Source organism: Hoplias malabaricus, chromosome Y, assembly GCF_029633855.1.
Source record: "Hoplias malabaricus isolate fHopMal1 chromosome Y, fHopMal1.hap1, whole genome shotgun sequence".
NCBI classification, from domain to species: domain Eukaryota; kingdom Metazoa; phylum Chordata; class Actinopteri; order Characiformes; family Erythrinidae; genus Hoplias; species Hoplias malabaricus.
In genome coordinates, this window is record NC_089820.1 from 37,771,229 (window position 1) to 37,915,407 (window position 144,179).

The 144,179-nt window shown below is 41.1% G+C and overlaps 1 protein-coding gene and 1 pseudogene across 4 annotated transcripts; one reads left to right on the forward strand and one right to left on the reverse strand.

The window, feature by feature from the left end:
• Positions 1–22,862: 22,862 nt before the first annotated feature.
• Positions 22,863–90,512, reverse strand: LOC136679779 (lysosomal acid phosphatase-like). Of its 4 annotated transcripts, XR_010796584.1 has the most exons (12): positions 89,577–90,508; positions 86,776–86,871; positions 85,090–85,176; positions 82,785–82,937; positions 82,390–82,488; positions 68,210–68,299; positions 65,028–65,160; positions 63,289–63,377; positions 62,794–62,897; positions 62,070–62,248; positions 56,639–56,900; positions 55,976–56,512 (listed from the first exon to the last, which is right to left on the reverse strand). XR_010796584.1 is itself a non-coding variant. In XM_066658453.1 (11 exons), exons 1-11 carry the CDS (start codon positions 89,655–89,657, stop codon positions 28,376–28,378), a joined length of 1,386 nt encoding a protein of 461 aa, XP_066514550.1. In that variant the 5' UTR covers positions 89,658–90,512; the 3' UTR covers positions 22,863–28,375. The 4 variants fall into 4 exon arrangements, 3 of the variants coding, with proteins under 3 accessions (XP_066514550.1, XP_066514549.1, XP_066514551.1); XM_066658453.1 differs by lacking the exons at positions 55,976–56,512; positions 56,639–56,900 and adding an exon at positions 22,863–28,650 and having other exon boundaries at positions 89,577–90,512; XM_066658452.1 differs by lacking the exons at positions 55,976–56,512; positions 56,639–56,900 and adding an exon at positions 22,864–28,633 and having other exon boundaries at positions 89,577–90,512.
• Positions 33,722–33,845, forward strand: LOC136679844 (5.8S ribosomal RNA; annotated as a pseudogene).
• Positions 90,513–144,179: the final 53,667 nt, after the last annotated feature.

The window sequence follows — 144,179 nt, forward strand, 5'->3', positions numbered from 1 at the left end:
GACTCATTGCCTTGTTCCACCAGTGGTCGCTTTGGATTACAGCCATGGCACCCTACGTTCCTCCGCCCGACCCATTCCATGTCACCCTGTTCTACGATGTAGGGGGAGATTTAACTTACTATGAAGCTTTTCAAACAGAATTAGAGGGTACACAGTGGTCGGTTGACACCACAGGGATTTATGTGGGTCCTGAAGGGGTGGCATCTCCTGTTTTACTAACACCACAACAACATTATTGGTAAAAACTGTCTGACACAGCGGCAACACACATTTCACTAGTTCTCGATCAGAGACACGAGGCCAAGCAGTTGGGCCCTATGGTAAAAAGAGCAAATGAGGCCACGGATTGGGTCCGGACCCAGCTGCTTGGTGTCATGTTTTCGCAGTCAACACAGACATGTCACATCACTGATAACTCATCCATCATAGTTACATTACACCATCAATTGCTGCCTAGACATCATGGTTGTGAGGACTCTGATCATCCACAGACGGAGGCATTATTAGCATCACTACCTGACACATTGTGGTCCACAGGACCAGATGATGTAGGATATACTAATCAGTCACCTGTCTCTTTTTGTATGAATATTACACAACCAATTTGGATTCCCCAATATAAACACAAGCCAGATGCTGTTGCATCTTTGGATAAAACGGTCCAGGCTTTGGTGGAGGCCGGAGTCCTGGAACCGTGTCAATCAGCTTGGAACACACCAATTTTCCCGGTTCCGAAGAAGGAGCCTGGCCAATATCGGATGGCCCATGATTTAAGAGCCGTGAATGCAGCTTTGGCTACTGCCACTGTTCCGGTTCCTAACCCGTACACCGCTGTGTCGGAACTAGGTCCAGACATGAAATGGTTAACTTGCATTGATTTGGCTAACGCATTTTTCTGTATACCACTGGCAGAACACTGCAGAGATATATGTGCATTCACACATAAAGGTATACAATACAGATACACTAGATTACCTCAAGGTTTTGTGTTGTCTCTAGGATTGTTTAATCAGGCCCTGAGGTGGAGTCTGGACTCATGCCAACTGCCAGAAGGTTCCTTATTGATACAATATGTTGATGATATTGCTTTGGCGGCTAAAACACCAGAGATCTGCCTTGAAGCAACCAAGGTGGTTCTTCAATGCTTAGCAGACGCAGGGTACAAGGTATCTAAACAGAAATTACAGTGCTGCAGATCTAGGGTTACTTTCTTAGGGAGAGTAGTTACACAGGGTTCCAAGGGCTTGTCTGCCACACACCGGTCCGCTATACTGTCACAAACAAAACCTGAAACTGTGAAAGACATGTTAGCATTTTTAGGACTGACTGGTTACAGCAGACAATACATTACTGACTTTGTCGGACTAACATAACCTTTTAGGGACATGGTGAAATCGCTAGGGATGAGAAATTTGTCTGGTAAGCTGAATTGGACGGTGGAGTCTGAACAGGTGTTTATAGATGTTAAATAAGCCTTATCTGTTGCAGTTGACTTAGCCAGACCTGACTATTCATTACCTTTTTACATGGATGTTTCTGAAACAGACACTGTGATTAATGGTGTACTGTTTCAGAAAAAGGGGGATGATAGAGCAGTACTAATGTATTTAAGTGTCCCATTGGACCTTATAGAGAGGAGACAATCACAGTGCACAAGACATGTAGCAGGACTGACTAAATTAGTTTAGAAAACAGCACATTTGGTAGCAGGATATCCATTGCGCATTCTAACCACACATGGAGTAGTAGCGTACATAAACTCACAGATGTTCACACTCACTACATTGAGACAGAGACGCATTCACAAAGCATTGACTGCACCCAACATCACCTACACACACGAAGGAGTTAATATGGCAGATGGGATGTTGGAAGGTCCACCACATGAATGCGAGGAACAGGTGGAAAGGCAAGGAAAAGTAAGACCAGACTTACAAGCCACACCCATTCCAGGGTCATGGAATTTAGGGACGGATGGGTGTGGGTACAGGGCAGATACAGGTGAAGTCAGAGCAGGATACGCAGTAGTTCAGGAAGCGAAGGGGGAAACACATGAGTTTCAGACAGTTATTGCAGACGAAGTGAAACAAAACCCATCGGCGCAGAAGGCAGAACTGCTAGCAGTAATTTCAGCATTAGAAGTGGCACATATAGGAAAACAACAAAACACTGGAAAATCTAAAACAATGGTGGCACCCACACACGTCAGCATTAGTGGTTGATTACATCACTAAATGTCAGATTTGTAACACTCAGAACGTAACAAAAGCATTTAAACTAGCTCCAGGAAGGTTTCCATTGCCACATTCTCATGGACATGAGATTCAAATGGATTACACAGATATGATTGACCCCATTAGGAGATATAGATATCTCCTGCTCGTTGTAGATAGATTCTCGGGGTGGGTAGAGGCACTCCCACTCTGAGGGAAGATGCAAAATCAGTCTGTAAGTTTCTGATTAATTGTTGGATTCCGAACCATGGGTTTCATAGGAATTTTTTTTTATTTTTTTAATATTTTTTCAGATAACGGGAGTCATTTCACGAGTAAAACACTGCAGTGGGTGGAGCAGTCGTTGGGGCTGCGCCATAGCTATGGTTGTGTGTATCATCCTGCCTCACAAGGTCAGGTGGAGAGGATGAATCAAAATTTGAAAATCAAATTAGCAAAAATCAAACTGACCACGGGCATGAATTGGCTTGATGCCCTTCCAATTGCTTTAATTAGTGTCCGTAGTTCAGTGAACAGAAATACAGGGTTAAATCCTTTTGAATTAGGGAGGGGCATCCCTTTTCCAGACCCCTCCACCGCGCTTGCGTCCCCCCAGAAACTACCTCAAGCAGAGTACCGACAGCTATATGAAGAACTAAAAGCTGTTTGTAAAGATTTCTCTATACAGGTGCAGGAAAGGAGAGAAGGAGAAGAAACGGAGGAGAAGGATCCAGAAGTGACAGTCTCACCTTGGGTCCTCCTGAAGGTTATCAAGCGGAAGTGGTACGAACCTCGCTGGACAGGACCCTACCAGGGGACAGAGAGAACCAGTTGGGCAGTCCGGCTGAAGGGTAGAGGCTTACAGTGGTACCACCTCACACAGTGCAGAGCCGTACCGACACCTAACATCAAACATTCACTGAAGGAAAACAACACCTCAGAAGAGGCTGATCAAGCAGCCTCAACCAACATAGGGGCAGAATAATCCCCTGAGGCAGGGGCACGACAAGGAAAGTCTATCCTTGCCCCCAGCGCAGATCCTTAACAACGGATGAAGAATACACTTTAACACATACACATATAGGGCTCATTGTAATCTCTTAGTCCAGAGAGTGAGTGGTAGGACAGAGGTGTCCACTCCTAACAGGAGCGGTGTAATTGCCCGCTACCACCACAATCTGCCATCACGCTCTACCTAAGTCACTCGCCAAGCCGGGGGTGACCTAGGCAGACCAATTTAACATTAATTGCTTACCATTTATCTAAATGTATTGACCTGTCAGTTGGACAGGTCAAAAGGGGGAATTGTTGTGAAAAATAATTTTATTACTTTGTGTTAGTGGACAAATATCCTTAAATGATGATTAGTTAAAATTAGAAAGTATAATTACATATTCATTGTATGAAACCTTGTATTCATATGAATGATTAACCAGTATTTTAACCATGCATTTAAACAGTTTAGAATCTGCACACTAACTGGCATGCTGACTCAGTGTTTACACCTTTCTAAATTCTTAGACCTCTCTGTACTTAGGAAACACATAAATTACAACTGTTAGCCAAAAGGGGGAGTTGAACTTTAGGGCATCTCAGTGACCTTAAGTCCATTAGTGACCCCTCTGAATCTTGGTGACAGAAAAGGAATGTGGGAAATAAAACCTATAGAGTCAGAAGGGCATGATGAGTGTTTTGGGGTCATAGGTGCATGGGAAACCTGCACGCGAGAAACCTGAGTACTAACATGTCTAATTATGCATATTAATATATGTTAATCAGCCAGAAACGCCTTGCCAGCAGGGTATACGTCATTTGGGATATAAAACTGGAGTCAGATGGGGGGAGAGGTCAGAACTCTGCGTGGAAGGGCACTAGGTTGCGTTTCTTATGTATTAGTTCTCCTGGATCCAGCATTGTATTAAATACTTTGATTTGCTTTGAAATTCACTCGACTGGTCTTTGTAAAACTTCCGGAACGAGCACGCCTCCTTGAGGAGGAAGGTTGTATTTTGGATCTTTTGGAGATCTTCTAAATTTTAATTACTTTGGGAACGGTCTAAAAAGAACATTTAATTCTTCAGTAATAAAATAAACAAAGAGTCTGCAAAGTGCAAAACAGCAGCATTCAATGGTAGTGATTAAAACAACCACAACTGTCAACAAACATTTAACTGATTTAACATATTTTTAATCTATTTTTTGGAAGGCAGAAGTGTCCGAGTGTCTCAGCTTGGAGGGTTGGAGCTTGCTTGTTGTTCTCTGATTGGTTGAATGACAACCAGAAAAAAATGGCTCGGTCTTAGACGGGAACCGGCTCTCATCGTTCACTTACAAGAGCCGGCTCTTTGAACCGGTTCGTTCGCAACCGACACATCACTACAGCCTAGCTCTGCTGGCCATTGAGAGGACACTAGTCAAGTCCCTGGAAAAGAGGCATTGTTGGTACGACTGGTGTTGCTGAAAAAATGTATTCAATTAATTGAACTCAGCACATATGGATCTTTAATATATGTCACATTATAAAGTAATATACACAGCTACTGGCAACAGGTTTTGTGCTTGGTGAATACACACAATCATGTCAAATATTTTGGCTTTATTTTTAGTCTGGATCATACACCAATCAACCATAACATTATGACCACCTTCTTGTTTACGTTCACAGTTCAATCTCTCAGCTCTACTGACCATAAAAGAGCACTTTGTAGTTCTACAATTACAGTGTGAGCACTTATTGCTCTAGGTTGTTTGCCAACATTCACCCTATTGTTCACTGATCAGGACCCCTACAAGGCTATCACAGAACATATCTGGTGGATCCTTCTCAGTGCTGTAGTGGCACTGACTTTTTGGTGGTGTGTTATTTATGGCGTTATTTTTGTGCCACATATTTCGAGCGAGCAATAAGGTTTCTGCACGCGCGCGGATATATTTGAGCAAGCAAGAATGTTTTTGCACGCGCGTGGATATTTTGAGCAAACAAGGAGGTTTCTTGAACGCACACAACAACCTACACATTTTGCTCTCCTGTCCTGCGCGCGCAATGTCTCTGACAAAGTGCCTCAGTATCAGCCAATCAAAAACGACAAGTGACAAAGGTCATTTCTGATTGGATGGCTTGACCGCCAAGTGGGCGTGACATACAGGCCGGAGACCAGTAAATAGTGGGACACCGGTTACAGGTTATGGTTAGGGACGAAATCTGAAAATGTTCTCCGAACGGCAACAGACCAGTGCACCATAGCCAGTAATTTTATTTTATATTCACTGAATTGGCCACATGGTAGGGCTTTTATCTGTTTTTTTTTTTTTGCCTTAATTGTATTTATTTAGTTTTACTGAGTAAGCAACGTAGCTGATGTGCTGAAAATAATGTACATAGTATAAAATTGTGCTAGCAACGACTGTAAATGGTACTGCAACTACTGTAGAAACTTCTTTATTAGTAATCCCAGACGAGTGAGCATATATCAGTCCACTAGCATAAAAATGCTGGCACACCACTGACTATAGACCACTGCTGGTCCACCATCGGACCACTCAGAATATTGTTCTGTACAGGATATAACTCATTTATAATTTCCTCAAACAGATTTTACATTCACAGAGACTTTTAATATGGAAAACAAACTAATACAAATATTACCAACAACTATGAGAGATATAATAATGAGTATGCTGATATAAAATGATTATACTACAAATGTTGACACTGCGCTGGATTAAAATTACTTACTAATTTTATTTATAAAGTATAACAAAATAACCTAATGAAGGAAAAAATGTAAATTGTCTGTGAATGGAAAAGTGCTAAAATGTGGCACCTCCAACTTTGTCCTCAGTGGGCCAACAGTGGCCCGCGGTCTCCTTGCTATCAGTGATAGAATATACTGCTATCTAGATAGGTAGTTATCAACATACATGGCTAGTTGATTGTGTAATGCTAAAATCTAAATAACTTAATAGCTTAATACTGCAGTTAATTTAGCTTGCGGTTAGCTATTCATAACTCTGTTGGCTATAACTCTAATGTAGTAAAATATCCACTCGAAATATCCGCGTTCAGAATTGTGGCACAAAAATAACGCCTTAAGAAACTGCGGCCTGGGTCAAAACCACAACCACATCTTCGAGTGAATCGTCGGCTCCTGCAAAGGCCGCCTCGACTTGACCATCTCAATCTTCCACTGAAAAGCTCAGGCTCGCAACCCCAGATTAGTTTGGCTCCTTATTCATTCTTTCATTCATTATCTGTAACCGCTTATCCAGTTCAGGGTCGCGGTGGGTCCAGAGCCTACCTGGAATCATTGGGCGCAAGGCGGGAATACACCCTGGAGGGGGCGCCAGTCACCCACAGGGCAACACACACACATACACACACACACACACACACACACACATGCTGGCTCCTTATTCACAGACTGAAATTAGCTTCTTATGCAGTGAGCTGCGGTCAATGAAAGAAAGTGTTCGATGTGCACATAATGCTACGCACATAGTTTTTAACGCTTCATGGACAATTGAATATCACTAAATACCTAAAAATAACGAAGTGTTTACCCTCACCCTAGAGAGCAAGCGTATATCGGTCCACTGCCGTAAAAAGGTTTGCACCACTGACTGCATACCACTGCTGGTCCACTATCGGACCATTTTAGATTACTGTCCTGTACACAATATAATTCATTTTTAATCTCAGATTTTTAATTTAAAGTGACTTTTATTCTGGAAAACAAACTAATACAGATATGAGCATATGCCTGATACCCAGCTAGCATGGTAGATCTGGGCCGATTCTGGCTCAGGCTCGGCACTGTCGGCTCGCTGCCGTCTCGACATGAATACGGCACGCCGCATCTGGCCCAATTCCGGCTGCACATTGGCACTGTCGGCTGGCTGCCATCTCGGCGTGAATGCGGCACCCTGTATATGGCCCAAGTCCGGCTGCATGTTGGCACTGTCGGCTAGCTGAGGCTCGGCATGAATGCGGCACGCTGCATCTGGTCCAATTCCGGCTGCACGTTGGCACTGTCGGCTGGCGAGGCGATTGCCATTGCAGTTAGCAAACTACACTGATCAGAGCATTTTATTAAATACTGCGTATTAATCGTATGTGGCCCACATCTAAAAATAAAAGACAATACTGGTAACTGTCTGGAAAACGATGTAATGAATGTTATATAAATAGAATCATTATTTTAACTTGTTAAATGCCATACAGTTATAGGTAAGCTCTGTATTGTAATATTTTAGAACATTGATGTAATGACTGGGACACGAACGACAGAAATGATTATGATAAATAGGGTTAATAAGGAGACAGTGCCGTGCTGAAGGGAGGACATTGTTATTTAAGTTTTTGAAGACGACAGCTTTAAAATGAATGAACTCTGAATGAGAAAACGGAAGGTGGCAGAAGCGAACCGCTGTAAAAACACAGAAGAAGAAGAAGACAATGAAGATTCGCGCTCTTTTCTGTGACCGCAGCGCGCGAGCAGCTCTCACCGGCCTCAGGGAACAGCTTCATCCCGTAAGTATTTCAATTTAACCTTATATTTTTGGATACGTAAGTATTTTGGTATCGCCCAAATGTAGTTAACATCATTAATATTACGTACGTTATTCTATAAACTGCTATATGATACATACGTAATATTGAACCGTTTTTTTTTTTCAAATGACAAACTTTAGCTAACCTGTTTAGCAAGCTCTTTTTTTTCCTCTGACATAGAAAGCATTTAAAAGACATGACAATCGCTCATACATAGTTACTTTAATTTGAGTAATTATGTGGTTTGATGGCATATTTTACAAGACGATGTGAGCATTTTTGTGGGTTTTTATGTCACACAGAACTGCATACCTCAGTATAAGAAATAAAATAAGAAATAAAACTGCTTAAACACATTAAGGTACTAATGTGTACCCTAACCCTAGCTAAGTACGTTAAAATACATTCTCAATCTCAGTGCTGTTTTTTGGTGTAATGTAATGTTTTAAATATATAATTCCACATACACTAATCCTTTTAGGGAGTAGCAGTGATTTTGGGCTAGTGATTAATGGGTTGAAGGAGGTTGTATTGAAAACAATAGAAGCCTATTTACTGAGAGAAAAAATAAACAAAAGCATGTGAAGTATTTTATTTTTGGAGCTGTGAAGTTTTTTTAAAATTAACTATGAACATGAACTAATTCATTTTCGTATGTAATTATGTAAAGATGGACTGCAGTAAGAAAACTAGTGGGGCAGTGAAAAAATGCAGGTGGGCAGGGAGAAAAGCAGATAGGAGGTTAATTGAATTTATTTAGATCTTTAGCATCGGTTGTAGCATAATCATTTGTATTATAATCTGATAATCTTTTACATTTGAAGTTCTGTAGTTAATGAATTTCCATGCATAAGCAGTTTACAGTTTTTCTTTAAATGTTTTTAAAGAAAATATATTGAAGAGAACAGAACATGTACATAATCTCTATATGTTTAATTATAGAGCTGGAATTCAACAAGGAGTACAACCGAGGTGACTACATTTGAGCATTATTTCACTACACTGCACATCCTGAAGATCCCTGTTGTCCAGGCTGCCAGAGATGAGGATACGGCTGATATTTCCATCATTGTTGAGGGCAGTGAGGTATTGACAAAGTGTAACAACACACAGCAGAGGCTTGCAAACTGTTGATGAAACTGATGTGTGCCATGAATAAGTGTCAAATGTGTACTTCCACACATTTGAGGAAATTCCAACTTTTTTAAAGTACCTTTCTGCCTTTTTTTGTTGTTTTAACTTTTCCAAACCTACTGGTGAATTTTAAGCGATTTGTTATATGGCCTTAGCGTAGTATATTTTTAAAGAAAAGTCTGAATTTAAATGGCAGTTCTTAGGGTGTAAAACCAATTGTTTCTTTGAAAAATAGTATTTGAATGTTAATTGGATTTAGGAAATCTTGACACTGCCAATTTCAAATTTCAACGCCAGTTACAAATGTATTTTCTATTTATTGATTTTATGTACTATTTGTATACATTGCAAATGTGTATAGAAATAAACTATTACAACCGATAATGAGCCAGATCTGGGCTGAGTTTGGCATTAATGGCGTGCTTCTGGCTCAAACTCGGCCACGGTCCGGTTATCGCGATTTAGTTATGGCTTGCCGGACTAGGACCGAGTCATTTGAGCCGCGCCTCAGCCACAACACTCGGCCTAGTCTGGGCCGAGAGTTTCCCAGTTGCTTGTATCCAATCAGGCCCAGGCTGATGATGTTCTTTATCTGGAAACAAGTCATATTAGGACATTTTTTGACATGAAATAAAGTGAGAAATTGGTCCTAGAAAACAAAGTTTAATTTCTACCTTATACGTTAATTTTAATGGGAAATATGGCGTATTGAACAATTGTGCACATAAATTAATGCATGCAAAACAGGTTCTGGGGAGGAATTTGAAGTCCTTAATCACTCTGGGCCAGCACAAATACACCACACATAGGATATCTAGTCTCCCCCTGTAAGAAAACCATGGATTTAGCCTGGCCCAAACTCCAAATTTTGGAGTCAATTCTACATTAAGTAATAATTACTGCAAAAATAAGTCAATATTCCTCACTTATGGAGCAGAAATAAAGCAAAGATCTGAGTTTTCTCCGCAGGCCATATGCCTCCAGATAAAGTTTCTCCTGGTTCTGCGAGCGACTCCTTGTTTACAGAGTTAAAGATGTGTACAAACACCTGAGGACCCATGCAAATTGACCAGAGAGCTAGCAAATTGTGAGGAAACATCCTCAGAACTACAAAGTCTGAAACGAGTTATGGAACGGTAATCACTTTCATACATTTCTGCTCTCTTTTTCCTTCCTCCACTTCTGTCCTCCCTATATTTCAACCAGTTTTTAATGCAAACCTCACTCTCCGCCTCTGTAATCTTGTGTGTTTTTACTGTAGCTGAAATAATTACAATTATTTTAATCCATTTCCTGAAATATTTAAAAAGACATACATTAAAAGAAATACATACATTTCAATTGTCTCATTATTTAAGTAATAGAAACGGGTTAAAGTTATCTGGAGAGAGTGTCACTAACTGACTAGGTTAGATAGGCAGACATTTGTAGATGGAACAACAGAAAGATGGATAGACAGATAGATAAACAGCTAGTTATAGAGGCATAGACTGAAAGACAGATAAACATGTATAGAATGAGACATCCAAACAGACAGAATGCAAGCACTAATAATTACCTTTAAAAACAGTTTAAGTTTAAGTCAGTTTAAGTTGAGAGAAAACTTGCTTATCTTCCCTTCCCAACTAGTGGTACATCATGGCCAAGCTGTCTGTCATGACATAGCCCATTAGCCACTACATTATCTCTGCTGCAGTTGAACCATTAAAGCTTGCAAGATAAAGTTTCTACAAGGAAAATCACGTACCATTCATTGTACAGGTGCTGGTCATAAAATTAGAATATCATGAAAAAGTTGATTTATTTCAGTAATTTTATTCAAAAAGTGAAACTTGTGTACTACACATATTTATTACACACAGACTGATTTATTTCAAGTGTTTATTTCTTTTAATTTCATGATTATAACTGAAAACTAATGAAAACCTCAAATTTAGTATCTCAGAAAATTGTAATTTTGTGAAAAGGTTCAATGTTGAAGACACCTGGTGCCACACTCTAATCAGTTAATTAACTGGAGGAGCAGTTTGGGTGTGGTCCTACTCCCAAAATTATGTTATTACATAGGGTGACCAGATGTCCTCTTTTACCCGGACATGTCCTCTTTTTTAGACTTAAAAAAATGTCCGGGCGGAATTTCATTTTGTTTTTCTAGAGCTTACATAGAATTTCTAGAAGCGTTTCGTTCACAAACTAGTCCCGCCCTCCCCTACTCCTTTTGGTTCGCTTGAGTGAGAAGGGGGAGTGGTGAAGTAGCCTAAAACCTTCAGATTGCATGGTCTGACTGTAGAGCTACCGTTATTGGTCCATAACCTTCTCTGTAAACATATAGATTAGATTAGATTAGATTCAACTTTATTGTCATTGTGCAGAGTACAAGTACAGGGCCAATGAAATGTAGTTAGCATCTAACCAGAAGTGCAATATATAACATTATTTACATAATTTACATAAAGTGCAGGGCGGCAGGGTGGTGCAGCAGGTAGTGTTGCAGTCACACAGCTCCAGGGACCTGGAGGTTGTGGGTTCGATTCCCACTGTCTGTGAGGAGTTGGTGTGTTCTCCCCGTATCCGCATGGGTTTCCTCCGGGTGCTCCGGTTTCGTTCACAAACTAGTCCCGCCCTCCCCTACTCCTTTTGGTTCGCTTGAGTGAGAAGGGGGAGTGGTGAAGTAGCCTAAAACCTTCAGATTGCATGGTCTGACTGTAGAGCTACCGTTATTGGTCCATAACCTTCTCTGTAAACATTTAGATTAGATTAGATTAGATTCAACTTTATTGTCATTGTGCAGAGTACAAGTACAGGGCCAATGAAATGTAGTTAGCATCTAACCAGAAGTGCAATATATAACATTATTTACATAATTTACATAAAGTGCAGGGCGGCAGGGTGGTGCAGCAGGTAGTGTTGCAGTCACACAGCTCCAGGGACCTGGAGGTTGTGGGTTCGATTCCCACTGTCTGTGAGGAGTTGGTGTGTTCTCCCCGTATCCGCATGGGTTTCCTCCGGGTGCTCCGGTTTCGTTCACAAACTAGTCCCGCCCTCCCCTACTCCTTTTGGTTCGCTTGAGTGAGAAGGGGGAGTGAAGTAGTCTAAAACCTTCAGATTGCATGGTCTGACTGTAGAGCTACCGTTATTGGTCCATAACCTTCTCTGTAAACATTAAGATTAGATTAGATTAGATTCAACTTTATTGTCATTGTGCAGAGTACAAGTACAGGGCCAATGAAATCTAGTTAGCATCTAACCAGAAGTGCGATATATAACATTATTTACATAACTTACATAAAGTGCAGGGCGGCAGGGTGGCGCAGCAGGTAGTGTCGCAGTCACACAGCTCCAGGGACCTGGAGGTTGTGGGTTCGATTCCCACTGTCTGTGAGGAGTTGGTGTGTTCTCCCCGTGTCCGCATAGGTTTCCTCCGGGTGCTCCGGTTTCCTCCCACAGTCCAAAAACACATGTTGGTAGGTGGATTGGCGACTCAAAAGTGTCCGTAGGTGTGAGTGAATGTGTGTGTGTGTCTGTGTTGCCCTGTGAAGGATTGGCGCCCCCTCCAGGGTGTATTCCCGCCTTGCGCCCAATGATTCCAGGTAGGCTCTGGACCCACCGCGACCCTGAACTGGATAAGTGGTTACAGATAATGCATGAATGAATGAATGTCAGCCCCATCCGTCCAGATCTTTACAGTTCTGGTTGAAGGCTTAATCCTCTGCATGACTGGAGTGTATTTGGGAACCAGGAACAAAGAAAGATGATTGGAAAGTCCAAGATGGGGGAGGGGTTGTTTTGTATGCATTTGCCACGTTTGTATAAACGTCCAGAGTTTTTTTGTCCCCTTGTGGTGCAGGAGACATTCTGAAAAAATTTTGGTAGTCCAGATTTTAAATCAGAGTGGTTGAAATCTCCTGATATAATAAAAGCTCCGTCCGGGTGTATATTTTGCAATTTGGTGATAGAAGCACAGAGACACTCCATAGCCGAGTTAGCGTTAGCGTCAGGAGGCACGTAGACTATGGCTGAAACAATACAGCTGAACTCACGGGGCAGATTGAAGGGTCTGCATTTAATGATCAGGAACTCCAGGTCTGCAGAGCAGTGGGTTTCCACAACAACAGAGTCCATGCACCACGCTTTTTTTACGTAGATACAGTTTCCTCCGCCACGGGTCTTGCCCATAGTCACGCTTGACCGGTCAGCTCTGAACAGCGTTCGTCCCTCCATTTCCACCAAACTGTCTGCTAGCTTAGCACGTAAGCCGCCGGCGTCGGGTCCTTCCGGTTGGCAAGATTGACTCGCTTGGTCCCGGTGTTCGGATCATCTCTGGCGGAAGCTGGTTGAAGTCGAACTCATGCGTGAATCCGGTGTTTGTGCAGTGAATGTTAATTTCCAAAAGTGTCTGTCTGTCGTAGCTGTAGTTCGCAAGAGTTATTTGTGCAAGAAAACTGGAGATAGCTAAGTAAATAATATAATATAATAATATATATATATATAATAATAATAATATAATATAATATAATATAATATTACTAAAACTGGTAAGACGCTGAGCCTCGCGGTGTGATCGCGACGTCATCTTGGCCTTGGTCTTGGTCTAATAATTGGTCAGTCTGCACGTAAGTAGTCCTAGTTTAGAGGGTAGGCAAAGCTCATGTACCTACCCTCATCTCGAGCAGCTATGCCGAAACATACATGTAAGTCCTTGGGTGAATTAAAAAAGAAATTCCCATGTTCAATTCCCATAATCCTTAGTTATTTTTCGTGATCTTTTGCCGACTGTTTCCTGTGAATTCCCGGGAGAATTGGCCAATCAAGTGAAATTAGGTGATTGACCGGTCATTCACCTATCAGGTGTTGGTAGAGGAGTGTTGTAAAAAACAATTTTATTACTTTGTATTAGTGGATAAGTATCCTTAAATGAATATTAGTTAAAATTATAAAGTATAATTACATATACATTGTGTGAAATCTTGTATCTTATATGTACTCATATGAATGATTAACCAGTATCTAGACATGCATTTAAACAGTTTAGAATCTGCACACTAACTGGCATGTTGACTCAGTATTAGCACTTTTCTAAATTCTTAGACCTCTAACATTGAACAGATCTGCACTTAGGAAACACATAAATTACAACTGTTAGCCAAAAAGGGGAGTTGAACTTTAGGGCATCTCAGTGACCTTAAGTCCATTAGTGACTCCTCTGAATCTTGGTGACAGAAAAGGAGTGTGGGAAACAAAACCTACAGTGTCAGAAGGGCATGATGAGTGTTTTGGGGTCACAGGTGCATGGGAAACCTGCACGCGAGAAACATGAGTACTAACATGTCTTATTATGCATATTAATATATGTTAATCAGCCAGAAACGCCTTGCAAGCAGGGTATACGTCATATCAGATATAAAACTGTGGAGTCAGATGCGAAGAGTCAGAACTTTGCGTGGAAGGGCACTAGGTTGCGTTTCTTATGTATTAGTTCTCCTGGATCCAGTATTGTAATAAATACTTTGATTTGCTTTGAACTTCACTCGATTGGTCTTTGTAATGCTTCCGGAACGAGCACGCCTCCCTGAGGAGGAAGGTTGTATTTTAGAACTTTTTGATATTTTCTAAATTTTAATTACTTTGGGAACGGTCCAAAAAGAACGTTTTAATTCTTCAGGAGAGAATCCAGGGAGAGAGAGCTGCTGCAGAGGCTGGAGAAGACGCATTTTATCTCTCTCTAAAAGAAAGAAAGAAATGGTTATCTCTGTGTTTCGGCCTTAAATTTACTGTGGAGGGTTTTATTGACTTGAGTTTTAGTAACGGCTCTGGACGTTCAGCTCAACACTGGACACTTTGGCTGCGCTAGCTAACTTACTGCTAGTAGAAGTTGTTCGCAGCCTTGTGTATCTGGAGAATGCACTGCTGTGCAGTGGTTTTGTGACTCTCCTGGTAAGGCGGCACGGAGAAGGGACTGTTGTGCCTGAGTTTCTTTTCCATAGCGGCCGTGCTGCATGTGGACTGCCGGACTGTGCATTGCCTCGATTTGGCGACTACCTTGAGGACTATGATTAACAAAGCTAACCCCGGGTATATGTGAGTACGGTGGTTTTGCTGAAACTCCATTTTTTTTGAGGAGTGGATTATTTTCATGTACACCAACGATATGGGCCCCAACGATAAGCTGAAAACCACTCACTTTAAGAAAATACTGTAATTGCTTAAGACTGCAGTACACTGGATAGATACTTACCCAGAGAGTTCCACTCTTAGTGTTTGATTTTTTTTCCCAACATTTTATGCTATATGTTAAGTAAATTCTCTTGTTTGTTTTAAACTGTGCGTTGTTCTGATGGTACAACCCCTGGCAAGAATTATGGAATCACCAGTCTCTGAGGATGTACCTTCAGTTGTTTAATTTTGTAGAAAAAAAGCAGATCACAGACATGACAAAAAACTAAAGGCATTTCAAATGGCAATTTTCTGGCTTTAAGAAACACTAAAATATATCAAGAAAAATAATTGTGGTAGCCCGTAACAGTTAGATTTTTAGAACAAGCACAGGGAATAAATTATGAAGCCAGGGGTTGTAATTATTTCATAAAGTGCTTTACCAAAGGGGTACTTCTCCAGTAGAGCTAAAACAATATTCAATGGGACAAAACAGGAGTTGTATTTTACATTAAATGAGGCACCGCTATATTATAATTTAAGTTTGTGTGTGATGTACCCAGCCTAAAAAAGGTTTACATCTTACCCGGCGCTTTAGGAAAGGGTTACAATTATATGAATGTATAATCAATATTTATTATTGATATAACATTTAATACACCAGTTGTGTGATAAAACCAATCCTTGGTTATTTGTTTGTGTGAGCACTTTTCTTGTATGGAATTATTATTTTTAGTTCAGATTCAATTTCTGAGCCAAGAACCTACAGCGGGTCAATGAGCATAATTCATTAATAATAATAAATTCTAGCTAATTCTGCTATATTATATGTAAAGTCATTCAACATGATGATATACTTGTCCAAGCTGAGACTGTACAGGTAAAAACACTATATATTATTTAATGGATCTCTACCATGGAGCTTAGCGAAATGAATGAAATAATTAATTATTAATCAAATAAAAATTAATTATCACTGACTCCACTACAGCGCACACACATAAAAATAAAAATATATAAAGAAAACAATACAAAATCCAACACCTATTCATGGTCTGAAATCATTAGGAAATACTTCATAACCAAATCCATCTAACCATCCATCCATTTTCCACAGCTTATCCGGGTCCAGGTCATGGGAGAAGCAGTCCGAGTAAAGAAACCCAGACCTCCCTCTCCCCAGCCACTGCTTCCAGCTCCTCCGGGAGTATACCGAGGCGTTCCCAAGCCAGTCGAAACATGTAGTCTCTCCAGCGTGTTCTTGGTCTGCCCCGGGGCCTCCTCCCCATTGGACATGCCCGGAACACCTCACCAGGAAGGCATCCAGGAAGCATCCAGACCAGATGCCTGAACCACCTCAACTGGCTCCTCTCGACGTGGAGGAGCTGCGGCTTCACTCCAAGTCTCTCCCGGATATCTGAGCTCCTAACCCTCTCTAAGGGAGAGTCCAGACACCCTGAGGAGAAAACTCTAGATTAAAAATCGAGAGCTTTGCTTTTCTGCTCAGCTGTCTCTTCACCACAACGGACCGGTACAGAGCCCGCATTACTGCTGATGCTGCACCGACCTGTCAATCTCCCGTTCCATCTTTCCCTCACTCATGAACAAGACCCGAGGTATTTAAACTCCTCCACTTGAGGCACTTCCAACTGAGTATCATGGATTCGGACTTGGTGGTGCTGATCCTCATCCCTACCGCTTCACACTCAGCTACAAACTGGCCCAGCAAGAGCTGGAGGTCCCGGCTCGATGAACAAGACCACATCATCCGCAAAATGCAGACATGGAATCCTGAGACCTCCAAACCGGACACCTTCCGCCACTTGGCTACGCCGAGAAATTCTGTCCATGAAAATTATGAATAGAACCGGTGACAATGGGCAGCCCTGACGGAGTCCAACTCCTGCTCTGTTTATACAGGGACTGGATGGCTCGTAGCAAAGAGCCCAGTATCCCATACTCCTAGGCCCTAGCACCCCCCACAGAATATCCCGAGGGACAGTTGAATGCCTTCTCCAGATCCACAAAACACATGTAGACTAGTTGAGCAAACTCCCACGCACCCTCCAGGATCCTAGCAAGGGTAAAGAGTTCCACAACCGGGGCAGAATCCGCATTCTTCCTCCTGGATCCGAGGTTCAACTATCGTCTGACACTCTTTTCCTCTTTTTCAGTACCCCCGCATAGACCTTACCGGGGAGGCTGAGGAGTGTGATCCCCCTATAGTTGGAACACACCCTCTGATCACCCTTCTTAAAAAGGGGAACCACCACCCCAGTCTGCCAGTCCAGAGGCACTGCCCCCGATGTCCACGCGATGTTGCAAAGGACAGCCCCACAACACCCAGAGACTTGAGGAACCTGGGGCAAACTTCATCCACCACCAGGACCCTACTGCCAAGGAGTTTTCCTACCACCTCGGCCACCTCAGCCCCAGTGATAGATGAGCCCTCCCCGGGGTCCCCAAACTCAACTTCCTCTGTGGAAGACGTGCTGGTGGGATTGAGAAGTTCCTTGAAGTATGCCTTCCACCGCCTAATGACGTCCCCAGTCGAGGTCAACAATTCCCCACCCCCAACATATACAGTGTTGGTGGAAAACCACTTTCCCCTTCTGAGTCGCCTGATGGTTTGCCAGAAACTTCTCGGAGCCGACAGAAAGTCGTTTTCCATGTTCTCACCGAACTCCTCCCACACCCGAGTTTTTGCCTCAGCTGCAAGCCACTTGGTTCTTTGGTACCTGTCAGCTGCCTCCGGAGTCCCCCAAGCCAATCAGGCTCGATAGGGCTCTTTTTTCAGCTTGACAGCCTCCCTCACCCGGGGTGTCCACCACCAAGTGCGGGGATTGCCACCCTGACAGGCACCAACAACCTTGCAGCCACAGCTCCATTCAGCCACCTCAATAATGGAGGTCCAGAACATGGCCCATTCAGTGTCACCAGCCTCCCCCAGGATGCAGTCGATGCTCTGCCGGATGTGGGAGTTGAAGAAATTTCTGACTGGCTCCTCTGCCAAACGTTCCCAGCAAACCCTCAGCACACGTTTAGGCCTGCCAGGTCTGGCATCCTCCCCCGCCATCTGATCCAACTCACCATCAGGTGGTGATCAGTTGACAGCTCAGCACCTCTCTTCACCATAGTGTCCAGAACATATTGCCGCAGGTCCGATGATACGACTATAAAGTCGATCATCGAAATGCAGCCTAAGGTATCCTGATGCCAGGTGTACTTGTGGACACCCTTAATGCCAAACATCGTGTTCATAATTGACAAACTGTGATGGGCACAGAAATCCAATAACTGAACGCCACTCTGGTTCAGATGAGCGGGACCGTTCCTCTCAATCACGCCCCTCCAGGTCTCACATAACCAAATGTGTTTATGAAATGGACAGAAACAAAGTCACCAGGCTTCCAAGGAAACACCAACACAAATTTCAAGTAATATACATAAGATATTTGGATAAAGAAAAATAATGAATAGATAACATAGAAGACTGAAACATAAATAACAATCAAATGTACATCACATGTAAATAAGCATAGAATACAATAACATATTAGTGCATACTAACATACTTGATCTTTAAGGTGGTCCTCCATTTTTCTAAAGTCTTCAGGACATGTCAGTGGAAATCTAAAATCCTCTGACAGTCTGTTAAAATATTCCACAGGTTGATTCCTGGATAATGAAGTGTGCTTTCTCGCACCTGTGCTTTGATCTTCTCTAGAGCCCTTACAATAATGTGTTTCTTATCTGGTTTAAAACAAAGTGAGAAAATATTAGGTGTGCAAATACATTTTAGGACAATTCAAAATTCAAACATTTTCCTGCTGTTTTATCTTTTTACAGTAACTGTTGCGAAGTAATAAAAATGACAAATTATCATATACATTATATTAAAAAAAAAAAAACATAAAAATGAAGAATACACTATGTTTCAGATAGCCAAAATCAGAAACTACCATCTTTAAATCGTCTAAACCAAAACTCATGTACCAAAACTCATTGAATACAATATTATGCCCAAGAACAGAAAAAATCCATCACATGCTTTTGCAATACATTTTCCTGATAGAGCTCATAACAAATGCAGCGACCAATAAAATATTCTGCCACAGGGAGGCAGGTGTCCAAGGAGGTGGACATAAACGCAAGATTTTATTAATAAAAAAGTTTTAAAAGTTTTATTAATAAAAACAAAAGCTAACAGAACAAAACCAGAAACCAAACACGAGCAAGCCACAAACTAGAAACAACTGAACAAAACAGGAAATACAGGAACAAACAGGAGATAGCCATGAACCAGTGTAGACGTGAGTAAAACATATAGAGACAGAAGAAAAAACATCTACACACAACAGCAGACAAGGGAGCATTGAAACCAAAGCGGGTATATAGAAGGAGACAAGAAACACCTGGGAAGGATAACAAGAGGGCAGGACCACAAAGGAGGCATAGGTGGGAACACAGATTACAGAGCGGAGCTAAAGAAAACATAAACAGCAGGACAACAAGAAACAGGGCAAAAGTGTGACGTCTTCACACTACTTAATTTTAGGTTATTGTTTGAAGAAATGACAAATGTCATTTTAACACTAAGTAACAGATATAAAGTGACAAAAGAGGGAGAATCTTTGAATTTTTAATTACAATTATTATGTCACTTTATTTTTTTGTACACCTAATATTAAGTACAAACCGGATTCCAAAAAAGTTGGGACACTAAACAAATTGTGAATAAAAACTGAATGCAATGATGTGGAGGTGCCAACATCTAATATTTTATTCAGAATAGAACACAAATCACAGATGAAAAGTTTAAACTAAGAGAATGTATCATTTTAAGGGAAAAATATGTTGTTTCAAAATTTCATGGCATCAACAAATCCCAAAAAAGTTGGGACAAGGCATCCCCCCCTCTTCTTACAACACTCAACAGACGTGTGGGGACAGAGGAGACCAGTTTCTCAAGTTTAGAAATAGGAATGCTCCCCCATTCATGTCTAATACAGGCCTCTAACTATTCAATCACCTTGGGCCTTCTTTGTTGCACCTTCCTCTTTATGATGCGCCAAATGTTCTCTATAGGTGAAAGATGTGGACTGCAGGCTGGCCATTTCAGTACCCGGATCCTTCTCCTATGTAGCCAGGATGTTGTGATTGCTGCAGAATGTGGTCTGGCATTATCTTGTTGAAAAATGCAGGGTCTTTTCTGAAAGAGATGACATCTAGATGGGAGCATATGTTGTTCTAGAACCTGAACAAAGTTCTCTGCATTAATGGTGCCTTTCCAGACATGCAAGCTGTCCATGTCACAAGCACTCATCTAACCCCATACCATCAGTGATGCAGGCTTCTGAACGGAGCGTTGATAACAACTTGGGTTATCCTTGTCCTCTCTGGTCCGGATGACACTGGCGTCCCAGTGTTCAATAAAGAACTTCAAATCATGACTCATCTGACAACAGAACAGTCTTCCATTTTGCCACACTCCATTTTAAAATATCCCTGGCCCAGTGTAAATATCTGAGCTTATGGAGCTTGCTTAGAAATGGCTTCCTCTTTGCACCGTAGAGTTTCAGTTGGCAACGGCGGATGGCACGGTGGATTGTGTTCACTGACAATGCTTTCTGGAAGTATTCCTGAGCCCATTTTGTTATATCCTTGACAGTGGCATTCCTGTTTGAGGTGCAGTGACGTTTAAGGAGATCACGAGCATCCAGTAAAGTTTTACGGCCTTGACCCTTACGTACAGCAATTGTTCCAGATACTCTGAATCTTTTGATGATGTTATGCATGGTTGATGATTAAAAGTCTTTGCTATTTTACGCTGGGTAACACCATTCTGGTATCTTTCTGTGCAACAATGGTGGAATTGGTGATTACCATCTTGGCTTCAGAGAGACACTGAGACTCTGAGAAGTTCTTTTTATACTCAATCATGTTGTCAGTTGACCTAATTAGTGTTAATTGGTCTTCCAGCTGTTCGTTATACGCTCAATTTCCTTTTTCCAGCCACTTAATGCTACTTGTCCCAACTTTTTTGGGATTTGTTGACACTGTGAAATTTTGAATCAACATATTTTTCCTTTAAAATGTTACATTTTCTCAGATTAAACTTTTGATTTGTCATCTATGTTCTATTACGAATAAAATATTGACATTTGCCATCTCCACATCATTGCATTCAGTTTTTAATCACAATTTGTTTAGTGTCCCAAATTTTTTGGAATCCGGTTTGTAACTGTTTTGTTAGATATTTTTCAAACAGAATTTACTAAATGCTTAACAGACTGAAATATTTATGTTTTAATAAAATAAATTGACATCAATAGTAAGTAAACATATATAAATAAAGAGAGAAAACATTGAGCTGATGCTGGTCTTGCAGGCTGGAGGAGTGGATCCTGCTGTAAAAGTGGGGCAGATGTAGAGAGTGGGAGAGGTTTGGAGAGGAGATGTAGTAGGCAAAACAGTTCCTTGGATGTTGACAAGCATCATGCAGGTTGGAAGGTTGACTCCTTGCATTCTATTAGTTTAGCTGAGGGTCTGAATTGTAATAAGAAAATGTTTTTGTTAACTTTATGACAAATATATCATGATGAAATTACAGCATCTGTGTCTGACATTCCATCAGGTAGTGAAGGGTGAAATGCAGAAGTGAACAACTAATCAGCATTCATTTATGAGACACATAGAGAAATGTACAAATCTGGAGAAACATACAAAAAGTATCCATCTCTAGACTTCCTTGTGTACACATTCTATTATAAAGAAAAAAAAATACTAAGGCCAACAAATCACACACATATTTGCAATATGTTATTAGGTAATGGCCATATATAATAAACAAATATGCCAACAAGTTTTATATCACAGATAGGCTATTATACTTTCACAAACCCAAGCATACAACATCCTGTAGCGAGGTCAGCAAATTCTGACCTTGGATCCTTGTTCCAGGTTAGGATTTTAAAATGGCCAGCTGGTATGGCACTAAGATGCAATGGCAAACGCACTTCACTGGCCAGGTATAGTGTCACACTGGCTGGCCAATGTAGAAACCTGGATCCCAGGGTTGGATTAGATGACCTCTGCTATTGACTGTTACTGCTTGAATATATGGGGAGTACATCCCAGTTAACATGAAGAGGTTATATTATTTGTTAAACAAAAATAACAAAATAAAAGCAGTCACTCACATTCTATGCCTTTTTGTATTCTCATAATCAGATGTTGTGAAAGTATCCTTTTTTGTTCTTTTTATTCATTTATTTCTGGCCATCTCATAGGTGTCTATATGGAGAACATAACAGTGATGTTGAAAGATCAAACTATAAACAACTGAACTTCTAAATTTGTAGTCAACTGCAGTAAAATTAGTAATTAAATACCATATAATTTTAATACACTCACAAAGCATTCACCCCATGTTTCATCTGGTTCTTCTTTGTTTACTACAACTGCCTTCACATGGTTTAATTTTTTAAAGGGTGGCCAGAATCATACTTTTTGGTATACGCTCAATCAACAACTTGGAACCACTTCTATATTTTATTTTTTCCCATAAACATGACCACAGCAAACATTCTTTAAAAGTATATATATAGTTAAATAATGTAATAATAATAATATAAACACTAAGAAACTACAAATACTGTACATTGTGTTTCCATACATAAAATATACAATATTATCCTACTTACTGCTCCAATACAGACCTGAATGAATAGAAGACAAATGTCAAATTAAGACAAATCTATAATACATTTATTTTTAAAAAAACTAATTTTTAATTCAATTTAGTGCCATTTAAAAATGTTCATACATTCAAAAAACATACTCTTTTAAAATTACATCAAAACAAAACTAAAAACTCTTCTATAAAATTCAAATAAGAAACTGAATGTGTGGAACATTAACACAATCACATTAAGGTCCTCTCCACAGATATCTGTATAATTTAGAAAATTAGCTTTTTGGCCTCCCATTCACATAAAAAAAGTAATGTCATCCAGGGACGTGATCTTTGAGATGTGTATCTGTAATTAATTATTGGTTAATTTGTAAATCCTGTGAGCATTTTCAAGTCATTTTTCATGTTGACACATTTTCAAAAATGGTTTGTAGGTAGTGTGGGGATAAAAATGGTTTTTAGAAACCATGTGCTTTGAAAATGTTTTCAGAAATATTTTTGTGGACAAGACTTAAGCTTAATTTTAGACTAAACAATATTGTCTACAATGAAACAACTTCAGTTCAGTAATATCTTTCAAGACTAGACTGAATACATATATGCCTAACTCTACTGTATGCGAAATAAAGGGTATGACATAGACCCATCCTTACATGTGAGCAGATGATATATCAAGCAAGAGATAATCCACTGGATTTGTGAAAGATGCAGTTTTGTGTTTGTTTTTTAAAACAAAGTAAGTAAAGCCATAAATTAAAACAATATTCTCAATTTTAAAAGTGGCGATCTACCAGGACAATATTGTTTACACTGTCCAAAGTCAAAATTAATTTCTTGGTAGCATACTGGGAGAACTGTGACCTATGTAACAAGAATGAACTGGAACAGGCAGCATACCAAAATGGTCACCTCCAAAGTCCAGCTTTAATTTTGTGTTATTTCTTCCTTCTGCTAATCATTGAACTATCTGCTGTAAGCATTTGCAGGGCTTTCTAACTTTTCTCTTAATTTTATACAGGAAATTGGACCAAATTTTCCTCACATCATCTACCAGATTAACCAAACCATGAATATTATATACAACATAATCACCATAAATAACTGTAAAAGTCTTAACAAAAACAAGCAGCAACTCCTCAGCATAATCAGAGGATTGTTATGGCAACATGCAGGAGAAGAATTTTATGGTACATCACATCAGACAGTTTATTTTTCCGAGCTATGGGACCTGAATACATTAGAAGAGTGTAGAATTCTGAATAGCTTTCCAGCGATCAATCATACTCAGCCAATCATTCAAGCCACGTGTGTGTAGTGCTGGGTGATATGAGCACAAATCAATATCATCAAATCAAATCAAATTTATTTGTATAGCGCTTTTTACAACTGACGTTGTCACAAAGCAGCTTCACAGTTTCAAAACAGAACATTTAAATAAAAGCCCAATGCAAGCAAGCCGAAGGCGACAGTGGCAAGGAAAAACTCCCTCGAGGCTGGAGGAAGAAACCTTGGGAGGAACCAAGACTCACAAAGGGGACCCATCCTCCTCTGATCAAACTATAGATTGAATTTTAAATGATCACCAATGAAGTGTCATTATGCTACATAATAATAATAATAATAAGGTGAGCAGCTGGTCTGGTCTGCAGGAGAATCCAGCAAACAGTCTTCCATCAGTGGGCCACCATTCTCTCAGAAAAAAACAGTAAAACAGTAAAAGGGAAGCAGTTAGTTTAGTTGAGTGCAGCAGAGAATAAGAGCATGTGAATATTTTAGTGTAGTGACGGATCAGACTGTAACAGACTGGGAGTAGGGAAACCAGAAGGAGCTCAGGCAAAGACATCCTTTCGTTCCAAGCAAGAGAAATTGTGAGCACATCATCCAGGTTTACCCTGATTCTCCATGTCCATGAGTTCCTGAAACGACAACCTTAAACTAGACAGAGGTTAGTTGCCAAAGGCTAAACTGAACAAGTGTGTTTTGAGCCTAGACTTAAACATAGTGACTGTGTCTGCGTCCCGAACACTAGCTGGAAGATTGTTCCAGAGCTGAGGGGCTTTGTAGGAGAAGGCTTTCCCCCCCGCTGAAGTCTTATGAATTCTGGGTACTAGTAAGAGGCCGGCGCCCTGAGATCTGAGTAATCTTGGTGGTTCATAGTGTGTGATGAGGTCTCGCAGGTATTCAGGGGCGAGACCATGTAAGGATTTATACGTGAGTAAAAGAATTTTGTAATCAATACGGAATTTAACTGGAAGCCAGTGAAGGGCCGATAAGACTGGACTGATATGATCAAATTTTCTAGTCTTAGTGAGGACCCTGGCTGCAGCATTTTGAATTAACTGGAGTTTACTCAGGTTTCTGCTGGAGCATCCTGATAAAAGTGCATTGCAATAATCTAATCTTGATGTAATAAAAGCGTGAATTAATTTTTCCGCATCTGGGAGGGATAAGGAATTTCTTAACTTAGCGAGGTTCCGAAGATGTAGGAAAGCTATTCTTGTAATGTTACCTGTATGCTGATCAAATGATAGATCTGAATCAATTATAACACCCAGATTTTTAGCTGATGAGCTCGGGAGAACAGGGAAGTCAAAATTATGTATTAAATCTGATACCTTATTTATAGCAGGTTTTGGACCTAGAAGGAGAACCTCGGTTTTGTCGCTGTTTAGCAGAAGGAAATTGTATGACATCCAATGCTTCACTTCTTTAACACAGTCCTCCATTTTCTTTAGTGTAGGTTTGTCATCTGGTTTGGCTGATATGTATAACTGTGTGTCATCTGCATAACTGTGGAAGGTAATGCCATGCCTGCTAATAACTCTGCCCAGTGGCAGCATGTATAATATGAATAGTAAAGGTCCTAAAATGGAGCCTTGGGGAACTCCAAATCTCATTTTTGTATGAGTAGAAGAAACATTATTTACGTTTACAAACTGATAGCGATCTGTGAGGTAAGACTTAAACCATGATAGGGCTGTTCCTGTTATTCCAACCATGTTTTTTAATCTTTCTAGCAGAATAGTATGATCAATTGTATCGAAAGCTGCACTGAGGTCTAGTAGAACTAGCATGGATACGCAGCCTCGATCAGAGGCGAGAAGAAGGTCGTTTGTTATCTTAACTAAAGCTGTTTCGGTGCTATGGTGTGGCCTAAAACCAGATTGAAATTTTTCATATATGTTATTCTTATGCAAGTATGACCTAAGTTGTTGGGCCACAACTTTTTCTAAGATCTTAGATATGAAGGGAAGGTTAGAGATGGGTCTGTAATTGGATAGTACACTAGGATCAAGATTCGGTTTTTTGATTAGGGGCTTAATAACTGCTAGTTTAAATGCTTTGGGTATGTGACCTAGTCTAAGGGATGAATCTATGATTGTTAAAATGGGATTGATTATGACTGGTAATACTTCTTTAAATAGTTTTGTTGGTATTGCATCAAGTGTGCAGGTCGTACAATTTGACGAATAGATGATTTTCTCCAGTTCTAGCTGTGGTAGTGGGTCAAAGTCCTCTAGTCTTTCTTCTATGTTTTGTTCTATATCATCCACACCAGATGACAGACAGGCTGGATTTAGTAATATGGTATTTATTGTTTGTCTAATATTTTCAATCTTATTGTTAAAAAAGTCCATAAAAGCATTGCTGGTGTGAATGGCTGGGATCTGTGGATCAGTAGCTGTCCGATTGTTTGTAAGTTTAGAGATTACATTAAAGAGTACTCTAGGATTGTGTTTATTATTTTCAATCAGTGAGGACAGATGTGCTGAACGTGCACTGACGAGTGCCTTTCTATATTGGATAAGGCTGTCTTTCCAGGCACAGTGAAATACTTCCAGTTTAGTCGACCGCCATTTCCGCTCTAATTTCCTTACGGTTTGTTTTAAGGTGAGTGTTTCTTCATTATACCAGGGAGCGAGTTTTTTCTGTTGTAGCTTTTTACGCTTCAGCGGTGCTACACTATCTAAAGTTGATCGAAGAGTGTTATCTAAGTAGTCCGTTAGTCTATCCAGCTCCAGTGGGTCTGCTGGACTACTGACTGAGGTCAATAAATCAGTGATGTTTTCAGTAAATTTAGGGGCTGTAGATGGGGTTAGTGAGCGCTTTAGATAATAATGTGGGCATGTACATTTTTTAATATCTAAACTCAGTTCATATGAAATTAGGTAGTGGTCTGAGACTGTGGAAGACTGAGGGAGAATATTTAGGTTTTTTATGTTCGTGCCCAGGGACAAAACCAAGTCTAGTGTGTGATTACAATAATGAGTAGGACCTGATACATTTTGTGTGAACCCAACAGAATCTATGATTGATGTGAACGCCTTTTTTAGGGGATCATCACTTTTCTCAAAATGAATGTTAAAGTCTCCTACAATTATTAACTTATCACATGACACTGCTAAATTAGCAGCTAGTTCACCAAATTCTTTTATAAATTCTGAATAGGGCCCTGGTGGTCTATAAATGTTTAATAAGGAGATAGTGTTCTTATTTGTGGCGGGGTTAAGTATGTTAATGTACATGATTTCGAAGGAAGTACAGTTGTAACCATGTTTTTGGTTAATAATTAAATTATTTTTGTAAATTATACATAATCCACCGCCTTTGCCTGTCAGTCTGGGGCTGTGTACATATTTATAGCCTGTAGGAGTGGCTTGATTTAGTGCTAAATAATCATCATTTCTGACCCAAGTTTCACTAAGGCATAAAACATCAAGTTTCTGATCCATTATTATTTCATGTATAATGACTGCTTTAGAGTTAAGTGCTCTTATATTGAGTAGGCCAAACTTTAGGTCTGTGGGGATGATACTACCCTCTGTTTCTGATGGTTTAATAGTGATTAGGTTATTGGGGCACGCTGTTTGATATTTTCTGGGTTTAAGTTTGATTCGGGGGACAGACACAGTCTTGATACTGTAACAAATTTTTATATTTCTTAAAGCAAGCTTTGTACATATTCCCTTACTATGGGCAAACAAATGGCCATTATCTGTAAGTGTATCCTTAAAATCACTTACCTGTTCGCTGTGTAATCTACTTGCCTGGTTTGTGCTGGTGGGTGGGGTTAGTCAAGCCTGGCGAAGAACATCCTCGATGTTCCCAGAGAGAACTGCAGAACCTAGACGACTAGGGTGAAGCCCATCCCGGCGGTAGAGGGCAGGACGTTCCCGAAAACACTCCCAGTGGTCGACGTAGTCCACGCCGACAGTGCCACACCAAACCCGGAGCCAGGAGTGGAGTGCGAAGAGCCTGCTGTACGCCTCACATCCTCGTCTGTAGGTGGGTAGGGGGCCGGAGACGACGATCCTGGCGTCCGTCTTCTTCCGAGCGGTATCCAGAAGCGAACGGTAGTGCTCCTTCAGGACCTCGCTGCGGCGGGCGGAAGTGTCGTTCGTCCCCACGTGGAGAACGACGGTGCCGAGATCCTCACGCTGCCGCAGCGCCGAGGGAAGTCGCCTGGCAACATCCAGGACACGAGCACCTGGAAGACAGGACACAGTAGCTTTACTCTTTGTGCCTGAGACTCTTAAATGTCTAACTATAGAGTCGCCGATGATAAGAGTACCGCCCTGTTTAGTTTTCGGTGCAATTGAGGGCCAGGAGCTGAGCACCTCAAACCGGTTAGTAGAGGTGAAGACTGGCTGCGGTAGAGGGGGAGACGACCTCGGCTTCCCACGCCCACGCTGACGCTCCCAGCTCGGGGCTGGAGTGAAGATGGGCGTCCCGGGGAGCCGTCGCGACGGAGGAGCTGGCGTGCCAACGGCCGCGTAGGAGGCATCGCGGGCGGCCTCGAGCCTCGTCTTCTCCCGCTGGAGCTCCGTCTGCTTCTCCAGGAGACGCTGAATTCGGCGGCCCAACTGCTCGAGCTCCGTGCTGAGCCTGGAGAGAGATCGTTCCTCCGCGGTCGCCATAATCAGGAGAGAAGGAGTTATTAATTGAGAGAAGTTATTAATATGAAAACAACAATAATAAAATGGTAGTGGTATTTAACAGTGTACAACTAACACTAAGCACAACTAATAAGGATAAGTTAACAAGGTATTAACAGTAAAGATTTTAAGTAACGAGCTTAGGAACAGTACTAAACAGCAGCAAGCAAACAAACAAACTGAGCGCGCGAACTGTCAACTGTCAATGTACAATTATCACGATTAATTGTACATTTTACCACAATAATGATTTTTAACATTTTTGACCTTCATAGTTCAGTGACAAGGCTTGTACTGTAAATACGCTCCAGTATTAAAGCTAGGATATTTTTCTAATGTTGCTGTTTAAATTTGATCTGTGACAGTGACTTTGGTCAGTGAACCGGTTATTTCTCAGTGTTTACAACTGACTACTTTATGTTCAGTGTCATCTTAATTATTATTAACAACAGCACATCCAAACCACAGATGCTGTGTTTTTCTTTGGTACAAGCTGTTCAATTCGCTAAGTCTTTATCTGTGTTTAGGTTCTCCACCATGTTGCAGATAGGGGCAATCACGAAATCACGTGACTAAAGCATGGTAGGGTTGTATTAAAGGGACTGTACACGGGCACATGACAGAAGAAAAAAAAGAATAAAAAAAGTATATAAACAGGATTATGTCGATTATAAATTCTGAATGTTGATTTCAATTCATTTTTGATTAATTGCCAAGCCCTAATCATGTGTGTGGCTTGCACATCAGTAGATGGGGTGTAGTGATGTTCACTACCACAGATTTACTTTCCAATTTGAGTAAAATTCAGGCTGGTATTGATGATACTGATCCTAATGTGTTTGGTAAATCTAAAAAAAAGTAATGTATTTCAAATCATAGATTCATAAAGATTACAAGATATCAGAATAATTCAAATATATATATATATATATATATATATATAAACATATATATATATATATATATATATATATATATATATATATATATATATATATATATGTATGTATTATCCATTTTTCTAGTATATATTTTTCAAAGTTCAAAATGGATAATTTATCGCAATTGCTCTGTATAATTTCATGACACCTAGTCTATGCAATCCACTTCAAATTATTAACTTTTAGAAAACCTTATCTGAATCAAATCAAATCAAATTTTATTTATATAGCGCTTTTCACAACAAAAAGTCGTCACAAAGCAGCTTTACAGAGATCCGGATCCAATCCTTCTATGAGCAAGCCAGGGGCAACAGTGGCAAGGAAAAACTTCCTCAGCACACGAGGAAGAAACCTTAGAAGGAACCAAGACTCATACGGGGAACCCATACTCCTCGGGTCGACACCAGAGACACAACAGAGAACAGAACATAAGTTAAAGTGAAATGATGACAGATGAAGGGGTTATAGTAATGTGAATGTAGTACATTAGTGATCTATGAGTAATGAGGATGGAGGAGGGGATCAGTGATTCTGTGTGAGTTAAAAGTAGGTGCAGAGTTAATTTGAGATAAAACAGCATGGCCAAGCATGATAGTGTAGATGAGACAAGGCCAGGATCTTGTACAGGATACACAGGGGCTGGATCAGGGCATGTAGGGATGGATGTAGGGATGAGAGAACTGGGGTGATATGGTCGAATTTTCCTAGCTCTAGTGAGCACCCTGGCTGCTGCATTTTGAACTAACTGAAGCTCGTGTAACGCTTTGCACGAGCTCCCTGCCAGGAGCGCATTGCAGTAGTCTAGACGTGAAGTTATAAAAGCATGCACTAGTTTCTCTGCATCTTTTAAGGATAAAATATACCGAATTTTGGCAATATTGCGTAGGTGGAAGGCGGTTTTGGCTGTATTGGATATGTGGGTATCAAATGTGAGAGTCGAATCAAAGGCTACCCCTAAGTTTTAATGATGGTATTGTGTCTTACTGTTGAATTATCAAGATTAATAGCTTTCTGAGTGAATGTATCTGAGTATCTGTACCTAGTAACAAGACTTCAGTTTTATCAGAATTTAACATGAGAACATTTTGCATCATCCAGTCTTTAATTTCAGTTAGACATTCTGTTATTTTATGTAGACAAGCAACATCATTAGGTTTGGCTGATATATACATTTGTGTGTCATCAGTGTAACAGTGGAATTGAATACCATGCTTACGGATTAGTCTACCCAATGGCAGCATGTACAGTGTGAACAATACAGGGCCAAGCACTGATCCTTGTGGAACACCATATTTAACTAAAGTATGATTAGAGGATTTATTATTCAGATAAACAAATTGATAACAGTCAGATAAGTAGGATCTGAACCAAGAGAGGGCAGATCCTTTTATTCCTACCAGATTTTCCAGGCTATTAAGAAGCATCATATGATCTATGGTATCAAACGCTGCACTAAGGTCAAGCAGCACCAGAATAGAGATATAGCCCTTATCATGTGAAAGGAGTAAGTCATTAGTTACTCTTGTTAGAGCTGTTTCTGTGTTGTGATTTGGTCTAAATCCAGACTGAAAAATGTCATGAATGTCATTGTTTTGTAGGTAAGAGCACAACTGCTGTGACACGACCTTTTCTAGAATCTTAGCAATAAAAGGGAGGTTTGATATTGGCCTGTAGTTTGCAAGCACAAGAGGGTCAAGATTGGGTTTTTTAATAATTGGTTTGATTACCGCTAGTTTCAAAGGTTTTGATACATATCCAATGTTGAGGGATGAGTTTATTATTGTGAGCAATGGTCTAATGACTTTAGGTAAAATTTGTTTAAATAATTGTGTTGGTACAGGATCCAGTAAGCATGAAGTTGATTTAGATGAGCTAATTAAACTAAGCAAGTCATTTTCATCAGTAGTCTAAGTGCACCTTAGAGCTGGCGGGGGGTTCATCAACAAAAGCCGATGTGACTTTGGACTGATTTTAGATTTTGAGGCGAATGCAATCAATGTTATCATTAAAAAACCTCGTAAAGTCATTACTACAGAAATCAGAGGGGGGAATGGGGTTGATTTCCTTTTTGTTGCCAATTAGATTTGATACAGTGCTAAAAAGGAATTTAGGGTTGTCTTTGTTGTTTTCTATAAGGGAAGAGATGTACTGTGATTTGGCTTTAGATAAGGCATGTTTGTAGTCGGTGAGGCTGTACTGCCATGCAATTCGGAAACATTCTAGTTTTGTGTGTCTCCATTTACGTTCAAGGTTACAAGCAGTCAGTTTTAAGGCACGCGTGCTGTCACTGTCCCATGCCTTTTCTCTCTAAATTGTTTGGTCTTGACTGGTGCAACACTATCTAGGTTTGTACACAATAAATGTTGTAGGTTGTTTGTAATGAGCTCAAGGTCATTTGGGTGAGTTGGAAAAGAAATGGTGATAAGGTCTGGAAGGTTATTGATAAAATCACTAACTGTTGAGGATGTTATAGTGCGCTTTCTAATATAGCATGGCTGTGGACATATATCAAAGTTTAACGCAATTTCATATATGATTAGATGGTGATCAAAGATGGTCTCATGTAGCGAGAGATAGGATAGATTCTTTATCTCAATGCCCCGTGTTAACACTAGGTCCAATGTGTGTTTGCATTGATGAGTGGGCCCAGTAACATTCTGAGTGAACCCTAGCGCATCCAAAATTGATTCAAATGCAATTTTAAGTGGATCATTATCCTTCTCAAAGTGAATATTGAAATCACCAACAATTAAGGCCTTTTCTGAAACGATAACTACACTCGAGAGAAAATCAGCAAATTCACAAAAAATTCTGTATAAGGGCCAGGAGGACGATAGATTGTGATGAGCATAAAAGAGTGCTTTCTTTTTGATGCAGTGACTTTAACTAGAGGCAGTAAAAGTCGTAACAAGGTTTCCATAGGGGAACCTGCGGAAGGATCATTCACGGTGACCTGGCCGTGGTGGGTGCCTGCCCTCCATGCCAGTAGCCACTCTTTAAGCCAGTCTTTAAGCAAGGCCAAATCCCCCGGTGGGTACCTTAAAGATATGGACCCCAGACACCTCGTAGCTTTCGTCGTCGGCTAACGTGTGTCTCCCTCCGGGGGGGACAGAGCGGGCCAACCTCGGAACTCGGGGTTATGGGAGGACCGCCTTGGGTGCATAGGTTGCTGGCCACCACCCCGCTCGCGGGGGTCTCAAGTGGTAACGGAGCTGCCTGCCGGTAGTTAAATGAAACCATTGATCGTTAAAGGCTTTAATTCTGCATGCGCAAGTCAAAGGGGCTAATGCAACCCCCAGGGCATTGGCCGGTGTTCGCCGGCCTTGTTGGGATCTTCCGTAACCCCCAGGGGACGGGAGCGCACCACGGGCGAAATTCTTTCCCTCTCGGGTTAGAGCGGAGCTTAAGAGCACATGCAGGGATCGGGAGGTGTATATCGGCACCTGCCTGGGCTTTGTGAAAGACGGACTGTATAAATAGTCTAAGACCCGTGCACGAGTTAAAGGAGCTGATGAACCCCGGATGCGGAACACAGGTGGGATCTCCCCCCAGCCTCCCCCTCCCTGGGGACTTGGGAGCACACCACCGGGCCCCTCCGGGGGAGAGCGTGGCTGGAGTGCACGCCGGGTACAAACTTTAGACCAGGACCCGTATGCAAGCCACATCAAACTTACCCTGATGGCCGTGCGCGAGTCGACGGGGCCCAGAGAAACCCTTGAGGCGTGGACCGGCGCAACGCCGGTCTTAGTGGGATCTTTCAGATTTCCCCCTTGCTGGGGACTTGGAAGCGAATCACCGGGCCTCGCAGCGAGGTTAAGAGTGCACCCTAGCCGTCTACACCCCCGGAACACCCGGGGGTTCTTGGTCTCCTAACATGTAAGGGAAGGTCTGTTGGGCACCTGCGAGGCGATCCATCTGGATGCCAAGCCTGGTTTAATGACCCCCCAGGCCGGGGGCGCCCGACCGTAAAATTCCCTTTGTTCATGAAGCCCTTCCATCTCACTCAAGGGCCGTGAACGTAACTTAAACCCTTAAATTCTGTTGTTCAATAATGCTTAACCCTAAGTCCCGTCCGTAAGGGCGGGCAAAAATGATACAACTCTTAGCGGTGGATCACTTGGCTCGTGCAACGATAAAGAACACGGTTAACTGCGTTAAATAATGTGAAATGCAGAACACAGATCATCGATATTTCGAACGCACATGCCTGTCTGAGGGTCGCCTTACCCATCGATTGGTCTTCCCAGACCGCGGCTGGAAGTTCGCAGGGCCTCCACCTCGGACGGCCCTTCGTCTTCCTAAACACAGACTCGGTTCTTAAACCCCCGTATTGCGAGAGCTCCGGACGTAGGGAGAGCCATTAGGTCCGGGTGCCATCCGTCATCGTCTCTCCCCGCTGGGCTCCTCGCCGTCGGAGGGTGGGCACCGAAATACGCCAAGCAGCCGGGGGGTTCGCGCCCCACAAAACAGCCTCGTAGCGCGACCTCAGATCAGACGAGACAACCCGCTGAACTTAAGCATATCAGTAAGCGGAGGAAAAGAAACTAACAAGGATTCCCCTAGTAGCGGCGAGCGAAGAGGGAAGAGCCCAGCGCTGATTCCCTTTCCCCTGACTGGGGTGGGCCGGGAAATGTAGCGTACGGAAGTCCGTTTAGTCTCGGTACGGACGTGGGACCGAGTCTTGCAAGGATGTGCCCCCCATAGATGGTGAAGGCCCAGCGAGTCCCCCATCAGGTGTATTTTCCCCGCGTGGTGGTGAGTCGCGACCTATTCCGGTTAGGCTTGGAAGGGCCCGAGGGTGAAGGTAGGTGCATCCGGAGATGGGGCCCACAGCCCCGAACACGGGCGTTCTGCTACAGCCCCTCGCTCCGACATTGCCGTTAACGCCGAGGCCGCGGAGCAATGTCCTTCCACGCCTAAGGTCAGCGGCTAAGTTTGGACCCTGACCGACCTGTCTTGAAACACGGACCAAGGAGTCTAACGCGTATGCGAGTCAAAGGGCTTGAACCCCGGAGACGCGTCGGCTGAGGTGGGATCTAAGACGGGGGAGTCCATGGTGGGTTGACAGCGCACCACCGGCCTGCTCTCCACCGAGTGGAGAGTGGAGCAAGAGTATACGCGGTGGTACTCGAAAGATGGTGAACTATGCCTGGGCAGGGCGAAGCCAGGGGAAACCCTGCGTGGAGGCCCGTAGCGGTCCTGACGTTCAAATCGGTCGTCCGACCTGGGTATAGGGGCGAAAGACTAAACGAACCATCTAGTGGTTCCCTCCAAAGTTTCCCTCAGAAAAGCTGGCACCAACCTCAGTTTTATCCGGTAAAGCAATGAATGCAGGCCGCGGGGCCGAAACGGCCTCGTCCTGCTCTCAAACTTTAAATGGGTAAGAGGCCCGGCTCGCAGGCTCGGAGCCGGGCATCGAATGACGGTTTTAAGTGGGCCACTTTTGGTAAGCAGAACTGGTGCTCCGGGATGAACCGAACGCGCGGGTTAAGGCGCCCGATGCGACGCTCATCAGACCCCATGAAAGGTGTCAGTTGATATAGACAGCAGGGTGGTGGCCATGGAAGTCGGAATCCGCTAAGGAGTGTGTAACAACTCACCTGCCGAATCAACCAGCCCTGAAAATGGATGCCGCTGGAGCATCGGGCCCATACCTGGCCGTCGCAGGCGTCACAATCCCCCCATTTGAAACACGGACCGTATGCCGCGACGAGTAGGTGGGCCGCTGCGGTGCCGTCGAAGCCTCTGGCGTGAGCCTGGGTCGAGCCACCGCGGGTGCAGGTCTTGGTGGTAGTAGCAAATATTCAGATGGGATCTTTGAAGACCGAAGTGGAGAAGGGTTCCATGCCGACAGCGCTTGGCTGTGGGTTAGTCAGTCCTAAGGGATAGGCGAGCACCATTCGGAATGCTGGGGCGATGGTCTCGTCTGCCTCTCGCTGACCGAAAGGGGATCGGGCCAATATCCCCGAACCTGGGATTGGTGGAGATTGAGTGCCGAGAGGCACTCTCGTGGCGGTAACGCAAACGAACCCAGAGACGTCGGTGGGAACCCCGGGGAGGATTCTCTCTCCTTGCTAAAGAGCACCCTGGAATGGGATTGTCTCGACATAGGGGCTCAACGCTCTGAAAGGTGCCGCATGCATCTGTGAGGTGGCCGGGACGTTCCCCATCGGCCCTTGAAAATCCAGGGGCGGTATAGTGAATTTCCCCCCAGGCTGTACCAATATCCGCATCAGGTCTCCAAGGTGAACAGCTTCTGACGTGTTGGAACAATGTAGGTAAGGCAAGTCGGCAAAACAGATCCGTAACTTCGGGATAAGGATTGGCTCTAATGGCTGGGCTCGGTCGGGCCCGGTAGCTGAAGCGTAGTCTGAGGGCCCGGAGCAGCCTGGCTCCGGGGAACTGTTCCGGTTCACCCTTGCCCCGAGGGTCATGCGGGCAAAAGCACACGGCGCCCGGGTTGACTCCTGCTTCTGTCGGTTAAAGGGTGTGTGTCGCGGCTGCGTGAAGAAGCCGGTGTTCCCTACCGGTGGTGCTTAGGGGACTCGGTCGGTGACAGTGGGAGGCGGTCGTGGGTGGGACTCCGGCGGGGGTGCGTACTTCGGGACTAACCTCCGTCGCGTTTCATCTTCGGCCCTTCCTTCCCGAAGTCGGCCGGGCTCCGAGGCCCATCGCCGGGTCCCGGCCACACTCGCGCGCCTTCCGTTCTCCCATTCGGACGTGGAGGGGGAAGACTTGGGAGTTGTGTGCGGATGCGTCGCCAGCTGTAGGGGCTTGGGGGGACCGGAGCGGTGAGTCTGGAGCCGGGTGCGACAAGCTGAGGCCTCGTGGATCTATCGGGTGTGAGAGCTATAAACCACTCCCCCCCCCCCTCCCCCCGAGGCGGTTCTCTCGACCGGCACCTAACAGCCGAATTAGAACTGCTGCGGACCAGGGGAATCTGAATGTTTAATAAAAACACAGCATTGTGAAGGCTCTTGGTCGGTTTTGACACAATGTGATTCCAGCCCAGTGCTCTGAATGTCAAAGTGAAGAAATTTACTTGCATTCCCCGGATGGTTTCTAAGTGCGGACTTAGTTGGGTGTGATTTCATATTATGTGCCTCCACCTCCACGCGGTAACGCCCAGGCAACAGACTTGAGAAATCAAGGACGGCTAAGAGAGGCAAAACAGCCTTCACTAAGTGATTTGACGGCTTATATCCCGCGGAGAAAGTTAAAGTTCACTCTCACCTCGGTGTTTGTGAGTCGGAGACCTCTTTTCTGCACGGTCTCAGACCGGTTGACGCAGGGAATGTCATCCGTAGACCCGGCCCCGAGCAGAGCGGGGGCTCATGGGCCTGACAGGCCCTGTGCAATAGCTCTGCACGACGTTATGAGATGCTCCTGCGTCTCATGTTCGTCCATTCGACCCCAGATGCCATCACCACCCAAAACGCGGAGAGGTTTGGCGAGGGTGACGGTACCTTCTCTGCGGAGGGATGGCTATGGACCGTCTCGTGGCGTAAAATGGAAGAGGGCTAATACTGATGACACACAGGATGGCAGTAATGCCCCGCCTTCTGATCAGGGAGCCACCTCCCTTGGAGAGCAGCAGAATCTGGCTGGGGAGCCGGATCGCTGCCTAAAGATAACGCTTCCTACCCCGGTAGTATTTTGCACCCTGTGCAAAAAGGATGTCGGTTCAGTCCTCGTGGCAGCCCACTCATGGCGGTTGGAAAGTCACATATGTGTGTGACAAGTGTGGCAGGGCCTCCGATAGCCACCATTCCACCTCAAGTCATGCAGGCAAGTTCGGAGGTTTGAGGGTTCCCTCTAGCACTGCTGCCCACTCAGGGTTCCGGTGCAAAGAGTGCGGCAAGGGCTTTAGGTCTCGAAGGGCGCTGAGCACACACGAGAGACACCAACATCCTGTGATGCGTAATAGGAAGCATATCCTACTTGCTGCGCAAGTAAAAGGCTCCACAAGGTGGACTGAGCAAGAGGTTAACCTCCTCGTACGGCTTGTCCTTGAATCACCCGATGATAGGACTGCCGCCGGAAAAGCCATTACACTTCTACCGCCTAGAAGTAGCAAGGCGGTACGGTCCAAAATACGCTGGTTACACAAACGAAGGCTCATGTCTGTTGGGACTGTGACTGAACCGGATCCCATTGCCCACTTGCGCTCAGCTCCCCCACCTGAGATGCCCCAGTATGGTCTGGAGGAGAGGCTCAGGACTAGAGTTAGGGATGACTTGGAGGGCTTTGGTGCTTCTGGTGATGCGCACGACCACATTCTGAGCGAATGGCTAAGAGGTGCAGATCAGATCCCGATACTGGTTGAAACAGCGGCACAATCTGTGATCTCTGAGATTGGAAGGAGAATACCCAATGGCAATATCCCCAGAAGGTCAGGTGCCCCACGCCGGAGACAGAAGTCCTATAGGCGTGGCTCCCGAACCATATCCAGAGTATACGCACTTTATCAGCGCATGTATGCCAGGGATTGTAAGGCTCTTGCTGATAGGATCCTGGATGGTACGTTATCCTCCCGCTGCCTAGTACCACTTTCTGAAATTCACAGTGTGTTTAGTAAGAAATGGGAAAAGCAAGGGGAATATCATGGTTTGGGGAGTTTTGTGGTTGCTTGCACTGCGGTGAACGACCATTTCTCTGAGAAAATCACGGCCAGAGAAATAATGGATGCTCTTAAAGCCACTCGAACGCACACGGCTAAGGGACCAGACAGGATCGGGAAACGGGCTTTTCTCGACTGGGACCCCCAAGGCCAGAAACTTGAACGAATCCTGACTACGTGGTGGTCCACAGGAGTCATTCCCCAATGTGTGAAGTATTGTCGTACGTTACTGCTACCTAAAATCAAAGAGGAGGCTCAGCTCAGAGACATAAATATGTGGCGTCCAATTACAATAGGCTCCGGCCTATTAAAGCTCTATTCACGCATCCTTACCAGTAGGCTTACCGAGGTATGCCCAATTCACGATCGGAACAGTACTTGGGGATTAGAGTGAGTCCCCTTGATGGTGTGGTAAAGCCTGACCTGAAAGTCAAATTCACCAACTGGGTTAATAGGATAAGCAGGGCCCCGATAAAACCCTATCAGAAGCTTGTAATGCTGCGTGACCACACCATTCCACGGTTGATCTATCAAGCAGATCTTGGAGAGCTGGGCGTTGTGGCGCTGAAAGCCCTTGATGGAATAACCAAGGAAGCTGTGAAAAGGTGGCTCCACCTTCCACGGTGTACCTCTGACGGGTTGCTATTTGCGGGGTTGAAGGATGGTGGCCTTGGCCTCCATAAACTCGAACGGATGGTCCCATCAATACAAGCAAAGCGTTTGTACCAACTTGTCAACTCTAGATAGTACCCCAACGTCCCACGAGCAGCTTATTAGACGCCGTCTGGCGGACACTGCGCGGCGGCGCACCTGGATTTTTCAGGGGCCCCACACCCGCCTGGGGCCACTCTGGGGGGGCCCGTGGCCCCGTGGAACTTTAAAGCATGTTCCTAGCCCCTCCCTGTCCCGAGATAAAAATCCCGTAAATTTTGACCTTTTCCCTGCAGTTCGGCTTTCGGCAAAGGCAAACATCCCACTTCCAATTTATTTAACCGTCATTCGTATAAATCGGAAGTGGAATCCCACTTCCAATTTATTTGAATGGCGGTCAAATAAATTGGAAGTGGGATGATCCCACTTCCAATTTATTTGACACGGTCTGAATAAATTGGAAGTGGGAACTCACGAAGCATGTATAAGGCTTGGCTGGGATAAATTGGAAGTGGGATCCCACTTCCAATTTATTTGAATGGCGGTCAAATAAATTGGAAGTGGGATCATCCCACTTCCAATTTATTTTGAGTTGAATGAAATACATGGGATACAGTGGGATTTGGTCCAAATTGGTCAAAATTGGTCCCAATTTGTCAAAAATGACCACAGTTTATCAAATATTGGTCCCAATATGTCAAAATTGACCCCGGATTGCTTCACAAAGTCAAAAATTGGCTCCTACTTCCAATTTATTTGACTTGGTTACAATACATTGGGAGTGGTATCCCACTTCCAATTTATTTGACTTGAATGGAATAAATTGGAAGTGGGATCCCACTCTACAGAAAATTTGCTGTAGGTCTACCAGTGGGTGCTCGTTCCAGCGGGGCGGGCTGATTGGTTTAGTCCAAGTAGGGACCGGGGCGATGGTGGGAGTGAGGCTGAGTTGGGGGACCAGGGGTCGGGCATGGGTGTGGGTGGAGGTGGGGGTCTTATCCCCGGAGGTTAGGACCGGGGCAATGGTTTGAATGAGGCCGATTTAGGGGACCAGGGCTTGGGCGAGGGTATGGGATGAGGTGGGAGGCTTGTCCCCGGAGGTGGAGACCGGGGGGAGCCTCCGGAGGCAGGGGGAGTTAGGTGAAATGCAGGGGGAGTTAGGGGACCAGGGCATTGGGGTGAATAAGGCCCCGGAGGTAGGGACCGGGCGCAAGCCTTATCTAAGCCCAGAAAGATGTGTCCTTAATGTTTTGGCTGATGATGGGAATCACCCATAAAATGAAATTCTCCACCCCGGGAGTAGTGAACTAAATTCGGAAAGCCGTTGTTAAAAAGGTGGGTGAATTTATTTATTTTTTTTATTAAATTGAAACCTACAAAGGGTCTGAGATGTGAAAATACAATTCAGCCATCATTTTTTGGTGAAGTCAAAAAGCCAGTTCTCCCAGTGGTTAACCCTAGGTTTCAAAGGTTGGACTTATAAAAAATTTTGACCCTCTTCGTCCTAGTAGCAAGCCCGAAAAGGAGCACCTTCGAGAGGCCAAAATTCGAGGGCACGGGTGTTTCCAGACTGACGCCGTCAGGACATTAGGGTTACTTTGCAAACGATGAAAGTTTGGGTACACCCTATGTAACTATGACATACCAGAGGCTGTGGTTTGATTCTGGGCTTGAATATTGTGAGTTTTACGCCTAATCTCCATGAAAGTCACCAAAAACTAAGTCCAGACTTCCATTAGACCACGGTGATGCGTATTTCAAGCCAGATAAGTGACTCACCTCTCGGCTAAGGTGGTGATAAGCCCAGCCTCCCCTCTGGAGGTTAAAATGACTAAGTCCACACATCCGTAGACCCCGGTGATGCGTATTTAAAGCCAGAGGAGTGACGCCCTCTGGGCTTAGGTGGAGGTATGCCCGGCCTCCCCTCTGGATGTTTAAAATTACTAAGTCCACACATCCGTAGACCCCGGTGACGCGTATTTAAAGCCCGAGGAGTGACGCCCTCCGGGCTTAGGTGGAGGTAAGCCCAGCCTCCCCTCTGGATGTTTAAAATAACTAAGTCCACACATCCGTAGACCCCGGTGATGCGTATTTAAAGCCCGAGGAGTGATGCCCTCCGGGCTTAGGTGGAGGTATGCCCGGCCTCCCCTCTGGATGTTTAAAATAACTAAGTCCACACATCCGTAGACCCCGGTGATGCGTATTTAAAGCCCGAGGAGTGACGCCCTCTGAGCTTAGGTGGAGGTAAGCCCGGCCTCCCCTCTGGATGTTTTCAAAACCTAAGTCCAGCCTTCCGTAGACCCCGATGATGCATATTTCAAGCCTGAGGAGTGGTTCACCTCTGGGCTAAAGTGGTGATAAGCCCGGCCTCCCCTCTGGAGGTCAAATATGAGTTCCATGGACCCCAGTGATGCGAATTTAAAGCCCGAGGAGTGGCACACCTCTGGGTTAAAGTGGTGATAAGCTTGGCCTTCCCCCGTGGAGGTCAAATATGAGTTCCATGGACCCCGGTGATGCGAATTTAAAGCCTGAGGAGTGGCACACTTCTGGGTTAAAGTGGTGATAAGCTCGGCCTTCCCCCGTGGAGGTCAAATATGAGTTCCATGGACCCCGGTGATGTGTATTTAAAGCCCGAGGAGTGACACACCTCTGGGCTAAGGGGATGGCAAGCTACGGCCTCCCCTCTGGAAGTCTTCAAAACCTAAGTCCAGCCTTCCGTAGACCCCGGTGATGCGTATTTAAAGCCCGAGGAGTAACACACCTCTGGGCTAAGGGGATGGCAAGCTACGGCCTCCCCTCTGGAAGTCTTCAAAACCTAAGTCCAGCCTTCCGTAGACCCCGGTGATGCGTATTTCAAGCCCGAGGAGTGACGCCCTATGGGCTAAGGGGTTGGTATGCTCGGCCTCCCCTCTGGAAGCCTAAAATTCTAGATTCCTACAAATTTCTAAGTACAATAATGAGCACTGGCAGAACTGGCCAGAGACTTCCATACATCCCGGTGATACGAAGTGACATGCCCGAGGAGTGACGCCCTCTGGACTAAAGTGGTGATAAGCCCCGCCTCCCCTCTGGAGGTCTAAATTTTTAAGCGAAAAATTTCTATGTCCTGCACGTAAGCTTTTAAGCAAATTCAGGTACCCCCTCACGCCTTGTAGTGAGTCCGAGGGAGGTGCACCTTTGTCGATCAACGTCGACAGGGGCACGGGTGTTTCCAGTTTGATCCCGTCAGGATATTAGGGCAAGTTAAAAATGATGAAAGTTTGGTTAACAGCCCTTGTAACTATGACATGCCCAGAGGAGTGGTTCACCTCTGGGCTTGAATATTGGGAGTTTTACGCCTCATCTCCCTGGAAGTCACCAGATATCCATAGAACCCCGATGATGCGGATTTCATGCCCCAGGAGTGTTGCACCTCTGAGCTAAGGTGGAGGTAAGCTGTGGCCTCCCCTCTGGATGTCTAAAATGACTAAGTCCAGCCTTCTGGAGACCCCCGGTGATGGGTATTTCATGCCCGAGGTAGTGACACAACTCTGGGCTAAGGGGATGGTTTGGGTTGCCTCCCCTCTGGATGTCTAAAATGACTAAGTCCAGCCTTCCGGAGACCCCCGGTGATGGGTATTTCATGTCCGAGGAGTGATTCACCTCTGGGCTTAAGGGATGGGCTTTGGAACCCTCCCTGGAATTCTAACTTCTATCAAAACCGGTTCTATGAACCGAGATGGGTATGTACTGAACTAACCTACCCATGAACCCCCGAGGGAGTGGGACTCTCCGGGGGGATTGGATATGATTTAGTACGTTTTTACCCCCTCTGGAAATCTTGGAAAAATTATAGTTCCATGCACCCCAGTGATGGTGAGTTCAAGCCTGAGGAGTGACACATCTCTGGGCTACGGGACGGGCAGAGGTACCCTCTCTTGGAGAGACATACCTTCATCGCATTAACGGTCCTTTTGAACCGAGATGCCCAGAGTGAGTGGCGACCTCCTGGGCTTATGGGATGGGCTTGTGAACCCTCCCTGGAAGTTTAACTTCCATTGTAAAAAGGTCCTTTTGAACCAAGGTGTGCCCAGAGGCAGTGGTGACCCGCTGGGCTTTAAGGGGTTGGTATGCTCGGCCTCCCCTCTGGAAGTCTAAAACTTTGAAATATTTCTAAGTTCAACAAACGAGCACTGGCAGAACTGGACCAAAGACTTCCATCCACCCCGGTGATGCGAAGTTCCAAGCCCAAGTAGTGGCACCCTCTGGGCTTAAGGTGGTGATAAGCCCGGCCCCCCTCTTGCTATGCCCAAGGGAGTGGTGCCCCGATGGGCTTGAAAAATGGGAATGTCCGCTCAACTTTCCTGGAAGTAGTCAAAAAAAAGTCCGGCCTTCCGTAGACCCCGTTGCAAAGTTCCAAGCCCGAGGAGTGGCACCCTCTGGGCTAAGGTGGTGATAAGCCCGGCCTCCCCTCTGGAGGTTTTTTTGGACTTAAAAAATGACTAAGTCCACACTTCCGGAGACCCCCGGTGATGGGTATTTAAAGCCTGAGGAGTGACACCCTCTGGGCTTAAGGGCATGGTTTGGGTGGCCTCCTCTCTGGAGGTGTAAAAACCTCTAAGTCGAAACGTCCATGGACCCCGGTGATGTGAATACACAAGCCCGAGGAGTAACACCCTCTGGGCTTAAGGGATGGGCAGAGGGACCCTCCCATCGAAACCAGTTCTTCGAACCGAGACGGGTTATGAACGGAACAAACTTATCCCTTGACGCCCTGAGGGAGTGGGACTCTCGGGGTGGATTGGATATGCTTTAGTACGTCCTTACCCTCTGGAAGTTGGATAAATATTTTGAAGTCCACACTTCCATTGGCCCCCGGTGATTCGAATACACAAGCCCAGAGGAGTGACGCCCTCTGGGCTTAAAGGGGATGGTATGACCGGCCTCCCCTCTTTATGAAAAAAAAAAAAAAACCTCTAAGTCCCAACGGCAAATGACAATGCTTTAAGCCGAAAGAAGAGAGTGTTTGATCGGGCTAGGATGGGTGGTAACCCAGGCCCTCCAGCCCTGGAAGTGTGATAAATTTCTATGTTCAAAGCTGTACACTGGGGGAAACTCAAACTAGAAGCCCAGGGGAGTGTTGACCTCTCTGGACTTGAAAGGGATGGTCTGACCAGCCTCCCTTTGGAAGTAAATTAAGTCCCTACCTACTTCCACCCCGATGATTCGTTCGATATATGCCCGGGAGGGGGGTCGAGCGTATGAGGGTGTTCCCCTGTGGTTCTCATACATCATCCAGCCGTCCGGGTCCACCGTACTAGTGGGGTGGGTGGAGTGGGGTTACGGTCACCTGACGGCAGTTGACCGTAAAACCATTGATCGTTTAAAGGCTTAATACTGCCCGTGCATGAGTCAAAGGGGCGTTTAACCCCCAAGGCGTAGACCAGTGTAACGCTGGTCTAACATGGGATCTCCCTGCCTTTCCCTCATGTGTGGAACTTGGGAGCGCACCACCGGGCCTCCGCGCTGGAAACAGCTGGAGGCAAAGAGTGCATTAGAGGTGACACGGATCGGTCTTCCCAGGCCGCGTTTGGAAGTTTGCAGGGTCGGCCAACGGATCAACCCTTCGTCTTCTTAAATGCAGACACTTACCATAGGCTCCGGGGGCGAGCCATAAACTGATGCCGACCTCCTTGCGCTTTGAGGGGGCCAGGATTCTCTTCCATTCTCTTCCCTTAACGGCTGTCCTTTACGACCGTTTGAGCTCGGTACTCTCGGAGCACCGGGGGCAGGCTTCTAATCCGAATACCGGTTTTAGAACGATCCTCCCCGCCTTGTGCTCCAGCCTCCATGGCTCGGGGACCCCCCCGTAATAGGGGGGTCCGCTTGTTCAAAATTGTTCCGAGGGAGACTTACTCGATCGGTTGGGAATATGAATCCAACCCCGGTGAGCGGTGGTGCCTTAGGCCGGGATCAGTTTGAATGACCTGGCCACTAGCCTGCACCGTCCCGGGGGTCACAGTCGTATTCCCTGAAAGTGTGATAATTTCTCAGTTTGAAGCTGAACGCTGGTAGAACTGAACTGACTTGACTATCTGCCCCGAGTCCCCGTTGGTTCGTTCGAAATATGCCCGGAGATGTGGCTGATTTCCGGGGCCAAGAAAGCCACTCGGTCTCCTACATCCATCTGACAGGTGCTTAAAAGGTAGTTTTCCCACCCCCGGGACTGTCCTGGGGACTGCCTAAGGTCGATAGGCCTCCGACCACTGCTCCCTTACGGGGCGGTGGAACGGGCCGCCCGCTGACAAAGTTAACCCATAACCACTGATCGTTAAAGTCTTAATTCTGGACAAGGTCGGTCGGACCTCGTAAAGTCTCCCTCTGGGAGGATCACTCAATCTCCACCCCCCCCCACCCCTCCATCTCCAACCGAAGCAATTCCCACACGGGAACACTTTGGTTGGGGATTCAGAAATAAATTTTATTTATTTCGTACAAAAAACATAAGCCAATGGGGGTGCAGAAACACGGAGTGAATCCCGGCTGGGTTGCGCTTTGAAGAGGTCAGGTTCAGGGCGTTTCGAGGGCGGAAAGACGGTTCTCACGAGCCCGCATCACATCGGCCGCAGAGAGGCCGGCTCGGTAGAAGGCCCGGGTGGTGATGTTGGAGTGACACATGCTTGTCGTCACTCGATCTCTATCTTCGGCCGATCGGAGCGTCGGAGCGTCACCGAACGAGGCGCTGGTCTTATGTTGACGGACGTAAACCACGAAGCCAGTGCCATCCGTGGTGCTGGCTTGCCTCAACTCTCCAACCGTGAGGTTGAGAAATACAACCGACCGGTGGCCGGTTAAGCGAATGGATGGTGCAAAGGCGTCGAGCGGCAGAGACAGTGATCCGAAGGGCGAGGCCTTTGAGGGAATGCGCTGAGCCCAGGTGATCCGCTGGCGAAGAGAGAGACGGCAGGCCGCACAGAGGGCAGTCGAGCTGGGACAAATTCTCCCCGCTTCGGTCCAGTCCCCGGAGAATGTCAATGTCGGCAGGTTCAAGGCGGTGGAAGGTGGTACAATGGGAAGTCAGATCCGTTATGGCTTGTTCACAGAGCGGGCAGGAAACAGGCGTGGCTGGGTCCAGCGTGGCTGGGTCCAGCGTGGTTGGGTCCGGCGTGCATGGGTCCGGCATGCTTGGGCCCAGCGTGGTTGGGTCCGGCGAGGCTGAATTCGGGGAACAGGATCCCGAGGGCAGTGGAGAGTTCAACGGCTTAGCCTCTTGATGGCGACGCAGAAGGTGCGAAGGCATCAAGTGGCAGAAAGAACGATCCGAAGGGCAAGGCCTTTGAGGGAATGCGCCGAGCCAACGTGGTCAGACGGCAAGCCGCAGAGAGGGCAGTTGAGCTGTGACGAATTCTCCCCGCTTCGGTCCAGTTCTCGGAGGAAGGCTACGTCGTCCGGTCCGAGTTGGTGGAAGACGGCAAGGTGAAAAGTCAGATCCGTGGCAATGGCTTGTTCGCAGAGCGGGCAGCTATCCATGGTGAGAGACTGACGGCTCTGAGAGAAGGCGACCCCTTATCTAGCCCCAGTTCGAGCATAATTAGGGGTAAGGGGAACTCTTCAATAATGCCTTTGAATACATTGCTGAGAATAACTCATATATGTTTGACCGTGAACTAGTCTGTGCTTAATGACTTAATATGTACATATGTGGTATCAGCAGAATCACAAGAACCTGAACTTTAGTAATTATTAAAAAAAAGTTGAAATTTCATTACTGTGTGGCATCCAGGCTCTGCTTAACATTGGTGTGTAACTTGCATTCTAAACATGACACATAAACAGCTGTAAGTCAAAAATGCTTTTACCAAATGTTATGAAAAAACACAAGCTTCTTTCATATGTGCTTCAGAACGGATCGATACATTTTGTTGGTACTGCATCCTTAGGTGGTGCTATAACAAAATAAAAAACATATTTTTAAGTATTTTTTCCAATTCTAGCGCCCCCTGTATGTGCATTTTGATCATAATTGATACACTTCTTCAGAGTACTACCATGCACATGTGTACCCATTTTGGTTTGATTTGGGTGAAGTTTGAATGAGTTATAGCTAAAAGAGTGCATCGGGCTCCGCCCACTCGCGTTTGTTGATGTATTGCAGCAACAGCGTGTCCAAATCTAAACATTTTTTTGATAATTATTTACCTACATGCAATACACTTTGCAATGAGACCAATTGTGTGCTTATAGGATCAAAACTCACGGACTAGTATGATAAATTCCATAATCACATACCTGACAATTGAAGAAAATCTATAGTTTTTTTTTTAAATAGTTGCAATTGCAATATTGTTAGACACTAGGTAGAGTGTATTATGAAACTATTAACATGTCCATAGGTAAAATTTTCATGGAGATATTCCATATTTCATGTTTAAAAAATAAATTGCGCCCCCTTGTGGCTATCAACACGAAATTTTTTCTGCAAATACAAAGTGTGTCCATGAACATACCGTGCAAATGCCATGATGATTGGGCATTGTTAAGCCTGTCAAAAAAAATGATGAAAAAAAAAGAACTTTGATTAGCTGTTGACATTGTTAAACGTGCCCGTATCGAGTCGTCCTTAATTTCCCATATGTAGGCATGTTCACAGAACGAGCATTCCAAATGTCAACTTAATTGGCCTTGCAGATCCTGAGATATTAGCAAAAAGATGTTGTTAGCTATAACAGCGCCCCCTATAATATTTCATGCAACAGCAAATGCATGCTACCTCAGAATCATGTTTAGAAGTAACATGTGAAAGGTCATCAGATTTGAGGTAAGCATGAAGGAGTTACAGATTTTTAAGTAAAATTTGCAATTCACGATACACATTCATTTGCATATGTCGGCCATCTTGTTTCGAAATGTCAGGATGTTTTCAATAATTATGGACTGGCTCCCTCCTGTGAACATTTTGACACCAAGGTCATGGGGATCAGATCAAAGACCAGGGACTAGTTCACGAAAATATGTTTTGCAAATTATGCTAAATATCAAAAGATCTAAGTAGGTGGAGCTTAGTGGTTCTATGTACATTTTTGATTCATCGGGACCCAAGGATCATGTAAAAAAAAAAATTTGTGTCTACGCCACATGGCGTGGAAAATCCTTTAATGAAAGCGTTTTCTTTCGCTGTAGCGCCCCCTTGAGGCCAATCAGGCTGATATTTTGCACCTGAGTAGCGGGACCATTTACTATCTTTTGACCAAGTATCAAGTCTGTTCGAGTATCAAGAAATGTTCGATCTGCTAAGTCAGCCAGTGACTATACAATGTTGTGTATGATCTCAAAGTTGCAAAAGTAAGCAAATTTGTTGCATAGAAAGCGAGGAAGCCGTAAATCGCCACTTGCGGCTATATTTTTTCTAATTGTAGCACCCTCTGTAGGTGAATTTTGTTCCTGTTTGGCACAATTCTTTAGAGTAATACTATGCACATGTTTATGCATTTTGGTTTGATTTGGGTTAAGTTTGAATGAGTTATAGCTCAAAGAGTGCATTGAGCTCTGCCCACTCATGTTTGTTGAAATATTGCAGCAACAGTGTGTACAAATTTCAAACATTTTAAATAATTATTTACATACAGGCAGTACAGATTGCAATGAGACAAATTGTTTGTTGACAGGGTGAAAATCCAGGGACTAGTTCAAAGAGCTCCATTTTCACATACCTGACACCTGAGGAAAAACTATACATTTATTGAAAATACTTGCAAATGCAATGTTGTGAGACACTAGGGAGAGTATATTATAAAAAGGGTATAGTTTATCTCCTGAGCTATGAAAGAAATAAAACCATGTGACCTTACACATCCATAGAGCACTGTAGACGCAGGCCTTGTAGCATTGCAGCAGCGCTTAACAAGGCATCAGTGAGGCTAATTTTGCAAGTAGGCTTAAAACAGCGTAATGCATAAGCCTTCATGTGCATAGGAAATATAACACAAACACTCAAAGTATCAAGACAAAGTTAATTTGCATAATTATTATTTAAAGTGTGGGTGTAAGGAAGCCCCAACACCTAGAGACCTTAAGCAGTTTTGACCAGTGAAGCTTCTTAAGTACTAATGAACTACGTATGTGTCTTATTTACACAGTGAGTAAGAAAAGTAAAAGGAAAAATACTTTTTTTGCTATGACTGGTGAACACTGTTTTTAATTATGATAAATATGTATGTTCATATGTTATTACCTTTGACCTGTGCAGATGAATAGGATCTCAAACCCAATATAAATCAACAAAATAATATTTAGTCTTAAAGTGCCATCTGGTGGTGAAAGAATTTACTACTGTCCCACATTGTTGCTGAGCAGTTACAGTGATGTTAGAAATGCATTTACAGAAATTTTTAATCACGTACTGCCCTGTGGATATTCCTAACATGGACATATGTGGTATCAGCGAAATCCTAAGGGGCTGAACTTTAATAATTATCAATAAAATGTTGAACGTTCATCACTATGTGGCATACAGGCCCCTCCCAATAACAGAGAAACAGCATGAGCTCCACAATAACAAATGCACCTATAACTCAAAAACGCTTTCTCCAAAAATTTCACAACTTCTTATGCTTGACCAATGGATGACTGATTTAATCATCAATCAGATGACATGATTTAATTGTGGTGCCACTGCATTCCTAGATGGCACCATAGCACAACAAAACCCTACATGACAAGTTATTGTCCAATTGTAGCTCCCCCTTTGGGTAGATTTGAGTTATATTGTACAAGCCACGTTAGAGTAAGGCCCTACATATGTCATGTTTGGTCTTGATTGGGCTTAATTTGTTTGAGTTACAGCTGAAAGAATGCATAAAGCTCCACACCATTTGATTCATTGATATATTGTGGCAACAGTGTGTCCAAATGTTAAACTTTTTTCAATATTTATTTACCTACATCCTGCAGATTATAACAAGACCAATTCCATATTTTTCTTTCATTGCGCTCCCTAGTAGCTATCATTACAGAAAGTTTTGTGCACTTGGGAAGTGCCCCAGGGAAATACTATTCAAGTTTCATGATAGTTGTACCTTGTTGTCAAACAGCTGTTGAAAACTGATTGGCCGATAATAGCCATATTTTTTGTATATGACGTCATTATCATAGAACCTGATTCAGGACATGACCCACTACCTGCATACAAAATTGCATGTCAACCAGACTGTCCTGTGATGCCTGACAGTTTTTGTTGTTATACCACCCCCTAGGCTTGGAGTTGCACCATGATGCAATCCTATCTTCCAATCCTTATAGGGATCTACCATGTCGTACAATTCAGGGAAAGCGTTCTGTTCTGAGTTATATCTGTTTTTGTCAGAATTTTGGGACGCAAGCTCCACTCGTTTTTGGAGTCTGGAAACCAAGCCGTGATGAAATTCCAGTAGTTTTTGTATAATTATTAAATTTCAAGTTCTTAGGATTTTGATAATACCACAAATGTCCATATTGGGTAAATTTCCAGGGACTAGTTAGTGCTCAAAAATGTGTGTGATTTTACATATTATGTAAATTAGCTCAAAATCTAAATGGGCAGTTCTTATAGGTTCTTGAGGCTTTTTTATAGGGTCTGACCTGAAGAAACAGATTTAAAAAAGAATTTCATCTCTATGTTACACAGGGTAGGAGATGTGGACCTCAATGAATTGCACTTTGCTATAGTGCCACCATCAGGCCAATCTGGCTGAGCTCAAGTGCCTGAGTAGCAAGAGGGTTTACTACCTGTTTACCAGTTTGAGCTGCCCATCGCGTTTCATCAGAAAACTGAAAAAAAAAACAAAAAAAAAAAACAATAGGGCTTCAGCACCTTCAGTGCTTGGACCTAGTGATGAGAATGTCGGCTCTTTTGGCTCGGCTCTTCATAAAGAGCCGGCTCTTTCGGCTCCTAAATGGCTCTTTGTTTTACCACTTATTTTCACTGGTACAGAACAATATTACCTACATTTTACATGACTATATGGACAAAATATTATTGTTCAATATTAAAAATAATAAATAGTGTTGCAATGGCCAATTTTTTTTATGGCTGTCTTGTCATAACTCACTGATTGCACTCACACATTCAATTGTATAAATAACTGGATTTTATATAACTGGAAATAACTTAATAAAAAATCACTTGTAAACTCTGAAATATAGCCAATGGAACCCAAAAGGTAGGAATTACAAAATAGCTTATTAAATTAAATAATCATCCATTACTGATTAATAAAATAAACAAATACAGTGGAACCTCTACTTACGAACGCCTATACTAACTAACTTTCCAAGATACGGACCAGGCATTTGAATATTTTTTGCCTCCACCAACGAACCATGACTCTAGAAATGAACCCGAGCCTCTGCCGAGCCGGCGGATGGAAATGGCCACTGACTCCGATAGACGTTTTCTCTCGTTTTCTTGACCCTCGAGCTTTTAAGATAAGCAAATTGTAGTTTTAGCACTTTAGCATTAGTGTAAATGGCAGACATCGAAATTTGTGCTAAGTTAAGCCGTATCTATGCTTCGTCTCCCCACATTCACTCGCCTACTCTCCGTTATTCCACCCAGCCCCCACCTCCCGTCATACAGCCAGTGCCTGTGTTACTCCTCCAGCCAGGCGTTTATTACTGTTACTACTGTATTTCTTTTTTATTTTTAGTAACGCTACATGTATTTTTTTACTAATTTGAGAGTTTTGTAAACATATATCAGTGCAAAAAGTGTGACTTTCGGGGTGGGCTGGAAAAAATAATGCTTTTGGCATTATTTTAAATGGGGAAAATTTACTCGAGAAATGAACTTTTCTACTTACGAACCAAGTCATGGAATGGATCAAGTTCGTAATTAGAGGTTCCACTGTATTCTGCAAAGTGCAAAACTGCAGCATTCAATTGTAGTGATTAAAACAACCACAACTGTCAACAAACATTTAACTGATTTAACATTTTCTTCAACTATTTTTTGGAAGGCAGACTGGCATTCAGGAAAACCAAGTGTCTCAGCTTTGTTTGTTGTTCTCTGATTGGTTGAATGACAAGCCTTAGAAAAAAATGGCTCGGTCTTAGACAGGAACCGGCTCTCATCGTTCACTTACAAGAGCCAGCTCTTTGAACCGGTTTGTTCGCGACCGACACATCACTACTTGGACCCCTATTAAGAAGAAAAAACAGCAGTAGGGTTCTACACACGGTGTGCTTGAACCCTAAAAACCCCTAGAAAAACAAGTGTTCTATGCACTGCGTGCTTGAACCCTAATAATGATTAAGAATTATAGTTTTATTTTCCTTGTCAGGGCTGCTTTGAGCAGCATAAGAAGGCGTGGCAGCATTGACAGGAGGCTCAAAACATTCTTCAGAAAAAAAGAGAGGCCGAAGCCAAACTTCTCTGGGCAAACAAACCTGACAAACTACACCAGGCTAAAGAAGACATCACTGAAGTCAACTCAGCCACACAACTGTTACATAACCCTGTACCTAGTACAGACTTATTCCTGTTGAATAGTAGATTTTGGTCTCAGCTGTTTGTGCTGCTGTTATATCTATCAATTTCAGTTTAAAGAGAATGCTGTCCACATACCTAAGCTACTCATTTGCCCCTTCTTTTTCCTGTATGTACAATGGAAGTCTAAAGTAGGTTATTGTGAAAGATTTTGAATGAATCAGCTCCACTCTAAGGAAGGAAGTGCACAGGTTTGAGGTATGACCAGCAAAGTATTGCACCAATATTACATGTTGGCCAGAATACACAGACATAGACATGTACAGACAGCAAACTTGGAGTGTAGAGGTACTTTGTGTGGATCTCTAGGTAAGATTTGGTATTCTGGGCTCCCCCTAAAGTTGCAGATTGTAATTTATCTTTACAGCCCTGCTCTGAAATCAAGTTAAAGAGGGGAGGGAGGTGGGGTGGTTTCCTACCCTTTTCCCAACGTTACATAGTGCAGTTTCTGCAGTGTTGAGCCCAGAGTAGCAAGGACAGAAGCTCTGTTCCTAACTATTAAAGGTCAGTGAAGCACCTCAATTATTTTGAAGCTATAGTGTTCCTTTAATAAATACCCCTTATTAGTACATCGTCAGTCAGTGTGGCATGTGTATCAAAAGGGTTACATTTTGAGAAACCCAGAAATTTCTCAATTTGTTACATATTATAAACATCTATGTTGACAATCTTTATCAGCTCAATAGATCAAAACACATAAACCTAAGCAGATAGACAAAGCACTTATTGATCACAAAGGAAAATGTTCAGCACTTAGCAAAAATCACAAGCAGTTAATATTCACACAATAAGGTATTAAAAATATACAGGAGGAAAAAAAATGGTAACTTCACTCTCCCCGGGATATAGTAATACTGAAACAAATGTACAGACTGAAGACTTTCACACATGCATGATAACCCAGAAGTGTTCAGTTGACCTGAAGGAGCTGTGTGTGAATGCCACATGAAACACCTGCCACATTCATCCCAAACATTACCTGGATTATGTCCTGCTTTTTCTTGAAAATCCCATTATCTTGTTTATATAGCATTCCATATAATTACACAATAAGTACTTTAACCTAGCTAAAGGTTTTTGTAGGAAATTTCAATTCGGAAGAAGTGCTAAGAAACCTACTCTGGAACTGACTGGCTAAAACCAGAAGGGGCTGGTTTCTCATAGGTTATTTTCCAGCTGTAAGTACTTCAGAAGCTGCTTCAGAAAGTAAATGTGCTTTGATTTAGTGATTTCCACCTTCATAAACATGGTATAGGTATGCTCTCTGCTGTGCAACAGCTTCTACTTATAAAAACATCAGAATGTAATTCTGGACATGTATGGAAGTTTAAGTGAAATAAAGTTTTAAAGTTTGTCCTCAGGACTGAGAGCTGATCATGCTCTTTGACAGTAAGTAAATAGTACATTCAGTGTGGAATGCTCTTGTTTGGATATGCACATGTGGAAAAAGAAACCTGATTAAAAAAAGACATTTTGCTTTAATTCTGTTCCCAAGATTCACTGTAGTTTTGAAGAAAATAGTAAATATTAATGTTCTTGTACATCTGTGAGAATCTCACTGATTTGTTCAGGCCCAGTTCTGAGATGAGAGTTTTTTACTTCAGAGTATGAACTATGAATCAAATAATGAATTCTTCAGGCTCCTTTTTTGTAATTACAGTTTAACATCCCCTAAATCAACTTTTCACTCATCACTTTTAAGTGGCCACAAGCCACAGGCACCCTGCTTGCTTTGGTGTGAAAATTTGTAATATGTAGTTTCTTTTATTTTCTCCATCAAGGGTGCTCATGAGCAAGTCTGCATCCGACTGAGCACTGAAGATAGGGTGAAAAGCCCTTCGTCTTACCTATTATACTTTATAAAGGGGGCATTAACAATGCACAGCACTGTCCTCCTCCCTCAATGCACAGCTGAGGTGCCCTTGACAAAGGCACCTAAGCTCCAACTGCTACTTGGGTGCAGGGAATGGCTGCCCACCGCTTCATGTGTGTCCGCTCACTGCCCCTATTGCACTACTGCATGTTTATGAGTGATTGGTTAATTGCAGAATATGTTTCATTTTATGTGGTACAGGGTTAGTCAAATGCAGCACTCCAGCAAGTAATGGATGAGGGGCCTATATCCGGAACATGGCTGCTTCCATATTGGGTCAAGGGCAAGTTTTTCCAATGGGATGATGGTCATGTAGCAAATCAAAGAAATAAAATGGTGTTCTGCGACTTTTGACTCACACTGTACAAAGATGAAACATGCATGTTATTTATAATTTCTGTGTAATACCATAGTTTATTTACAGTACTTCAGGTTTTGTTCGAAACACTTCCAATTTCATATATGTGTGAGGATTTTCAGGACTCCAGTCCAAGATAGTGTGTGCAGAAAACTGGGTAATTATATGTAACATTTATTTGATGTGTTTTATGAATGGTTTTTTTGTACATAATTCAAGAAATTTTATATTTTAAATCGTTTTATGTTATGATTTTTTCCACCTCAGGAATCTATGGTGATGAAACTGTATCCCATGACATTCATCAGTTGAATATTTGAGCCAGCTGGGTGAAAATGTTGACTTGAATATGCTATGTTCTGATCTTAAGTCTTTAATATCCTGGCATGTCTGTGTTTAAAACAAACAAATAAATACTTATTGATTAAAAGTAATTTTACACATGACTTGTGTCATTATTTGTGGTGCAGATAGATGGTTGTATCCTAACAGATTATTTAGCTTCTATTGGAAAGGCTGAACATTACATGCTGTAACATTGCTGTGGGGATATGTTGGCATTCAGTGAATAGTGGTATTGGATGATTAGTTCTAGATCACAAAATAAATGAAAGCAAAGAGAAACTTGGCATGCCTAGTTTTGCCGGACAGCCATCAGACATATAGCCATTGTCATAAACATGCTCCTGGAATTACAAATACAGGAAAGCCCAAAATACATACCCTTGTCATTGGTCTGGAGAAGTTTTGGTGCTTCACATCAATGTCTTCTTTTACATGTGGTTTTTATATTGTGATTGTGTTGTACAGAAAATATAGAGGGCTGGGCTAATAAATGCAGAAATAGCACAAAGCACAAAGTTTTGTTCATAACACTGGCATCTAAGATTTTCTTGTTCATTCATTCATTGTCGATAACCGCTTACCCAGTTCAGGGTCACGGTAGGTCTGGAGCCTACCTGGAATCATTGGGTGCAAGTTAGAACACATCCTATTATCAAAGCACCTCCTGGATCCAAGGCAGAGGCCTGAGATAGTGATAGTTTTTTAATTTCATTATCAACTTCACCTTATTGGCAGATGGGGCAGCTGTGACAAAAGACCAACTCAAAGCCAGGCCTCAATGAGGTGTTGAGCCAGGTGTTGACACTTCCTTGCCCACAAGAAGGATATTAAAAATAGTGGTTTTCTGAGATGGTCAGTCGTGCCTGGACGCAGGGCGACTCGGAATTAATGCTTGTTTGGAAAGCCTTAATTTGTCAAATAAAGAATGGAACCATTTTTTTTTAACATGAAACCTATGAAATCTTGAAAAGTCTGTGAAATTTTTTAAAGAAGTTTTATTGTTTTTTAATTAGACAGATAACTGAGTCAGTTGTTTAAGGTTTTTTGACCTGACATATCCCAAATAATGTGAATAGTTATTTAAAAGACAGGGGTGTTTTAATCTATATTTTCCCCTCCACTTGCCAGTTTTCTACAGATCAAATTAGAATCCATTAATGCAGAACTTGGTGCCTACTATGAGCATGACACACTCCATTTGTTCACTTCACAAAAGTGGTAGGTGTTGTGTGTGTCAGTCAGGTTTTCAATATTAATCACTAATATTTTTAAATTTATATATAAAAAAATCTGTTTCATTGGACCATCAAAAAGGATTTATAATTCATTGATTAGCATCAAAACATCAGAGAAAAAACACCATAAAAATTCATTATCCATTAGAAAGATATGCTGAGTAGGGGTAAAAAGGCAATTTGATTGAAGAAATAAGCTTTGGTCTTAGCAAGTTACACACAGGTAAAAGAAAGACAGGAATGATGGCGCTGATGGTGGGTCTTCTCAGCCTTTCAAACATGGTCATTCTGAGCTCCTTGTGGGCCTACATCAGCGAGGTAAAGAAATCAAGAGACTGAAAGCCTTCAAATATATTACTTGGAAGCAAGATATTATTCTAGGGACTATAATAGTCACAGTTTTCACACTAGAATAAATTAGATATTTGTACCAGGAACAGTCTTTAAATTCAGTTGGTGGTGGCTAGCAGCTGCTGGTGTGAGTACATGGCTCTGTGGCTCAAAGGTCCTCCTCACTCTCCCAAGTTTCCTCTTTGTGGAGAGGCTTGTATGATTGTCAGGAGTGGTCTTCACTCTGGCTGAGAACATGGCTGTAGCCGATCGTTGGCTCATTTTGACGACACAGCACTATGAACAAAAGCATGACCAAGAGCAGGAGCACACATCCACACACAGCAAGCCCAATGATAATGTCTGGAAACACAGGGGAAGAAATTTAAGCATCTTGTCAGTAAGTTTGCTTATTATCAGCTGAGTATTGGATATGTGTACCTACTATGAATAATTACAATCTGTGTAATTCTGTATTATAGGATTGCTGAAATGAAATTGCTGCTATACCTAATCACCTGTATCATTCTCCTGACTGCCAGAGTTATCAGTATTTATCTATCTGCTGTGAAGACAATACACAATTTATGTGCAATATCTACAATTTCTAAGCAATTACTAGTACAATATATGTTCAGAAACAACCACAGTAACACATCTACCTTGCATTACTACAATGACTCTGTGCTCTTCTTATCCACAACCTCTGACTAGACCTTTCAGCTGTTTCTGATAATTCAATCAGTGTTTTTGGCCCCTGACTTGGCTACAAATCCCCTAACACCTATTTATCCTGCCACCCATGTTCCCTCACCTCAGAGGCCAAGTCCACGTACCTTTCGAATGCTTCATCTACTGCATCTTCAAACGGAATTGTTAACTCTATGAAGTAAACTGTCTGTGTTACAGCACCATGTCTGGCCTCAGTGTGGTTAATGCAATGCTTTCTGGGACCTGCAGTTTTTTTATTTTTTAAACCTATGTCCACCAGCAATTTCCAATCTCGTGCTTCACGCCATCAACCAATACTTATAGCCTGTGCACACTCTTGAACATGTTCCCTGTCATGCACAAACCTATCCATTTTATTGCTACCTTCAATCAATATATTAACCTCTAGGCGTTTGCTGTCCAACAAACATGCTTAAACCCTTAGCACCTGATTATGTCTCCATACTGACCCTGTGACAAACTAACCTTACAAGCTAATAGAATATGTTTCAGCGTGCCAGCTCCTGTACATAATCTACAACTAGATTATGGACCATCTAAAAGATGGTCCTCATTCTAAATACATTTGCTACATGGTTTATGGCCTAAAATCCAAATGAACAGGTAATCAGAGACTTCCCAAAACAGCTCTTTCATTCTCCACAGTAGAATCAACCATGTGACTCAACATCCCCACACACTTGTGGGCAACCATACTTAAACATTAACTTTTAAAACACAGGCTGTCCATCACTCCACAGGTCAGACCCAAGATCAGCAGATGGCCCTGTTTAGTAACTCAGCTGACCTCTATCTCAACTCTTATTTTAACCTAAAGTTCCAGAGATTTCTATATCAAAAATCTTTTTTCCCTTTCTTAGCATTGGACAAACTCCTTCATAAATCAACAGGACCTTATGTGACAATAAGACAGATACCATACACGATAGTCAAGATATTTGGTTAATCACCAAGTGAATTGTTCTGAGAAGTTAAGCATTTCATAGGGGATACCTGAAAAACCAGCATAGACCAACAGTGGACAGTCTGGAAAACAATACTTCACAGAACCTTTCTCCTTGGGGGGCTCTATATATACAATATATTTATATATTCATGTGTTTATATGTACTGGTATATGGTCTATCCACCATTATTATTATAACAAAATGAGTAAATTGAATTCATGTTGGGCTCTGAACCTGAATCACATGTTAAGTCGAATGTTAAAATCAGAGCCCTTTCACTGTATTAACAAATCTCTGTGTTGAGATCGCTGCCTATGGACTGTGGCCAATCACGTGTCCTCTATGTTCAATAACCAATCAGAACACCAGGTTCTTCCCATGAGGGTGGAGCTATGACTGTCCCATAAGGTCCAAAAGCGCCAACTCTGAAGAGGACTCAGTCTCTCTCATGCTCGCTCTGAATCTAAAAGGAAGGTAGAAGGAAGGAAAGTGAGCTCAAGAGAAAGACAGAAACTGTGAGAGTTATAGAAGGAAACACTGGGAACCGAAGAGGATGCTCTTACCGATTCCGTGATATAAATTTAACAATTTAGCCATAGTAAGCTCCATACATTTTAAGAAAAATAACTCCTTTAAAATCAGTTGCAACGTATTGTATTTCTTTGTTTGTTTTCTTTTATTGCCCAGCAAAGCATTTTCACTAAGGCTGGTTAAGGCATGTCAAACTTATTTCTTGGCCAGAATAAGTCATCACATCTGAGATTATTCAGTGTATCAAATAGGGATTACCAGACTCGACATTGATTCTAAAGCTAGTCAAAGGCCACCTGTTAGCTCCAGTCTATTCTCCCAGCCAGAACTACTACATCATTTGCTCATCTGGAGTCAGAAACGTCGACTTTGCCCGCACATGGAAAGCAACAGAACTGCACCGTGGAAACGACTGACCTGACAGCCTAGAACTGCGAGTTCTGGCCTTTAACAGCACCATGGGCATGACCTTTTGTGTATCACAGCGAGTCCCAGTCTAAATTATCCTTCTCAACAGAAGCAGATAGGGCAGAGTCCAATGGCTCAGTGAGATCAAATGAGTAATAAGCGTTTGATCTATTTTTGAGAGTCGATGCCTTAGTTCCTTTGATAAAATGTCCATTTTAGTTATAGGTAACTCACCTTATAGTTAGATCATATTTAGGCAAACATATCCCATATCACTTGCATATTGTTCTTATTAGGATTCATACCAGGGTTTTCATGTGTTTTAACTTAGTCTAAGAGGTTTTAATAAGTGTACTGTGATGATAAGTGATTATTGTTTATTCCAATATATAATCCTTTATGATTTGAAATTATATTGTGTGTGGGTAAAGTTTATTCATAAAGGATTCTCATTTAAATTCCCCAGAAACCGCTGGGTGCAAGCCACAATAGTCATCAGGGTTGTCATGTCATTCATGTATGTCCAAATTGGAGGGAGCCGAATACCGTCATGCATCCTTTCACCGTCTATGACCCACTTAGAGGCCCTAATAATTACCTCCATTGCCATTGTAAATGCTAATGGTGAAATCGTACATCCAGCTATTATAAATATTTCTAATAATTCCCATGATGTAACAAATTCCCCTGCACAAAACAAAACTGAAATATGCTTTAACTAGCCTAGTAACCTTGTCTGGCATCTGAAAGAACTCAAAAACTGTCCAAATAAGTTTGTGTGGTATTGAGCCAAAAGCATTAGCTAGATCTAAGAAAACAACATCTACCCTCTTTCTTTGCTGTCTGAATCTGATGCCAGATCATGCTGCTATGCTCCAAATGTCCTGCAAAGCAAGAAACCCCTGCCTTTTGTACTGATGTATTAATTCATTTATTTTCTTTCACATAAGCAACAAGCACAGTGCTATTACACTAAAGAAAATCTTACCCTCCACATTAAAAAAAAACGTATAGGCTGGAACTGTTCTAAACCCACAGCATCTTTCTCCTTAGGGATAAGGATAGCACCTACTCTCTTCCACTCTTTTGGAATGATCCTTTCTTCCATACTATGACCATCAACCTCCACAAAAATTTCAAGATCTCAGGTGCATACTTGTACACCTGAAACGGAACACCATTAGACCTTGGAGAAGAACCTGTCTTTGCATGATGCACCACATGTTGAACCTCACTCTATTTTGGTGGGATAACCTCCATTTGCCACTCTAATTCACCTAGTGGTGGGATATTTTGTGGTAATTCTAGCTCCTCTGCTTTATCCTTATCACTATACACACCATTGAAATGCTCCACTAATTCCCCCTTTCCAACTTTTAAACTCCTAGATTTCTCCTTACCAATAAGGTCTTCACAAAATAAGGATCCCTAAAGAAGGGTGCCCTAGCATGTTACTTCATTTTACTTCTTTTCCTCAAGTTCTCTGCTCTTCTAAACACTGCCAGCCTACCCTTAAGCTATTTCTGTAGTGCCTTAATACCGTCTCTTTTATCTTACTCTACTCGCCTCCACTACCTTCTAAGAGCCAATAACTTCTGTATTAGTTTATTTATTTATGCTTGTTCTCTTGACTTCATTATGTCTGGTCCCCTCTCCTTTTTCTGCAACCTACCAAACCTTGCCATTGCATATTTATAAATAACTTTACCCAAACTATTAAATTTCCTCTCTGTTGATCGCTTCAAACCAGCCAATATACTTTTCAAATCATCAAAAACCTATTCTAGAGAATTTAATGCAGTTAATGTTTATTTTCTGAATTAAACATATTGGGGCAAAACAAAAGGGTTTATATTTTGTCCTGCCATATTCAATACAGCTGTTGCAGCTTGTTGCAATAGCTCTGGCTCACATTTTAATATTTCTTACATTTTTAGTACTTTTTCCCCTTTCTTTTTAAGTATTTGTTTTGACAGTTTGTTTACTACACTGTGTCTTGCACTGTATGAACATTGGGCTTGTGGAGTTTGCTCTGGCCCTCGTGTTAATATTTCTTTGTTTATGGCTGTGTCCGGAGATATCTTTTGGAGTCATGGACACATTGCTTACACCAGGGACCAGCTTTTAGCTCTCCGGGACACAGTGGTGCTGCAGCCTAGGAGACCCAACATGCCAAGGGAGCTGAGGGAGGAGGAGACAGGCACGTCGTGCCAGAAGAAACGTTACACATAGATTCTCCCATCTGTCATTATGGGGAATGTAAGATCTTTCTCAAATAAAAGGGATGAACTGGCGGTGCCAGACACGCTCGTCTCTCTAGATGGCTTCCACCTCATACAGGTGAACAGGACAAAGGAGAGCGGTAAGAGGTAAGGAGGTGGACTTGCAGTATTTGGGTATGATAAATGGGGCAACTCTAATCATATCACAATTAAAGAGCAAATCTTCTGTAAGGAGAACCGTTAGAATGAGACCTCCCCATTTACTGAGGGATTTCTCGCAAGTTATTGCGATAGCATCATAGATGCCCCGCTCTGCTAATGCTGACACTGCCTGTGATGCCCTACTCTCTGCTGTGTGCAGGTTGCAGACAACAACCACAGGCACTCCTTCTTATCTCTGGGGACTTCAACCATGCTTCTCCATCCTCCAATTAGCTTCATCCAGTATGTAACCTGCCACACCAGAGACAATAAAATATTGGACCTGTTTTATGCCAATACAAAGGAGGCATATTCCTCACTACCCCTCCTTCCTCTACGAAGATCAGATCACAACCTGGTTCATCTTCTGCCTGTGAACACACCCCTTGTACAGAGGCAACCTGCTGTCTCTCACTCAATGAAGAAACCTTATATGCATAGGGATGTACAAAAGGCTTTCATGCATAAATAGCAGAGACTTGTTTTTGTACCTGTTTCATTGGACGGTGAATTCACCTCACATTCCTTGTCCCAGTCTGTTGGAATTACTGAGTGTGTGAGTCTGATAAAATCCTGCAGAGGACAACTTTGGGTACAACCTGGTAATGTTAAACGGTATGGCTCAGCCACATTACTGTCATTATGGTAGAACATCTCGACTGCGAATGAACTAAAAAAGAAAAGCATGGACAGAGAGAGAGAGAGAGAGAGAGAGAGAGAGAGATTTATGCTATTAAATTGAAATTAACACAAAAACACATTTATAATTTACAATACAAATATTTTTGCAAATATATTATACTTCCATAAATAAGAATTAAATATTGTCTAAAAAGGCACCATATATTATTCAAAGGTTTGCATATACATTTTAGTGTTACTGGTCAATAATAAACCATACTAATGTATCCATTGACAAGCAGATTCATGAATGAAGCACTGAACAGTATTTTAGGGCCAATGTGATAACAAAAATCACAGAGGTCAGACATTTTGAGACAGGAATTAAAGGATGAATGCATGGTTCTTGCCTTGAAAACAAATTTCTCAAGATTCCCTAAACCTCTTGATTAAGCTGTGCAAAGCATACCATTTTGTATTTGCATAATTTTTGTGAGTGAATGCATGACAGAGCCATAGAGTCTAACATATCAAACACTGTATTACAGCTGTAGTGTGTGTGTGTGTGTTCAGAGAACAGGAATTTGTCATTACTTGTTGTACTGATGAAGTTCAAATATGTGGCAGGAAGCATAAGGGGGTTGCAATCCGTTAAACACATGTAATGCTTCCTGAAGGGCTACAATAGTTGTGTCATGCTGAAAAAGAAACAAACAAATATCATAATGAAAATACTTTTTGTACTAGTGAAATTTAAATATGTGGCAGGAAGCATAAGGGGCTTGCAATTCGTTAAACATATGTAACTTTTCCTGAAGAGCTACAGAGGTTGTGTCATGCTGAAAAAGAAACACACATTATTCATTATGAAAACATTATGTTATGTTATGAAAACATAATATTATGGCAAAAACACATTGCCAGGCAGCTTTAAGATGTTACACTTAATGCAATTCTAATACTGCTGTGCTTTTCCATCAAGAAACATTGCACATTGAGTTTGGGCCTAATTCCAGTGGTCTATCTTCTGGGGGGATTTGGTGAACTGTGCTGGGAAATGTGCTTCATTTACCGCTGCTATTGACTTACCGCTGAATACATTATCAACTTCAACTGCCCACCAGAGACTAAAGTTGCAGCAGCTGAGATATTCTTAATAATCTGATCCAGCAAGAGACCTGAGAGATAGATAGATAGATAGATAGATAGAGAGAGACAGAGAGAGAGAGAGTGTGTCAGAGTCATTGACCATTTGTCAGCTACTGCCGCCCCTTCCAGGGTGTTCCTACCTTGCCCCGAGTGCTTCTGGGTAGGCTCCAGACCCACCGCGACAGTGAACTGGATAATCAGTTACAGACAATGAATGAAGAAATTAATTCATTGTCAATTACACACACACACACACACACATATATATATATATATATATATATATATATATATATATATATATATATATATATATAATCTATTTTTTCGAATAATAGTTGCAGTCTTGCTGCAAAACAGTCTTGCATTAATACATTTCATCTGGTCATTGGTCACTGTCCTGGTGATTACTGAAGGAGAAATGAAGAGTACATTGTTATGGTTAGATCGATCCAGTGCGGAGTGAGCTGTAGTGTTTCATGTTTTTTTTTAAAATTAGCATGCAACAACAAGTGTCCTGTTTTTATTTGGTTATGTCACAAACTGAGTGAATGTAGGCAGACAAGTAAAGGGCGAATCATGTCTGTATTCTCCTGTATTCTGTAGACTGTATTCTTTGGAGGTTAGTAAAAGTTTTGAAACTTTAAAGCATGCATTGAATGTCAGTAAAAATAGGAATAAAACAAAAAATTAGTGAGCAAAAACTGACTGGCAGCCTCATTGAACATCCCAAGAAGAGTTAAATGTGCACACAATTATCATCATCTTCATCATCTTTTCCGCTTATCCATTTCAGGGTCGTGGTTGCAACAGTTCGAGCAAAGAAGCTTCATCTCTGTCCCCCGCAACTTCCACCAGCTCCTTCTGGGGAATCCCCAGACGTTATGCAGACAGTCTGTATAAACAGGACAAGTGTGAAATGTAGGGCTCTGGAATTCAATCTAGTGCAAATAATTATTCTACTTGTCATTGTCAGGTGTCATTATGTGTAAATGACAGCTATGAGCTTCTAGTGCTCAGCCGAAAAGATGATGAACGCCATTTACTTCAACACTTCCATACACTCGCTTAATAATCCATATGTACACAGTGTGATAAACACTGAACTGATATCTTTTGTCTTTATGGACTAAATAAGGTAATTTTACATCATGTGCAGTGACTGCAGCCATTAGTACCAGGGCTCGAACATTATATGAGCTTTTACGAAGCCCTAAGTGAATTAATTGTTTGTGCACTCAAATTAATTGAATCTTGTGAAAGAATTGTAAATATTTATTTTTTTTTACCTACTTCCCGTCCAGGGCTCCGTAATAAACCCTTGTGGAGTGTACAAAACCACATTGCTCTCTTGCTTTCTTTTTGTACTCTCACTTATTACATTTGCCTTTCTAAACCTGATAAATGGACAATGTTTTAACTTTGTAACTACATCTTTGTTTAAGTGTACATTAGTAGATTATGGACTCGAAAGTGTCCGTAGGTGTGAGTGTGTGAGTGAATGTGTGTGTGTCTGTGTTGCCCTGTGGAGGACTGGCGTCCCCTCCAGGGTGTATTCCTGCCTTGCGCCCGATTATTCCAGGTAGGCTCTGGACCCCCCGCGACCCTAAATTGGATAAGCGGTTACAGATAATGGATGGATGGATGGATAGTAGATTATGAAAATGCTCAAGTCTGACCTCCCTGCAACCGACTTTTCTCCTCTCGCTTATAGGTGCCAAACATGATTTGAAAGCCAAAGTTCTTCAGAATCTGCAGTGTATTCATAACTTCTGGAGTCACCCAGTCTGGGGGAGTCATGCCATGCTTCTCCTAATGAGGGAAGAAAAAAGGAAAAGTAACTAATATCCATAATATACACTGTAATCAGTAAGTCAGATAAATTCAGAATTTGAGGCAGTCCCCATGCAGGATGTTGTTTGGTATATTGTAAAACAGCTGTAACTAACTTTAATTTGTTTACCAGTAAATAACTGTATTACTCTTAAAAATACATAAAACTTTAAATAAAAATAACTTGTACCTGTATTTTATTGAATATGACCTGTACATAAATATTGCTAATGAATTCACCGCACATATATGTATTGGCCAAACCTATTAATATTGTAGATCAATGTCACTGCAGACTTTAAAATTAAAAATTAAATAAAAATTAAATTAAATGTTTTAATTCTCTTGCAGTGCTGCCCCTTCCCACATGAATGTGTGAAATGTGACACTGATCACCACATCCACAATCAGACAGGAACACTTCTGTTTTTAGGATTCTGTTTTTATGACATGGGCATACATGTGACTAAAAACTTCTGTAAACAAAGAGCTAATTCCTCTCTCAACTAGACCTGTCAGATTATTTGAGCTAACCGGGATGATTGGCACTGACCACAATCATATATTTTATTTCAATCCCAACAAACTAAATATCAATTACATGTACTTCTAAACAAATGGTGAGACAAATGAGTAAGGAGATTTATGCTGTGCATTATCTCCTGCTTATATTTCTGTCTGCAGCATTTTTATTATTATTTATTTTTTTATACACTTCATCTATCAGAGTATGTGCCTTATTTAAGCAACTGTAAGTATAAAAGTACCCTCTGTGGCACATTGCGACAAGGTAGCACAACTCGTCAGAACAGTCGGATTTGCTATTAAATGGTAAAAGATGCCAGTACCACAAACCTGAGAAATCATCTGCGGATCCACCACCTCATTTTGCTGAACTTGGGAAGACAACGGCATCAACAGATTCTACCCGGCAGCTGGCTATTCCGGAGGCTCTTGGGTGAGTATCTTAGGCTACATTCACACAACAGGTAAAAGTATACTAAATCTGATTTCATGACCAAATCAGATTATTTGTTCTGCTCTGTTCACACTCTCTATATAATATGACCTATATCTAAAATCAGTCTGAACAGATCACGCTCCTAAACTGACCCGCACACACAAAAAACAATGCTTCAGGCGCTGACCAGAAGGAAATGTCAGATTTTTTAAATGAAGGAAAGGGACTGGACTAGTGTTTTACTGCAGCACTGTGTCACAAAACCTCCCCTTTATTTTTTCCAAATGAGTTCTATGTTAAAAATTGTGTATTAATTAAAGACTCTTTAAAATATAAAAACGTGAACTGATTTTTCTTTCACCCCAAGGGCAAATTTCCCAGGTCTCTCACGAACATGAGTCTCAAAAGAGAAGACGACTAGCACCGACATAATGAGTTTAATATTATGAGCCACATAATGAGCCACATTTATAAAGCTTCATACCAACATCCATCCATCCATTATCTGTAACCGCTTATCCAATTTAGGGTCGCGGGGGGTCCAGAGCCTACCTGGAATCATCGGGCGCAAGGCGGGAATACACCCTGGAGGGGACGCCAGTCCTTCACAGGGCAACACAGACACACACACATTCACTCACACCTACGGACACTTTCGAGTCGCCAATCCACCTGCAACATGTGTTTTTGGACCAGAGGAAACCCACGCGGACACGGGGAGAACACACCAACTCCTCACAGACAGTCACCCGGAGCTGGAATCGAACCCACAACCTCCAGGCCCCTGGAGCTGTGTGACTGCGACACTACCTGCTGCGCCACCGAGCCGGTGTTGTTTTATTAAAAAAAAAAAAAACACCATTATGCAAATTTCCTCATGAGACACAGGAACCTGGTTTTAGGAGTTTCACAGGTTTTTCCTTTCCCAATATTTTTACAAAATGGAATTCCTTTGACCTGGTCATTTCCACCCCCTAAAGACCTCAAATTAAAAATGAAAAAAAAAATGCTTTGGACAGTAGTCCGGAGATTATTCTCAGGAGCCGAAATGACGTAAAAGTCTCATGAATTCCAACCTGGCCTTTCGAGTCGAATTTCATTGACATGGATCATATGAAAGTGGGCCAAATCTGATTTGAAATGTCAGATTCAAAGCGATTTGTGCTGTTCACACATCCACATGAACGACACATCCAAGTCACATATGTCTGGGCCTCTTGGCCTGCTGTGTGAACGTAGCCTTAGAATTCTTGCCCAGAATATGCCAAGCCAGTAAACAACAGATGTTTAAGAGATAGTACATTTGATTTGATTTTTTGCTTATTTTGAGAATGTGCAAATATCATTTTCAAGCATACAATTTTAATTTAAAGACAGGACAAGGGGCAAATATCCTTATATAAATATCCATATCTTTATAAATAAACTGGCGTTCTTTACCATAATAGTGTGTTGTACATTGTTATGCTATCATTAAGCATACAGGCCTATTAAAATACTGGGGGTGTAAAAACAGACAATTTAATCATTAATCGCAATTACTTGTATGACAAATAATCATCAGTTAAAATGTCATGATCGTGACAGCTCTACCTCAACTTTATGATTGCTTCTGCTTGTCTATCTGTTAAAACTTTCATCAAGCAAGGTGATCATCTCAGCTCATCTCAGAAATAAACCTGGATACAGACTGGGGTGGACATTAGGACATTTTATTGTTGTGGTCAAAAATGACATATAATTAGATAAACTGAGATAAATCTGAGGACATCATGAGTAGAGAGTACCAAGATTCTCCAATATCAATGACAATACTACATAACACTACCAGCCTTTCCAAAATTAGCAGTATATGCAAAGGTATAAGGTACTAGACCAAATACAATAAGCCTTTTTAATGATATTTCTTTATTACCAGCATTGTTGCTATCTAAGTATAAACTTAATATTCATTTGGCCAAGTTTAGGATTGCTGTAGTACAAGAAAACTATTTAGACAGTTATCCATAGGCTTTATTTTTTATATTTTTATTGGCAACACGTGATATTTTGACAAGTGAAACTCACCTCACAGAATAGTGTATCATGGATACTCCATATCGAATCAATAGAGGTCGACTCCTCACCGGTCTTATTCCGCACCATCGCCAGGAATTCCTGAGCAAAAAGAAAATGTTAAATATTGCACACTGCAATCTCACAATCTCACACAAACATATTATCAGATGTTCAGCCCCTGAAGGCTTTAGAACATGTATGGGGCTAACAATTCAGTTCCTTAAACTCAAAACTTCCTAAGAACAATAAAAATAGATGTTGGTTACAGTAATGTGCAAAAGTTAAAAACTAAATTTATTGTATTTAAATACTGTACATATTACTACACATATTCAATATAAAACAGATAAACAGACAGAAGCTTCAATTATTTGCAATCTACAGAATGATATTAGCAATATTAACATTGAGGTAACTCTTTTTTCTAGTACCTTACAATTGTTCCACAATTTCTTATCATTTGCTGTCAATTCTGGAAACATCTCAGGTTGGTGTCTCTAGCTTTGAAGATGTCCACTCAATTAGGGATGCATATTTTATCAACAAATAAAACATGGCTACACTACTTCAACCCAATAAGGCGAATTCACCACAAATCACAAACAGAACAGTCTTGCGCAAGACACTGCCAACATCTAAGAATCCTCAGAATCAGTTTTATTGGTTGAGTATGTTGACAAACACAAGGAATTTGTTTCCAGCGTCTGGTACTCTATGAAATATATAACTTACAGCAAAACACACAAGATAAAATATACACAGTATATACAATAAACAGACTATAGGACAGATAATGTAAACATTTTTACATCTCAGATAATAAAAGATAAGTGACTTAAAATAAGAGTGTGACAGTGCAAGTTACCAGTCATAATTAATCTCATTATCCATCCATCCATTATCTGTAACCGCTTATCCAATTTAGGGTCGCGGGCGGTCCAGAGCCTACCTGGAATCATCGGGCGCAAGGCATTAATCTCATTAATCTCTCTCAATTAATAATCTCAGTTAACACCTTAATTTCCTTCAAACGCACATTATTGAAGGTCATGAAAGGGAATGATTGCCAGTTAGCCCATCTATGAAACTTTGATAATTTGTCTTAGGTTTTACAGCTATTGTTATCCAAATAAACAACTTTTCTACACAATACAAATGTTCTGTGTTTATGTGTTGCATTTGCTCATAAAGGTCAAGTGTAAATCCAGGTCCAAGAACTCACCTCTTAATCTTGGGAAATTACATATTCATACTTCAATAAAGTTGTGTGTTTTACCTGATCAGTGGATTAAACACTACTTAATAACAAATTAATAATTAATGACTAAGTAATTAACTCATTCCGCTACTAAATGTATGCTTTTAACGCTACAGAGACTACACCTTCTCTCACACCTCTCAAGATTTAAGATTACTGTTAGCTTAACTATTGAGGGAAGCTTTTGTTTTGTTTGTTTGCTTGTTTTGCCTCACCATGACTTCAAAAGGCCAAAATGCTCATAAATACGATAAAGTCTACTGGAAACCTATTAATTATAGAAACAGCATATTAGTTAAGGGTGACTGAAAATCCTCAGTTGACCGAGTCAGATTTTGAAAAGGTAATTGGCAGCATAGTAAATAAGCACATTAATGAGCAAAAGAGCAGTCAGTACTTTTTAATCTAAAGGCTTTTCTGCAGACACAGAATGGAATATTGAGGAATGTAGATCAGCTTCAGGATATGGTATCAAACATGACTCTGTTAAAGAGTGCCTTCATGTCACTAAGCAGTACCTGAAGTACAAACTGAATTCCATAGAACACAAACTAGGAGAATCTGAGATGACCTCAGAACTAGCTAATGAGTGTAAAAGCATAAACAAGCTGCTATTAATGCCCAGAAAACCTGTGAAAAAACGCCAGAGACCACTGAAAGCCCTTAACCTGCAACATGCTAAATGTAAAAGTCAGTTTTGTCCTTCACCAATAGGCCATCTACAAAAGAAGTCTTGTTATTCAGATTTAAATCCTCCAGCAACAGCCAGACTGTATCCACAACTGGCTGAAACCAGCATGGGTGAAGAGACTGATTATTCTGATGACAGTGACCATTAATCTTCTGAGGAGGACTCTGAGCATGGGCCAAGAGCTAGCCATAGTAAAGCGATTGTCACAAGGAAAGCTCAAATGAGGCCAGTGACAATCACATCCTCTAAGGTACTTCACAAGAGAGGTGAAGTTAACCAAATCAGGCTAGAAATTGGCCATGTTCCTTTAGATCCAGCAACCCTGGACAACATGTCCAAGGAGTTTAAACCTCCAAAGCATTTGGGTCTTGAATTTATAGATCTCATGCAGAAAAAAGAATGCTGTACACTCTGCACCCAAATGATGCTGTGGTCGTAGCAAGCCAAATTTACAGACAGCAGACATCTTGCTAAAAATGTGTTGGATTGTTTGGGTGACAAAGGACAGAATTTTGAAAAAGGCTGGAAAGCTTTCAATGACTGGATTAGCCACAAATGCCGTAAAACTACGGATTGGGGCAAATAACTAAATGCAGGCAGAAAAGGGGAGAACCAGCAGCAGATTTCTGTGAAAGGTTTGAAATATTTGTCTTGTGTCACTCAGGTATACATGCATGAAATAGTGGCAACTTTGATGATACAACCGAAGGTCCTCATTTTAGACAGCTGGTTGAATCTTTGCAAACTGATTTTAGACAGGCCCTGGTGACATCACTTCCAAACTGGCATAATATTAAGTGGGGTAAAATTAAAAACAAATTCAACAAACTTCTATACATGTCCCCACAGAAAACATTTCTAACTCAGGTTCCAATCAGAAGTTGTCTAGCCAGAAGGAGTGCCATTACTGTCATACAAATTGTCATTTTTCAAGAGTCTGTAGCAAAAAGCAGGCAGATAACCCCAAAAAGGGTGCTGGAGTGAACATGAATCTGAATGGTTTTTCACAGAGCAACAGAGCAGAAGCTCCTTTTGAGGGAACTTCACATCAGGGAACTTCAACAACAGCTTAAGATCATCTGTGTTCTATAAGCTTTCCAGAATCTTTTCATTATTTGAGGGCACAGATGAAGAATTCACCATGTTTTTCAACAATATACTTCATGTTAATGATACCCTGATGATTGAGAATAAGAATTCCTGATACAGATGTAAGGGCACTTATTGATTTAATTTGCAAGCACATCCTTTCAGATATTTTGGGTTGATGTAATTACGAAAAGCTTTTTGAAGGACTTTGCATTTTAGGTCTAATATTAACAAACTATTGTTTTCTGAATACATTTTGATATATTTAAGGCTTTTTAGGCCTTGAAAATATTCTTACACTGATACTTCCAACACCACTATATGATCTGCTTAACTTGGGTAACGTGATATTATACTTCCTTAGAGTAACAAAGGCATTTGGAGCAAAGGTGGAACATTCGTTAAATAAAAAGCAGGGCTGAAGGTAGCCATGAAATCAAGGTAAAACAACATGAACTATGTTCATTAAATATGAATGTAAGAAAACATGGATACATTTCTTACTGTAAATGGATCAATTTTGCCCCAGAATTGAGTGCTAGGGATAGCTGTAGAGGGGGTGGGTGAAGCAAAGAGCCTCAGGTAAGATCCATTGTTTCTAGGCTTTGGTGGCCACCTGTGTTGGTAAAGATTTCAACATATTGTGTGTAACCATACCAGCCCCCTCTAAGTGAAAAATGGTGGGGCAGAGTATAACTTCATCAGAGATAAACTTCTCACCTGTGAACAGTTTACTCTGGAAGTATCTCTTTTGTGTTGGTTACAGATAACCCAGAGCCAGACAGTGTTCCTGCCTACACAGCATGGTCTGAATAAATTTCACACATCTGACCAAAACTACAGCAGCTGAAGAGCTGAGTGTCTAGTGTGTCACCCAGACTTTAGGATGATCACCCATCTGTTGACTTTCATCAAGCCTTTATGCATGCTTCTTGGACACTTCATGCCTGTATATGCCACTGTATATACACGGTCCATGAAAACATGACTGAAGCCAATTTTTCAAACATCTCAGAGATGGATTCTATATTCTTTAAGGATATGTCCATTGCTGAAGTCTGCTTCCAAAGTACCACTGTCATCTCCACATTATTAAGCGTATTAAGTTCAAAATTGTTCTGAATGCACCACAGCGCCAGCCGTTCAACTTACTGCTGATCTTCAGACTCATCTCCTTCTTTGAACAAATAAGATTGCTGTATTATTTTCTGTGAACTTCTGTCTATACACTAATAACTGCAGATCCAAGGATCCAGCTTTTAAAGTGCAGAAGAGCAGTGAAGAGAGAACACGCCTATGGGGCACATGGGTGCTGACTGTCTGTAAGTGAGCCTGTTGGGAAGCTGGTGATCCACTGAGAGATGGCGAGAGAAACTATTAGCAAGGGGACTTATTGGAGGAGAGAGTTTCAGGGACAATGGTGTTGAACGTCAAGCTGAAATCCACAAACAGGTTCCTTGTGTATGTCCCAGGGAAGTCAAAGTAATGCAGGACGTTATACAGTCTAATTCTGACAGTATTATTCAATGACCTGTTTGCCCAGTAGGAGTGGACCTCACAGGAACCGACTGAAGATCTATTTGTAGACTGGAGTCAACTGGTAACCAAGTAAACCAAGATAGAAGGGGGAGACACAATTTGGGCCCGGTGCCTTACTGGTCTTCTGTGTCTTAAGCCCCTTTCATATATGAACTTAGGAATATCAGGTCAAGAGATATTCTAGGGTTGTCCTTTCACACAGACAGCACACAGTGGGATCCTTCTCCACACTGATTGAGGATTGTTGGCTAAAAAACAGTTTTTCAATGTAGTGTCTCTTGGTAATTCTGATATCCCCCGTTAGTGTGCCCCTATCCTGTTTGTACAGGTAGGCATGTGCCTAGGCCTGACAAAGCTTAGCAGATTTTAGTTTCTGGCTGCATGTTAGTGTAAGGTGAATGAAGAAATGATCAGAGTGCCCCAAAATGATGGGGAAATGAGCAATGTGCATCTTCATGTGATGAGCAACAGTGTGGCAGCAGTCCAGTGTTATGTTATTGTTATCTCTGTTTTGACAATTAATATGGTGTCTATATTTTGGTAGGCCATAATTTAGTTTTGCACTGTTAAATTCTCCAAAGATTATGAAGTGTGGGTCCATGCAGTTTTATTCAATGCTGGTTGTTTGCTCATCCAAGGTTTGCAGTACCTCAAACAGGCTCGCATACGGTGGGATGTAAACAATGAGCCTGCAGAATGAGGAAAACTTCTGTGATTAATCAAATAGCTTGCAGGTCATGAAAAATGTCCAACAGTTTAGGATGTAGTATTTATTTAGAACTGTAATATATTTACACCAACATTCATATTCTAATTCATATACATTCTAATGTAGAAGCAAATTCTGTGTCGCCTGCCCCCCTCCTTAACTTACTTTAACTTTCAATGTAAGTCAGTGCAAACTAGTTTATTCTGTTGACTATGACTAATAAATTGCAAATATTATTGCAATGTTTTGTTTTTCTGTGTGTGCGTGCATGTGTATACACAAGTACAGGTTGGATCATTTATATGGATACACCTTAATAAAATGGGAATGGTTGGTGATATTAATTTGCTGTTTGTGGCACATTAGTATATGGGAGGGTGAAAACTTTTCAAGATGGGTGGTGACTATGGCAGCCATTTTGAAGTCAGCCATTTTGGATCCAACTTTTGATTTTTCAATGGGAAGAGGGTCATGTGACACATCAAACTTATTAAGAATTTCACAATTTCTTTTAACGTAACTTTATTCTTTCATGAGTTATTTACAAGTTTCTGCCCACTTATAAAATGTGTTCAAAGTGCTCCCCATTGTGTTGGATTGTCAATGCAACCCTCTTCTCCCACTCTTCACACACTGATAGCAACACTGCAGGAGGCTTCCAGTATACGTAGTTTCAGGTGCTGCACATCTCGTATCTTCACAGCCTAGACAATTGCCTTCAGATGACCCCAAAGATAAAAGTCTAAGGGGGTCAGATGGGGAGACCTTGGGGGCCATTCAACTGGCCCACGATGACCAATCCACTTTCCAGGAAACTGTTCATCTAGGAATGCTCGGACCTGACACCCATAATGTGGTGGTGCACCATCTTGTTGGAAAAACTCAGGGAACGTGCCAGCTTCCGTGCATAAAGAGGGAAACACATCATCATGTAGCAATTTCGCATATCCAGTGGCCATGAGATTTCCATTGATGAAGAATTGCCCCACTATCTTTGCACCCCATATACCACACCATACCATCAATTTTTTTTGTTCCTACAGTCTTGGAGTGATCTATCCAATGTGGGTTAGTGTCAGACCAATAGCGTTGGTTTTGTGTGTTAACTTCACTATTCACATAAAAGTATGCCTCATCACTGAACAAAATCTTCTGTTTAAACTGAGGGTCCTGTTCCAATTTTTGTTTTGCCCATTCTGCAAATTCTGTGCGCCGATCTGGGTCATCCTTTTTGAGGTGCTGCAGCAGCTGGAGTTTGTAAGGGTGCCATTTGTGAGTAGCTAATATCCGCCGAAGGGATGTTTGACTGATGCCACTCTCCAGTGACATGCGGCGAGTGCTACGCTGTGGGCTCTTGCTGAATGAAGCTAGGACAGCCACTGATGTTTCTTCATTAGTGTATTTTTATGCGTCCATATTCTGGCAAATCCAACACTGAACTTCCACAAAACTTGGCAAGCAATTTGTTAACTGTAGCATGGGAGATGGGTGGTCTTCTAGGGTGTCTTGCATTGAAATCTGCTGCAATGACCCGGTTACTGCGTTCACCAGACATCAACACAATTTCTATCCGCTCCTCACTTGTTAACCTCTGTGACATGTAAACAAAGAGTAACTTGTAAATATCTCATGAAAGAGTAATGTTAAAACCAAGCACACCATTGTTTTTCTTGTGAAATTCCCAATAAGTTTGATGTGCCACATGACCTTCTTCCCATTGAAGAAACAAAAGTTGGATCCAAAATGGCCGACTTCAAAATGCCCACCATGGTCACAACCCATCTTGAAAAATTTTTCCCCTCCCACATACTAATGTGCCACAAACAGGAAGTTATATCACTAACCATTCCCATTTTATTAAGGTGTATCCATATAAATGACCCACCCTGTATATTTAAAGTACAAGCTAATAATGTGCAAGGCTGTGTAATTGGCAAGGAAACATTATTACTTTTATACATCCTTTTACATCAATAATGTTGTTTGTTAACAGTAACAAGTATGGACTGGATCTAATTACTTTTGTTTTTCCACATATAAAGCAAGAGCAAAGTTTGGATTTATCTCTGAAAGATGAAAGGTTTAAAAGGAAAACTATGTAAGATTTTTTTTTTTTTACTTATGACCTCCTCCTATACCAAATGTTCCTACCCTGCTTCAACAGTTACATAATGCAGTTTCTACAGTGCTGAGCCTGTAGTAGCAATGACAGTGCCTCTGTTCTTGAATATTTCAAAATAGTTTTTTTTATATTATATATTTGTTTCTCATTTTCTTTGTGGAATACCTGCACAGGCATGCAAGGAAATACACACCTTTTTAATGTTTTTCATTAAAAACTAAGTCTCTAATTTACCCAGTACTTCACATTGTTGCACATTGCAGCAGGTAGTGTCGCAGTCACACAGCTCCAGGAGCCTGGAGGTTGTGGGTTCGATTCCCACTCCGGGTGACTGTCTGGGAGGAGTTGGTGTGTTCTCCCAGTGTCCGCGTTGGTTTCCTCCGGGTGCTCCGGTTTCCTCCCACAGTCCAAAAACACACGTTGGTAAGTGGACTGGCGACTCAAAAGTGTCCGTAGGTGTGAGTGAATGTGTGTGTGTCAGTGTTGCCCTGTGAAGGACTGGCGCCCCCTCCAGGGTGTATTCCTGCCTTGCGCCCAATGATTACAGGTAGGCTCTGGACCCACCGTGACCCTGAATTGGATAAGCGGTTACAGATAATGAATGAATGAAAATGAATAAGGACAAAGAGTATGCAGGGATAAAAAAATTGTTATTGTGAGCAGTTGACAGATAGGAACGCGAGTCTGAGACTTGGACCCGAGCCGCACTTAAGTCACTAAAACAGTGACTTCAGACTCAACTTGCGACCCATGAACAATTGTTGTTTAATATAATTTTTTGGATTTTCATAATGGATAACTTTGAAGAGGCAGTCTCCTTGACTGTTCAGTTCCACAAGCCGAACTCAAAGCAGCAGCGTGAGGCACAAGATCCTGTTTCTTATTCGTTTTTACTAGACGCGCCACGCTCAGTAATTTCCTGTATTAATCTACGTAGTCCAGTGTTTCCGATACATGTATTTTGCGGTGGCACCCCCCATTGTTTATTTACATCCTAATGGAGCGGCAGGAACTGCAATTACAAAAGCAGAGTGTTTTTATTTTGGAATGAGGAATACGGGAAGTGCAAAAATGACACCTACATTTACACACCTGACGAGCAAGCAAGAGAGGAAAGAAAGAAAGGTAGATTAATCAAGCTAAACGTGTCTTCAAGTGGTAGATAGGTTTACACTTGTAGACCTTTAGAATGTTACTTTCAGTTTGGCACATACTGCCTAATGAATGCAGCCTGTTTAGATTCCACTTATAAGCTTTAAAATAGCGCTGTCAAGGCTAATGTGTTCATTTTAACACATTAATTACATGACCACATTTGACCCCAACATTTATTTAGTAAATTAAGAGATTTTAATTCAGAAACCATCAAAACAGATAGAGAGATAATTATAATAAAGAAAAAAGATTCCTCTTTCTAGCTTGTCATGTATTCTACACTAACTTACACATGCATTTGTCTTATATCGCCCCATACAAAGACTTAATAGTATTTTAACTTGTAATTAATCACAGAATACACTCACAGAATCACAGACTTTCCCTATGATAGAGCCATGGAGCTCTTTTTAAAAAATAAATCATGGAAAATTAAGCGCTTGTAGTGGATATGATGAATGTGTATTAATTTCTAATAAGAAATTGTGACTTTCTGAAGATGTGATTTGATATACCAAAACTTTAGCTCGTTTCAGAGACATCTCTTCACTAGCAGATGAAAGGTGAGATAAACCTCCAGAGCAGGCCCGTAAAACCCCCTCCGAAGACTCTTTTTATGACTTAAGGACCCCCAGGGTCAAGAAAAGAATGCAGAGAGACACAGAGACTCAATCTTGATTGAAACTCACAATGCCCTCTTTAAAGGACACCTTTTTAAAGACTGTTAACTCTAAAAGACTCAAACATCCCAAAGTTCTTATATGGAAAACAAGTTGCATATGGGCACAACTGTTTGAAATTAATCCCGTTTTGACAATCAAAATAGGTGGAATTAATTTACATGTGTTTAAAGTCATTTTTGTTTATATGAATTTATGTAGAACCAAGGTAGTCACATACTATGTGTTTAGTTGGTTAATAATTATATAGAACATGGTTATCTTTTTCTTAATGATATTACTCTGTGTTAACATATAATCTTTTATATTGCAAAGTATTCACTCAGGGATGGTCAAGTCTTGTCAAGTGTCATAAGTTCTGTGATGCCACTCCCAAGGTACAGGAAACAGCCAATTAGAGCAAGAAAAGCTCCAATTCTCCCTCATTGAGGACGAATCAGGTATTCGGGGCGGGTTTTCTAAACTCTGGTTAAAAACCTGTGGCGCCAAATGACACAAGCTTTGTAAGGTTTTTCGACCTTTTTGGGCTTCTGCCCCTTTTTCTCCGATGTTCGACTCTTCACTTAAAGGCTCCAGACACTTGGGGCGTTGTCTCTTTTAGCTTTTTCAAGGCTAAAAGAGTAAAATGACCTGAGTTTTGGGAATGACCCTGCAGGCGTCAGACTCATGGCTTTCTTAAACAGTCTTGGACCTTTAAAGCGTGGTCCAGATAGAAACTACAGATTAAGAAGAGCTATAGTTTAACCCTCGCAAAATTTCAGCGCCACACGCATTGTGAAGGCAACCTTAGACCTCTGACCCTCCAAACGACGACAACGCCACGAAGAGGACTGCTGCACGCACCCTCAGAATGACCTTCTGAGATGTGGAAACCTGCAAAAGAGAGACCTGCATGGACGTGCCTCTCTCTCTCTCTCACAAGGCAGCAGATCAGCGACGACGAAGAATCCCCACAGAGACCTTCAGAACACCACCAGCTCCGACGGCTGCGTCTGAAAGCCTCGGGAGAAAATGAACACCCGCGGTTGCAACCTACAAGGCCCGCGTCTGCAATTCTCCAGGAAGTCGTGCCGGAAGGCACCGTCAGCGTCATGCTCCCCATTCATCTCCGGATACGTAAGGTCACATGGTTTCATGTCTCTCATGGCTCATGGGTTGGTACTGAAAGTTTGCTGGGATAAACAATAGCCTTTCTTAGAACTTAGGACAATAATTATCATAGAGAAATTCCCTCATATATTAATCTCCCTGTTCCCTCATGTATCGCTGTAATCCATTTTATTATATGAATGTCTAATCAATATCAGAATCAGAAATACTTTATTGATCCCAGGGGGAAATTGCAATTATTACAGTAGCAACCAGTTGTAAAAGAATAAACACTCTAATAAAAAATTTAACTCAAAAGGAAATTTACAATATGTACACATCTATAATAATAAATACAGATATACTGTATACAGCAGTAAGAGTATTGCACATTTGAGTTACACTCATAATTTAAAAAAATTTGTTCTATTTTTATTACTGTACATGTGAAAGGTGTCGTGCTTTAAGTGTGGAGTTATAAAGTCTGGTAGCCACTGGTAGGAATGACCTCCTGTGGCGGTCTGTAGTGCATTTTGGCTGAATGAGTCTTGCACTGAACGTGCTCCTGTGTCTCATTACCATGTGATAAAGAGGGTGGGAGCCATTATCCATAATAGCCTGCAGTTTCGACAGCATCCTCCTCTCAGACACTGCCGTCAGCAAGTCCAGCTCTACACCCACAACCTCACTGGCTCTACGGATCAATTTATTAAGTCTGTTGGCATCTGCCACCCTCAACCCGCTGCCCCAACATGCAACAGCATATAGGATGGCACTGGCCACAACTGACTCATAAAAAATCCTCAGCATAGTTCTGCAGATGTTGAAGGACCTCAGACGCCTCAGAAAATAGAGACGACTTTGGCCCTTCTTGTAAAGGGCGTCAGTGTTTTTAGCCCAGTCCAGTTTATTGTCAATGTGTACGCCCAGATATTTATAGTCCTCCACAATGTCCACACTGACCCCCCTGATGGACACAGGGGTCACCGGCGTTTTGTCCCTCCTCAGGTCCACCACCAGCTCCTTTGTCTTTGTCACGTTGAGCTGCAGATGGTTCAGCTCACACCACGCAACAAAGTCGTTCACCGTCTCCCTGTACTCATCCTCATCACCCCTGCTGATATATCCAACAAGTGCAGAGTCATCAGAAAACTTCTGGAGGTGGCAAGTCTCTGTGCAGTAGTTGAAATCAGTGGTGTAGAGGGTGAAGAGGAAGGGAGAGAGGACAGTTCCCTGCGGGGCTCCAGTATTGCTGACCACTCTGTCTGACACACAGTGCTGCAGACGTACATACTGTGGTCTGCCAGTCAGGTAGTCAACAATCCAGGACACGAGGGGGGCGTCAACCTGCATCACGTTCATCTTGTCACCCAGAAGAGCAGGCTGAATGGTGTTAAACGCACTGGAGAAGTCAAAAAACATGACCCTCACAGTGCCGCCTGGCTTATCCAGGCGAGCATACGCTCGGTTCAGCAGGTAGATGATGGCATCCTCAACCCCCAGACGAGGCTGGTAGGCGAACTGGAGGGGGTCTAGAAGTGGCTGGACCATGGGCCGGAGGTGATCCAGGACAAGTCTCTCCATGGTCTTCATGATGTGGGACGTCAGTGCCACCGGCCTGTAGTCCTTGATGTCACTGGGCTGCGGAGTCTTTGGCACAGGAACAATGCAGGACGTCTTCCACATCACCGGGACCCTCTGGAGACTCAGGCTCATGTTGAAGACATGCTGCAGGACTCCACAAAGTTGGGTGGCACAGGCTTTAAGCACCCTGGGGAGAACACCATCAGGGCCTGCAGCCTTGTTCGTGTGGAGTCTCTGTAGCTGTCTTCTCACCTGGTCAGCTGTGAGATTCACTGTAGAGGTCCCTGGTGGGGGAGGAGAGGAGGTGTGACGTGGACTATCACAGGAGGGGGGGAGGCTATCAGGAAGGGGAGGGAGGGGGAGTGGAGTGGGCTGTTGAGGCCCGAGAGCAGAGGAGTCAGGGAGGGGGAAATCAGGGCTCACAGTGTCAAATCTATTAAAAAACAAATTTAACTCGTTGGCCCTGTCCACACTGCCCTCTACTCCCCTGTTGTTGCTGGACCTTAAGCCAGAGATGGTCCTCATACCACTCCAGACCTCCCTCATGTTGTTCTGCTGGAGTTTCCACTCCAGCTTCCTCGTGTATCTTTCCTTAGCCTCCCTGATGGTTCTCTTCAGTTCCCTCTGAATCGTTCTCACCTCCTCCCGGTCTCCAGCTCTGAAAGCCCTCTTCTTCTTGTTGAGGAGTGCTTTAATGTCTTTTGTTACCCACGGCTTGTTGTTTGGGTAACATTTAACAGTCCTGGTTGGGACAGTGGATTCTACACAGAAGTTGATGTAATCTGTGATGCACTCTGTGAGCCCATCAATGTCCTCTCCATGAGGCTCATAGAGTGCTGTCCAGTCTGTGGTCTCAAAGCAGTCCTGCAGCACTTCAGAAGTCTCCACTGACCATCTCCTCACTGTCCTCATGGTCACAGGCTGACTCTTCACCTGAGGCACATACTTTGAACTAAGGTTGACCAAGTTATGGTCAGATCCACCCAGAGGGGGGAGCAGCTGTATGCCTCCTTAACATTATATATATATTAAATAATATTCATTATTTGATATTATTATTAATAAACCAGTTGTGTGATAAAACCAATCCTTGGTTATTTGTTTGTGTGTGCACCTTTCTTGTATGGAATTATAACTCCTAGTTCAGATTCCATTTCAGAGTCAGGAACCGACGGCGGATCAATGAGCATAATTCATTAATAATAGTTCATTCTAGCTAATTCTGCTGTATAATATGTGAAGATGACCTACTTGTCTAAGCTAAAATTAAGACAGGTAAAGACACTATATATTAGTTAATGGCTCCCAAACATGGAGTTTAGCAAAATGAATTAAATAATTATTAATAAAATAACAATGAATTATCATTGACTCCACTATGTAGTGCAAATGCCACAGCAACGTGTGCATACTACTTCCACTACAGCTCTAAGCCAACCTGCAGTCTATGAAACTGTCTTTATGGCAATAAATAGTGTTAAGTTTGTGTAGTGTAGGGCTGGACAATAATTCAATATCAATATATATTGCAATATAAAATGTTTCAATAACAATTATATAATTTTTAAACACATTTTCAATATATATTTTCAACATCTGTCACTGACTGACATTCATTATAGGGCGCTGCCATTAGTTCAGCGCACTCAATTTAAAATTTAGTATAAATATATTAATATTGACAAAACCATTAAGTTAATGTTTGGTGTCATCGTCATGTTTTTTGTTTGTTCTTGGAAGTTTCCGTGGATTTTATACTGTTCGTATTGATTTCTGAATTATGCTGTATTGACTAAAATTAAGAAATATACAGTAATATACAGATCTAGTGTAGTGTATTTATTCTTCTTCGCTTCTGCCACCGCTGCTAAATTCTAGAGGAAACACTGTAGTCATTCACATAAAAGATTAAAAATCAATCCCACATAGACCTCTTCAAACACTGAAAATGCTATGCATGAAATGCCTGGGCTACTGATCAGTTTTGATACTGTAGTGTGTGCCTAAACATAACAGTACAGTACATGATTTAAACTCATAAGAAATAGCAATGCAATGATGTGGGTCAGACCAGATGGCATTTCAACCATAGACTTGGGACTCAACTTGGACTCGTGATGAGAGACTTGAGACCTGACCCTGAAAGACTTGAGACTTGACTTGGACTTGCAGAAAATGACTTGTGAAAATCTCTGGCAGGTGATGTCTGAGACAAATATAGGTGCCTATAATGTGTGACTGAGATAGGAGATTGCAAACAAATGCAGACTTACGCCGTAGGTCCTGGTCATGTTGAGGAAGAAATCAGTTTTCTCCGTCTCATTCATGAGAAGACTGTAGCGTGGGCAGTTTGGCAGGGGAAATGAGAGCAACTGGAGAAACACAAATGTTACATAGCATATAGAAACAATTTTCAGATCACGTTGGTGCTTAAAATATAACTGGTGTATTGGACAAGCAGGTGAAAGCAATAGACTAGCAGTTATTTCCCACAGTAGCAGATTATTTGTAAATGCAATTTAGCAATCAGCCACTAATAGTATTGTAACAGGTAAGAAATCTTAACTTTATGAGAATATACAGCTATGAAGTAACTTTGGCACTTTTAGGTTCAGCAAAGGAGCAGTGTACAGTGAGAGGTAGATGAACAAATACTGTGCAGTTGTACCTTCTCCTGATCCTGTGGGACAGTATGAATGGGAATGGGCTGCCAGTCCAATCCTCGATGAAATATTTGTGATCCATTGGGTGGGTAGAGACCAGCCAGATTTGCCTCCGCACTCATCAGAGTTCGATCATAATCTGTGCTCCGCACAGCAATCTACAGGACAGAAAGCAGAACAACAGATATTAGAATGGGACTAAAACTGCCAAAATTGCAGCATTTATCAAAAGTTCAGTGAATATTCTAAGCTTTGTACATACACCTAATTAGTGAATTCAAGTGTGAACACAGACAAAAAAGATTTTAATATCTACAGTAAAAATGACACTAATATGAGCTACACAAAAGTTTAGAAGCAATAAAACATTGTCTTTTTGTAAAATATATAGAATATATTAACTGTATATATAGAACTGATGATCTATGTGTTCTATGAAATGATGAAGCATCATTCCATACAATAAAGAGGAGCTGCCTTTTGGAATCTACAACTATTCATCCAACAAGAGGATCAGACCCAACCAGTGGCTTATTAATACACTTTAGATAAGCATTCAATATTGTACATTCAATATTTCTGCTCTTCATCTAAATAGGCAAACACCAAACTGACGATGAATAAAAAGTGGTTAAAACACTACATCACCTATGAAATATATACCGTGCCATCCATTGAATACTTGGAAACAATGTTTGTTTCATAGCGTTTTTTTTTTTTTTTTTATTAAATTACTTTGTCTCTTGCCATTAATCTCATGCATTTAATCGCAATGAAAAAAAATATTCAAATTTTAATTTTTCTTTAAATTTAAAGTTTTCACTTTGTGATGTTCTCACTTTGTCAATCTCAGATTTGTGATGAGTTGCTGTAGTCATGTGTAAATTGGCTATTGGGACACCAATAATGCATTTTAAGAGAGAAACAGTGAGCCAAGCCTGAATCAAAACAAGCATTAAATAACATAGTAAAATTATGTTCACAAAGAGCCTGTGTTTATTATAAACAGGTTGACAAAAACGTCAAGTCCCCATTTATTAAAAAGTTCCGATCTGAGGTAATGGTCCTGGGCTGTCAGTCAGCTCCGTAGTCAGCTCTCCAGGCTTATTGGCTGGGCTCTGAAGAGGGGCGACTCCTGGTTGATGGAGGCCTCAAGCCTTTGGGATGCCAGCAGTTCTCAATCTGGGCTAGCTGGTTCTTCTGCGCTCTGGACGGCAGATTCGGCAGCTCGGTAAATCGCTTGTTCCTGTGTGAATGCCAATGTCAGTGGCCCTATAGCTTCTGATTTATAAACTAATCTCAGACATGTCCACTTGCATGACCAAATCAAGTTTACAAAACATTGATCAGTTCAAATGTGGAAGCTTTTGTGGAGCAATAAAGAAAACAAATTAATAATGTAAAATAAAACATTTCTGCAGAAGGTTCAATACTTAAAATGAAGACAGTTCCTTTACGGACATTTTCTTTTGTTGAGTCGGAGTGAATTGTCCTTTGTTCGTTGAAGATGAATCCTGATGTGGATTCGTAGTTGATTCTTCGTGCAGGAACTAAAAATCTGAACTCCAACTGTTGCTGACTTACTTTTTCCTCTGAGTATTACTGGCTGTAGATTCATTCTGTGCAGAAGTCGTGTGATGTCGTTTTGGCTCTTGTTCCATGTGAGCGCAGTTTACCCCATGTTGCCCGAAGTTATGTTCTTAAAATAAGCATTCTTTTGAAGGATTTTTCACGTGTTTCATTTTAAACTTTTACTTGAAGCCCCAGTGTTTGGTTGTAATATTCATTCCATATTGAACACGGTAAATAACATTTTTTTAAATTTTGAAATTCGATGGTTATACTCAATCATAAAGACAGAGTCTTGATAAGTGTTCCCTTTGTGTAATGAATTTTAATTACAAAGGGTGCTGACAGCAAGTTTGGGTGATTTGTTGCCTGTTATTTTATTTTTATTTACTTAATTTTTATTTACTTTATTTACTTAATTTATTATTAAGATTTTATTTGATTAACTTGAGAGATATTTAATTTGCTATTCCGTCCTGAGCTCACTACAGTGGTGTGGCAATCTTAAAGTGTTTGAATTCTGCATAAGATTCAGCACAACGCACAAAAATATATTTTATCCTATGATTTCTGACATGGGCAAGGCAAGTGGAAAAAAGAAAAAAAAACCTGGGTTGATTTATTTCAGTCTGTGGGTTGTTTGTGTAGAGCACCAGATCCCCAGTCAATGTGCTAAATTTTTTTTCATAATATTTACACTGTACCATCAAATTCAGAACGTGTCTAACAGAGATCACAGACCTCATAACGGGTGTATGGCTCACTCAAGAACCCAGAGTAGCGTTTCCGAAGAAACTGACCCAGCTGAAAGTGCTGCCGCATGCCTTCCTGTAGAGGCAAAAACAAAAATTTGAAAAATGAACACCACAATGGTCATGAAAATAATCACTTCTTACAAAATTAAGTATTAATGCAATCTCTTAATTCTAGTGAAAGTGACGTTTAGGTCAATCATTCAAACAATTCTTTGAAGGTATTCCTTTAGTTAAAAAATAAAAGCTGTGTAAAATTCAGAGACCACCCTTATTTCATGTAATTTACAGTTAAATACATACAACAAGACCCATTATAACTCATGAATGTCCACTATTTGATAAACAAAAGAGATGCATAAATACCACTTTTTTTCCAACCAAGTACAAGTATGTGTATTTTTGTACTTGCAGATACCGTTACTTATTTAGAATTAAGCAATCAGGAGCACTGTGGACTTATTTATTAAAATACTTGCTTAATTAAAAACCTTTATTGTTTATTTCTGGAACTGTCCATTTTTATTTAGCATTTTCCCACATTACACCAGCAATTTTATATATATTTATATTTTATATATATATAAAATTGGTAACGTGAGATGCAACAAGCTCGATATGCATTTGTAGTGTTGTCCAACTTTGGTAATAAAGTTTCTTTATCCAAGTTTCTCATCTATGGCGTTGGATCCAATTCAAAATTCGCAAGTGGAGAAAATAATTTAATTTGAGAAAACACCACACCAGGTAATGCACAGTGCTCTTGCATACAGAAAAAACATTTCCCTAGAGGAAAACACATTGAGTGAAGAAAAAATCAGCTTGTTCGAGGAGAGTCAAAACCGTGCAGCATACTCACTGCTCTAGAGTTCTCCCTGCAGTCTGCTTTGCTTGCCTACACAAATTGTGAAATAATTACAGATCGCCGACATTGAGTTTTCAGCAACATGCATTAGGCACAAGGTATTGGATATTGGTATCAGAGACTCGTTTTTCGATATTGGTATTTATGCATCTCTAATAAACAATATGTAAAAATATGTATTGGTATTCATGCATCTCTAATAAACAATATGTAAAAATTATTTAATTTTGAACAGTAGGAGAAAATTTCCACTTGGCTTCAAAAAAAAAAATAAAATAAAATAAAATAAAATACAGATTTGTCAATCCTTCCACTGTGAGAAGTCTTAGTGCTATGGCTCAGAAACTATGAGCCTAATTCACCAATATTTTTCCTAATTCACCTGCCCCATGGTCCTAATAAGCAAAAAAATAAAAGGCATCTAACTGCAGGGCTGTGGGCACACAGGAAAGGAACAGAAAAATGTTAGACAAAAGTCTTGGCATCCTATACTGTCTACCTGATGGCAGCTGTTCAAATTGTGTTTAATCGTAAAAAACATGTAAAGTAGACCTTTGGAAAATTCAGTTAATTGTCCCTGATGCTGGAAAAAAAATGAACCAAAGGATAGTTTCAGACTTATAACATTTTAAATTTGTCAGCCAACTGGAAGATACATCATTTTCCTTTAACATGGGTGCAATATAATTTCTAACTTACTAGGGTAGCACAGATGACAACAGTTTTTCTGTTTCATTGGCACCAAATAGTTCTCCACATAGAACCACATCATTGTGTGTGTGTGTGGTGTCTGTGCATACGTTTTTGTACCTGAGTTAGCTGCCCAAACCCTTGGGGCCATGCGTCTTCCTGGTATGGGTCGGTAGGGTAGGCTCTCACTGGAGAGCGGTCCCCATGGCGATACAGCTAAGGTAACATGAAGACAGAGATTTCAGTCTAGAAGGATTATAATAGTGAGTCTTAAAGGATTTTTAAATAAAATATTTTCACAGGATTTTCTAAAATGAGTCTTACTAAATCCAGCAATGGTAATATATTATGTAACCAAAAATGAGCTTAGTTTGTGCTAATCTACCAGATTTTGATCTGAAGGAGAAGCTATGTTCTGAGAAAATCTGTCATTTCATCTTTAATGGGAATTATACAAATCACAATTAAATACATAAAAGATCAATTATCAATGTAATCTAATGGTCAGAAAGCAACATATTTTTGAGTGAAATGTATTTTAGAGGGTCTGAACTGGCTGAGCATTTCTATCAATGAAATATAGGTTTGCTGAGAATGGGAGGTAAAAACCATGGATGATATTATTGGTGAGTCAAAAGTAACAGGACACACTTATTTCAAAAACGAAAGGGAAAATCACATCAGTACACCAATGAGTAATGGGTGAGGGGCCTATCTTTTAGCCTATGCCAGAAACATGGCCATCATCTTGAAAGCCGGATCAAGGGCAAGCTTTTCCAATATGAATGTGGTCATGTAGAATATGAGAGAAAACAAATAGTCTCAGAAATAGATTGTCGCAATCGGATTTGCAATCTCTCTTGTGGTTCAATAGTTAAACAGGAAAAATAAATAAATAAATAAAATGTTGTTCAGGGCGGCATGGTGGCGCAGCAGGTAGTGTCGCAGTCACACAGCTCCAGGGGCCTGGAGGTTGTGGGTTCGATTCCCACTCTGGGTGACTGTCTGTGAGGAGTTGGTGTGTTCTCCCTGTGGGTTTCCTCCCACAGTCCAAAAACACACGTTGGTAGGTGGATTGGCGACTCAAAAGTGTCCATAGGTGTGAGTGAGTCAGTGTTGCCCAGTGAAGGACTGGCGCCCCTTCCAGGGTGTATTCCCGCCTTGTGCCCAATGATTCCAGGTAGGCTCTGGACCCAGCGGCGGTTACAGATAATGAATGAATGAATGAAAAATGTTGTTCATTACAGGTTCGACAATACCTTAAATGCACAGTGCTACCTGACAATGCTATAGCGATCTGTGTTCCAATCCATTCTGAACAAAGATGGCACTGAGCATTTAGGTCTGGTCAAGCATGTAACAAGCCTGTAATGAACAACAAAAGTTTTGAAAATTGTGTCCCAATGGTGAAGTCATGTCATAGTATATATTAGAGCTTGACACAGACTTAACCAGAGCCAAAGTTCAATCCAAATATAAAAAACACGTTTGGCAGAGTACTAATGTAAAGCAGAAAATTTTACATATTGTTATGTTATTATTTCATGTATTAGGATGAAGCAGGAATTAACATAGGATTTAAAATATTTGTTTACTTCTTTAAAAAATGTTTTACTTCTTTAAATTTTTCATTGTGGGACTTGGAACAACATAATATTTTTTCACTGGTAAAAGCAAATGAGCAAAATGAAAATGCTCCAAGTTTAATCGTTCTAGTACAGCGTTGGCCATAGTTGACTGCCAAAATGGCGGCAACAACAAATTTTGTCTGTGACATCGCCTGTTTTAGACTGTACACAAACACACTACTTTGCAATCATTTGTTGTGAAAATAAATGTATCTATTTCTGAATCAAACTAATTTATGTTTAATATAAAAGTGTATAGCAAACAAACATAATAAAATTGTCATACTGCAAAAATATTTTACACTTTTGAGAATTTTGAGAGTCAGATCCTGATGTCACTGTCCTTTTTAAGATGACTAAATAGGCTGAAACATATCTAAAGTGTCCATGTACATTTAATGTATAAAATAGCCCAAAAAGGAAAGTTTTTTCCTATTAGATTTACAACTATTTTAGCTTAATCAACATTACACATAAAACTCAGAAGAGATGTGTGTATTCCTTGGTGGATTTATAAATAAATTATGATATTTACACTGAAACTGGTCCTGACCCATAACTCTGTAGCTTTCTCTAGACTCAGAATGATTTTGTTCTCATCTCAGTGACTGAAATGTGCATCAATGTAAACAAGTCGAATTGACTGTCTCCTTAAACTTATGCACAAATACATCTGACTGACTTTGGTATACACAAGACTTTAACACACTCCTACTCAGAACAAATTGTGCAAAGCATTTCACTAGGGTTTGGTTTCTGCAGTCTTGTGATCACATGACTCATACACACACACACACACACACACACGTCAGCACTTTGCAGAGAAAACAAAACGTTCACAAGCACAAACTGTTCTGTCAGAACGTTTTACTCTAACCCTAAACACCATAGTGCTCTAAAACTTAAGTAGTTCGTTCGGTCTGTAAATATGCAACTGAACTCCAATCGAGCTTTACGTTAGTATGAGAATAAACGTCACATCAGCTAACGTTAACTTGCCAGACAGCGCAGCAGTTTAACTATCACGCGCTCTCGGGTAAGATAAGCTAAACTCAATTCTATACAATGCATAAGTTTTAATACTTGCTTTGTCGTTTTGAGACGTTTGAGAACAGAGAAATTGTTACTTCATAGCTATTGTTAGTGCCTTCGCCAAGACAATTTTCAATCACTTCTCAGGCAACTTGAAACTACCTCAGCAACCTCAAAAGATAGCGGTTGTAACGTAGCATTCATGCTAATATATCCAGCGCTAACACGTCCGTGATTTTTTTTTTCCAGAATGAAACTCACCACTGTGACCAGTTTGAGTTGGCTTTGTGCGAACGACTCTCCAAAAACTCCCAACACAAAAACAAACAGACATAAAGCCATGCTCGAGGACACAGCAACAAATAGAGCGTCTCAGTTAGCCGAGTGCTACACGACCGACAAGCAAAGGCTTCCTTGTTTGTCTGTCACAGCGCCGGATGACCACGGCGAGCTCTCAATGGCTGCCGATAAGAGAGGCGGCGCCAAGATGGTCGAGAAGGGTATCTCTGCAGGCCGGAGGCAGCTCCAAGTGGGCGGTACAGCTCCAAGTGAGCGCGGAAGAACATTTTAAGCACGACTCATGCACGTTGCTGGCTTTGAGATATATAGCTGGCATATAGGCGCTGGAGATGACCCAGAGGCTAAAGAAACCTTTTTATTTGTTTTTAAAAACAGAGGTGATATGGAACTGTTTCTATTAGCTTGTGTTGCTGAGCAAGGTGTCAGGGTCAATGCGATGTTTGTGGTTACGCCATGCCCCTCACCCCAGAATTTTTAAGGTATGGAAACTGGACTGTAGGGCCCCTCACCTCAATTCTTAAGGCACAGATACTAGACTGCAGGGCACCTTATACACCACAGTTCAGACAGTGTATAGTTTGATACTTTTAGAAACCTAGGCTGTCTGGTTAACTGTGATGTCTTTCCATAAAATGCCCTTCCGCAAAATAGGTATCCTAGTTATTTTCTTTCTTCTAACAAATCTCTATAACTAATGCAGCTTAAATTGCTCTGTTTGAGCATTGTTTGGAAGTTTAAGAGAATGTCAGTGAATTCTTTGGGATATTGTGTTAGATTATTATGTATTTTGTAGTACAGCTGTATACCTGGTGACCATGTAATAACTTTTGTTTTCAGTATTAATATTGTACCTTGTAAACATTGAGTACATTATATGGAGTACATTTTCAGCATTATGTGATTTACAGACTTGTTTGTGGTTGGCTTAATATGTGAAATTATTGCAATAAAAACAGAATAACTTAACTAAATAATTTAACTGAGACCACATGTACTGAGAATGATAATGTTTGCTTACATATAGGCTACTACTCACTTCCTAACAAGAGACATGATGTCACGGCTGCGCAGGGAGGACGAGGAGACGGACGTAAACGCAAGGAATTTTATTTAACACAGACAGAATCAAAATAAACACAGGTAGTAAAGACAAAACTAACTAAACAGAGCTTAAAAAGGACGGACAGGGAAGAGCCATGAACTGGGGTAGACACGTGTGAACAGATAGACTGTGAAACACATATCTACACACACAACACCAGACAAGGGAGCACTGAAACAAAGGGACTATATAAGGGCAAGACAACTGAGGAACACCTGGAGACAATAATGAGACAGAGGCAGGACTAAGGTGGGGCTAGGATGGAACCAGGGCGGAGACAGGAACAACAACAAACAGGGCCATGTGCTACATGAGCACATGGTGGGGAAAACACAGGACTGGACCAGGATATGACAGATGCCCCCACCAAGACACGCAACTCCCAGGGCGCGTAAAGCTAGACTCCCCAGGAGCTGGCACAGGAGGGGCCAGGAAATCAAAACAGAATGAACCCACAAGACTCAGGACAAGACAGGAAATTAAGCTGGGGACAAGAGACTAGACCGTAACGGACAATGGACAGGACTAGAAACAGGAGACGGGACTCGTGACAAGACAGGGTGCTGGACTTTAGACTGAACACTGAACGGGGACTGAGACAACAGTAGCAGAGACATGAGACTGGACTTGGGACAAGACGGGAGCAGAGACGGGACTGAAACAGGGACTGGACTATACTGGAAACAGGGGGAGAGACACTGGACTGGAACATAGACTGGACAGGTGATGAGACTGAGGATCGATACTGGGACTGGATTGAGGCAGGGGAACTGGGACCAGGACATTCACAGGGACAGACACAAACATGGTGACAGGGACCGGAATAGAGACAAAGGCAGACACAGGTACTGGGACAAGGACAGAAATAGGAACCAGGACAGGGACAGACACAGGAACCAAGACAACTGGGGGGTGCCCAGGACTGGCAAAAGTCTCTGGGGAAGTCAGAAGGACCAGCCTGGGCACAGTTCTGGGAATCGGCCTGGAAGTCCGCTGGGCTGATTTAGGGACACTGTCACTGGCGTCACTGGGGCAGAAGCGGCCGTAGCCACCGCCACAGGGGCAGAAGCGGCCATGGCCTCACTCACAGGGGCAGAAGCGGCTGAGGAAGCTGCCCTCGCTGGGACAGGAGTGGCTGAGGAAGCCTCCTCCGTTGGGACAGGAGCGGCTGAGGAAGCCGCCTTCTCTGGAGCATGTGCGGCGGATGCCGCCTTCTCTGGAGCATGTGCGACGGATGCCGCCTTCTCTGGAGCATGTGCGACGGATGCCGCCTTCTCTGGAGCATGTGCGACGGATGCCGCTTTCTCTGGAGCATGTGCGACGGATGCCGCTTTCTCTGGAGCAGGTGCGGCGGATGCCGCCTTCTCTGGAGCATGTGCGACGGATGCCGCTTTCTCTGGAGCAGGTGCGGCGGATGCCGCCTTCTCTGGAGCAGGTGCGGCTGGAGCCGCCTTCTCTGGAGCAGGTGTGGCGGATGCTGCCTTCTCTGGAGCAGGTGCGGCGGTGGAAGCCGCCTTCTCGGGGACAGGAGCGGCTGGAGGCGCCGCTTTCACAGGGTCAGGAGTGGCCGTGGAAGCCGCCTTCTCGGGGACAGGAGCGGCCGTGGAAGCCACCTTCTCGGGGATAGGAGCGGCTGGAGGCGCCACTTTCACAGGGACAGGAGCGGCTGGAGGCGCCGCTTTCACAGGGACAGGAGCGGCTGGAGGCGCTGCTTTCACAGGGACAGGAGCGGCTGGAGGTGACGCTTTCACAGGGACAGGAGCGTCTGTGGAAGGCGCCTTATCAGGGACATGAGCGGCGGGGTTCGCCGTCATCTCAGGAACAAGAGCGGAGATGTCCACCGAGGCAGGGGCTTGTGCTGTTCGCCAGGCACGTGCTGGAGTTTTTGCGGGTTTAGGGGGCACTCTTGAGGGACTTCTTCAACCGTAGTTCCCCCGGAGATGCGCCCCTGTTAGCCTCACCTCCCATGTCCAGTGGTTTGAGGCTAACAGCCCCTACCCTCAACCCCCCACCCCCCATAAAATTTCCCCGGACCTGAGGGGGTAATCCTTGGAAGCAGGGGTTCCTGCAGAGACGTCCTCGGGAGAAGAGGTTCCTGCAGAGACGTCCTCGGGAGCAGTCCGGGAGAATCTCTCGTTTATGAGTTCTAAAAATTTCTCTATAGTCAGTTCAAGGGCCTTTTCTTTAACTAATTATTCTGCCAACTGCAACACCTCTCCTCTGAGAAGAGATCTAACAAAGATGACCTGGACAATGTCAGGAGGAGCAGGACAGGTCAAAAATTGAAAATAAAGTCTGCACTGTAATAAAAATCCCTTACAGTTGGGACCTCCTTCCAATTCACCGGGTACTCCCATGAAGGATTGCAAAATAGCAGATAGATCACCCACCCTTATGGCCAGTGCTTCCTCTGCTATTTTGATGGCTTTATCCGGTGACATGCCTGTGTTAGCTGCGTCCTTTAGTTGATCAGTCATTCTGTCAGGATCGCGGAGGGCGGACTGACGGAGGCTGACGCACACGCTACAACACAGATACTTTATTAACGAAAGAATATAACAAAACAAACACAAACAGACTTGAGGGCAAACACGACGACTGAATAAATGAAAGGACTCGAAACAACAACATGAAAGGAGGAAACGAAAACAAGGAACAACTGACTAGAAATAAGAACAACACAAAACAACACGACTTGGAATTGGAACAACACAAAACAAATGACCGATGCAAGGAAGTGACCCAAGCGAACTTAAATACAAGAACAGACGAGACACACCTGAAACAGATAACGAGGATTAAGGACAAGGAGGTGGAACAAAGGCGGAGAAATGGACAATAACAGAAAGAGCCATGTGCTGAGAGAGCACATGGCAGGGAAAACAAACAGGACTGGGCCAGGATGTGACACATGACAGTAAATATGGGTTCACCAGCACAGAACATTGCTGGGGTGCTATATATTCTTCGCCTGGCATTAGGTTCATGTTTCTCTACTCCAGAGAATCCAATTATATTGTCAGTATTTCTCTACAGGGATTAGAGAGGCAGTGTGTGCATGTCTGCACATCTGTGTTAGTAATGGGTGCAACTTAATGTAGAATACATTCATTACAAATTTGTCCTCAAATATTTATACATATGGTGTATTTCTGAAATAAATTAAACTGAATAAATGAACTATATAAAAATAAATTGATAGCTCTTCGGGCGGCACGGTGGTGCGGCAGGTAGTGTTGCAGTCACACAGCTCCAGGGACCTGGAGGTTGTGCGTTTGAGCCACACTCCCTGTGACTGTCTGTGAGGAGTTGGTAGGTGGATTGGCGACTCAGTGTGAGTGAATGTGTGTGTGTGTGTGTGTGTGTTCCTGCCTTGCACCCAGTGATTCCGGTTAGGCTCCGGACTGGACCCACCGCGACCCTGAATTGGATAAGCAGTTTCAGACAATGAATGAATGAATGAATGATACTATACTATTAATACTATTAATTGTTCACAAATCTTCATTATTATTTATTTTATTTACTCATTTATTTTTTGCTAGAATTTGTTGATTTATTTCCTGAATGTCATGTGGCATATGTAAAAATTTCAAGATGCATACATAATACAACTGTCCCTGACTGTGTAAAGTGCATACTATACCACCATTCTCATTTTGTTTAAGTCACAATATAACATATGAAGAAGTAGCAAGGCATTGCTCACTTTGTAATTTAAGCATTATTACTAGCTTTATTTACATAATGCAAAGAATGTAGAAGACCTAAAATGCCATATTGCAGGTCAGTTTGCAATTTAAATAAATTTTACCTTTATGGGTCGTCCTTTGAAGGTAAAGGTGTTTGAAAGAGCTGAAACATACACACCCTTTCTGTTTCCACCTTTCTGTCTCCACTCGGTGGGTCTGACAAGCATAAAATAATATATTACATTAGTTTACAGCTATGTAATGTCCATGGAGCTTATTAACTCTCGTAAAAAAAATTATTATTTATTAATTTCATACATCATATGAACAAGATTTTCATGTTCAACATTAATCCTATTCCAACATTAATCTTAGGGGTAAATCATGAGGGCATACATACCTCCATTCACTTGACGGTGGAAAAAAAATTAAACAAGGATAAAGGATTATACATTTTTGAAATTTAAAATATTTGAAATTAATGTTTTATTACATTTCAAGTAGGCCACCAACTATTAATATTTTTCTTATAATTAAAATAAATTAAAGTTTTGTATATCATGAACAAAAAGCATTACAATAAAATGAAGAATAACATTCAGTCATTACTTTTTTAATTATCCTTTTAGTGTCTCCATATTCCCTCAGTAGAGCATTGTGGCTTTTTTGATATATCTGGACAAAGTCATCTAGCCTTGTGAATCTTCGCCTTTGAAATCTTATTCGTTTAAGGTCCCACTGGTTCTTTTCCATTATGCCTTGAGTCTTGTTATCTTGTGTGAAATTCTGTTACACATATTATACATGATTGATTAAATGTAGTATTACAACCCAGGGACTGGGAGCTGGCGTGCCTCCCTCGGACCTGACGAGGTGTCGAGATAATGGCCTGGTCGGAGTGGTCCGTCCGTGGGATTGGTTCCCCCTAAAGTATAATCTAGAAGCGGATGCTGTTCCCGCAATTAGGTGGATGCTGTTCCCACCAGGGGTTTGTTGTGTATTTCATTGAAACGTTATTGTGAATTTCATGTTTTGACTGTTCTAGAGGCTGTGCTATTCTTAGGGGCTGTTTACATAACTGTTGAGTACGTTTGTGCACATTACAGGGTGGTAGAAGATTGCATAAACTGGTCCATATATTTGAACAAGAGCACCTGGTGTTTTATACACACATTTAATGGATTACATACCCAGCCATATTTTATTATATAACATATTCGGTGGTTCTTTGTGAAGCGCATTATACACGTAGATTAAAGCCTCACTTTAATTGTTCCTTTGTTCTTGGGGTTCACTTGGACTTTTATTGTTGACTTGGACTTTTGTGGATAAAAATTTCGTACTTCGCTTGTTACTTACTGTACAAAGAAACTTATTTTTCCGGTTCAGTTTGCATTTTTTGTTGTTGTATTTTGTGCTAACAATTTATTTTCTGCCTCGGTTTGAACTTTTCGTTGATCATAACATATTTTGTAACTTGCTTGCTATTTCCGTAGTTCTCAAAATTTTGTTTTCACTTGCTATAATATATCTTGTAATTTGACTGCCTATTGACGGTGTGCTGATGATGTTTGTCCTGTTCGGTTGGAATTGTTCCTCCACATAATAGGTACTAAAATATAGTCTTTGGCTTCATTCTGTATTGTGAGATGATTGTCCTGCCTTTATAGCTTTTTCCACTTACTACAAATTCCATTTCATTTATTGGTGTGTTATTTGCTTCTGACTAATGAGCTTTTTCGGTCCGTGGGCCAGTTTGATACTTAGTAACTTAATATAAATTAGGCTTAGCTTGCTTCTAAATTAAATACTGTGTTTGAAGACACGCACTACGTTTCTTATCAGCCTGCGAAATTCTTCACAGGGCTGAGGTGGTACTGCTTTTCTTGGCTGAGCTTAAACTTGACTCTAAACTTGGACTTTTTCTTTTTGTTACATACCGCTCGGAGAGCGCTAAGTGCAGCGGCTGCTGCCGAGGGCGCTGTAGGGTGAGACCCTGGGACGCTGTTCTAATAACTCTAAATTGCGATGAAACCTTGCGGTGTTAATTGATTCGCGGTTAAAAGTGAAGTAGAACGAAGACTCATTCAGGTGAGATCCATATTTAATCAGCACCTTACAGACAACATGGCTAGTACTAGAGATTTGCATAACGAATTAAACGCCATTTACGGCGTGGGGAATTGGGAATGGAAACCGTTTGTTCAGCAAATTGAAAAGATAGCTGAGGGAGTGAAAGAGGGGGTGATAAATTTGAAAAAGCGGGATATCGTGCACATAAGTGTGCTCAAGAGATTTGATAAATGGGCTAAAACACACACGGGGGATAGTATATGTCTGATCAACTGCATTAACCAGATGAAGAGAGACCTGGAGGAAATATTAAGTCAGGCTGAAGCAGAGGTTAGTAGGGCTAGCCTTTTCAAAAGAGCTAAGGCAAAGAAAAGCTTGAACACAGCTCAGACGGACATAGCGGAGCTTACAGCTATCACAACGGCATTTCTTAGTATGACTCCACAGCTTTTTACATTGAAAACACCAGGTCCGTCACAGCCGACGGCAGTTTCACCTACTTTTGAAGTGGAAGTGGAAAGTGAGTATACAAAACACAAGGGCCATACAACCTAAGCCACGTCCCATCAGCAGACACTATGTGAGCAGGCAGCCCACAGCTTCACACACACGAACGCACACACAGACGAACACAAACTCTTAGAGACATGGTGAAATCTCTAGGGATGAGAAATTTGTCTGGTAAGCTCACTTGGACGGTGGAGTCAGAACAGGCGTTTATAGATGTTAAACAAGCCTTATCTGCTGCAGCTGACTTAGCCTGACCTGACTATTCACTACCTTTTTACATGGATGTTTCTGAAACAGACACTGTGATAAATGGTGTACTGCTTCAGAAAAAGGGGGAAAGTAGAGCAGTACTAATGTACTTAAGTGTCCCATTGGACCTTATAGAGAGGAGACAACCACAGTGCACAAGACATGTAGCAGGACTGACCAAATTAGTGCAGAAAACAGCACATCTGGTAGCAGGATACCCATTGTGCATTCTAACCACACACGAAGTAGTAGCGTACATAAACTCACAGATGTTCACACTCACTCCATTGCGACAGAGACGCATTCACAAAGCATTGACTGCACCCAACATCACCTACACACACGAAGGAGTCAACATAGCAGATGGGATGCTGGAAGGCCCACCACATGAGTGTGAGGAACAGGTAGAAAGGCAAGGAAAAGTAAGACCAGACTTACAAGCCACACGCATTCCAGGGTCATGGAATTTATGGACAGATGGGTGTGGGTACAGGGCAGATACAGGTGACGTCAGAGCAGGATACGCAGTAATTCAGGAAGCAAAGGGGGAAACACATGAGTTTCAGACAGTCATAGCAGAGGAAGTGAAACAAAATCCATCAGCACAGAAGGCAGAACTACTAGCAGTAATTTCAGCACTAGAAGTGGCAGAAGGAAGGGACGTCACTATTTATAGTGACTCAGCCTACGTAGTGACAGCCGCACATGTAGACATTCCACACTGGAAGCAGGTTGGATATGTCACAAGCACAGGGAAACCAGTCAAACACAAGACAGAACTGATGCAATTAGAAGCAGCTATACACAAACCAAACAAGGTAGCAATTGTGAAGTGTAAAGGACACCAAAAGGGAGACACAATAATGAACAGAGGGAATTGTTGTGAAAAATAATTTTATTACTTTGTGTTAGTGGACAAATATCCTTAAATGATGATTAGTTAAATTAGCATTTATAACTACATACTCATTGTGTGAAATCCTGTACCCTATATGCATTTATATTAATGACTAACTAGTATTTACATTATGAATTACTTACACATGTAGTTAAACATTTTTGCTTGATTCTGCACTACTAACTCATATGATAATTATTCCTAAAGACATATTATAAGCTAACTTCACTATATGGCATGATAACTTGATATTTACACATTTTTAATTCTTAGACCTCTAACATTGAACAGATGTGCACTCCAGGATTGTAACACACTGACATCATAGTGTTGGGCACGGAGGCGCTGATCTGTAGCTTCTGTTTGTGGCCTTGAAGTGTATATTTTGGACTCCCTAAATTTTAGTCTCTTGGGAAAAAGTGCTGAGAAGAGAGGCCCATTGTCAGCCTGGCCAGATAAAGAATGTCTTCAGGGTCACAACAGGCACCTGAATATTGCACGTGAAGAGTTGAGTACTAACATGTGAAATTATGCATATTAATATACGCTAATCAGCCAGAAACGCCTCACCACCAGGATATACGTCATCTGGGGTATAACTGTTGGAGTCAGATCATGGGAGGTCAGAGTTTCACTTGGGAGGGGTATCACACTGATCTCAATGTGTAAATTCTCCTGGATCCAGTATTTTGGTAAATAAATACTTTGATTTGCTTTGAACTTCACTCGACTGGTGTCTGCGACTCTCTCGTGACGGACACGCCTCCCCCGAAGAGGGAGGGTGTATTTTGGACCTTTTTGTGATTTTCTCATGAGTTGGTAAATTTTAAAATACTTTGAGAACGGTCCAAAGAAACATTTTTAATCTTCAGAATGAAGCTGCAGATGGGGCAGCAAAAAGAGCAGCAGGCTACACGGAACCCAACAACATGCTTGTGTTGGACTCCAGTGTACCCTGGGAACCGATTCCCACAGGACAAGAGCTTAGGCACATACAGGATCAGGCAAGTCCAGAAGAAAAGTCAGTATGGCTAGCAAAGGGAGCTAGCCCAAACAGTCAGGTGTGGACGTCACAAGAAAGACAAGTAGTTTTACCAATGTCACTAGCAGAAGCAGTTTTAGAAGAAGCACACACAGTAGCGCACGTAGGAAGACAACAAACACTGGAAAATCTAAAACAATGGTGGCACCCATTCATGTCAGCATTAGTGGTAGATTACATCACTAAATGTCAGATTTGTAACACTCAGAACGTAGCAAAAGCATTTAAACTAGCTCCAGTAAGGTTTCCATTGCCAGATTCTCATGGACACGAGATTCAAATGGATTACACAGATATGATTGACCCCATTAGGAGATATAGATATCTCCTGGTCATTGTAGATCGATTCTCGGGGTGGGTAGAGGCAGTCCCCACTCTGAGGGAAGATGCAAAATCAGTCTGTAAGTTTCTGATTAATTGTTGGATTCCGAACCATGGGTTTCCTAGGAAACTTTTCTCAGATAACGGGAGTCACTTCACGAGCAAAATACTGCAGTGGGTGGAGCAGTCATTGGGGCTGCGCCATAGCTATGGTTGTGTGTATCATCCTGCCTCACAAGGTCAGGTGGAGAGGATGAATCAAAATTTGAAATCCAAATTAGCTAAGATTACACTGACCACGGGCATGAATTGGCTAGATGCCCTACCAATTGCCCTGATCAGTATTCGGAGCTCTATTAATAGAAGCACAGGCTTCTCCCCATTTGAACTGGTCAGAGGTGTAGCATTCCCAGGCCCAAAAACAAGAGTTCTGATGCGGGCTCGCCTGGGACGAACACAGATGAGTATCGTCAACTGTTTTTGAAACTAAAATCAGTGTGCTATCAGGAACTATCTGTGCAGGTACGGAGAAACAGAGGAGGAGATGAGGAGCATGAGATACCTCCCAAGGTGGCTGTGGCTCCATGGGTGTATCTGAGAGCCATTAAGCGAAAGTGGTCAGAGCCTCGCTGGACAGGCCCATTCCGGGTGACAGAGAGAACCAGCCACGCGGTACGACTCCAGGGCAAAGGCAGCTCATGGTACCACCTGTCTCAGTGCAAGCCAGCACTGCCACCCGAGGAGCACCAGACACAGAAGCAAGCATCTAATTAGTAACAAGTGCCAGCTGGACACTCTGCGAACGACAGGTGTCACCGGAGAGCTGTCTGAAGCTCTTGAAGATCCAGAACACATTATTATTTTCCTTACAGGTTGTCGTGGACTCTACTTCTTTACAGGTTGCTTGGACTCTTATTTTTTTTCCTTCTTCTTTCCTTGCAGGTTGAACTTTCTAAACGAATTTGTAAAAAAAAAAAAAAACGCACCCTGTAACTTTAACACTTAAACATATAGAGTATAGATAATACTTTACTAAGTAGAAGGAAACTTAGTGGGGAAACACATTGATTGTTTAATAATGGCTTGGTATGGAAAAAGGGGGTGCGACAGGACAAAATACAGACACCATTACTGTTGTAGAACAACTAGTCTGGGAGATAACAAACAGGGAAATAATGTTACTTCCTCCCGTTGACATGGTTAAAATTTTGGCCGCCTGGGGGCAGAAGGGGTCGTGAGAGAATTTTTCCTGTCAAAAATTGGTTGGTTGGCTGCCGGACAGGTTTTTGCTCTCACAGGTTAAACACATGTCAAAAACATGTTTGGAGGACCTAGAGTGTGATGACGTGTCTTGGGGACACGTCATAAGGGGGAACTGTCAACGGGGAACAATTTTATTACTTTGTGTTTGTGGACAAATATCCTTAAATGATGATTAGTTAAATTAGCATTTATAACTACATACTCATTGTGTGAAATCTTGTACCTTATATGCATTTATATGAATGACTAACCAGCATTTACATTATGTATTACTTACACATGTAGTTAAACATTTTGCTAGCACTACTAACTTATATAATAATTACTCTTAAAAGACATATTATAAGCTAACTATATGGCATGATAACTCACGTGATATTTACACATTCTTAATTCTTTACGTCTAACCTTGAACAGATGTGCACTCCAGGCTTTTAGCACACTGACATCAATCATAGTGTTGGCCCAGGAGGGCTGAAGTGTAGGTGCATGTTGTTGACCTTGAAGTGCATTTCTGACTCCCTAAATTTTAGTCTCTCGGGAGAGGAGTGCTGGGAAGAAAGGCCCATTGTCAGCCTGGCCGATAACGAATGTCTTCGGAGTCAAGGCATGCACCTGAATCTTGCACGTGAAGAGCTGAGTACTAACACGTGAAATTATGCATATTAATATACGCTAATCAGCCAGAAAACGCCTCACCGGCAGGGTTTACGTCATATGGGGTATAACTGTTGGGGTCAGATCTTGAGAGGTCAGAGCTTTACTTGGGAGGGGTATTACACTGTTCTCGATGTATTAGATTTCACGAGACAGGAGCAGCTGGTGCCGCACTCACGGAGACAGGAGCGGCGGGCGCCACCTTCACAGAGAGAGGACCGCCGTTGGAAGCTGCGTTCATGGTGACAGAAGCGGCTGGTGCCGCCTTCACAGGGACAGGAGCGGCTGTGGGAGCTGCCTTCACGGGGACAGGAGAGGCTGGGTTAGCCGCCTACACGGGGACAGGGGCAGCGGGCGCCGTGCTCACGGAGACGTCCACAGAGGCAGGGGTTTGTGCTGCTCGCCGGGCTCGCGTTGGAGTTTTTTCAGGTTTAGGGGAACTGTTGGGCGCACTCTTGAGGGACTTCTTCAACCGTGGTTCCCCCGGAGATGCGCCCCTGTTAGCCTCTTCTCCCGTATCCAGTGTTTTGAGGCTAACAGCCCCAATCCTCAACCCAAAAAAAAAATTTCCTCGGGGATAGTCCTCGGGAGTAGAACTGGAGAATCTCTTAGTAAAGACTTCAAAAAATGTCTCTACATTAATATTATGAGATCTCTCCTTAATTACGGTCTCCGCCCACCGTAACGCCTCTCCTCTCAGTAAAGATTTTATGAACAAGACTTGGACTAAAGCAGGAGGAGGAGGACAGGTTAATATTCAAAATAGTTCGTGCATTGGAATATGAATCCTTTCCAGTTTGGACCTCCTTCATATTCCGCTGGAACTCCCAGAAAAGATTGTAAAATGACAGGTTGATCACCAACCCTTACAGCCAGTATATCCTCTGACATTTTTATGTTCTTCTCCGGTATTTTGTCCGTGTTAGCTGCGTCCTTGTGGTCGTTCATTCTGTCACGGCTCGAGGGGTGCGGACTGACAGAGGCGGACGCACTTGCTAAAACACAGTGGGTTTTAATATATATACCAAAACAAAGAAACAAAACAAAAAAACTAAATACAACAAGAAACAACAAGAGAAGGAATTTAAACAAAACTACTTGACACGGAGAAAGAAGGAAACAACACGACATGACTGGGAAACGAAACGACTAGACTAGACCAGGAAAGAGAAAACCAACAAGACTCGGAACATAGCATAGCACGACATGACTAGGGAACTAACAATACAAATGAACAACAACAGGAAGTGAGGGAAGGGGACTTAAATGCACGAACAGATGAGACACACCTGAAACAGTGTCAAGTGATGCTTTTTTAATGGTTTCTTGAAAATGTCTCTCAAATGGGTTTGGTCTCAAATCAGTGTGAAAATAAATACAAATACATTTAAAACAGTACAATAAACTTAAACATAAGATGCTATATACAAATGTATTTTATTTACAATATAATCCTCTGGAATAATGTTCTCCTTATCCACATTTGAAGATCCCTTTCTGGTAAGCATGATCTGGAGGTTGTCAAAATGCTTTTCCACATTTTCACCACTAGGAGTACTGGAGAACAGGACTGCAGCACTGACAACAACTTCATCCAGCTCTCTCAGTGTAGTGTTGCATGTCATTAAGCCAAACACATGCATGGCTATGTAGTGTTTGGCAGCACTATAGGCAAAATAATAAAATTAGGATTATAGGGTTGATATGGAGTTGGTATATATATATATATATATATTTTTTTTAATGGAAAAAATTTTACATACTCACTGTTTGTTGCATAATTCTTTTGAATTTTTCATGATGTGACTAAGGCAACGATGAAGAATCGGAATGTTTAAGTGGGCATTTGTGGCCTGTCCTGTGACAATGTCAAAGTACTGATTGAGGAGATTGTCCAGACTCATCTTGCAAAAGGTTATAGCAATTGACTGCATGATAACTGATCCATCACATATGACCATAATAGGCCTTTTTGTGTATTTTCGTCCATGTATCCTCATGTAGTCAGTGTGAAATGAACTCAGAAAGTAGGTCACTGAAGCTGTTGTGTGCTCACTAGTGACCTGGTTGCCACTGGCAGTGGTGAGGCCCCTTTTAATTGGTTTCGCACAACCAGCTCATAAATATAAAAGGGAGTTTCTGTACCTTGGGCTTTCTGAATGATACTTCCTGTTGCATCAAAGTAAACAATGTCATACTTGGTTCTTTGGTGGAAGATCTGTATGCTCCTTCTTGACCACAGCATTACACCTCTACGGTGTAAAATTACTTTTTGTAGCACTTCATCATCAAAGCCTTTTTTTTCCTCATTCATTAATTGCAGGCTTATCATTTCATTTTCATGCCTGATCTCTGCATCCAGATTCCACCACTGTATCCTCTAGTTGGTGTAAAGAATCTAGATAGAAGACTCTAGGTAGCTTTGAAATTTGTATCTGTCCTATTTCCTACCTAGCTTCTGCTCTAATTGGCCTCCTTTTCAGCTCTTCAATGCTGTGACACACGGAATCTCCTTGGAAATACACATTCGCCTTCAGTGTGTCTTCATTTTCTACCACCACCTCTGCACATACTGGGCAGTGCTCAAACACACAGTATGCCAAACAACAAAACACTGGTGTGTTTTGTGTTGAGCCAAGTGCTTTCACAGTGTGGCGCTTGAAGGCAAAACAGCAGTATGGATGGACTGACTGAAGTCCCTTTGCAATCACATTGGTCCACTGAAGGCTTTTAAAGCTCCTTTTTTGTTGTGTCTTGCGGAATGTTCTCCACTCTTTCTTAAAAACAAAAAAGAAGCATGGCTGTTTAGGTAGATTGAGGGTAAAAAACTGTTCAGATTCATTTTTCACACTTTCACTATTTCTGCTGGACATGCATGATGATGCTAGAGAGATGTGTGTTTTTTCATTCTGTAATGACACACAGAACTTCTATATAAAAATGTATATAATGGCTTGCTTTAGTTAGTTTGTTTGTCTTAATTTGTACGTGACAAAACCTAGAGACTCTTGAAACTGTTATTTCTCCCAAAGCACTCTGTAACTTACATTAAATTCCTGAATTGATTGAAGAGATTCTGCAGGTTCTGGAGACTGAAAGATACTGCCAACCTGTTCTAAATCCTGAAAGCCTGAAAAATGGTAGTCAGGAGAAACATAGCATATTTGTTTTTGATCTGCCATGTCAGTTTAGATATGTGGCAACCACATAATAACCACTGACACCGCTATTGCTTAATTAACACATTATTAATAACAATTGCAATGATAATTACATGTTTACATTACATTGTAACTGCAAATGTATTTTCTATTTTAAAATGTGTGACTGCATACTTACTTTGTCAACATGAACTGACTGAAGGCTAGGCATGTCATGTATGCCAGTATCTGTGTCATATTCTTCAAGGACCTATAGTACACACACACACAGTTAAACAATAAAATTAAAATTCCATTAAAGCTTGACAACAAAGTAATCATAATGATGTGATCAATTAAATGTACATGAACAGCTCCAGAGGATAAAGCCTGTGCATGCATCTGAAGTATAGTAATCATATATTATGTAATCCAAAATTTTCACTTGGACCAAACATTTTACATATTAGTGCTAATATTAATAAACTGATAGAGAGACGAATTATCTGTCAATACTTAAAGTTACCTTTGAATGTCTGTGGTAAGCATTCTGCAGTCTTATTCTGTGAGACAGAACATTTGGTATTCTCAGTTCTTGACACACATCTCCCCAGAAGGACTCGGGTCCGGAGCCTACCCCGAATCACTGGGCTCAAGGCAGGAATACACCCTGGAGGCGGCACCAGTCCTTCACAGGGCAACACACACTCACACATTCACTCACACACTCACACCTATGGACACTTTGAGTCACCAATCCACCTAACAATGCGTGTTTTTGTACTGTGGGAGGAAACCGGAGCGGCCGGAGGAAGCCCACAAAGACACAGGGAGGACACACCAAACCCTTCAAGAACACTTGAACCCACAACCTCCAGGACCCTGGAGCTATGTGACTGCAACACTACCTACTGCACCACTGTGTCACTCTAAAGTTTAAATATCATCTTTAAAGTTTCTTTAAAGAGTTTAAACAGTTTAAGGATTCAGCATAGAACGTGTAACTTACGTGCAAGTTATTGGAAAAATAAAATAAAACTGCATTTGCTTTCCAAAATTTTATTATAAAGACCAATCCATTGAAAAGTTATTCACATACATAAATCTACCTTACCAAACACAAAAATAATTATAATTTATTCATGTGGTGCCTTTTTTAAGGTTCAGTTTATTTGGATTTAAGTCCTTAAGTGCAAATGTGACAAGTACAGTCTAACAAACTGTATTCTGTGCTATATGGACTTTAGAACAAAAAATTTGATCCCTGCTAATAGTACTAATTATTTCATATAATGATGAAATAAACAATTATTATTATTAATTATATAATTATACCTTTACCCACCTTTACTACACAGCCTTGATGAATGACTATATAAGGAATATGGTACAAACCTTTCCAAATGCCTGGAAAGTGTCAACTCTAAAAACAAACAACAAAAAATAGAAACAAAATGGCACTCAATTAATGTAGAAGTTAAAGTTAGGAGCAAAGATACCTTAAATTTTTTGCTGGTACATGAATAATTAGCCAGCATAACACAAGATAAAACTAGACACTGCTCAATATAGCCTTGAGCTAATAAAATACACTTACAGGGAACATTTCAATTTGTATAAGAGAAAGAGGGTCAAATTACAAATACACAGATTAACTAAACTACAACTGCTAAAAAAAATACAATAATACAAAAATATAAATAAATTCCCAACTAAATTAATGCCTTATGAGTTCACTCAAGGGATCAAAGTAATTAGGATTTCAACTGAGATTTTAAGGGAATTTCTATACATATCTCATCTGAAAAAGTTACCTATTTGTAAATATTGCATTATCAATTTTAGAATTGATTTTGAATTTAGAAAAGCACACGTAATGCAACAGTATGTATTATGTTAATTGTAATTATGGTATTTTTAACTCAGACACTATAGCAGATGGATTAATTGAAATCTTGATTTCTTATTAAAAACAAGGAAAAATATGTGGATTTGAATGCCATTTACTCAAAAACTATACAGCAAAATCACTTCATATTTTATAGGTACATAGTATGGCAAACACTGAACTGATATCTGTTGATTGTATGGACTACTTATTAGAAATGACAATATTATTCAGCAGTAAACTTGAGTCATGTTAAAAAAAACAATGGACAATTATGGGGATTTTGAATGTCATTTACTCAAAAACTATACAGTAAAATCACTTCATATTTTATAGGTATATATTTTCTATTACTCAAGGTTCAATCTAGCTCCGCTGAACCCATGGTACATCTTTGTATCTTGCAACTGCTTACTGTAATAAAGGTTTTCCATTTTTCATCAATTTTTGAGAGACATCCCATTTTTTCCTACAACTGGCGAGCCATCCACTCGAGGGATTTTCCAAAACAAAAAGTGGGGAAGACAAGTTGGTAAGTAAAATCAATTCTGTGTTTACACTACTGGTTTTAGGTTATCACCTCGTTTAAAAAAATCTAGAAAATTTAAGGACAGGGATAATTCTGGGTTAATCTTTTATTCAGTCATAGCAGGAGGAGTCGTATACCAAATTTCTGATAAATCTGTAAAGATTCTAAAGTAAGTGAATCCTCCCGACGTAGTGTGGTAAACAGAATAGTATCAGTATGAGGTATTAAAGTTTCTAAAGTAACTGAAACTTGGTTTGTTGTATAGTTTCTAAAGTAACTGAAACTTGTTGTGCTGTAAAGTTTCTAAAGTAACTGAAACTTGTGCTGTAAAGTTTCTAAAGTAACTGAAACTTGTGCTGTAAAGTTTCTAAAGTAACTGAAACTTGTGTTGTAAAGTTTCTAAAGTAACTGAAACTTGTGCTGTAAAGTTTCTAAAGTAACTGAAACTTGTTGTGCTGTGAAGTTTCTAAAGTAACTGAAACTTGTGCTGTGAAGTTTCTAAAGTAACTGAAACTTGTGCTGTAAAGTTTCTAAAGTAACTGAAACTAGTTGTGTTGTACGTTTCAAAAGTAACTGAAACTTGTGCTGTAAAGTTTCTAAAGTAACTGAAACTTGTTGTGTTGTACGTTTCAAAAGTAACTGAAACGTGTTGTGTTGTACGTTTCAAAAGTAACTGAAACTTGTTGTGTTGTACGTTTCAAAAGTAACTGAAACTTGTGCTGTAAAGTTTCTAAAGTAACTGAAACTTGTTGTGTTGTACGTTTCAAAAGTAACTGAAACGGGGGTGGGTTTCTGTGTGGTGAATACATACAATGGTTTGACCGTGAAGCAGCCTGATTGGTGGAAGTACTGAGATAGTTTTTTTATTTTATTTCTTCCTTTCTATTACACTGAATAAAAGTCTTAGAATGGAGGAATTAGTCATTGCATACATTTCTAAACATGGTTCAAAGGAACTGTTTAATGGGATTGAGAATATTGTGGACGAACCCTATAAGTGGGCAATTTCCCAATTCAAAAACGATCCTAACATGCCCAAGAATAAGAAAAAGAAAATTGCAAATGCTCTTCATGCCATCTTTGCCTCATATAAACTAACCAGGAAAAGGTTAAAGGAAGCAGAGACACAGAGAGATGCACTTGAGATGGAAAATACAGTGCTTCACACTCAAATTAGTGAAAACATAATGTCTATGAAAAATTACCAAGCAGGGGAGACAATTCTGAAGGAGGAAATAGTCAGACTAAAACAAGAAATCTCTAATTATAAGATGGACAATAACAGACTTGTATCATCTGTGGAAAGGTTATCAAGCGATCTACAGCAGACTAGATCAGCATGTCAGTTTATGTTAAAAAATATGTCTGCCCCATTAGCTGAAGGACTAGATAGTGAGGGAACAATAGATTCCAAAACACCATTGGATCAAATCAGAAATCAAACACATTTTCAGAGCATGTATGAAACAAAACCAAATTGGAAGGAAGCTTCTCTTCCACAAAACAGCCATGATCACTACTCTAATCGTACTATAAGGTTTCCTATGGCACCACTGCATTCTTCCACCACGGTTCGCCCCGGAGAGGAAGAAAGTAGTGCTGTCACAACTACTACTGTCCGTGCTCTGAATCCCACTGAACTGGAATCATTAATCAAAAATGTGGGGAAATTTGATCCAGTAAAACACGATCCCCTAAATTTTTTAGACAAATTGGAACAGCACGCTGACATTCATAGGTTAACAGATGCAGATGCTTGTGTTGTCTTGATTATGTGTCTTCCTTCTACTCTAGGCCGAGCTCTTTCAGATAAAGTTAAAAATAAAAAGGCTAACAAGGCAGAATAAAACAGGCATTGTTAGAGGTTTTAGGAGCAAGAGTCATTAACTGGAAAAAAATCACAGAGGTTACCATGCAAAAAGGGGAGCATCCTGTCGCATTCTCTGAGAGACTCATGGATGCATTCTTAACCTACAGCGGTATTGTGAACATTACTACACAAGACCAGAGATTTAAATCTGCTCTGATTGCACAAAGTGACGGTTTTGCCGCCATTGCAATGCATGTGACCTATATGTCTACCTATGATGAGATCATTACTAAAATGACTCAGTTTTACAATAATAGTAGCGGTAATAAAAAATCCACCCCCATAGCAGCCATCAATGGTAAACTTTCCCATCAGAATACAGCTCAAAGAAATGTTTGCTGGAAGAATGAAGGTCAGATAGCTAGAAAGGCTGATGAGAGACCACCACCTTATAATACTAATGCAATCTTAGTGTGTTATTCTTGTGATAAAGAGGGACATATTGCTAGAGAATGCAAATCTACTTTGAGGCATGGATCTCCAAAGCTCAGGGAATTGCAAAAAGCAATGAAGACACTGAGCACAGAGAACAGTGAATTATGGGCTGCTCTAGGTGAATTGCAAGCATCAATAGAGAAACTGAGCATAGACAACTGTGAATTACAGGCTGCTCTAGGAAGAGCAGACTGTAAATCTGTGCACGGTTCTGCATAGGAATCACAGGACTCTGTGATACCTGTAGTACTTATGCCATGAAACAGAATTGTAAGCCAATTTTAAATGTTATTGGAGGTCAGTGCAATGATTGGCTATTGAAGATATTAAACACATAAAATAAAAATGATGCATTTGTGAAATCCGTAATAACCATTCATTAGTGGTTTTGTGTTCATCATCTTTGCCGATGCAAGATGAAACAGTTCGGCCCATTTGACATTGTTGTGTATTCACACCACAATCTGAATATTGGTGTTTGTTTGTGCTGCAATTTGGCACAAACCCCTCACTGACAGGTCTGACACTCAGCAGTTACAGCTGTGTGATAAGGAGGGGAGGGACAAGGTGTGCAGGCAGCTTTCATACAAAAATATAAACACTTATGCTTCACATCATTATTTAGTGCTACAACTAATATTAGGGAAAACATGAGTGACTCTAAAGAAGGGCTTTGAGCAGAACCACAGTATTTAGAATGTGGGGATCAAACTCAAAGTGAAGACTCCCTATTCCCCCACAAAGCGGTTAGCGCTTCCTCACTTCTCTTAGAGTCTAGAACTCTCATGGTTAGGTAGGGAGAGTAGTAGCACTATTTAATATGTGAAAGTCCACAGGTATTTTAATAACAGATGCCATCAAAACAGGATAGTGCTGTTGCTTTTTTTATCCATTTCAGGAAATGTCGAGTGAGTGTTGGAGGATTTTCTGAAGCTATGGTGGATAAAGAGATGCCAGCAGATACTCTACTCAGCAACCTGAAACCAACTGAAATACAGATGACGACGGAAGATGCAACACTTAAAGCATTCATCTCTCCTACTGTCTTAAATGAAATTAACTCAAATGAAAACAAAAAGTGCTTTCAAAAAGGGAGAGATTTTAGGATTTATATATATTTTTTATTTCTTTTATATACTTTCCTTTCACATTTCATATTTACAACCTTTCATTAACTGATCAAGCTGACAAAGCTGAGGTTGGTGTTTAATGTATAATGTTGTGGTGTGTGTGTGTGTGGTTAGTTTTCACATTCCAACTTCCTCAAACACTTCATTTTGGCAGTTCCACTGAATGTGATGGTTGTTGAATGAGACTCCAAGAAATCTTGTTAATGTTTGGTTTTTTACTTGTTATTCTCTCATTCTCTTCTTCCTTGTAGAGGAACTGTTATGATAGTTTACTATTAGAGCAAGTATGTACCAGTGTGTTTTGAGGCACTTCTCCAATGACGGGTAAGACTTCTCAAGTCAGTGAGGGGCAACCTAAGGCAGGAGGGTGTCGACCACTGGGTATCACTCAGAAAATGTATGTATAGTAAGTAGTTGATGTGATGCTTCAAAAGCATCAAAGGGGGGAACTGTAAGAAATTACAGTATGGACCCAAATGTGACTGGTGTAACTTGCTGCAATCAACAGTATTAATATCATAATAAATTTTCCAAACCAATGTGTCTTCCTAGAGATAGGTTGACCATTTGGCATATTTAGTATATAAACAGGCAAAGCAGGAAGAGCCACAACAGCTCTCACTGTGGGACCAGAAGACCTAATCAATATCAAAGGAAGTTTATTACTGAGTAATCAACAACCACCACAGACAAAGTGAACTAGTCTAGACATGAAGGTGATAGAACTCAATACACATTAAGTTCCTCACAGATGACAGGGTTCCATGTGTATTGTGTTCCTTAGGAGGAGCTGAGATGGAAGGCGGTATTGTCAAACTATATAAGCTGTGTTTTTCTATTACTCAAGGTTCAATCTAGCTCCGCTGAACCCATGGTACATCTTTGTATCTTGCAACTGCTTACTGTAATAAAGGTTTTTCATTTTTCATCAATTTTTGAGAGACATCCCATTTTTTCCTACAATAGTATGGCAGACACAGAAATGATATCTCTTAGTTGTGTCGACTTCTTATTCAAAATAACCATATTATAAAGCAGTAAACTCATCATTAAGTCATCATTAACAACAATGGAAAATTATTGTGATTTTGAATGTCATTTACTCAAAAACTATACAGTAAAATCACTTCATATTTTATAGGTACATAGTATGGCAAACACAGAACTGATATATGTTGGTTGTATGGACTACTTATTAGAAATGGCCATATTATAAAGCAGTGAACTTGACTCATGTTAAAAAAACCATGGACAATTATGGGGAATTTGAATGTCAAACGGCGGCTGGTTTAACCGCAGTGAATAGTCCTCCGTGTTTTTAGGATCAAAGTTCTTGATGTCTTTTACTCCGTCATTGGTGTAATGTACGTACGCAAATATTTTTTTCGCTCAGAAATGTCCGGCAGAAAAGAAAAATCCCGCAGTCACTATATTGGATCTAATATAATAGGATCGATCAAACCAGTCTGCTTTACTGGAAATAACGGAAATGGAACATGGACATTATTTGAAATAATCGCGAGGCTCGTGAAGCTGCTTATTATACCTGCAGCATAGTGACATGAGATATAGCCAAAAGTGCTGATTTTAATGTACTAATCCATCCATCCATCCATTATCTGTAACCGCTTATCCAATTTAGGGTCGCGGGGAGTCCAGAGCCTACCTGGAATCATTGGGTGCAAGGCGGGAATACACCCTGGAGGGGACGCCAGTCCTTCACAGGGCAACACTGACACACACACATTCACACCTACGGACACTTTCGAGTCGCCAATCCACCTGCAACGTGTGTTTTTGGACTGTGGGAGGAAACCGGAGCACCCGGAGGAAACCCACGCGGACACGGGGAGAACACACCAACTCCTCACAGACAGTCATCCGGAGCGGGAATCGAACCCACAACCTCCAGGCCCCTGGAGCTGTGTGACTGCGACACTACCTGCTGCACCACCGTGCCGCCCCTTAATGTACTAATATTAGCTAATAATAATCGTTCCTTTAAAAGTTCTTATATATATATATATATATTTTTTTTTTTAGGGAACTTAACGCTTGCTCACAAACATTGTTACAAATTCAAACTGGATGTTGCATGACTTGCCACAAGGTTTAATTAACATATGGTACATCTGATTTGATATTTGATACTTATCTAGAAGAAGCTACATCATACAGAAAGGCAGAAAGGCATCATACAGAAAGCACAGCTGGCAAGTACAAAATCTCACATAGAACTAAGTGAAACGTTTAATCAATACTAAATGTTATGGTACACTATTTTGTCTCTACTTTACATGCCAACATGATTTTATTCCTCATTTCATTTTGTATATATTTGCCTTTGAAACAAAACACAGAAGATAGAGTGAGGTAGTAAGAGAGATCAGCCCAGTACAAGACAAGGCAGATATAGAGTCTTTATCACGTGATAGAAGAATCATTGTTGTATGTACTCAATGAGTTTCCTAATATGCTCCCTCAGTTTAATGATCAAATTTGACTCTGATTTTAATTCAGCGTTTTTGGTCTTGTAAAACCCATCTACAAGGATAAAAACATCAACATGAAGAGGTATAAACAATACCTGGAACCAGATTCTGCTGCCAAGGACAACAAAATTTAGATTGGTTCACCCTATCAATGACAACATTGAGACAGTCACAATCAGAAATAGGGCAAAGTTTTGTGAATGGTAATAGTAGTGTCAGTCAACATGCAGAGTCAAATCATTTAGATATTCTGGTGGAGAACAGTGGCGAGACTTCAGTAGATCCAGCCTGTGAAGCAAAAAGTAAATTAGATAATGGAAAAGACAAAGTTTGCAGTGATGAACACTGAAGGAAGTGATAACGAGCCTGAAGTAGATGAACAAAACCATAGACAGCCCAGTGATGCAGATGGCATACGTGATGGAGAAGAAAGTGAGGTAGATGAAAGTGAAGACAGCTGTGAAATAGGTGAGTGTTCGGATGGAGAAGAAGGAATAGGAGGCCAAGCATGCACAGATGATGACCTAGGTTCAACATTTGATGAGAATCTAAATGTTCCAGTATGTAGGTTTCTCTCAATAACAAAGGCTGAAGTTCTACTGCTGCTGATTACATTTGTGCTAAAACACAATCTAGCATTTGTGGCACTGCTAGACCTACTGAAACTGATTCATTTCATTTTTTGTACCACTGTGTTACCAGTTACTAAGTGCATGCTAAATATGGTATTCAAACACTTCAGTCGAAGAACAGAGCTTCACTTTCTTTGAACATTCTGCCAGTCATATGTAGGTAGCCATAAACAAGAAAAAGAAAGTAGAGTATGTGTGTCCAAACTGTAAAAAATCTAACCGAACCCAACAGTTGAAAAGTCAGTTATTTTGTAACTCTTTCAGTTGATTTACAGATTAGATCACACCTTGAAAATACAAAATTCAGAGGCAAACTCAATTACAGATTTTCAAGAGCAATGCCAGAGAATGGATTTGGAGACATTTATGATGGTGAAATGTACAAAGAGCTCTCATGCCCAGGTGGAATTCTTCACAGTAAATATAACCTTTCATATGTTTTCAATTCAGATGGTAGCCCCTTATACAAAGCCTCAAATACATCAATCTGGTCAATACAACTGGCTGTAAATGAAATTCCTCCTGCCGAGGGAAAAAATATGATACTTGTGGGTCTTTGGCATGGAAAAGGTGAGCCACGAATGGATATATTTCTTCAGAAATTTGTAGAGCAAGCAAAAAACTGGCAACAGATGGAGTGACATGGCTAAATAACAATATACTGATGAGAAGTAAAGTGGTAGGCTTATGCTATTGTGTGGACTCTGTTGCTAGGCCCTTAATGCAGAACACCACCCAGTTTAATGGATATTATGGTTGTGGGTTTTGTTATCATCCAGGAGAGTACATTTGTGGAGCAATAAGATACCCAGTTAGTGAGGTCCAACATGCTGACAGAAATGCGTCAGAAATGATCCATGACATGGAGGAGGCACTTGAAAGTGGAATGTGTGTTAGAGGTATTAAGGGCCTATCACCACTAATCAATTTACCATATTTTGATGTTGTTCATGGATTTGTACCGTATTATATGCATTGTGTTTTGCTTGGTGTGACAAAACACTTGCCAAAATATGGTTCTCCAAGTGATACACGAATTATAAATGCACGTCTGTCTAAAATAAAACCTCTTCAATATATCAGTAGGCTCCCCAGGAAAATTGATGAGAGGAAGTTTTTCATTTTGAAACTGAATTTTCATTCAGTTTTTCACTTTGACATTTTGTCTTACTTGTACAAGCTGTGTACTTGCTTCTGGGTGACAGCATTTCAAAAGCTGATGTAAACAAGGCAGACTTACTACTCCTGGAATTTGTATTTCGTTTCCAAATGCTGTATTCGAAGAAGGCTATGACATTTAATGTCCACTTGCTAAATCACTTGTCAGTGAGTGTTAAAAACTGGGGGCCACTTTGGGCACATTCGGAATTTGACTTTGAAAATGGCAATGGAAAACTTGTTAAACTTGTGAAAAATGCAAAGGGAGCACTGCTGCAAATTGTAAACAAGTTTATTAAGTTTAAAGCTATTCCAGTGGTTGCCAGCATGGATACAATTAGTGATGATACACATGATTTTTGTAGAAGTATTACAGAACCTGCCAGAGTAAATAGTTTGCACATAGTTGGTGATGTTTGCTTACTTGGCACTGCTGTTGTGGCTCAACTTAGTCTTGAGGAAGAAGATTCCTTGAGGAAAATTATTCACGGACTGCCTGGCAGTATAATGTGTAACATTTATAGTCGGCTTATTGTGAATTCTCAGGTCATTCATTCAACAGATTACACAAGAACAGTGAGGTCCAATGACACTGTTGTCTGTCTGAAAGACAGAACATTTGGAGTAGTTACTAGGATTGTAACTTTTTCTGATGGTGCTGCAGAGAGATGCATTGTACTGTTAAAAGACATATGTCCTGTTGATGTAACCCTTTTGCAGAATGGGAGATCAAGATTTTTTCTTCCACACATTTTGGTATGCTCTTCAGTTAATGACAACTTGCGGGCAGTTGCTCCTAATGAAGTGGTGAGCAAATGCATTTACATTAACCTTACCAATGAAAATTATATCTGCACATTTCCAAACACAAATGAACAGGATATCTAGCTGAACTTTATTAAGGCTTACAATTACATGCATTTACCAGTTCCACATTTTTTGTGTAATTCTATGCTGTTTTGACTGACAGTAAGGAAATTTTAGAATGAAATGGACTAGTATTGAAATAGACTACTACTTATATAGCACAATAGGAGGGAATATTAAAATTTTCTCTCCAGTTTGTTATCTCCAGTATTACAACACGTTGAGTTGCAAGTTTTTTTCTTTTTATGCCAGCATGTTATATAGACTCACTAACCATTATGTAAATCACTTAGTAGATGTACACTGCAGCCCATTTTTGCTGCACAACTTACCAGCCTTGTTACATTTGTATGTTTCAAATGTATGAATCCTGTAAGTTATGCACACAAGTTATGCAACTGGATGTATTTTTTTATTTGTATTTGTTAATGTATGTTTTTTTTCCATGCTAAACAATTTACTTAGCATTATCATTTGAAAAGAAATATGAATATGAACAATGAAAGGCATATTATTTGTATCTGTTTTGTATTTAACTGTGCAATTTAATGTTAATTTTGCGTAAACATTGACTAGTAGGTATGTTAAAAATTGCATGTAAGAAAATGAGAGCAATTGAGCAAATTGTTTGTAAACAAGAAAACAAAAAAATGTTCTTAAAATAATTAACATATTTGTTATGAGAAATTGACTACTGCTGGCAGATTAAACAATGTCTTGCAGGCAAATGAGTTTCATTTAATTAAGTAGCTCGCCGATGGATACCTGTCCTCATGAAAAAAGTATAATGTCAGACTGAACTGTGTAAGGCCAATTCCTCATTATGTTTACACTGCTGAAGTAAGGGATACTACTGAAGAAAAAAAATGTGTTTCTCAGCCACACTAATCTGAAAAAGATTTTGCCATAGGTAAAATAAATTGACCAGGAATGTACAAATTCTTGGGCATATAACTTTTTTTTTGTAATTTCCCAATAGCAATTTTATATTATTTATATATAAATACATTTTTTGTAAAGCCATGTTAATTCATTTGTAAGTTATAATAACATGCATTAGCAGATTGCATTACATGGTAAGAATTTATTTGAAGTTTAAAATTTACTTTTAAACCATACAACAGTGAATCATACAACAATGAATCATATATACTACATTCCATATCTACTATTTGCATCAAGCCAAATCTACTTCTATCAGTGTAGACAAGCTGGCCAACAGGCCCTGTTTTCCAGGCCTGACCATCTAACCTGGTTGGTCTTCCAGCCCCAGACCAGCTGACCTGTCTGGTCTTCCAGCTCCGGACCAGCTGACCTAACTGGTTATATCCCCCACCAGCTTACCTAACTGGTTTACCAGCCCCCGACCAGCTGATCTATCTGGTCTTCCAGCTCCGGACCAGCTGAACTAACTGGTTACATCCCCCTACCAGCTTACCTAACTGGTCTACCAGCCCCCGACCGGTATTCCAGCTCTAACCAGCTTAACCAAGATGGTCAACCAACTAAACACCAACCTAACCAGCTTAAAATACAAGCTGGTTTAAGCTGGTTTTTCAGAAGTGATATGTATTTCATTTTCACTGAAACCTAATATTTTAAACTATATAACTAGTAGAGGGTACCTAGTTGTGTTGGAGAGAAACTATGCCCTTTTTTCAAATCACAAAGGCTGCTTTTCCTACATTCACCTTCCCACTTGGTGGTGTCCGCCCACTTGCTGGTTTCCGCCCACTTGCTGGCCTCCGGCCTGCAGAGATATGTAGTTGGTGTGTGGGTGGGGGTGTGTGTGGGGAGATGGTCTGGAGAATAGACACACAGTCACGCCATGTGCACTATATGACGGAGTTTTAGGGCCACGGCGTTGAAAAAAAAAAACAAGTTTTCGCGATTAAAGTCAGAAAAAATCTCGGAATAATTCAGAGAAAAAATCTCGTAATAATTCTGAGAATATTCTCGGAATAATTTTCTGCGTATAATGGAGCAGATACACAGTGTAACTGTGGAATGCAGTGTGGTGCTTAAGAGGAGCTCATTATTTTACTTTAAAACGCCGCTTTTAACTCTGTTGGTTTGGCTTTGGAACGGCATAAAAAACACCGTTTTGAACCTCCAGGACGCCGTATTTTACGCCGTTCTAAAGCCAAACCGACGGCGTTAAAAGCGGTGTTTTAAAATAAGATAATGAGCTCCACCTGCCGGTCATGAAAGGCAATCCATTTGAACTCCAATTGTCCAATCACTGACTGAGAAGATCAGACCAACTCAGTTCACTACAGAACTCAATCATTCTGGATGGAGTTTATTATTCCAAATGTTAAAATATACATTTTAAAGATTTATCTTTCTTATTATTTAACATTTTAGTATTTTGGACAAAAATATAGTCTTGTTGCATTTGTTATGTAGAGATTTAAGTAATTTTCCTTTATGCTACTTTTCTTTTATATATTGCTTCTCTTTTAATTAACAATAACTGGACAGTGACTGGTGTATTGTGAGTGTAGTAGTAATAATAATATTATTAATAATAAGTTACACCTAAATAGCACATTTCACATACCCAGGGATACTTTACAATTGAGAGAAAAATAAAGAATAAAGAAGAATATTGTGACTGCTGAGGTCTACTTTCACTAAAGGAGAATATCTTACTCTGTCTGCTCCTCACAGCAAGAGGAGTACTGTACATTACTGAAAGCCTGGTTAAGGACCAGAAGAGAATGGCTTCCTATTTTGGGTCTTGATTTCTCTCAGTTGTTCTTCCTCTTGCTCTGAAGAGGTCATTCCAATCACCCCACTGTGTTTAAACTATCACTAGATTAGGAACTAATGATATTCACTATAATCAGAAATAAAGACGCTGCAAAGGAACAAGAAAGATGGCGTGTACTTTCAGTTTCTTTTTGACTCAAATGACGTCATCTCACACTGTCTCTGGGCAGAAAACTATGAGTCATCAGCAAAAACATATTCCTATTATTGAATTATAGGTTTTCAAGGTTTTTGTAGGTTTCACATCAAATAATACTGCATTAGATCAAAAAATATAAACTAAAAAGCTTAAATAATTCTTTATTGTGTATTTTTATCTTTAATAGCTATATACATAGGGTTCATAGGGCTACAAGCGGCATTTTAAAATAAGATAATGAGCTCCGCCTGCCGGTTATTACTCCATTCAACAACTCTCTGATTGTTCAATACAAACTCACTCATGTTGCTGATTATTATATAACGTATCGTTTACTATTTATACGCCTCTGACGGTCCAAGTTTATGTTTTTGGACACATGTTTTGTAAGTGATTTTGTTACTTGACAATTTCATATATGATAATTGGAATGACTAAAGGTACAAGAGACATGTTTACAAGGTTATACAATGTTCAACCACGAGGTGGAACAGCGAAGCTGGCATTTAGTTGAGAAAAAAGTTTTACCATTGTGGCATATTGTATGTGTTCGTGGGAACTTTAACAATATTAACATGAGATTTGATTATTTTTGTCACCGACTAGGATGAAATCACTAATCACTGAAGTCACCTTACTGCCTTAAATAGAAAAAAAAAAGATAGACAGATGGTCATCAGCAGTGGTTTTATGCTGGCTCCAAAAGGATTGTTATAAACTTGTTTTGTTAAAAATAAATAAATAAACTTGTTAAACATGTTTTCCTATAGTTAAATGTATTAATTAAGTGCGGATTATTGCTTTTGTGTAGTGCCAAAAATTCCCCAAAATTTAAAGTTAAATTAATTTTGCTGGCTAGGAGTTGATGTATATGTTGATGAAGTAAAAAACAAATGCATGAAAAATATAATTTTTGTTATTTATTCTGTACAGATACAAATCTATTTAACATCAGACTGTATAAGATTTTTGAACATATATTGCCGTATAATAAACAATATATATAATAAACACATAATTTTAAAATATATTTTAGCATAGAATAATATCATTTATTTTGAAATTGTATCTCAGTGCCGAACTTTTTCAAATCTAGAGTACCCGTGCTTTTTTTTCCTGTCATTTTCATTGTGACTGCAGTGGAAATGTCGGAGAGACGTTCTCAGTTCAGAAGGAGAATTATATAAGGGATAGAATGAATGCTCAGTTTAATCGTCTTTTAAATGAAGAGTCTCCAGAAGGCAAAGAGAGTAGTCAAAGCAAAGGTATTTATAATATAACGAACTTATGTCTGGCCAGGTGGATTTTTGCCTTAACTGACATATTTTTAGGTAAAATTGAGTGAAATTTTAGAATTCCTAAGTTTTATAACATTTACAAGATAACAAACCATAATTACTCCAAGACTGCTCCACATCCAATATCATCATCATCATCACCATCATTTTATTTGCTGCTTAATCCAGTTCAGTGTCATCGTATATATCACCTAATATACATTTTGAAATACATTTTCTGGTCTTAATTATATAATCAAAGCATTTTTGTTTCTAAACACAGATATTATTTATAAACTTTAACTTTATGTTCATAATATGTGTAGATTTGAAAAGAAGACAAATAATTTTCAGAGTTTCTGTCTTACATAATCCTTCAGCCCAATGGTACAGCTCTAACAGAGGTAAACACACAGACACACACCTGTTGTTCTATACTCAAAACCTTAGATTATGTCCGTTATCTGCTCTGTGTATGAATACTTTGTCAGTACACTGTATGTGATGATGCTGGAATTTTTTTTTTTTAAATTAGAAAAACTCTGTGTAATGAACAGTGAAATTATAACTGTATTTTTTTTTTTCATGTGGTGTTAATACTTTTTCAGATTCCACGTCACCATGTCGTGTTGTTGTGCTGTTGGATTCAGATAAAAGGGAATTTTTTCAGACACTCATAGAAAATTTCCCGGATCTGCTTGGAGAATTTGAACTGTGCAGAGTGAATGGTCAAAGAATGATAATTCCTCTAAATCTGCGAAGCTTGTGTCCTAGAGAAATACAAAGCAACAATGCTTTGGGAAGGTCAGCATTATACATTCGTATACAAAGGTATGCAAAGAACATTTACTTAGCTCTAAAATAAGTCAAACATACTAAAGCTGAATTAAAAAAATTAATAAATAAAAATTATATATATATATATATATATGAGAACTAATAAAAAACGATATATAATTTGAGATGATATATATTATATATAAAGTAAGAATGCATAGATACTGCTGTAAATGAACTATGATTTAAACCCATGTACAGTATTTATGAGAATGTGAAATATGCAACAGGTAGCGTATTGCTGACTGCATCACGATAATCTATGGCAAAAGCAATACTAGCCATTCTGGATTCTGGGAACGTTGATATTCCACAGTAATAAATTGTCATGTAATGAAGTAGCTAATTTTAGGGAAATAAATTTTGCATAGTTCATTTTGGTATAGGCAGACATCTGGTTCTTTTTTTTGTTTTTTTCAGGGTTTCTCAGGCCAAGCTCCATCTAACACTGCCACCCAATCCACTGCAGCTCTCAGCCAGGTTCCACCCTCTACCACCCAATCCACTGCAGTTCTCAGCCAGGTTACACCCTCTACCACCCAATCCACTACAGCTCTCAGCCAGGTTCCACCCTCTACACACCAGTCCACTGCAGCTCTCAGCCAGGTTCCACCCTCTACACCCCAATCCACTGCAGCTCTCAGCCAGGTTCAACCCTCTACACCCTAATCCACTGCAGCTCTCAGCCAGGTTCCAACCTCTACCACCCAATCCACTGCAGCTCTCAGCCAGGTTCCACCAGCTACCTATGACCAGAATGAGGTGATAAGGTTGGTAATTAAATGTACAGACACGGGTAATCAATATTTCGTGCAGCAGGTAGTTTTGCAGTCACACAGCTCCAGGGTCCTGGAGGTTGTGGGTTTGAGTCCTGCTCCAGGTGACTGAGTGTGAGGAGTTTGCTGTGTTCTCCCTGTGTCTGTGTGGGTTTCCTCCGGGTGCTTCGGTTTCCTCCCACTGTCCAAAAACACACATTGTTAGGTGGATTGGCGACTCAAAAGTGTCTCTAGCTGAATTTTATGTTTTAGCTCCATCTGTAGTTTTAGTTTTCTCCCTCACAGTTAGTTAGTAAGTCCCTCAAATATTTTTGATTGGTTTCATCATTCTCTTGTCCTGTTTTTCCAGGATGAAAAAGACCTGGCTAAAACTTTGAAGGAATTCAGAGAAGAGCACATTGACTTAACTATGACTATTACTGTAATAGTTAGATGGAAATACATTCTTCAGAGTGCATGTACTGTCCTCTCAAGGTCTTAATTTAACTGGCATAAAGTTCCAAATTTGTTGGAGAGATGGCAGAGGACTACGGAGGTCCAAGAATAGAGGTTAGTATTAAATGAAGTATTAAAGTGATTTTGTTGCATATAAATGACACATAATTACATTTTAATCATACATTCGTCTTTTCATTATGTTTCAGACTACTTATGATTGAGATCCAGCAGAGACTTGGAGTCTTTGTAGGGAAACCTGGGCAACTGTTTTTCAGCTATGACCAAAGGGCATTAAGCCAAAACTAGTATTAATAGTAGTTACTAATAAGTGACCACGTGACATAGTTTTGGGAGCTAGACCATGCCCCAATTACTTCTCCACAGCTCTATGTATACCCCTTCACTCTCACTCCATCCCCGTGTCGAACAACATTGCACGGCTTTACGTGCACGCTTCTCTGGGCGTGGTCTATGCTAGTAAATTCTAAATATATAGTAATTACTTTTATAATACTTCAAATATATAATATTTCACAGTAAAAAAGATAAAATAAATAAATATATATTATATATTTTATAAAATATATAAATATAAATATATATATATATATATATATATATATATATATATATATGATAAAGCTCACCCCTTCACCACCACAGAGTGTAATGGTGGGAGGCGTTCTCTATGGGTAGAGTCGGGCGAGAGGCCTGAGATGATATAAGGTCGACTCGAAATAACACCGAGGGGTTTGATTTTTGGTTCCCTTCCACCTTTATTTACACACCAGACTTTATATTACTATTTACAATATATACACGCGCGCTCCTTGAGAACAAAAAAAAATTAACAAAATAAAATTCTCTATTAGCAGAGACAAAAAAGGATAATGACAACCAAATAAATTGGGTCTTATTATGCACGTAAGTTATGCTTCTCTCGCCACGGTCTAGCAGAGTCTCCCTCTTTTACCCTTGTGTGGTATATATATAGGTAGCTCCGCCCCCTAGAATATACCATTCCCTTAAGAGGTTAAAGTTATTGTATCTTGGATACACAAATTTCATAAACAATAAAAATAACAATGAACTAACAACTGTACCAAGATTCAATTACGGCCATGGCATGTTTAACATTCATTCATAATATCAATATTTATTAGTTAATATATTTTCCCTCTTCTAGATGCTAGTTCTCCCTTCCCTCTGTGGAGAATGGATTCAACCAGGTAAGTAAAACTCAGCATCAAGAGATATTATTCTTTTCCCTCTCACATGACCCGTATGCAGGTGAGTAAGTACAGGTAAGTATACATATAATGGTTTCTCTTGGTGATGTGTCACAGATACTGTACATCATCACACACCCCCCTCCTTAAGTTCAACGCCTTCCCAGCGGCGGGACAGGTAGTCAGCTGTTACATTTTGGGTACCTTTTCTATACCTTATAGCAAAACGATAGGGCTGTAATGACAAGTACCATTGTGTGATTCTAGCATTAGAGTCTTTCATTCTCTGGATCCACTGCAAAGCTTTGTGGTCTGTCTCTTGAACAAAGTCATGTCCAAGCAAATAATACTTCAAAAAGAGTCAAGCGCCCATTTGATAGCGAGAGCCTACTTCTCGATGTAGAGTAGTTAGTCTCAAGTGGAAACAGTTTCCTGCTTATATACAGGATAGGTTTTGTCTCATTGTCCTCCCCCTGTAATAAGACAGCACCCAACCCTGTACCTGATGCATCAGTCTGCACAATAAAAGGTTTCGAAAGTTCAGGGCTGGCTAAAACTGGCTCCTGGCATAATGCATTTTTGAGGTCTTTAAAAGCATACTCACAGGTCTCTGTCCATTGAACCCTTTGAGGCAAGTCCTTCTTGGTTAAATACGTCAGTGCTGCTGCTTTAGTCGAAAAATTAGGGATGAATCTGCGGTACCATCCAACAAGACCTAAAAATGAACGTACCCTCCTCTTTGTATTAGGTTGGGGTGTTGCCCTCACGGCCCCTACTTTGTCCACTTGAGGTCTTATTTGACCCCCGCCCAGGATGTAACCTAGATATGAGACCTCCTAACGAGCGAGAAGACATTTGCTGGGGTTTGCTGTCAGACCTGCATCTGCGATCTTCCTCAGGACAATGCACAGATGTTGTAGATGTTCTTCCCATGATGAACTGTAGATCACCGCATCATCTATGTAAGCTGCCACGAAGTCCTCCGTACCTCTGAGAACGTCATCCATTAACCTCTGGAAAGTTGCAGCTGCACCATGTAATCCGAATGGCATTGTACGGAAATGGTATAGTCCTGATGGTGTTATAAATGCAGTCAATTCTTTAGCGGACTGGCTGAGTGGAACTTGCCAGTATCCCTTGCATATATCCACCGTGGACAGAACTTAAGCCTTCCCTAGCCTCTCTATTAGGTCATCTGCTCTTGGCATGGGATATGGGTCAAAAGCGGACACGGCGTTTAGCTTTGAAAAGTCAATGCAAAACCGTAAGCCTCCGTCTTTCTTGGGGACCAAGACGACAGGGCTGCACCATTCGCTCTTTGACGGTTCTATTACTCCCATTTTGATCATTGCTTCAACTTCTTTTTTCAACTCTGGGACAAGTCGTGCTGGAACTCTGCAGTTGAACTGTCTAATCGGTTCATCTTTGATGAGTCTGATGTTATGCTGGGTCACGTCTGTTAATCCTGGTTCATCTGAGAAAAGCTTAGGTGGGACCACGTGTAGTAGTTCATTTTGTTGCCGTGATGTTAAGTGGGGCACCTTTGGAAGAACGACACCTTCCTTTCTTGTGGGGAAATATTGTTCGGCCACCTCATCTTCATCATGAATGGCCTATCCATAGCTGCTCCGAACTCTTATACTCAGGCTCCTTCCAGGGTCTCAACATGTTAATGTGGAAGCTCTGAAATTTCTTCCATCTGTCAGGCAGGTGGAGTTCATATGTAGTTTCTCCGACTTGCACTTTATATGGCCCCTGCCATTTGGCTAAAAGTCCAGTGTCACTGGTGGGTAGTAGAATAAGTACTTTCTGCCTGACTTGCAGAACTCTCTTCCTTGCCACTTTATCATACCAGTGTTTTTGCTGTTCTTGAGCTTTCTCCATGTTTTCATGGACAGTACTTGTCAATTGACTCAACTTGTCTCTGATCTTCAAAACATACGTAAAAATGTTCAGTTTCTGTTCACTCTTCTCACCTTCCCAAGCTTCTTTCAGGACATCCATCGGGCCTCTCACGGGTCTTCCGCACAAGAGTTCAAACGGGGAAAAGCCGGTGGAAGCTTGAGGTACTTCACGATACACGAACAGCACATAGGGTAACCACATGTCCCAGTCTGTACCGTTGTTGTTCGTCACCTTCTGCAAAGCTTGTTTCAGAGTCTTATTGAAACGTTCCGTCAACCCATCAGTTTGAGGGTGATATGGTGTGGTGTGAATACTTTTAATGCCTAATAGATCGTACACTTGCTTTATTTGTTTTGAAGTGAAGTTTGTGCCCCTGTCTGTCAATATCTCTTTTGGGATCCCCACCCTTGAAATAAGTTGTACCAGAGCATTGACAATTTGAAGAGTTTTAATGTTTTTGAGTGCAAAAGCCTCTGGATATTTTGTCGCATAGTCACATATTACTAAAATGTAACGGTTGCCATTTTTTGTTCTAGGTAACGGCCCTACTACGTCCATTGCTATGTGAGAGAATGGTATGTCTATTATAGGCATGCTCACCATAGGCACCATGTCTGACTTTTTTAGAGTTGCAGTGAGTTGACATTCCGGGCAGTTATTGCAGTATTTAATCACATCTGCATACTGACATGGCCAGTAAAATCTGTATGCTATGCGGCTGAATGTTTTAGCTTGCCCGAAGTGGCCTGCCCAGGGATCTGAATGTCCCATTTTAAGCACTTTCTCTCTAAGACTTACCGGGAGTACTAGTTGCTCACCTTTATCAGTGACCCTATATAGTTTGTTATCTTTTATCGCTACGTGGCAACCTTTATCAGAGTTGTCACTATAAAACCATTATTTGACAAAAGCAAACACTAAAGTTACATCTAAATTTTGGAGTCGTTCAAAATTAATGGGTAGACTAATGTTATCTGTATCTGGCAGTTCTATTTTCTCCAGACATTTGGTTCCCATAACTTTTGCTTTCCTTACATCTCTCCTTGTCTTTTTTTTAGTTTCTGCTGCATATGGCAATTCCTTAAAAAGTTCTGTGGTTTCTTTTTTTTGCTTTGCCTGGTCACTACCATAGCCTCTGCCATTTTTACATTTTTATAATTCAATAAATCAATCAAAATAGGGATGTCTCTGCCTAGTATGATGGGATATGGAGCGTTTTGTCCCACCCTACGCGTACCAGGTAGGATTGCCCTTTAATTGATATATTAACCTCAGTTGTAGGATAAATCTGCTCATCACCATGTATGCATCTGACCTTTAAACGTTCCTGTAAGGCTATATTGTGAGTTTTCAAGACATGCTTGTGTGACTAAAGTTTGGCTTGCCCCCGTATCTAATAAAGCCCTAAACTGTTTGCCATTAAACTTAACTATTACTGTGGTTTCATCACTACATCCCTGTGAACTAAAGGGATTTTCTTTTCTAGGGATGTAGCACAGTTGGTTAGAGCTAGTGGGAGGATGTAGACATTCAGAGCTTTTGTGTCCTATTTGGTTACAGCTAAAACATCTTATTTTTGGTTTTTCAGCTGAGTTTTTACTAGACTTATGCCACTGCATTTTAAAGGCTGGCTTTGAACGTTCAACACCACTACCATAGTCACGTCTCTCAAACTTACTGGTCTGTTTGGTGAAGGTTGACTTTCCGAGCTGGAACATTTCAACCGCTTGCTCCGCAGAAGTCGGGCTGCGTTCCAATATCCAGCTCTTCAATTCTGGATTGATTACGCTCAGGAACTGTTCCAGAACGATGGTTTGTCCGATGTCCTCTTTTGTCTTTTCTTTTGGACGTATCCATCTCTCATAAAGTCCCATGAGCCGCGTGAATAGTTCCCTCGGCGTCTCATTCTTTAATACGTGCCCTTTACGGAAACGCTGTCTGTATGTCTCCGGGTTAATCTCAAACTTCCTGAGAATAGCCTCTTTTACTGCTTCAAAGTCATTTATCTTTTCAACGCTCATGGCGACGTAGGCTGCTCTTGCCTTTCCTTCCAGCAAGGGGACCAGATGAAAAGCCCAGTCCGTTTTCTGCCATCTAGCCGCTAGCGCTAACCGCTCAAACATTATGAAGTAATGTTCGATGTCATCATCATCTTTAAGTTGCGGGAGTCTTGGCCACGCTACCTGTGTTGTCCTTAATTGTTCTCCCATCGCGTCATATGCACTTACTGCCGGAGTCGCGGGTCTGTATATTCTTGTGTGCGATGTTGTTGTGGAATGCTCCGTTTCCCGGTCTTGTTGTACTCCACTTTGGCCCCTCCGTACTTCTTCCTGTAGAAGGCCGAACTGGTGTTGCAGGGAACGCCACCTCAGCTCTTGCTTCGTCGCTTCTCTCCGCAGTTCTTCATCCCTCTGTTGTTGAGAACTGAAAAAGCTTTCGAGCATCTGCTGTAAGTTGGTGATCTCCGATGTATTCGCTTTGTCGGTGGTTGACTGGCATTCCTCTTCTTCGCTCCGTGTCTGGGAGACTGATGGTTTCTTGGGAGCCATCTTCTCCTAGTGGTTATTATTGGAGTTGCACAACGCTCCTCTGCTTTCGGTGTCGTACATTTCTCTCGTTTCTTGTCGTGGACTATATGTGGTTGCTGTCATCAGGTTCGTAGTCACTGCCACCATTTGTGATAAAGCTCACCCCTTCACCACCACAGAGTGTAATGTTGGGAGGCGTTCTCTATGGGAGTCGGGCGAGAGGCCTGAGATGATATAAGGTCGACTCGAAATAACACAGAGAGGTTCAATTTTGGGTTCCCTTCCACCTTTATTTACACACCAGACTTTATATTACTATTTATAATATATACACGCGCGCTCCTTGAGAACAAAAAAAAATTAAGAAAACAAAATTCTCTATTAACAGAGACAAAAAAGGATAATGACAACCAAATCAATTGGGTCTTATTATGCACGTAAGTTATGCTTCTCTCGCCACGGTCTAGCAGAGTCTCCCTCTTTTACCCTTGTGTGATATATATATAGGTAGCCCCGCCCCCTAGAATATACCATTCCCTTAAGAGGTTAAAGTTATTGTATCTTGGATACACAAATTTCATAAACAATAAAAATAACAATGAACTAACAACTGTACCAAGATTCAATTACGGCCATGGCATGTTTAACGTTCATTCATAATATCAATATTTATTAGTTAATATATTTTCCCTCTTCTAGATGCTAGTTCTCCCTTCCCTCTGTGGAGAATGAATTCAACCAGGTAAGTAAAACTCAGCATCAAGAGATAGTACTCTTTTCCCTCTCACATGACCCGTATGCAGGTGAGTAAGTACAGGTAAGTATACATATAATGGTTTCTCTTGGTGATGTGTCACAGGTACTGTACATCATCACTATATATATATATATATATATATATATATATATATCAGCACTTTATTTAAATACATCACAGTATGACATTGTACCTTTTGCTCTCATCTCCTTCAAGGCTTGACCTCTTGTGCATTCTGAGTTTTCAGCTCATCACAGTTACACAGTGATTCTGAGCAAGTTTCTTTCCAGTAATCTAATCCTGTACCAGTCTGAACATTCTCAATTGACCTGTCTCATCAAACTCCTGGATGTTTTTTTCTTTATTGCACCATTCTGAGTAAACTGTACAGGGTGTGAAATTCACTTGACATCAGCACTTACAGAAATAGTCAAGCCAGCCCGTGTGATGCCAACAATCATACTACAATCACTGAGATCAGAATTTTTTTTGGATGATATGAGCACTAATTTAAGCTTCTGACCTATTACTGCATGATTTCATGCATTGCACTGCTGCTTCATAATTGGCATGAATGATTAGAGAACTGTATGAAGTATTAGGTGTTCATATTCCTAACAATGTGTTCCTAATAAAATATATATGTTATTATAAATATTCCAGGTAGCTGTGTGTACCACGCTTAATGAGCCGCTTAAGGACACTGGGGGACTTTATTGCAGAATGTGGTGTATCAAATATATTCACAGCTTCACTGACTGACCTGCCTGCCATATACGAACAGATAATCACACATCTGTATCACAGGTAAGAAAATTCAGTAAATGATTTCATGTAAGTATATGATAGCCAAAAGTCTGATACAAACATTTTGAAAACCCTGGTCAAAATATGCTTGTCAAACTACAGAAATTGTAGTTTTAGTCCACATTTCGTATTTCTTTTCAGAATCTGACAGGGAACAAAATGTAAGCATAACATTTGTAATGTCTCATAAATTTTATACATTCTATATTTTTGGTTTTTAACATATATAAACATCACTTATTTTGATGTAAATGTTTATTAAATAAACAAACAATACGTAAATTGACCAGGGTTGAAGACTTGAGTTGTTAATGGATTTTGTTATTACTGCACTGCCACACTGAGAAAGGTTTGAGTCAAAAGGTCTTTACTATGTTCTTCTGTATAATAGAATGTCTTACTTATATAACCTCGTGTTCCCCTTAAAGGAGGTACAAATTTCTAATATTACTTTTTTGGAAAGGGAACAGACTGAACTCAGACTGGGCTGGCAACAGCCACACACTGGACTGGAAACAGACTGGCAGCAGCCTACACTGTATTTGTAACAGGTTGTACTGGACTGGGTACAGACTGAACCGGCTATAGACTGAATTGGCAAACTGATGACCAATTTAATACTGCTTCTAGAAGGAATTTTGAGAAAATGGAAGTTGGAGCAGTGAGAGTATTGGGCTGTGTGGATATACAAAGCTTAGATGATTTTAAGGTGTTTGGTATTAATGTTGTAGCTTTTTGGTGTTGATGGTAAATTGGAAGGTGTATTTTACAATAATATTACTTAAGATTTTCAGGGTGGCGAGCATGATATATCAGTTCAAATCAGGCATGAACTCATGTGGGCAGATGTGGTAGATGGTGGGGAGGTTCTGGAAGCAGTTCCTCCCTGTGTTCACCAACACAGGTGTTAAACTCTTAAGAGCTGATATTCGGGAGCTCTTCACAGTAAATTGGAGTCCACAAGGTAGCAATCTCAGGGGACAGGAAGAGGACACAGTCTTCCTCTGGGAATGCTAGCTAATGTCCATTCAAGGTAAGTGATACTATATGTTTGCAACCAGTAAGAAGCATAAGTACACTGTCTGTTATAAAAAAATAGTTAATTATAATATTTATACAAAAAACCCAGCATATATTATATGTTCTTATAAATTCTTCCTTTAAGCAGTACTACAAATTTCCCTCACTTTTTCCACAGTAGCTCTTCTGTCAGTTCAGACCAGGTGGGATATTCATTAGGCTAATATATCCATTATTGGGTGTGTGATGTGTTCCTCTTCAGATCACTGTTAAAAAAAATAAAAGGGAACACTTAAACAACACAATGTAACTCCAAGTCATTCACACTTCTGTGAAATCAGCCTGTCCAGTTAGAAAGCAAAATTGATTTTGAATCAATTTCACCTGTTGTTGTTGTTAACTTTTGCCGTGTTGTGAAGACAGGTGATGGAAAAGAATCTCCGCAGACACGGTTAAAAGTGTAAATACATCTTTATTTACCAAAACAGTGTCTTACGGGTTCTTAAGCGCACAGACATAGAGCATATGGCTGAACATAAAAAACACTGAACATTCTTAATACTGTCTTATGAGGCCTGATTTAATATACCTCATTGTGCAAGTGGAACAGACAACAGATAAAAATGAGAGGCAATTAGCAAGACAACCCCTATAAAGGAGTGTTTCTGCAGGTGGTGACTACAGACCACTTTTCTGTTATCATACTTTCTGGCTGATGTTTTGGTCACTTTTGCATTCTATCAGTGCTCTCACCCCTAGAAGAAGCATGAGGCAGTGTCTACAACTCACAGAAGTTGCTCAGGTAGTGCAGCTCATCCAGGATGGCACATCAATGCTTGCTGTGGCAAGAAGGTTTGCTATGTCTGTCAGCACAGTGTCCAGAGCATGGAGGAGAGACCAGGAGTCAGGCCAGTACACCAGGAGACGTGGAGGGGGCTGTAGGAAGGCAACAACCCAGCAGCAGGACCGCTACCTCCTCCTTTGTGCAAAGAGGAACAGGAGGAGCAGTGCTGGAGCCCTGCAAAATGACCTTCAGCAGGCCATTAATATCCATATTTTTGGGCAAACTGTCAGAAACAGACTCCATGAGGATGGTATAAGGGCCCAACCTCCACAAGTGGTGCCCAACACCGTGCAGGGCGATTGGCATTTGTCAGAGAACACCAAGATTGGCAGATTCACCATTACCCAGGCTTTGTAGGGAGGTCGACAGCACATGGAGGCCACACACACCACTGAGCCTCGTTTTAACTTGTCTTGAGGAATTTCCACTGAAGTTGAATCAGCCTGTAATTTGATTTTCCACTTTTATTTTGAGTATGATTCCAAATTCAGACCTCCATGGGATAATCATTTTGATTATCTCAGGACAGCTCATATGCTAGCGCATTCTTCTTCTACCAGCGAATACCAGCTTGGACTTGGAATTGTCGCTTGCGACTATATTTCTTCTTATTATTATGGTCCTAACACGTAGTGTAGGACCATATTGTAATTGTTCGGATTTTTCTTATTATTATTATTATTAGGGGTCCAAGCACTGCAAGTGCTGGAGCCCTATTGTTTTTGTTCCAGTTTTTCTTCTTTTTTTTTTCTTTCTTCTTTTTCTCTGATAAAACGCGATGGGCAGCCCAAACCATAGGTCCTACAGACTTGTCGTTTGGTCAACTGGTAGTAAACCCTCCCGCTACTCAGGCGCAAAGAATCAGCCCTATCAGCCTGATGGTGGCGCTATAGCTCCCTATATCTGCTACCCCGTGTGGCGTAGAGATGAAATTCTTTTTTTCCCTGATTCCTCAGGTCAGACCCTACAAAAAGCCTCAAGAACCCATAAGCTCCGCCTACTTAGATTTTGAGCTAATTTGCATAATATGCAAAATCGCACATATTTTTGAGCACAAACTAGTCTCGCGTTCCAAAAATCAGACAAATAAAGCTATAACTCACAAACGCTTTCGTTGAAAGTTACAATACTTCACATGCTTGATCCCTATAAGGGCTGGAAGACATGACTACTTGGTTATGCAACTGCAAGCCTAGGGGGCTTTCAGGGAGGAGTTCGAAAAGCTCCATTTTCATATACTTGACTATTGTGGATAAACAATGCATTTTTTGACAATAGTTGTAATTGCAAAGTTGTAAGACTCTATGCAGAGAATACAATAAATTTCACAGCTTGTCAATATGTTCTATTTCATATTTTCATGTTGAAAATATGAATTGCGCCCCTAGTGTCTACCGTTATGTATCTTTTTATGGGCTTAGGAAGTGTTACCATGGACATTCTATAGAAGTCTCATGATGATAGGACCTTGTTAAGGTCATGAAACAGCTGCTGAAATTTGATTGGTCGATGGCGGCCATGTATTTTCGAATATGACATCATCCTCATAGAATCTCATTCAGGACATCACCCACTACATGCATACCAATCAGCATGTCAATCGGACAATCCTGTGAAGTGTAACAAATTCTTTGTTGTTATAGCGCCCACTATGCTTGCAGTTGCACAACCAAGTACTCATGTCTTCCAACTCGTATAGGGATCAAGCATGTGAGGTATGGTAACATTTGGAGAAAGCATTTGTGAGTTATAGCTGTATTTGTCTGATTTTTGGAATTCAAGCTCCAGCCCTGTTTTGGGCGGAGTCTGTAAGCCGAGCAGTGATGAAAATCCAACTTTTTTTGGATAATTATTAAAGTTCAGGTTCTTAGGATTCTGCTGATACAACATATGTCCATATTGGGTACATTTCCAGAGACTAGTTCGCGCTCAAAAATGTGTGCGATTTTGCATATTATGCAAATTAGCTTAAAATATAAGTGGGCGGAGCTTATGGGCTTGAGGCTTTTTTGTAGGGTCTGACCTGAGGAATCAGGGAAAAAAAGAATTTCATATTTACGCCACACGGGGTAGGATATATAGGGAGCGCCGCGTTCCGCGCCGCTATAGCGCCACCATCAAGCCAATCAGGCTGATTCTTTGCGCCTGAGTAGCGGGAGGGTTTACTACCAGTTGACCAAACGACAAGTCTGTAGGACCTATGGTTTGGGCTGCCCATCGCATTTCATCGGAGAAAAAGAGGAAGAAGAAGAGGAAACAGACCAAAAACAATAGGGCTCCAGAACTTGCAGTGCTTGGACCCCTAAATATAGCCGCAAGCGACAATTCCCGGGGTCCAAGCTGGTATTCGCTGGTAGAAGGAAAATGTGCTAGCATATGAGCTGTCCTGAGATAGTAGGGGCTTTTGGGAAAGTTTGTGTAGTGTTTGTAAGGACTTCTATGCATATGAGCTGTCCTGAGATAGTAGGGGCTTTTTGGGGAAGTTTGAGTAGTGTTTGTAAGGTGTTCCATGCTGTTCTGGCATGTCTTTGGAGATGTAGCATGAGATGGAGAAGTAGCAGAAGACAGAGACCGTATAGAGCACAGAAGTCATTCAGGAGTCGCACTCTGGTTTCTCACCCTAATGTTCAGGACCCCCCAAACGGCAGATATGATGTGGAGTTGCTTGTACTCAAGTCCATCATCAGTGGACAGAAGACACTGTCTGCTGGATGTGTTTGGTTGTGGACTATTCTCTGTCCAGCAGTGATGCTGAGGGATTTAAATCTCCAACACCTGAGTCATACCTGCAGTATGGGTGTCCAGACCATTGAAGTGCAGGGTGAAAGCAAGCAATCTTTGCAGAGCAAGAGCGTAGCATATGACATTTCCTGATACAAGAGACACACTTTAAGATAGATTTTGTAGTGCTTTAAAATGTGATCCTTGGTGCTCTGGATTGTAAGAAGAAGGGGTAGTAGATGAGTGGGTGAGTTTCTGGTCTGCAGACAGGTGAACATGGGGCTTGGGTTACAGAGACAGCCCAGAGCACAGAACTGACTCTGGAATTTCACCCTGGATTCTGACCCAATGTTCAGGACCTCCACAAAGCAGATATCATTTGGGTGGTGACATTGTGGTGATAGGTCAGTGTTTGTAGTGCTCTTATGAGTGTATAAGACACAGCAGTGCTGTTGGAGATTTTAACACCTGTGTCAACTCACTGTCCACTCTGAGATACACCAATTTTATTGTCCAACTTATAGATATACATTCAGAGACAGTTGCTCATACATTCTCAGCACTGTAGTGACACTGACATTGTGATGGTATGTCCGTGTGTATTGTCCTTTTATGAGTGGATCAGACAGAGCAGTGCTGCTGGAGACTTTAAAACCTTTGTCTACTCACTGTCTACACTGTTACACACACCTACTCTGTTGGTCCACATTATAGAAATGAAGGCAGAGGCAATAGCTTATACATTTTCAGCATAGCTGCTGTGTAGGTGTCCTGACCATTGAAGAACATATGAAAAAGGGCAATGAAAGTATGCAGAGCAATAGATGGACCCCTCTCTGTCATTTTAGATCTACAAAGTTCTCCTGTGGACAGTGGAGCTGAAAACACTGAAAGCAAAATAAAGATGCGGTCATGATGTTATTGTTGATTTGTTTAGATCTGCTTTCAAATGTCTGTGTCCTCTGGCCCTCTCTGACTGGCAGGGGGGAAGGGAGGGGGAGAGGTGACAGTCTGTGTGTGGAGGAGAGGGAGGGGCTGAGGGGGGATTCTGCATAGCGAGTCTGCAGGTATAAATGAGATGTAACGGACATATATTTGATCAAGAACTTAAAACAAGTCCTTGGATCAAAACCCAATATAGACATATGTGGTATCATGAGAATCGTAAGAACCTGAACTTTAGTAATTATCAAAAAAATGTGGAAATTTCATTACTGTGTGATTGCAGCCTCTGCTTAAATAGAGATGTGCAGCGTGCCGTTGAAACATCACATAAAAAACAGCTGTAACTCAAAAATGCTTTAGGCATATGTTATGAAAATGCACAAGGTCCTTCAGCGGATATTAGCTACTCACAAATGGCACCCTTACAAACTCCAGCTGCTGCAGCATCTCAACGAGGATGACCCAGATCAGCGCACTGAATTTGCAGAATGACCAAAACTGTTCTGTTTACACAGAAGATGTTGTTCAGTGATGAGGCAAACTTTTATGTGAATGGTGAAGTTAACAAACAAAACCACCACTATTGGTCTGACACTAACCCACATTGGATAGATTCCTTCAAGACTGTTGGAACAAAAAAAATGATGGTATGGTGTGGTATACGGGGTACAAAGATAGTGGGCCATTCTTCCTCAATGGAAACCTCAAGGCCAATGGATATGCAAAATTGCTACATGATGATGTGTTTCCCTCTTTATGCACATCTTTATGCTTAAAAAGAGCCTCCATACAGTTCTTTTACACAGTGTTTCTCCAACTTGGTCTGGGAGGCACCCTGCCATGCAATTTTAGTGGATTTCCTGCATTCAAATTGGCATCTGCAGCCAGGACCAGAGAGTAACAATTGGCCATAGGCCATTGGCCTCTAAGGGGGTAGATGGCGCTCTCCCCACAACACACCTGAGTGTAGTTGGTTGGCACAGGTGTCTGTTGTTAGCATTTTCCTTCTAGTGTGTTTCAAGTTAAAGTTCAAGAAGTTTATTGTCATTTCAGCAGTATACAGCGTTTACAGTACACAGTGAAACGAAATAGCGTTCCTCCAGGACCAAGGTGCTACATAAGACAATACACAACATTAAAGTGCAACTAGTGCAAAGCTAGTGCAAACATAAAACAGTGCACACACATTAACGTGCAAAAGACATAGAACATAAAACAATACACAACATTAAAGTGCAACTAGTGCAAAGCTAGTGTCCATGACGTAAACAGGATGTGTGTAAACTCATGTTTATCTGCTGGGTGATATTACAGCAACATGTGTGATGGGGAACTCCTGGCAGATGGGTTGAGCAAATAGCCAGTCTAGATTGGGGCTAAAAGATGAGAAAACAATTCCATAACTCTAGGCTTTGAACAGTGTGGACAGTTTCTCCCAGTCTTGTTAGCCATCATTAAACCAGTGGCCACTACCTCCTCTGTAAGGAGAAATTGCGCATTTGATATTCATTGGATATTATCTCTTTATTTTCAAAGTGTCTCAAAAATCTGAAAGTCTCACTGAAGACACAATATAACAGACTATTAATATCCCGAAAATAAAGAAATTTTACTGTGGAATTTTTATATAATGGTCTTATAAACATAGCACTTGATACGATAGAATGTGTGGAGAAATGCCATAGAATGTGGTTAAATTGCGTATTTGGCTAAATTAATTTGACATTATCTCTTTATTTTCAAAGTGTCTCAAAAATCTGCAAGGATAATATGAAAAATATGAAAAATAATTTACTGTGGAATTATTTTGTATTAGCCATATAAACATAGCACTGGACATAATAGAATGTGTGGAGAAATTGCACATTTGGCCATTTTTTTTCTTTTATCTTTTTTTTTTCCCCCTCCAAAGTGTCTCAAAAATCTGAAAGGCTAATTGAAAACACATTATAACAGACTATTAATATCCTAAAGATGAAGAAATTTTACTGTGGAATTTTTTTTGTCACGGCCCTGTGAACATGGCATGTGATATGTAAATAGCATGTGGAAACATGAACTTTGGTTATACATTCATGTGAAAAGTTAGGACACCCCATGAAAGCCTTTGTCTTTTTGAACATATTTAATCTTATGGACACATGAGCTTCATTTGAACAGTTCTTAGAGATGGAGCTTAAGTAACTAAACAAATAAACCTGAAGAAATTACTTATAAACATAACATGTAAAATAGGGGCGACACAGTGGCAGCCGCACAGCTACAGGGACCTGGAGGTTGTGGGTTCAATTTCCACTCCGGGTGACTGTCTGTGAGGAGTGTGGTGTGATCTCCCCGTGTCCAAATGGATTTCCTCCGTCTGCTCCGCTTTCCTCCCACGGTCCAAACACACATGTGTGTAGATGAACTGGCAACTCAAAAAAGTGTCCCTAAGTGTGAGTGAATGTGTGTATGTGTGTGTCACCCCGTGTAGAACTGGCGCCTCTTCCAAGGTGTGTTCCTACCTTGCGCCCAGTGATTCCAGGTAGGCTCCAGACTATGGACTTTGTATGTCATATGAAATTTTAATTTTTTAATTGTCAGATTATCAAGAATCTGAAATTGATATTACAGAAGGTGTAGAACAAAGTGTAGAATTTAATAGATAAATATGTGTGTGATTAAACACAATGCCAGTGTGTATATTCACGATGTTTGCTTATTTCCAATATTATAATATTTTTATTATTATGCCATTTTATAGCAATTAGTCAGGTTGCCTGGAAACATATTAAGATAAAATATTAAAAAAATATTTCCCTACATTCCATAGTGTCTAATGCTATGTTTATAGGGCAATTACAATACATTTCCACAGTAAAATTTCTTTATCTTCAGGATATTAATAGTCTGTCTTCAGTTAGCCTTTCAGATTTTTGAGACACTTTGAAAATAAAGAGATAATTGTCAGGAACGCAGGGCGGACTGACGAAGGCGGACGCACTTACTAATAACACAGACTTTTATTTAAACAAAAGATAACAAAACAGATAGACAGACTAGGATAATGAGACAGGATAAACAAAGAAAGACCAAGACAGAGAGACTTGAACAGAATGACCTGGACAGTGAGACTTCGATAGAAGGACAATACATGGAGAGCTTAACAGGTGCCTAGACAAAGAACCTAAACAGAATAAACTTGAACACAGAAAGCTAAACAGACAAACATAAACAGAGGGAACTAAACAGACAGAGAAAGTTAAACAGACTAACCTGAACACAGAAAGCTAAACAGACTAAAGACACAAACAGACCTGAGACAAGAGAGGTACAAAGATTAACTAAAAGGGAATGAATAACAGACAGACAGACAGACTGGAGAAAGCAAACCGACAGTAGAAAGCAAAGTAAAGGTGGAATGTCCAACAAAGAAGTACAGAGACAAGGGAACTTAAATGAACACCACAGACAAGGGACACCTGGACTGATAACGACGGGGCAGGATTACAAATGACACTGACAAGGAGGAGGAAAAAAGGCGGGACATGAGCGGAGACATGGACAATAGCAAACAGAGCCATGTGCCAAGTGAGCACATGGCAGGGACAACAGACATGACAGGACAAGGGCATGACAATAACAACACTTTGAAAATAAACAGACAGTATCCACTGTAGTTAGCCAAATAAGCAATTTCCCCCCATTCTATCGTGTCCAGTGCTATGTTTATAAGGCCATTACAAAATAATTCCACAGTAAATGTTCTTCATATTCAGGGAATTAATAGTCTGTTATATTGTCTTTTCAATTAGGCCTTCAGATTTTTGAGACGCTTTAAAAATAAAGAGATAATGTCCAACAAATTTAGCCAAATGTGCAATTTCTCCACATATTCTATCATGTCCAATGCTATGTTCACAGGGCCATTACAATAAATGTCCTCAGTAAAATCTCTTCATCTTCAGGATATTAATAGTCTGTTACATTGTGTCTTCAGTGAGCCTTTCTGATTTTTGAGAAACTTTGAAAATATAGAGATAATGTCCACTGTAGTTAGCCAAATAAGCAATTTCCCCACATTCTACCGCGTCCAGTGATATGTTTATAGGGCTATTGTTCTAAATGTTCTTCAAATTCATGGTATTAATAGTCTGTTAGACTATTGTCAATTCAGTGAGCCTTTCAAATTTTTGAGACACTTTGAAAATAAAGAGATAATATCCAATTAATTTAGTCAAATGCGCAATTACTCCATATTCTATCATGTCAAATGCTATATTCACAGGGCCATTACAAAAAAATTCCACAGTAAAATTTCTTCATCTTCAGGATATTAATAGTCTGTTATATTATGCCTTCAGTGAGCCTTTTAGATTTTTGAGACTCTTTGAAAATAAAGAGATAATATCCAATGAATTGAGGCACATGAGCAATTTCTCCACACATTCAATCATGTCCACTGCTGTTTATAGGGCAATTATAAAAAAAATCCATAGTAAAATTTCTTCATATTAAGGATATTAATAGTCTGTTATATTGTTTCTTCAGTGAGCCTTTCAGATGTTTAAGACCCTTTGAAAGTAAAGAGATAATATCCAATGAATTAAGCCAAATGCGCAAGTTCCCCACACATTCTATCATGTCAAATGCAATGTTCACAGGGCAATTACAAACAAATTCCACAGTAAAATATCTTCATCTAAAGGATATTAATAGTCTGTTATATTGTGTTTTTAGTGAGCCTTTCAGATTTTTGAGACACTTTGAAAATAAAGAGATAATATCCACGGAATTGAGCTAAACGTGTAGTTTTTCCATGTTATGGAAGTTGTGTTCGTACTTTGCCATCTAGCGGCGACAGAATGCAACTATTGCACCATTTAAGGTGGAACAGAAAATCTGAACAAGATACTGGCAAATTAGTAACTAACTTCAGCGTCGTCCACTAAAATACTCTAGTGACAAAGTTGGTACATACTCACTTCTTTCTGAATATAATGTTGTTTTTTTAATAATAAAATATCTAATGCACTAATAAATTTGGCCACAACTGTATGAGCCAGATCTGGACCATACCTTTTAAATATATGCTCAGTTTACAGTGCGTGGGCCATATATGAAAAAATACAGCTTACTCATTGTACTGAACTTCTGAATAATTGATTAAACCTTTCTTTGTGATATTTTGTTCTTGATTTCTATCTGATATGTGACCTGATAGTCATGTAGACCCACACCCTTATAGCACAAATGCATCTTAAAGACGTCTGCTGGAAGAGTTTGTTCCCTCCTCTCTTCTTTACGTAGTGTGTTGCGTGAAGTGCATGTAAGATACTGATTGGGTAGAAATGTTATATGCTCGCAATATAGGCAGTCGAGCTTCTGTTCACTGGTTACTATCGGTTTTATACGGCACTCACGGCTCATCGCATGGACAGGGCAAATCTGCTGTTCTGTGCCCGAGCTAGAGGCCGTGATCCTGACAAACTGCTCTCATTCATAAAAATGCTGAATGTTCTGTACTGACCTGCAGAAGTTTCAGTAAAGTTATAAACTGAGAATTCCTTGTCGTGCGAAGTTTTTCCACCCACGCCATCCACACAAGTGTCCGAGCTCACTCTGGAGGAGCACCAGCAAGACAAGTAGGATCTCCAAAACCGCTCCCAATCGTGAGTACATCGTGAGTAGCTGACTGGATGCGGGAGCTAATGCTACAATCCTACCTGGTGTCATTGTGTGATCTGCTTTCTGTCCGCCATTGCTTCAAAATAAAAGCACCAGGAAGTTTAACGAGCAAATGAACGAGACAAGGGACAATAATAAATAAATAATTCAAAGGACAGTTAAAAAAAAAAAACAACCTTGTGGACAGGAGTATAATAAAATGACTGACGAGCTACAAGGAGCTTCAGTAGGATCTCCTGAGTCTGACGGAGCCCCAAAATGGTTACAGGCTTTGTTGGACAATCAAAATCAGCAGACTAAGCAGCTGCAAATGATGCTTACCCCTGTCCTGACACATAACAGGGGGAAACCCAGCTACACAGCAAGTCACATCACCTCTTGCTGTCCCAAGTGTCAATGGGGATGAAGTTGGACTACATCAAACCTGGGATAGGCGTATACCAGAGCCTAGCGCTGCACCTTCGTCTTTTGGGGGATGCCTGTAAGACCAAGAGATCATGCTGGGGGCCCCTTTGCCGCCGAGCTGGATGTAATTAGCCAGCGGGCTTGCAACTCTGGCCCAGGCAGGAGGAGTGTCAATCCTGGACATGAACCTTGCAGACAGAACGTATGAACCATGAACGTAAATGGAGACACACAAAAAACTTGAATGTTTCCGAATTGCATGGCAGCACAGCCTCACCAACTACAAACATGCCTTATCTAAAGCCAAATCACAGTACATCTATCTCTTCTCTTATAGAAAACAACAAGGACAACCCTAGATTCCTTTTTAGCACTGTATCAAATCTAATTGGCAACAAAAAGGAAATCAACCCCATTGTCCCCTCTGATTTCTGTAGTAATGACTTTTTGAGGTTTTGTAATGATAAAATTGATTGCATTTGCCTCAAAATCCAAAATCAGTCCAAAGTCACATTGGCTTTTGTTGAGGAACCCCCCACCAGCTCTGAGGTGCACTTAGACTACTTGAATTCTGTCGATGAAAATGACTTGCTTGGTTTAATTAGCTCATCTAAATCAACTTAATGCTTACTGGATCCTGTACCAACACAATTATTTAAGCAAATTTACCCTAAAGTCATTAGACCATTGCTCACAATAATAACTCATCCCTCAATATTGGATATGTACCAAAACCTCTGAAACTAGTGGTAATCAAACCAATTATTAAAAAACCCAATCTTGACCCTCTTGTGCTCGCAAACTACAGGCCAATATCAAACCTCCCTTTTATTGCTAAGATTCTAGAAAAAGTCTTGTCACAGCAGTTGTGCTCTTACCTACAAAACAATGACATTCATGACATTTTTCAGTCTGGATTTAGACCAAATCACGGCACAGAAACAGCTCTAACAAGAGTAACTAATGACTTCTTTCACATGATAAGGGCTATATCTCTATTCTGCTACTGCTTGACCTTAGTGCAGTGTTTGATACCATAGATCATGTGATGTTTCTTGATAGGCTGGAAAATCTGGTAGGAATAAAAGGATCTGCCCTCTCTTAGTTCAGATCCTATTTATCTGACCATTATCAATTTGTTTATCTTAATAATAAATCCTCTAATCATACTTTAGTTAAATATGGTGTTCCACAAGGATCAGTGCTTGGCCCTGTATTGTTCACACTCTACATACTGCCACTGGGTAGACTAATCCGTAAGCATGGTATTCAATTCCACTGTTATGCTGATGACACACAATTGTATATATCAGCCAAACCTAATGATGTTCCTTGTCTACATAAAATAACAGAATGTCTAACTGAAATTAAAGACTGGATGATGCAAAATTTTCTCATGTTAAATTCTGATAAAACTGAAGTCTTGTTACTAGGTACAGATACTCAGATACATTCACTCAGAAATGCTGCTTTTAATCTTGATATTTCAACAGTAAAACACAGTACCGTCATTAAAAACTTAGGCGTAGCCTTTGATTCGACTCTCACATTTGATACCCACATATCCAATACAGTCAAAACTGCCTTTTTTCACCTATGCAATATTGCCAAAATTCAGCATATTTTATCCTTAAAAGATGCAGAGAAACTAGTGCATGCTTTTATAACTTTTCGTCTAGACTACTGCAATGTGCTCCTGGCAGGGAGCTCATGCAAAGCATTACATAAGCTGCAGTTAGTTCAAAATGCAGCAGCCAGGGTGCTCACTAGAGCTAGAAAATTCGAACATATCACCCCAGTTCACTCGTCCCTACACTGGCTACCTGTAAAATTTCGCATTAACTATAAAATACTCCTCTTAGCTTATAAATCTTTAAATAGTTTAGGCCCGCAGTATCTTACTGAACTTCTCATACCTTATCGCCCGTCACGTACACTTCGTTCAAAGGATGCCCATCTACTCTTTGTTCCTCGCATTAAGAAAAACACTGCAGGAGGAAGAGCCTTTTCTCACAAAGCTCCTCAACTCTGGAATAGCCTTCCGGTTACTGTTCGGGGCTCAGACACACTCTCAATCTTTAAATCTAGATTAAAAACCTACCTTTTCAAACAAGCTTTTGGTTAATCAATCACTTTCAGGTTACTCCTTCTCTGTTAGTGTTTTCGAGCTGGTTTTCATATTATCACTGTTCTGTATTAACCCTGTCATACTACCATAGCTACAGCTTTTTTAGTTAGCTTTCTAGTAACTGCCAACATGCTGTCTGTCGCTGGGTTCTCTTGCCTGACCCGTGGAAGCTTTTTTCGCAGGACAATTTTGCCCGTTCTTTACCATGACCCTACTAACTTCTGTATTTTTATTTGTTCCCTTTGTCTGGTTTTCTTTCTCCTGTCTCTCTCACGCTTTGAGATGTCCTGCTGCTCTCCAGGTGTTGCCCTGATCCAGCCCCTGTGTATCCTGTACAAGATCCTGGCCTTGTCTCATCTACACTATCATGATTGGACATGCTGTTTTATCTCAAATTAACTCTGCACCTACTTTTAACTCACACAGAATCACTGATCACCTTCTCCTTCCTCAGACTCATACATCACTAATATACTACAATCACATTACTATAACCACTTCATCTGTCATCATTTCACTTTAACTTATGTTCTGTTCTCTGTTGTGTCTCCGGTGTCGACCCAAGGAGGATGGGTTCCCCGTATGAGTCTTGGTTCCTTCCAAGGTTTCTTCCTCATTTGCTGAGAGAGTTTTTCCTTGCCACTGTTGCCCCTGGCTTGCTCATAGGAGGCTTGGACCCGGATCTTTGTAAAGCTGCTTTGTGACGACTTTTTGTTGTGAAAAGCGCTATATAAATAAAATTTGATTTGATTTGAATGTTACCCTGAACATTCATTCACACTACAAAAACTGCACATATATATATATATATATATACACCATTGTTTTTCTTGTGAAATTCCCAATATGTTTGATGTGTCACATGACCCTCTTCCCATTGAAAAAACAAAAGTTGGATCCAAAATGGCAGACTTCAAAATGGCCACCATGGTCACCACCCATCTTAAAAAGTTTTCCCCCTCCCAGATACTAATGTGCCACAAACAGGAAGTTAATATCACCAACCATTCCCATTTTATTAAGGTGTATCCATATAAATGGCCCACCCTGTAGTTTATCCCAGCAAAACGTTCAGCACCAACCTCCTGTGTTATGAAAGAAATGAAACCATGTGACCTTACGTGTCCCTGGAGATGGACTGGAGATAGGTGGGAGTATGTCACTGACGCGCAGGCTTCCTGGAGCACTGCAGACGCAGGCCTCGTAGCATTGCAGCAGTGCTCCTCTCCTCCGTCTTGGCCAGAGACATGGCGGCCACTCCGTCTGAGCTGGTGGTGTTCTGAAAGTCTCTGTGGGAATTTTATTGCTGATCTGCCTCCTGGTGAGAGACACGTCCATGCAGGTCTCTCTTGGGCCTTTGCTCAGAAGGTCATTCTGAGGTTGCATGTGACCTCCTTCTCCATCGCTGATCCTAAAAC

Coding starts and splice junctions, on each gene's coding strand:
- LOC136679779 (XM_066658452.1), bottom strand. CDS start 89,657: ATGGCTTTATGTCTGTTTGTTTTTGTGTTGGGAGTTTTTGGAGAGTCG. Junction 85,177..86,775: donor GGTTTGGGCAGCTAACTCAG/GTACAAAAACGT, acceptor TTGCCTCTACAG/GAAGGCATGCGGCAGCACTT. Junction 82,489..82,784: donor TCCCACAGGATCAGGAGAAG/GTACAACTGCAC, acceptor GTGTTTCTCCAG/TTGCTCTCATTTCCCCTGCC.